Source organism: Callospermophilus lateralis, chromosome 18 (genome assembly GCF_048772815.1).
Source record: "Callospermophilus lateralis isolate mCalLat2 chromosome 18, mCalLat2.hap1, whole genome shotgun sequence".
Taxonomy (NCBI): domain Eukaryota; kingdom Metazoa; phylum Chordata; class Mammalia; order Rodentia; family Sciuridae; genus Callospermophilus; species Callospermophilus lateralis.
The window spans coordinates 63156372-63293162 of NC_135322.1; the positions used below are offsets into that span (position 1 = coordinate 63156372).

General features: G+C 60.7%; 3 protein-coding genes and 1 long non-coding RNA gene across 7 annotated transcripts; 2 read left to right on the forward strand and 2 right to left on the reverse strand.

Moving 5' to 3' along the window:
- Window positions 1-9984: 9984 nt before the first annotated feature.
- On the reverse strand, window positions 9985-34435 carry Zdhhc7 (zDHHC palmitoyltransferase 7). Of its 3 annotated transcripts, XR_013089159.2 has the most exons (9): window positions 33922-34233; window positions 23659-23744; window positions 21148-21478; window positions 15549-15673; window positions 13743-13839; window positions 13098-13179; window positions 12141-12271; window positions 10638-11597; window positions 9985-10548 (listed from the first exon to the last, which is right to left on the reverse strand). XR_013089159.2 is itself a non-coding variant. In XM_076838358.2 (8 exons), the coding sequence occupies exons 3-8, from the start codon at window positions 21460-21462 to the stop codon at window positions 11421-11423; spliced, it is 927 nt and encodes a 308-aa protein (XP_076694473.1). In that variant the 5' UTR covers window positions 21463-21478; window positions 23659-23744; window positions 34316-34435; the 3' UTR covers window positions 9985-11420. The 3 variants fall into 3 exon arrangements, 2 of the variants coding, with proteins under 2 accessions (XP_076694473.1, XP_076694472.1); XM_076838358.2 differs by lacking the exon at window positions 33922-34233 and adding an exon at window positions 34316-34435 and having other exon boundaries at window positions 9985-11597; XM_076838357.2 differs by having other exon boundaries at window positions 9985-11597.
- An 8274-nt stretch (window positions 34436-42709) lies between these two features.
- Window positions 42710-93993, forward strand: Kiaa0513 (KIAA0513 ortholog). 2 transcript variants are annotated; one of them, XM_077105827.1, is made up of 13 exons: window positions 42710-42805; window positions 72971-73448; window positions 75499-75598; window positions 76290-76363; window positions 79234-79304; window positions 81572-81767; window positions 82416-82456; window positions 82989-83067; window positions 84736-84813; window positions 86322-86348; window positions 88676-88756; window positions 89020-89114; window positions 89696-93993. In XM_077105827.1, exons 2-13 carry the CDS (start codon window positions 73120-73122, stop codon window positions 89743-89745), a joined length of 1221 nt encoding a protein of 406 aa, XP_076961942.1. In that variant the 5' UTR covers window positions 42710-42805; window positions 72971-73119; the 3' UTR covers window positions 89746-93993. The 2 variants fall into 2 exon arrangements, with proteins under 2 accessions (XP_076961942.1, XP_076961943.1); XM_077105828.1 differs by lacking the exon at window positions 86322-86348.
- Window positions 93994-97243: 3250 nt separating this feature from the next.
- Window positions 97244-106713, reverse strand: Cibar2 (CBY1 interacting BAR domain containing 2). The gene is made up of 9 exons (XM_076837586.2): window positions 106694-106713; window positions 105013-105247; window positions 103143-103211; window positions 102970-103071; window positions 102810-102815; window positions 101325-101429; window positions 98847-98960; window positions 97627-97728; window positions 97244-97345 (listed from the first exon to the last, which is right to left on the reverse strand). Exons 1-9 carry the CDS (start codon window positions 106711-106713, stop codon window positions 97244-97246), a joined length of 855 nt encoding a protein of 284 aa, XP_076693701.2.
- A 12009-nt stretch (window positions 106714-118722) lies between these two features.
- Window positions 118723-125617, forward strand: LOC143383809 (uncharacterized). The gene is made up of 2 exons (XR_013089199.2): window positions 118723-119339; window positions 119591-125617. It is a non-coding gene; the product is annotated as an uncharacterized LOC143383809 (long non-coding RNA).
- The last annotated feature ends 11174 nt before the right edge of the window (window positions 125618-136791 follow it).

Genomic DNA, 136791 nt, shown 5'->3' on the forward strand with positions numbered 1-136791 from the left:
CACTCTCCACGGACCCCGTGTCCTCACCCACAGCCCCTTGCCCCCTCCTGCAGGGACTGCCCATGGCTGCCTCTGGGTGGCTCTGGGATGGGGACCTGCAGAGTGTAAGGCCCCGCTCCTGCCCAAGGCCGGCAAAGCTGAGGCTGACCTGGCCCTGCAGAGCTGGCCCTGGGTCAGGTGCCCTGGTCAGCTCAAAAGGGCCCTTCTCTGAGCCCTTAGACCATGAATTTATTACCCTATTGTTTTATTAAATAAATAATGAATGAAATAAAGTCCATGGATTAACATAAATCATCACGTTTTACATGAATCTGTTATCACCTGGTTGGTGGCTATTTAAGGCACCGTCTCGGGCACAGTGGGGACACAAACACACAGACCCTCGAGGTGGCTGCAGGGTCTGTCCTGCACCTGTTGGCCCAGGCCCAGCTCCTGCTGCTCCAGCCCCAGGCTGCCCCAGGGCCCTGGCTGTGCTGCCAACGCTCCCAGGTCCTGGTCCCAGGCCAGCCTGGCCCCACGCCGACCTCACTCTTCCTGCCTCTGGGCAGAAGGCAGCTGTGCCAGGCCAGTGGCCCTGCGCTGCTCTAACACAGAGCCCCATCTCACGGCTGAGGCAGTGACGATCTGTCCCTGCTCCTTCTCCAGGCCCGCTGCAGGGGTGCAGGCAGCTCTGCCCACAGTGGACACCCCGCCTGGCCCAGGACAGTTCATCCCCACCACCTCCAAGGCCACCAGGGCTCGCAAGAGCCACAAAGTCTAGCCCAGGAGCTGACACAGGTCTCTTGGGCTCAGGAGGGTCACTGCTGTGTGTGGGGCCACGGCCCGGCCAGGATGGATGGCAAGGGCAGACCACCAGTGCTCAAAAGGACAGCCAGGAATCTCCAGTGCCCGCACTCGGGGACTGAGCACCTCCTGCTCGCTGGGGCCGGGCAGGGCCTGGTGGACTCAGATTCCGACCACCAAGGGAGCAGGCGGGCAGCGAGTGCCCCAGCGGACTTGATAATGAACGGCACCAAGGGGTCTGCGGAGGAGGCAGGACTAGGGAGACCCGCAGCAGACGCAGGGCCACTGAGGTGTTCTGGAAAGCGCCTGAGGGCTGGCATTTAAAATAGGGCCTGCAGCGTGACTGGGTGCCCTCGAGTGAAGAGTGCGGCCGACTTCTTAGGAGGGCAGGGCCCTGCCAGAGCCCTGGGGCTCAGGAAATGTCCTCTTTCCAGCACTGTGAGAAGGCCAGTGTGGCCAGGGCAGAGTTAGTTAGCAGGGTGAGGAGAAGCCGGAAGCTCTGGCCAGGCCCTCCACAGCCTGCAGGCAGGTTTCTGAACCTGGCCAAGGTTCAAGCCGCCGAGGGCGGGGCCGCCTGTTCAGAGGCAGTGGTGATGTGGCTTGGACAGTACCCTCTGGTGGCACTCTGGGGAATGGCACCCTTCTGTGCCTGACCACCTGGGCTTGGTCTGGCTTTATGTGATCCTGATACTGCCCATCCCACGGATGCCAGGTGGGCACAGCTCATGACCAGACTCCCCACAAAGGCAGCCCCAAAGCCTCCAGCCTGCAGGAGACATTTGAGTCGGCTACCACCAACCACGTTCCCCAGGAGGACCGGGGGGACAGGACGACACTGTGTGGACAGGGCAACACTGTGCGGAGCAGACCCAGACAACAAAAGATCAGCCAGCCTGGGTTTGGCCTGCCGGGTGCCCTGGAGGTTGGCCAGGGCAGGGGCGGATCCTGTCTACCTTCCCCAACTTGGCGCCAACTCTGACCTCAGCCCCGGGTGTGCGCCTGTGAGGTTCACTGGACAGGTGACGGCCTCCCAAAGTCCCCCTCCTCACAGAGGAGCGATAAGCCCGACAGCCAGACAAAGGGGTCCAGGGGCTGCCACGAGTCCTCCCTCGCACACAGTGGCCGGCCTTGCAGGAGGCTGCGGGTGCCTGTCCAGGCCCCGGCAAGTCAAGGTCATGCCCTGGGCAGCTCCCCAAGGCACAGCCTTGGAGAGAGCTCGTTCTTCCTCCTCCTCTTCTTCATTTCAAACAAGGGGAGTTGAGCCTGCTGGACTTTCCTGGAAAGAAAGCAGAGGGGGATTTCGTGCAAACCCCAGCTCTGTCGCTGACTGGCCCAGGGACACCCAGTCCCGCCCCCTCCAGCCCTCAGTCTCCTGAGAAGGACCCTCGGGTGGGGGAGAACCCGCTGTCCTTCTCCCCTGCTCCAGACCCAAAGGGAATTCCCCCGGGGAAGCCTCGCACCCAGCCCAGGTGTAAGTCCTGATTTTCTGGTGGAATCAGATAAAGTGGAAGATGCTGGCAGGCCCGTGGGCGTGTTGGTGCAGAGCCGGCCCCTGCCCTGGGGAGGGAGCCCGCGTGTCCCGGCTGGAGGGCCCGGCAGCCAGGACCGCCCCCCGCATGCTGGGCGCCGTCACACCAGGTCTGACGGGAGGACAACCCAGCAGCGCCTGCCGGAGAAGCGGCGGTCAGGAGGGGGGTCAGGAGGACGGGAGACCGGGCCTTTGCCTGGGCTCCGCAGGTCTATGCCGAGGGCAGAGGGCCAGGGTGTGGGGCTTCCTAGTCGTGTTGTTTGGCCGACGTGGCCGCCCCCTGGACCTCTTAGAAGAGAGTCAAGAACAGCGGGGAGATGGGAAGCACCTGGACGGGCCGGCTCCATGGATCCTCGGCTCCTGGGAAGGGCGGCCTCCACCTGAGGAGCCCCACTGCAGCCACCTGAGTCAGCGGGCTGCCGCCCAGCCATCCTCGCGCTCACTCCCGGAACTGGGCTTACGGTGCCCGACGTGAAAGGGCCTTGGCGGGTGTGGTGAAGGCCAGGGCCCCGCAGTGGGTCCCAGTCTTCTAGTGGACAGCCTTTCCCGCTGTGGCCAGAGGAGCTGTGTGTGGGAGGAAGCGTCCAGGGAGGCCGGGCCACTGGCCCTGCTGCACCTTGACCTCCGACCCTGGGGACTGGCTTCCCTGAGCTCCTCCCGTGCCCGAGGCCACCCTCATCCCCAGGACCTGCAGCCCACATTGCACCATGAGGAAACAGAGCTTCTGTGAGAACAAGAGACTCTCCGCGAGGGCCTGAGCAGGACCAGACCCTGGGCCGAAGGAGCCGCCTGGCTCAGAGCGCTGGCTCACAGGTAGGGTGGATGTCGACCCCCTCTCAGGGTGGGTGGGCTGGGCAAGAGTGCTCCAGCCACCATAAAACCACTGTAAGGTCAGCCCTGGGCAAGATACGCCCCCACCTGGCGCCATCTTGATGAGTAGATGGCCAGGAGGATGTCAGCAAATTTGGGGGCCAGGGCTGATAGCTGTGTGACCTTAGGCCAGTCACTGCACTTCTCTGGAAAGGGTGCAACAACAGCTTGGGTTCGCAGGGCCCTCCAGGGCACCTGCAGCACTGACCTCAAGGAGCAAGTGGGCTGACAGGCTGCTTCCCTGACAGGGGGCCTGCTGTCTAGGTCCCGCCCCCTGCCCTGGCCCAGGAGCCAGGAGCGGGCTCCCCTGCTATGAACCCTGGCTCTTGGTCCCCTCTTGGCTGGGCGGGTTCCTGGAAACGCCTGGGGCTTGGAGCACCCCTGTCCTGGGAGAGCCATGTCCCCGTGCAGACCTGGCCTGGCCCTAAAGTTCTGCACTCCCGCCTGGTGGGTCCCCAGGTGGCGTCTGACCTTGGGCTTGCTGCTCCTTAGAAGGGACACTCCGGAGCTTCCAGATGTGGGCAGGTGGGATGGTAGGACCCAGCGGTCCCTGGGTGACCCCCAGTCCTGGGAGGGATCATTCCTTGGCCTGGTCGTTCTCAGGCCTTGCGGGCAGCAGGGGAGGACATGAGGTACTCGTTAGTGTGTGCTCTGTGAGGAGATGGTTGCAGCCTGCCTGGGACGCGTGGTTAGAAACAGTGTCTGCGGACGTGACCGGGCTGAGGCGAGGGGGATCTGAGTCGGGTGGGCCCTGATTCAGTGATGTCCGCACAAGAAGAGAGTTGGACAGGGCGGTGGGATGAGGGAGGCAGAGGCTGGAGGGACGTGTCCCCAGGCCAGGAGGACTGACGATGGCTGGCCGCACCAGAGGCCAGAAGAGAAAAGCTGGGGTCCTCCCCTGGAGCTTACCCCGCGTCAGATGTGTGGCCTCTGGAACTGTGAGCAGGTGGCTTCCTGCTGTTCTGAGCCTCCTCGTTTGACTCAGGCGCCTTGACCTGGGCCGTCGCACTGCCAGCGGTGAAGGAAACAGTGTGTGAGCAGGTGTCCCCAGCACGTCCACACCCAAGACTGGGGTGCGCTCAGTCTCCCTCCTTGTGCTGCCGTGGTCAAGCTGTCCTTTTGTGCAGTGACAGTGGACAGAGCTGGTCATGGAAATCTGTCTGGGCCTCGGTTAGTTCTCAAAAGACTTCTGGGTTTTTATGAAATTCACGTGGGCTTTGGAGTCATGAGAGCGGAGTTCTGGGGCAGGTTCCGTCTCGAGTGCCTTATGATGTGGGTGGAGATGCCCTGGGACCTTCTGTCGTCCTGAGGTTCAGGGTGAGGTGGCCCCTGGCCTGTGGTCCAGCGTGTCCAGGCCAGCTCGGCCCCCTCCCTCCCTCCCTCCCTCCCTCGAGTCTGTTCTGAGCGCAGGTTGAGCGCCCCAGCTGTCTGGTCTCTCTGGGCAAAGATACTATAAATGAGGAACCAGGAAGCCAAGCCCTCCCATTTGTGCCCCACATGCCGAGACTTGCTTCTGAGACCTGGCCTGACCTCTCCCAGCAGTCCTGGGCTGGGAGGGACACCTGTGGCTGTCCAGGACAGAATCCCAAGCCAGAGGAGCTGCAGCCAGCCTGGCTGCTCCGTGGGATCTCCCCAGCAGTGGGAAAGGATGCAGCCAGCCAGGCTCGTCGGGCCCCCGCGGTAGGAGACAGGGACAGCACCGCCACCTGACAGCCTGCTGTCCCCGCAGGGCTGCTCCTCGGCCCACTCTGGTCCCCTGCCTGCCTTTGGGCCTGTTGCAGTGGCCGGGGGCAGGAGTCCTAAGAGTCACCCATGCACTCAGAGGGGGCAAAGGCTGGGAAGTCGAGCAGGTCGGCCCAGCTCCCCGCCATGGCTCAGGAGTAACTGGGGGTGAACCAGCCATTGCTCTAGGTGGGGAGGAGACGGGGACGAACGTGCCCAGAGTCCCCGTGGGACCCTCCCAGTGCAGTCGAGAGGCACTGGGGCGTCTCAGCCCCAGGAACAGCGGGAGTGAGAGCCCATGCTTCAAATGGAGAACTGAGGCTCCGCACTTGGTCCCCGGTCCCCAGGGGAAAGGACGAGCCCCCTCCCTGGCACATCTCGGGCTGCCCATCTTGCTGGTTCCGAGGGAGTGAACCAGCCTCCCTTTGGCCTAGATTTTGGACCAACTCCTCTGAACTCCCTGCAAAAAGGAGCGAGTGGTCTGCAGAAGCTTCCGAGCTCGGGTTGAGACTGCTCTGTGCGGCGAGGACGGGGCTCTAGGGTCAAGTGGATGGCGAGGGCCTCGCCTGGACAACGGGGTTCTGCTCATGAGCAGGGACGGCCTGGCCCTGCAAGACCTGGGGAGCCGCACAGGCCAGGCCAGCCGGTCACGGTCCGCGGAAAGCCACAGGAGGCCCTCCCCAGCAAGGCTGCCAGGTGGCCGTTCTCTGGCAGTGGCCCTTTAGAAGGGGTCAGGACAGACACGTCTCCGTGTCACCCAATCTCCACACTCACAATGCTGAGCCTGGGGGACATCAGGAAGGAAGAGAGCCACTCTGAGCCTCAGAGACCAACGCTGCGTCTGTTGGGGACTCATAGAACCAGTGAGATCGGAGGAGGCACTAACCCTGCCTGGGGTGACCAGGGAAGGCTGCCTGGAGGAGGTGGTGTCGGAGCCAGGATCTACACGTGAGAAGCAGGCATTTGTTCATTTGGTTAAAGGCAACTAACCCTGTGTGGCCACGCCTGTGATCCCAGTGACGCAGGAGGCTGAGGCAGGAGCATTGCAAGTTCAAGGCCAGCCTCAGCGACTTAGAAGGATCCAGTCTCAAACTAGAAGTCGAGATAGTCTGGGAAGTCACTCAGTGGTAGAGTGCCCCTGGGTTCCGTCCCCAGAACCCAAAACCCAAACCAAACCTAACCCAAGACGCAGGCTCCAGGCGTCTCCTCAGGTCTCGAATGCCACCAGGTTCTGGGGGACAGGCACAGGACGGCTGCCTGGGCAGGACGAGGAGCAGAGTGGGAAGGTCGGTCCTTCACCCTCCCTGGACAGTGCAGGCAGGGCCACACCTGAGGGTCACAAAGAAGCAGCGCACACACAGCCAGTTTCCCGCAGTCACATGCCCACGGTGCTGCCATCCCGGCTGCCGAGGGCTCGGCCCAGGCCTGGGGAGCCGCTGGCAGGGGAAGCACCCTCCGCCCACGCAGCAGAGGGGCAGGGCACCCGGCAGGGGTGGGCCTGGACGTGGTGCTGACTGACAGGCCGACAGGAAGGCCGGGGACCAGGATTCCATTCCCAAAAAGGTCCAGAGGGGAAAGCCAGGCCAGGATGCAGACAGAGGGGCGCGGGCGGCAGTGTGCTCTGGGGCAGCGGCTCCTGGGCAGGGATGGGAATGTCTGAAGATGTTCTGAGCCAGACAGAGGTGGGGTGGCACGGCGTCACCAAGGTGCCAACTCGCACTGAATCACACACTTTTTTTTAGTGACAGAACAAGAGAAAGACACGTACACACTTAGGGACGGGATGCAGGCGCTCCGAGCCACCTGCACTGTCCACTGTCCCAGGAGCGTCTGTGGGCAGGACAGGCCCCCGCTCCTGGCCCCCCCGCTCCCGCTCCAGTGTGGCGGTGAGAATGGTGACCCAGGGACGCGGAGTCGAGGGGAAGTCCCCAGATGTGTCCATCTCACAGTCAGGGCTTTGGGGCAGTGCAGGCCACGGCCACCAGCTTGCAGCCTCGGCCTCGTGACCGGGGCGAGCCTTGGGAGCACCGCACGGCCTCACGCAGGGCCAGAGAAAGAGGATGTGGGCAGGTTCCTCCCGCCCCAGGGAAGCTGGCATCAGTGGTCTCAAACGACCCAGTCCCAGCCAGGAGCACAGGCCTCTGCCAGGGACAGGCGCTTTCCGGGAGAGGGTGAATGTCGGCCCTGCTGGGAGCCGTGAGAAATGGACTCGGGTTTTGTTTAGTGTCTGGTTTTTAAAAACCACAAGAAACCAGCAAGCCCCTCCTGACCAAGCACACCTGTCAGTCACACAGGGCGACAGGACAAGGCACCAGCTCCTCTCCACACCTCCGACCCCCCCCCCCCCCGTGCCCGGCGCCCCCTCAGCCCTCAGGACTCCTGATCCCTGAACACCACCCAAGGCGGACGGTCCCTGTCCTACAGGCGGAGGCAGGCGGGGCAGTTCTGGCTGCACTGAGTTCCGGGGCTGCTCCCCTGTTCCCTCCACCCAGAGGCCCTCCTCTGGGTCTGTCCAGAGCAGCGGGGCCCAGCGTGGCCGTCTGCCCGTCTGCTTCAGGAGGACGCCCGGGGGGGGGGGTGGCAGGGGCCTCCAGGGGCCTCCAGGTCTGACAAGCTCCCTGCCCGCCCCCCGCTGCTGAGGGAGGGAACTCTGCACACTGCACAGGAAGGCAGCCACTCTCACTGGGGCGCGGCAAGCTCGGGTGGGGCCCCACAAGTGGACGGGGTGCCCTCATGGGGAAGGCAGAGGTTCTGGGCAGGCAGGGAGGTGGCATCTGGGAGGAGACCCTCCTGGGAGCCTCGAGGGGAGGAGCAGCCCAAGAGGCCGAGGGGTGGGGCCGGGCAGGTCAGGCTGGACATGGCTGTGTGGGGCTGGTCACCCACTGCACCACGCTGGAGCTTGCACAGGGCTTGCTTTGTCCCCTGGGGCCCAGCCCCAGCACCGTCCATGCCTGGGGCCTCTATGGTCAGAGCGGGTGGTGCCCTCCCAGGCCAGGAGCCACCTGAGATCTCAGGGGTTGGCTGCAGCCAGCCTCCAGTGCCACCCAGCGAGTCCTGTCCCCTGCGCTGCCGATGGCTGGGCCCCCACCTGGTGGAGGCTAGGGCAGGCCCCTCCTGGCCACCTGCACTCCACCCACTGTGTGCCAGGTGTTCTCGGGCAGCCCCCCAGGACAAGTGTCTTTAGAACTGTTTATTGCCAAAGGTGGCCTTCACGCTGGGCTTGTGGGCGGTGGCTCGGGCTTCTTTCCCTCAATGGCTGCCCCCCAACCTCGGGCCCTTCACGGGTCCCTCCTCTGTCCTCCTGAGGTGGCCGCTCCTGCTGCTCCTCCATGCAGGAGACATGGTGTACGGTCATACAAGCAAAGCCTTGTGCTAGTGTCTACTGAGGGCAGAGACCCTGCCAGCACATAGTAGGTACTCAGTAAACGCCGGTGGCCCTAACAGATGAACCAGCTGTGAAAGTCCTGGTTTTTGTGACTGGTGCAGTTTTCAGGCATTTGCTGTCTCCTGGCGCCCCCTGGTGGTCTCTGTGCACCTGTAGCACCAGCCATTCGGCAGCATGTGTCCTCTGCCCTGGGGCCCAGCCTGGAGGGTAGTGGCCAAGGTGTGCCCAGCCCTTGGTGTCATGGAGCCTGGCTGCTGGACGACCAGGTGAAGTGGAGGGCTGCCACACAGCCAGCTTCTCAGTGTTAGTGACGCACATAGCTGTTGCTGAACGGCCAATGTTATACTGGACACACACAGCAAGTCTGTGCCCAGGATGGGATGCAGGTTTTCAATAAGCAAGAGCTGCCCTGAGGACCGGGGCTCCTACTTACCAGGGCAGGTGACACTGAAGAGGCACTGCCCTGCCACAGAGCCAGCAGGGCCTCTGCTGTCTGTGCAGCGCCACCTCCCTGGGACAGGGAACTCCGCAGGCAGTGGATGTGACAGTAGATTGGATGGTCTCTGTGAGTGGAGGTCAGGCCCATGGATCCCACGCCCAGACCCCTAAACTGACGGGGCAGTCCCACCTGGAAGACTGCTGCCAAGTGTCTTGCTTCAAGACGCCAGGAAAGCCCCGCAAGAGAGCCAGAGCCCATGTAGCAGGGGAGCACGTGCTCACAGGAGCCCCAGTTCCCCCAGGAGAAACAGGTACAGGTTCCTAAGATGCGACCCACGAATCAGTGAGGGGACAGCAGGGAGTCCAGCCTTGACGGGACACTCCCACGCTCTGATTACAGCTGTACTCTCCGGGAGCCCCTTGTGCTGCTCCCCAGGCCTCACAGCCCAAGGGGCCGCCCATTTTCAGCCCCAAGCCACGGGTAGGACCTCCTCTCCCTGAGTGTCCTCAGGCTCTTTGCTTAAAGCACCAGCTGGCCCACAGGCCCTGGGCGCTGAGGATACTGCAGGGAGCCCACCTGCACCAGGGCTCCAAATGCAGCCCTGGGACTAGACGGGCTTCCGGCCCTTGCCCTTCCCTATTCCGCCCTCTGCTCGGCAGCTGCCCCAGAGCACATCCAACAGGAGGGGCTTCAGCCAGCAGGGCATTCAGTGTCCACAGGAACGCATGTCTCACTCTGTATGACAGCCTCGTGACACTCGGTACGAAGGAGATAAAGGGCACCTTGGCAAAACCGCAGGGCCACACACAGGCCCAAGAACCGGGTGTCCTGGTTCACTTATGTGTGGGCCTCTGTGCTCCAGCTCCTCCACACTCCTTCCTGGGATGCCACTGTGACTCAGGGGACAGCACAGGCACAGCACACCCCAGGGCGAGCACAGCGGTAAGGGGCACTGGCCCCCAGAGTAGGTATTTTTTAAAATTGTCAAATGAACTAAAATTAAGTTGTGGGTACCTGACATCGTGGACCACACAGAAACACTTTTAATAGTTTCTATTTCAATATGAATCAGAAAGATGCCCACGTACTGTCCAGGATAAAGCCACCTGAACCTTCGGAGCGGGCTACTGCTGGAAGATGAGTCAGGGAAAATCCCTGAGGACAGGGATGCCCGGGCCACCTGTCAAGGGCAGGAAAGAGCAGAGGTTCTGGAGACAACCGCCACCACCCGCCTCCATCAAGAACTGTGCCACTGAGTTCCGAGAACTGTCGCTTGGTGACTTTATTTCATATAAAAGTTACACTGAGAGGAGAGTGGAGTCAAGTATACTTGAGCTGCACACCTGCCCGCTCACGGGGCCCAGCCACCTGGTGATGATTCTGTCTGATGCTCAGGATATGCACGGTAAGAACCTCCCGCAGAAGCCCAGCGCCGTGTCCGGTCCAGACACAGATGTGCCAGTGAATGTGCAAAACATCCTTGCAGCTCACTGTCCGGGGTCACCCCTGCTGCACTGTCCCTCTGGCTGTGACAGTTCACACCTCTGCAGTGACTCAGTCCCATGATCTGCCACATGGCCAGAACCGGCTCAGCAGGCCCCTCTAGTTTGCCTCCACAGCAGGAGACGCCCAGGGGAGGACAGGAGCAGTGGCGGGGCAGAAACACCCCCTTCCCAGCACGGAGGCCTCGGGCTCCCTCAGCTGCTCCCTGGGGGTGGGCGGCACCACGACCAGGTGAGTTAAGGCAAGTCCCCACGAGGGGCGCTGTTCTTTCTGGCATAGTTTTGAGCTCACACCAAGGGTCCAATTTCATCACCTGTGCTGTGGGTAGAGAAGCAAACATAAAAACCAGAGCCACTTGGTGGTGCCCTCCAGCTCCGGCCTCAGGGTCACCTGCACGGAGCCCGCACCTGCCCTGCAGCCCAAGGCAGCCCTTTCCCGCCTTCCGCCTGCACAGGCCCTGGCTGAGGCCGCCGCCTCCCACTGAGGGCCAAGTCCACATCGCTATTTTGCCTGGAACACCAAAAAAAATTAGTGCCAAGTCCTCAAGCGCTGTGGATTTTTAAAGTAAACACGGGAGAGCGACAGAGGACCACACGGAGGACTGTTCTTTGGATGGAGGTTCGCTCCGGCCTGCAGTACATTCATTGCCTCCTGGCAGGGGTGCCACACTCACCCCTCTTCCCTGAACTCACCTGACTGCTGCCCACAGCCCGACACAGCACGCCAGCGATACACATGCACACGCGCACACAGACACACAGACTTGCAGCAAGGGTCAGGGGGCCTCTCCCGGGGCAGCAGGGAGGGCTCCAAAAGCCGTCTTCGCTGTCCGCCGCGCTGCACCGCTGTGACAGTGCGATGCTCCAGAGCTCGGAGGCCACAGTCTGCGGCGGCCTCCGGCAGGGCCAGCATGGCTCTGGCAGCACCGCCGGAGCACAGGGGTGCCCACGGCCCATGCAGCACCCAAGTCTCCCTAAGAGATGCCACTGCAGGGAGGAGATGGCGCCCACTCCAGCGTGGCTGCGTGCCCTTCAGGCGAGATCTGGGGAGGGCCCACCGCGTGGCCCCCAAGGCTGTTGGCTGCAGGCCACACTTGCCCCACTGATCGCCGATGCCATCAGGAGGCTGATGCCCGTCCAGATCCAAGTCAGCAACAGAATCCGAGGACAGTCCCAGCCCGACAAGAGGCCTCACACCGAGAACTCCGGGCCTCCTCTCCTGGGTCTAAACTGCAGTCGCCTGAATCGGAAGCCAACAAAGGGGTTCATCCAGAGCAGTGAGGGAGGACCCCCAAAGACGGACTTCATCCCCTCCCACCGCAGCCTCCGCTCCCAGGTGGGCTTCTCGCTTTTCAGCCTCTCGATCTCCTGGAAGCAGAAGACAAGAAAATGGCTGCAGCCTGGGAGGGCCAGCCACAGACAGGTCAGGACAACAGCTGAAACAGGGACATGTCCCCAACCTCTCATGCCACCACACTCTGAGGTGCCTGTGGGGTGCAGGGTGGTGGGCACAGTGGCCTCCCCTTCCTGCCTCTGCCAACCTGGACCCTGACGCTAAGAAACACGGACCTCTAAAAGCACAGCCAGGCTGCAGCGGTCTGGTCAGACCTGTGTCCGTGTGGCCGGCCAGCCCGGCCGGCCCACGGGGCTCCGCCCCACTGTGCCCCAGCACCCCTACCACCACCACCACCCCACACTCCCCAAGCCCTGCTCTAAGACAGCAGTGCCAGGACACGGGAGTTCCCTGAGCCCCTGGGGCTGCCAACCTGCCGCTCCACCTGCCCAGCTCGGCCAGCCTCACACCATGCCAACTTGAACCCACACTGTGTCCATGCAAGCAGTGACGAGGGGAGCCCGCAGAGACCCGCCCCCGCGCCCAGGGCCCCGCGCCCAGGCTCGGGCAAAGCCTACCGTCTCGTCATTGCATATGGAGTGGATCTGGGTGCCGAACATGACCGCGGTGAAAGTGAAGAACAGGAGGCCCTCAAGGCACAGGAAGGTCACCAGGGCTACAGTTACTGGAGGTGAAAAGCCACTGCACTCTGGGGAGAGAGCGAGGCAGCTGAGTGGCAGGCTGGCACACCAGGAACCCCACCGTGGGCCCAGGCGCAGTCTGCCAGGCATGTGCGCGGGTGTCAATGGCAGGCCTCTATGCCCCAAGAGCGGGCCAGTGCTGCCCTTCTAGCCACTTCACACCGCTGCTTCCTGCCAGCAGTTCCTACAACCCTGGACCTGTGCTGGCCTCACAGGAACCACTTCTCACCCATGGCCCAGGGGCAAGCCTGTCCCACAGCCTGTCCAAGGCTGGACAGTCACCTGCTCTGACAGTGCTCCCTGGCTTCAGTCAGACCCAGCAGAGCACAGGAGTGCTGTGGTCAGGGCCAGCCAGCCAGCCACCAGGAGGAAAGCACGAGGTCTGGTGGGAATGGCACTAACGTCCCTCTAGTCTGAAACCCTGCAAAATGCAACTAAAATCATTTAGCAGGAACTACTGACTAAGGAATAAGGATCTTTGGCTTTAGTCACTGCAAAATGGCAGTGTGAGCTCAACTGTTCTCTTCCTTTTTTGTACCAGGGGTTGAACCCAGGGGTGCTTAACCACTGAGCCACATCCCCAGCCCTTTTTATATTTAGAGACAGGGCCTGGCTGAATGGCTCAGCACCTCTCTGAATTGCTGAGGCTGGCTTTGAACTCGGGATCCTCCTGCCTTCGCCTCTCAAGTGCTGGGATTACAGGCGGGTACCCTCGACCCGGCATATTCTCTTCTTCAAAAACTTCAGTTCCTGAAGTGACAGCAAGGACCCCTTCCAGACTGGGAAATGGACTGCCCAATGCCCCCGCCCACGGCACCTGAGAGCAGCACTTACCAGTCCACTGCCCTCGCACACAGGAGATGAACTGCAGCCCGCAGAGAATCAGGGCATGGACAGAAGACAAGGCTATGTACATCTGGAAGGAGAAGCCTGGTTAGTGGCCTCCTGACAGTTGCTCCAGAAGCCTTTTATTTGTTTGAAAAAACAAGGAAGAAACAAACGACCATTGCTGACACCTGCCCGCAGCCCAGCATCTTGGACCAAGTGAAATAACCATGGAAACCGTGGAGCAGGTGCAGCGCGTGTGTCTCACAGCCCAGCGCCTCGAAGCCACAGCAGCAGGATCACAGGGCCCAGGCCAGCCCCAGCAACTTAGGGAGGCCTGCCTCCAAATGAAAGCTAAAAAGGGCTGGGGACATGGCCCAGTGGAAAAGCAGCCTGGATTAAATCCCTGGTACCGAAAAAAAAAAAAAAGAGGAAACAAAGACACAAAAAACTGTAGAGGAGGAGCCCACTGGCAGCGTCAGACACCAGGAGGACACGGAACCAGAGCCAGCACCTCAGGTGACAAGAAAGCTCCCACCCCTGGGTGACTCCTGGCTCCGGGAGCTCAGGATTCTGGAGTGAAGCTTGGCGGGAAACTGGTCAGGTGTCAGGATTCTATGTAACGAATTTTAAATTCAGAAACATTTTACTCACAGTGAAGAGTACAAAAAATCTCTGATTCTTTTCTCCCACGCAGTTGTTCACCCACGGGCAGTGATGGTCCATTTTCCGAATACATCTTTTGCAGATACTGAAAGGAAAATCTGACTTCAATTTTCCATGCTCCAGGGAAACCAGAGAACAAAACCAAATAAAGCCACAGGTGGGGAAGCGTCAGAGCCCAGGTAACCCAGCACGACAGGACACCCACAGCGCTCGCTCATGCACACCTGCAAGTCCATAACTTGAACTCACTTCCACTGAGTGCCTTCTGTTCCCGAGGAACAGAGTGCCAATGTCACACTGAGCCCACCCCACCACTCCCAGGCTCTGCAGCAAAGCTGGACACGCACTCCTAGCAGTGACCCTCCTGGTTCTGTGAGTGTGCAGATTTCAGTAAAAACCTGGAACTGAACTTCAACATTCAGGAAAGGAAAAACTCTTGGTACCTTGAAAGGATTCTACCAGAGTCTAAATCGTCCACTGTAACCTGTATGTCTTGTTCTTCCAACTGTACTTTATTTACTTCTCCAAACTATTCCACATCTCCAACCTCAACTAATTTGCTACTGATTATGTTTTAGAAATGGCTCCCACTGTTATCAAGCTGAGCATCTGTGGCAACAGCTCTTAACTCCTGGTGACTTTACTTTCTGTTCATGGATACAGTTTCTCTGCCTTTTTTTTTTTTTTTTTTTTGGTACTGGGGATTGAACTTGGGGGCACTTTGCTACATCTGAGCTATATCTCCAGTCCTTTTTGAGACCAAGTGTCACTATATTGCTAAGATCCTCCTGTCTCAACCTCCCGGGAATTATAGACATATGCCACCAAGCCCAGGTCTCCGCCTGATTTCTACTATATCTAATCCAGTCCAGTAATTTCCAAAATGTTTCCACTTCATTTTTTTAAACAGATTTGAGATATAATCTATTACCACAACAGTCTGCCTAAATTGTAACAGTGATTTTTTTCACTACAGCTGCAGAACTGTGAAAAGCACAGCATGCCCCCTACAGTCACTATCCATTGCCCCAAACCCAGGGCTCCTCTGCTCCCTTTGTACCGTGGCATCTTTGGGTGCTTTCTGGCCAAGGTGCAAGACTGAACATTCCAAAGCTTTCACAACAGCCATGAAGTAGACAACACACCTCCTATCAGCTCTCTCTAGCTGGAGGCCATCGAACGGCCCCAGCTCATTTTCATTCTGTTCATCTTGGCAAATCCTGACCCACTACAAAAAAGACACTGGCTTTACAAGACCCTTAATTTCAGCTTGAAAGTAGAAGATAAAAGACTTTTGAGGATGTTCAAGGCAAGGGGAAACAGTCCAGGCTGCCGCGCTTCAACCCCTGAAATCCACACCGCCCTCCTCCAGGAGGGAACACTCTCTGAAAGGCAGGGCTTGGCAGGGCGAAGTCCAGCAGAAGGCCGGAGCCGGGTGGACAGTCGAGTGCCTATGCCTGCCCGCACTGTGCTTTCGGTCCTTGTCTTAATAACTGGTGTTTCCAAGCGTGTCCAAAAGAACCTGGCATCTAACTGCAGACCCCCAAAAGTGAGGGTAACTGTGGGCACGTGAGAACTCTTCTTCTTATCTGGATGGAGGACCCTGGAATGGGGGTGCGGTGGGGGTCTACACCTCCTTCTGGACTCCACGTGGGCTAGGAGGATGCTCAGTATTCACACCTGCCCATGGCCTGTGCCCTGGAAGCCATTCCTCACAAGCCTCCTGGCTGGAGGGACCCCCAGCCTATACTGTCCCCAGCTCTGCAAGGCACGGGCTGACGGGCTGGGCGGCACCTGCAGTGGTGGGCGCGCTCCGGCTTGATGCAGCAGCACTTGGGGCACTTGTAGATCACCTCGCCGGGCTTCAGCTGCAGGCTCTCCAGGTACTCTTTTGTGGCGTTTCCCTTGGGCACTGCCCCCTGCAGCACAGAAATGTGTTTTAGTTGGGAAGAAAGGAAGGTTAAAAAAAAAAATCAATTTAGGAATTCATCTTAGATTTTATCTATCATCAAAAATTCATTATGCCGTGTCCATCACTTAGAGCATATTAAATATGAAAAGTGGCCCTGACTCAGGCAAGTCCAGACTTTTATTTTACATAAAAATAACAAAAAAGAAATCCCCTATTATCCTTCACGTACTGCCAAGTGACCTTGGCAGTTTCTAGCCTAAAGCAGGGCACACCAGAGGTGAGGTTATGCTCCAATGCAGGGGCCGCTGGCAGTCCCCAGCCTGCGGGCTCCACTTCCCCACCCAGCTAGAGGGGAGGGCTGCTCTCGTAAGCACTGGGGAATGATGACAAAACCACAGCAACAGGCACTTCCCTTCCTGCTGTCACAGTCATGTCACGCGTCGCTCTTGGCCAACCTCCTCTGCAACATCCACACACAAGCCAAAGTCCCCAGTCCAAGTGCTACCAGAGCTGGACCAAGGTGAGCGAGGGCAAAGCCATGTGAGAGGCAACCAGGAAGGCCAAGGATCACCTATGAAACGGGATGTGGACGGAAGGACCGGGAGGAGAGGACTGGACAGCTGAGCAGGCTGCTCTCTGGGCAGTGGAGACAGGTAATGAGAATTTGTTTCTGGGAGACTATTCTGGAAGTTGTGTCCTGGTGGAATAAAATAGACAAAGCTGCCTGGAGTTCTGAACACCTCCAGGTGGGACAAGGTCTTGCCTGGTGTCAGCTCAGAGTCTGGGTCTGGTCAGAAGCACAGCACATCTCTGGACAGAGACACTGCTGTGGCAGCAGCCCAGGCCACATGGACAACGCCAGCAAGAAGACACCCCGGGGCAAGGGCTTGGGAGCTGAGGCCCTGCCAACAGCTGGAGAGTCTAAAAGCCCAGAGACTGGGCTGTGGCCAGAGCCAGGGACCTGCACCCCTGTGGGTGAGTGCCGCCAACCTGGGCCTGAGGCCCGTTCAGGCCAATGTGCTGTCCCACCCACCTGTGACTCTGAAGCCCTGGCAGTGGGGCCCCTGTCTCCCAACACGCCCACTGTCTTCCCTAGAAGCTCGGAAAGCGGCAGGTTTCAACTTTCTTGTCTTTAAAAATTCAAATGAACCTAAGTAACTGCGTTCCTTACGTCCCGCAGTCGGAGTCTGTGACCAAGATGCCTCCAACAATAAGCACCTGGTCACCCGCTATGACCTCACCAAATCCCTAACAACGCAGCTACCCACAGCGTGTCAGGAGTCTCCCCAGTAAGAGGAGATGAACTGGATCTGAAGCCTCAGCCCCTGAACTGTGCAGACGCCACCTAAGAACAGAGGCTCTAGAGGTTCTGAACGAAGCCATGGCCAAAGCCACCTCCTGCTCTGGACCACTCTCGACCTGTGGGCAGAGGAAGGCAGCTTCTCGGGGGCAGCGAGCACACCCCCGTGACCCGCAGAACTTGAGGCTGTGGCTGGCCTTTAGGCACCTTGCGTTCTCAGTGTTCCTACTTTTGTCTTGCTACGGATGGATGGGCCCTGGGGGCCTTCTGCCTCGACCTCCGAGGAGCAGGGACCGCAGGCGTGCACCCCGCACAGGCTCAGAGTTCTCTCTGCTGTGCAGAACCCTGGGCGATGGTGAGGCTGCTGCAGGGCACGGCGTGGGTCCGCAGGTGGCTCCACCTGCCCAGAGGCCCTGTGGTCTGTTCCCTGCACCTTGCAAGGTGAGGCCTGGCAGCAGGTGGGCTGCGAGCCAATCACCGAGGCCTTACCAGGACGCACTGGTCGGCAGGCACGGGAGCGCCCTGGGAGACCACTCTTCACTCTGCCGCAACACGCCTTGTGTAAATGGAGGGTTTTTCTAAAATGCTTCCAGAACGTGTCCCACCCAGCTTCCTCCTCCCCACCCGCTGGCCCAGATGGTGTCCCCCGGCTGCTTTCTGACTCGCACAGCACATCTCTGGACAGCCATTTGCCCCCCACCTGCCAGGTGAGGGAAACCAGACCCAGTCTTGGCGACAGTGTACCCACTCACGTCACACGCCAGGAAGGGACGCTGTGCCATCAGGCTCGCCTGCCTTTCTCCACCTCTTCCATCTGAGCCCAACTCTGTCACATACCCGGGACACCCAGGACCTAGCCAAGGGGCAGCTGAGAACAGGGCTGGGCCTCATGGTCCACCTGTGGACTCAGGAAAGGCGAGTCCCGGGCCAGGTCAGTAACTGCAGATCCACAGGGCAATGCTGCTTCCACTGGAAAAGACCCCAAGGAAAGCCACTGTGGGGACCACGGAGAGGAACTAGAAGAGCAGGGAAGAGAGCTGGAAGCCAGCCGCATGTGGCCCGCCTGGGGGCATCAAAGGGGAGGTAAGCAGCAGGAGGACCCAGGACAGCGGAGCTCCTACAGACAGCCAAGGCAGCGCTGGGTGGGACACGTGCTGCTGGCGCTGTGGCCGTCCTGGGCTTATAGATGAGGTCTACCCTGAACAACGGGGGAGCACACCAGGCGGTCAGCACTGGCCCCAAGTCTGGAGCCTCCTATGAGAAGCTGGCAGGAAGCAGGAGCTATGGAGACACAGGGCAGGGCGAGTCCCTCCTGGCCTCTCATCCCAGTGCAAACTCGCTGTCCCTTCTCAGGGCGCCCCGGGGTTCCTGAAGGTCCAATGGAAGACATTGGTAGGGTCTGGAGGCTGGCTGCTGCGCAGACAGAGAGTGCTGCACAGGGACGGGCCCCGTGTGACCCCAACATCAACACTGGTAAGTCTCTGTCACCGGCAGTGGGGCTCAGCTCTTCACGAGATCTCTGACTGCCAACGCAACGCACCAGCCCTTCCTCCTCATGCGCCTCTCTCAACGTCCCAGTGACTACTCTCCACGACAGGAGTCCAGCTACTCCCAGCAAGCATCGCCAAGTGCTGCTGGTGAGGACAGCTGCTCTACCCCGGGCGGCACGAGGTTCTTGTTCTGCCCACAGCGGATGCTGCACAGCAAGAGCACAACCTGGTAGAGAGCAGGAAGCAGCCCCACCCGCCCTGAGCAGGGGCAGGGACACGTGACCTACTGAGCCAGCCAGAAACACGGATTTGCAACTTAAGGATTATAACTTGATCCGGTCTGAGCGGCTACTCTTCTTCCCCAGGCCAAGTGAGTGGGGAGCTGGACATTAAGGAAGGCAGGCACGAGCCCAGGGGCAGAGGAGGCCAGGGCATCTGCCAGCCGTCACAGCCTGCCAGCAGCCAGGTGCCATCCCGCCATGGGCTCCTCAGTCTGACTTTTATTGAGTCCCAATGGCTTCTATACAAAGCCACCAGAGCCCTAATACGTGACACAGCCAAAGAAATGACATCCAAAAGGACAGAGATAGCAAAAGCAACCAGCACCTGAGACGTGCTTGAGCCTCGACCACAGGGGCCCCTCATCAAAACAGATGGACGCGGAAGTGTGGGCGGGGACGCAGGGGAACGGGAGACAGCACAGCCCCCCTGGAGAACAGTCTGGTGTTTCCGCAAACAGCTCCCACATGAGCCAGCAATTCCAGTCCAAGTATGTGCCCAAAGACAGGGACACATGTCCACCCAAAAACCTATGCTTGGAAATCACAGCAGCGCTGCTCACGATGCCCTGAACTGGCAACAGCCCAAATGCCCACTGAGGACGGCGGCTGTGAACACTGGTCCATCCACACAGTAGAAGATCATTGAGCCCTGGAAAGGCCCTGGGAGCTGACGCACTCTGCAGAGCCACGCTGGGAAACACTGCCCGGGAAAGAGGCCAGACGCAGTGGTCACTGACTGTGCGGCTCCATCTGTGTGAAATGCCCTGAGAAGGCAAATCTGTGGGCAGGAAGCCGGTCAGTGGCTGCCAGGGACTGGGAGCACTGATGGGGAAGGTGTGGAGCTCCCTTCTGGGTGACGGACATGTTCTGAGATGGCCCGAGGTGGTGCTGTACAACTCTGAACACACAAACAGCCACTGAACTTCACATGGCTGTGCTGGGTGGGAGGTGACACCGTCTCCATGCTTCTTCCCGCCAGGCCCGTCCTGGTGATGCTGTCCTTGCCACTCTCTGCAGGGAGACAGATGCTCCTCCTGCCCTGCCCTCCGGCTTCCCTGAGGGCACTGAGGCCTCTTCCTGTGGAGAAGCGGCAGGCAGGACTGGGCCACTGAGTAGCCACTGAGGGTCAAAGGCAAAGGCGCCCAGGACAAGGGCACTGCCAGCAGAAACAAGTGCCCAGAGATTGCCCCCGAGTCCTCCTCCCTGTCCCCAGCATGCGCGAGCAGGAACCTTCCACAGGCCCGGGCCTTCACCACAGATGTCCAGAGGCTTTCTCCACCCAGGGGGCAGTCATCCACGGTTACTGGGCTTTCCCACACTGCAATATTCTACCAGAGATTGCCAAGGCGGCCCCTGTCCCAGTAGCCCTAGATCAGAAAAGGGTGCGGTCCCAGGGGGGCCTTTGCTCCATAAGAGGAAATGAGAAGAGCCCTTAGCGGTCCTGGAGGTGCCACCCTGCAGAAGGCCCCCGACCTCGGGCAGACACCACAGCAAGTCACCTCCAGCTAGGGCACCGTCCTATTCCCTGGGACAGCTGCCCAAGGCCACTAGTACCCAAGCAGGAGAAAGGTGAACAGTACACAGAAAGCCCCACGTGATGGACTCGGACCCGCACACGTTGGTACAAGCCACACTCGCAGGCTGGCCAGTAGCAGGCCATCCTCAAAAAGCAGCCCCAACCTCACCTACCAAGAGCTGTGAGCACAGCAGCGCCCGGAGGACGCTGGCAGCCGGACGGGAGCCCGGTAACGAGGAGAGCAAAGCAAAAGTCCTGGGCCAGCGGCGTCCCCCTGCTTTAACGCAGCGCAGAGAACGTTCTTCAAGTGGGAAGTCAGCAGTGGCTGCCTTTTGCCACCCTCCTGCGTGGTCCCCAGACCACAGCACCTGCCAAGCTCTGGGCAGCCTGGGACCCCAAGTTGAAGGTGGGAGTACTTGAGCTGGAGGGTCTGCGGGCTGCCGAAGCCGCCTATGAGAGCAGCTGGGCCCTGTGCAGCGGCCTCAGCTCCACGCGGCCGTCGCTCCCTGAGGGCAATGGCCACATCTACAGCACAGCGACCAGGCTCCTCCTCCCTGCTCCAGTGGCAGAGCCACGAAGAACTACGTGACACCCATAAGGGTCAGCAGGGGTGACCCCTGGAGCCAGGTCTCTCAGCCTCAGGCCACCCTCAGGTGAGGACACTCCAACTGGGAGGGATTTTAGAAACTACCTGCCAGAGGTCCGGGGACCATGGAGCAATACAAACCCCGTCTCAGAAAAAGTCCTCCAGCAGCCTGGAGCCCCCTTCTGCCAACGCTCGTGTGCACTGCCCTCGGGCAGCTCTGCTTTCAGTAAGACACAGAAGTGTCACTAAAGCCTGCACCCAGAAATTCACAACAGCCCGAGGCTGCACAGGCGGCAGCGGGTACTCACAGGGTCAGTGAGCATGGTTCTCAGGTGCGAGGACAAGGCGAGAACCGCCAAGCAGTTGAAGATGACCCCGTTCACCACAGAGTACCAAAAGTCTTTGGAAGGCAGCAGCATGACAAATGTCACCACGAAGTCCGCATAGACGACCAGGAGCCACGTCATGACGGCACAGACCATGCCACAGCCGTCCCGGATGAACCACACCCTGTCGGCCACGTCCGCCTCAGAGGAAGAGGAGGACGAGGAGTCGTAGTTGTCATTTTCGGCCAGCAGAGGATGGTGCTCGATGTCCCGCAGCCTGTGTCCTGATGGCTGCATGATTCCCCAACACGCCCTGCAGCGGGGACAGAGAGCTGGTGAGGCTGTGAGGACATGCCTGTGCCCCAGTGCTCCAGCCCACACAGGCTCAGAGCCACCTCAAAATGATGCCAGTCGGCCCTTGGCCACTTCACCAGGCCAGCCGCGCACACGCTGCAGAAAAGAACTTGAGCAGTCAAGGGCTGGACTCCAGACCTGCTGCCTGGATGACCGTCTGCTGTGCATGGATGACAGCAAGTCCCGGGTGCAGACCAGACCTCAGGAGACCTGGCCCCACGCCAGGGGATGAAGAGGACGAGAGAGTGAAAAGGGCGGCTACGAGCAGGTCCACAGCCCACGGAGCAGGGGACCTGCCCCACCCTCTGCCGCCTTGGGGTGCAGACAAGAGAGGCCCAGCCAGCACCAGCACCAAGGGGGACGGACAAGGGGCGCTGGCGGCAGCGCACGTGTCCCCTGGGCTCAGTCCTTCCCCAGGCCGTCTCCCTTTCTCCCTCCTGTGCTGCGGGCTCCTATGTTCAACCTGCTCTTCATTTTACACCTGCTTCTAGAATGCCCTTCATCTCTCTGAGAAGTCCTTTGCGAGGTCTCTGGACACCACGCAGGACTACCCAGGACGAGGCCTGCAACCATCTGCCAGCACCACAAGCAGGGCCTGGCCACACAGCTGCCAGCTTCTCTGCCTCCTGAGTTGGCGCACCGGCCGCGGTTCCAGGCGCTGACCACCTCAGCCCTGTCCTGCTTGCCCTCAGCCCTGTAGAGAGGCTTGTCTCCCCTCCCTGTCCCGTGTGACTGGGTGCTGGCTTGTCACAAAGGCATATGTGGCCCTCTCTTTGCTTGCACCTAACGGTCTCCTGAGAGCTCCACACAGCCTCTGAGTGAATCGTGGCCAAGTCCAGGCACACCAAGGCCACGAGCTGAAAAATCCCTCTGACCACAGCCATTGTGCCAAGTCCCTCAAGGAGGACATCCTGTGAGAAAGGGGCTTGCTGGCCGGCAGCAAGCCCACAAGCTACACTCCCGTCAGAGAGCAGGACCCTGTGAGACTTTTAAAGGAGCGCGAGCTGACACCTGGGCTTCCCCGCGGAGACCCTGTGGCAACCTCCATAGCGCAGGATGCGGCCTGTGGCCACTGCCCTTCCTGGAGACGTGGACGGCAGGAGCATCTGTGGAAGACATGCACCCACAGACACTGCAGGCTGGAGTGGCAGGACACTCCTAGAGAGGCACATCTGGGTGGTACTGTGTGACGCTGGACTCTTGTTTTTTGGTACAGGCATTGAACCCAGGGGCGCTCTACCACTAAGCCACATATCCAGTCCTTTATTTATTTATTTTTGAGACAGGGCCTCCCTAAATTGCTTAGGTTGGCCTTAAACTTACAATCCTCCTTCCTCAGCCTCCCAAGCCACTGGGACTACATCCATGTGCCACCACACCTGGCTGATATTCGACTCTTAAGTGCCAAGTCTATAAAATTTACTGGACATTGATAAGAAGATTGAGGTCCAAAAAGCACTTTATTTTCAAGATAGCAACTGATGAACGCAGCAAGGGCTCCGCCCTGGGGGAGAAGGCACCTCGGCAGGTGCTGAGTCACTGGAGCACGCTGCAGGAGCACACAGCAGGGAGGGAGGGGAACTGCGGCTTCTCCACCCAGAGCCCGATACAAAGTCTGGGGACAACAGAGGCCACAGCACAGCACCCTGAGATGCAAAGCCAGGTGTGCCCGCCACTGCACTACGTGCCAAAGCCACCAATCTCACTGCTGTCCTGTGGTGCTGCGAGGGAACCCTGGGTCGTGGCCTGGCTGGCAGATGCTCCTCCGCAGATGTCAGTCACTCCTGCAGGTCACTCTGGGAGAGCCCGAAGCAGCACGCAGAGCTGGCACGACAGGCTCGCTGCATCACAGGTTCTACCAAGGGGGCTTCTGTCTACACCCCTGAGCTCTGCCTGAGGCCACAGTAAACAAAGACGGTTCCCAGAACAAGGAAAGCTAAGCCCGGAGTGTGTTATTAAGGGGACAAGCACCTAAAACTTGCCATTTCATCTGCACCTGAGTTTCCCCATCTGTAACCCCGGCCACACTCCTAACCCAACAAGACCCCTCCTCCTGCTGCCTGCTGCCTGCAACCCGGGCTGCTCCTGCCGGCACGCACTCACGCCTGCCAGCTGCTGGGGGACCAGTCGCCAGCTTACCTCACAGGTTATTTCTGAACATCACTTGGACATTTTGGGTCTTTTCTTCAGGATCTTAAGGTGCATGCTGTCCTATGTGATAGGATCTGAAAGACAATAAAATCAGATCAGAAGTTATTTATTTTATGACAGAATAAGCGTGTGACATTTCTTCAGACGTGGTTAATCTCCTAGCCTCTACCAGCCACCTAACGTTTCACCCATGAAGCTGTCATGCAAACGACCTTCACCAGGAAATCAGTGCTCTTCTAAGTTTTGTTGTTGTTGTTTTGAGAGAGAGAGGAGAGAGAGAATTTTTTAATATTTACTTTTCAGTTTTCAGTGGACACAACATCTTTATTTTATGTGGTGCTGAGGATGGAACCCAGCGCCCCATGCCAGGCGAGTGCATTACTGCTTGAGCCACATCCCCAGCCCAACTCTTCTGTTTTTTTTTTTTTTTTGCCAATAAACTGAATGACCATCCTGGAAATGGTTCATTCTGCTGTTTTGCTCTTTTTAAGACTGGGTCCACGATGCCCCGGATCATCCTGAACTTCGGACTCGAGGCCCTCCTCCCTCAGCCGTGTGCACCACGCCAGACTGCACTTCACCTCAAATCTATTTTTCTCTCCTGCTTTTTTAGCCCTGGTGCTACATACAAATCTGTAAGCCAAGATCCCCAGGGATAATCCAGCCCCACCCTGGCTGACCTTTATTCCAACCACAGCAAACTCTTTTGCTAGCCCCGTGACAGGGGTTCCAGGGAAGATGGGAGAGAGGAGCTGAGGAGGTGCTGGTCACAGGACAGGCGCCCAGGGGAGGAAGCAGGCCAGGCAAAGAAAGCTGGAACTGGGCACAGGGCACCTGCTTGTGGAGCTACCTGGGGCTCATCCCCGTGGGGCTCCCGGAACCCCAGCAGTTGGAGGGTACAGGGACCCTCTTAGGAACACAGAGCTGGCCTAAGAGCAAGGTGCAACGAGACGCAGGGAACCCCAGAGAACGCCAGGTCCGTGGAGGTCCCAGGAGGAGGAGGCCAGGGCCCCCTAGCCACAGAGGTTGCAAAGGCCTCACACAGCTCCGTCCTGAGAATGAAGAAAGCCTACACAAGTGTCTTCACTGCCAGAGTCGGGAGGGAGCAGCCACAGGCCCCCACTGCAGCAGCAGAGCCACCAAGGGAACTTGCTTCTGCCAGGTCCCCAGGCAGCAATTCTGACAGCGAAGGTGACACAAATTAAAGAGGAAAAAGTAAGTTACTACAGAAAAACCTGCAGAGAAGCAAAGGACTGGTCACCCTTGCCAGCCAGGGAGGCAGAGACAGTAAAGCTCCAGGCCGAGTAAAACGAGGAGCACATGCTCAGGGCTTTAAAGGGAAAGCTCTACTTGACGAAGGACGGAGGATCCAGAGGTGAGCTGAAAGCAGGAAGCAAAGGGATGTCCTCAAATCTGGGGCAACCGGGCGGGTAAAGGAACAGGCCGGACACTGACAGCGCAGTAAGAGAGCAGGAGCAGAGCCGCGGGCTCCCGTCCTGGGCCAGGGGCCCCTGTCCTTTCTACACAGGTGTGCATCCCTGAGGCCGCTGCCCCAGCTGGCGAACATCTGGACCACAGCACAGTGTACTGGGTGGACCCTCACCGCACACGCATTGCTCCAAGCACTGGACCTAGGCCACCTTGTTCAGGAAGACTGCTGCGTGCCACCACCTGGTGTAAAACAAAACCAGTAACTACCAAAGAGAGGACGCAACAAGAAGAAATGGAGAAAGGAATCCCAAGCAGGCACAGGGCACAAAGAAGGCTCCCAACGGCACAGCTAGGGTCACCTTCTCGAACCAGAGCAGAAACTGAAACAAACAGAGGGACACTGAGAACTTCCTGGTTACAGAGAACACATGATGATAAAGTTCAAAACTGAGAAGCAGGACTGGGAGCAAGGCAATGCCCAGAAAGGACCCAGGGGGACAGAACAGACCCCACAAGGAAGGCAGGAGGGCAGCTGTCCCGAGACAGCAGCATCTGCCACAAGACCACCACACAGTGACACGGGCCCCAACTTCGTGTAATAGAGAACCACCAGGAAACCACTTCCACACTGCAGGTCCAGCCAAGGCCCCGCAGCAAGGAAAAGTCGCACACAACAGCCCTTCCAGGGGTGGGACATGGCCCGAGGGCTGGCAGCCTGTCCACTCCTTGTACCATGATCCCTCCAAGGGAGTGCTGCTCTGCCTGAGTGAGCCCTAAGTTGCTGCCTGTGGTGGAACAAGGTGCTCTGAGCGGATGAAGTGAAGGGGAGGGCAGGGGTTGCAATCCTAGCAACTCGGGAGGCTGAGGTAAGAGAATCGCAAGTTCAAGGCCAGCCTCCACAACTTAGCAAGGTCCTATCTCAAAATAAAATAAAATAAAAAAGCCTGCGGATGTAATCAGTAGTAAAGCACCCCTGCAGTAAATCCCTAGTACCCAAATAAAATACTTATGGCGACTTTATTCAAGCATCTAGGTCACAGCCAACAACTTTAAATGCAAATAATATCTTGCACTGTTTTCCAATGAGCTTATCTTAGTAACATTTTAAAATCATAAGCTGGTTTGAAACTGCTGAAATGCCAAAGCAAGCATCAGGTATAGCAGAAATCTTCCAATGAGTCCAAATCCCCGATTATGTTTATAAACTGGAAAAAGTAACCAACACCCACCATTGGGAAAGTGGCCTGATGCTTCCTCAAAGTGAAGCCACCACCACCACCACCACCCTGCGACTCAGTGAGTCCACATCTCAGCATTTGCTCAAGAAAAATAAGTACAAATCAGAATAAAACTTGTAAAAGCTGCTGGTAGCCATCTATCCCAAAAGCTAACCAGAAAAATCCAAGGGGCCACAAGAGGAGATCACTGAGCACACCGTGACACCTCATATAAAGGAATGGTTCTGCACGAGAAAGAAGGGGGTGGCCAATGCCAGCAACAGCAGGGACAATCTCACAACTACGAAGTGTGAGTGCACCTGTATGCCGCAGACACCAGGCCAACAGAGTGACTTGAAGGAACTCTGAGGGCTGGGCTGGAGCTCAGTGGTGGAGCGCTTGCCTAGCATGTGTGAGGCACTGGGTTCGAGCCTCAGCACCACATATGAATAAATAAAATAAAGGACAACTAAAAAAATATTTAAAAAAAGAAAAAGAAATCCTAATAGGAGTTTCAGCACCAGGGAAAAGGAGCAAGGAGAGCCCCAAGGTGGCTTCTGAGTCAACGGACATGACCGTATCGGGACACTATGCATGGAGAGGGAAGTGGGTCACACAGGCACCAGCACTTGTCCAGCAAAATTCACTAAGCTGCTTAAAAAAACAACGAACTGTAAGGGTGACACATTCCGTCGCGTGTCAGCCATGCCTCAGTAAGGACGGCCGAACTCAGGTCTGCAAGGTGGACAGCGAAGGCGCAGAGGCCGCGTCCGGCTGAGCTGCTTTCTTCCCATACAGACAGTGCTCCCCAGTCAGGGCCCAGTGCAGATGGACGGCCACCTGCAGCTGCAAGCAAGTTTCTTAAGCTCTTCCTCTTACTTTTCCCCATGGCCACAAGTAAAGTGTATTTCACCAAAACATACTGAAGTCAGCCCACAAAGGCGAGGACTGCTCTGGTGATGGGCTGCAAGGGAACGCATCAAGGTGTGATGCTTCAGCACTGCTGTCTAGACAGGTGCAGTGGCACACACCTATGATCCCAGCACCTCAGGAGGCTGAGGCAGGAGGATCCCAAGTTCAAAGCCAGCCTCAGCAACTCAGCAAGGCTATCTCAAAATAAAAAGTAAAACAGGGTAGGGATGTGATCTAATGGTTAAGCATCCCTGGGTTCAATCCCTAGTACAAAAAAAAAAAAAAAAAAAAAGCTATTTAAGCTTCTCATTGCTTTGCTGTCCACAATCACTGATGACCTCCAGAAACAGAAAGAAGTGAATCTCTGCTGCAGGCTAGCAAGCGCGCAAACGCCCTGCAGGAGAGACGTGCAACCGCACTCCAGCTTTGGCTGAGGAGCTCTAGAACCGGCAAGGTGGGAATGAGCCTTGCAAATAACACTCCCAAGTCAGGAGCACAGTGTGAAAGAGAGACAACAGTTAATTCTGTGTAAAGGACAGAGAACTGTCAATCAAGAGGACAGCATGGGCAGCCTGCAGACATGCAAGGCATGGACCAGGGAGAAAAGGGAGAGTTCAGAGGCAGGAAGGAGGGGGAAAGGGTCACAGCATGGAGAAGAGAGATGTGACCAAGAGGACAGGACTAGCCCTCTAACAAGTCCTCTGAATGCCTTGCTCAGGAGCCTGGAGTCTGGGGCTTCATTCTGTGGGCATGGGAGGCACCTGAACTCAGGTAAGGGAACATGTTTAAAAATATCACTGTCAACAAAGCAAGCAGAGACTGGCAAGAGGACAGTGATCGCAGGAGCGGGAGCAGGAAGACAGCAGTGGGGCCTGAAAGACAGAGACAGTCACACAGGCTCAGGGAGAATGTGAAGATCAGGGCACACTGGATCTGACAGGCCTGCAGAGCTGCCTGTGGACGATGCTGACCTAGAATGAGAGGCCCAGCAGAGGTGTCGGGCATGGTGAGAGCAGGTGAGCCAGCCACAGACCCAAGAGACTGCAGAGGTGTGACGGTGGGAGTGTAGGAACAGGACATTCAAGGAAGGAGGCCAGGCAGGTGTGGGAGGAGGGGGAGGCCAGAGCAGTCCTTCACCCCAGATGGAGCACGGCTGAGTGGATCGTCGGGCCTTTTCCAGCACTTCAGCAGAGGGTAAGAGCTGGGAGATCCATTTTACAGAAGAGCCCCCGTGGACCCCTGGGACGGCGAGCCCATGAGGAGTCAGCCTCCAGCCTGGGTCCCTGTGCTCCATCCAAGATCACCACGCTGCACGCTGCCGTGACAGTTTATCCTGCCCGAGAGCCTAGGCAGCCCCTAAGCAGCTACTACGGCGACACAAGAGGTGAGACACAGTTAAGCCAAGGAACTAGGAGCACAGAAGTGAAGAAGCCGCCACACGGCTCCGGTTTCTTTTTTTCTGACTTCCTATCTTGAACTCTTCTTGCAACCACATAAGCAATACAGGCAGGTTTCTGTTTTTAAGGAGTGAGGGTCCAAGTCTGCAGATGCAGGGGACGAAGCCACGGAGAACAAAAGGGAAGAAGACGAAAGAGAGAAACTGTTCCAAGAATGGAAAGGCGGAGCCACAGCCCTGAGAGACTTGCAAAGCACACATGCGGCCACCCCGGGCTTCAAACGGCACTTACGCCAAGCCCTGCTCCAGGACGGGCACTTGGAAAAGTGGAAGCAACTGAGACGTCCTCCAAAAGGTGGTGGGGACCTGGTTCTGTTCATATGCCTCAGCAACAGGAAGATGCACACTGCCCATACAGGACACGCCGGAAAGAAGAGCCAAGGCTGCAGACTGGAGGGTCCTGACTTCATGGCGCCCCACAGGAGGCAAGAGCATAGGTGGCGAACAGACCCGTGGCTGCCAGGGGTTGACGAGTGGGTAAGGAACAGGGGTTCTTTTACAGCAATGTCACTACTCTGCATGGTACTGACGGCCGACACATGCCACTATGAACTGCAACACAGCCTACAAATTTTACAAAAATCCTTCAGGAGGCCAGGGTGTCTCAGAGCCGGCCTGATCATCAGGAGAACAACAAAATCTTTTTTCTTGTTGTTCCAGAGATTGAGACCAGGGGTGAGTAACCATATGCCCAGCCTGCTTTTACCTTTGATTTTGAGACAGGTCTCACTAAGTTGCTAAGGCTAGCTTCGAACAGCAATACTCTGGTCTCAGCTTCTCCTGCAGCTGGGATTATAGGCGTGGCCACCACACCTGGCAGAACAACAAAATGTCACCCATGGCCTCGGGAAGGGGAGATGAAGGGAGAAGGTCAAGCACTACGCCTGGGCAGGCCACCAGCCTGGATGAGTGCCTGTGCCAGGGTGGGGCACTACAGAGGTGCAAAGAAACACAGCACTGGGACCCTCCAGAGCACATGGCTGCAGCTGTGTTCTTAGGTGTTCTTTCCATCGACTTGCGGTCGTGAAGTGTTGCGCTACCCTTCAATTCTACCAGTAACGCCTGCCTTATGAAACCACTGCTCTCTCCTCGAATTCTAAAAGGCAAACTAACTAGACTTCAAGAAAAACAGAGAACATTAACCGACTAAAGCCAAGTGTCAACAACACACTGACATGTGATTCTTACTGCAAATGGTAACCTTACGTAACCTTTCTAGAAATGTCTTTTACGTTAAAATAGTCACTCTAAAACACTACTTGTACGCTGCAGATCACAAAATCAGCAAATTAAGAGAACACAACAAGGAACCAGGGAGTGGGAGGGGAAGCCAGGCTCCGGGCGGGTGGTGCTGCCTGGTTACTCTCACCAGCCACACCTCAGTCCCTCCCTGACTGTTCCACAGACTCTAATGGGGCACACCCAGCCTGGGCCCTGGGTCCTTATCTACAGGTTCTCCAGAAATGTCCCCAGTCCCACACAGCTAGAAAAAGAAAACTGGTAATGTGCCATAGGATTTAATGACAGCTACTCAGCAGCCCCACCCAGGGGGGTCAGAACAAGCCTCAGAGCACCCCCACCAACCAGCCCTCAGTGTGCTCATTCGCAGACCTGGGTCAGATCTGTCACTCCCAAGCCTGGGGCCCAGCCTCGCTGCCTTTGCAGAGGCCCCCCCGCAGCCCAGAGCCCTGCCTGTCCCTCACCCTCCTCCAGCTACAGCCCTACTCCGTCATCACCTCAATGGGATGCTCCTCAACAGCTCCCAGCACTCCAAAATCCTTGCTGAGTGAGTGGGAAGGGGTGTGGAAATGAGGTGCACACGCCAGGAGGCATGAGGGATCTGAGGAACCGCCAGGGAAGAGGGTGCGTGGAGCCCTGGAGGAACGGAGTGAGAGAGAAAGGCAAGAGGTGATGCCGGAGGGGCTGGAGGGAGGTCAGTCCAGCCCAGGAGCTCCTCAGGCAAGGTCGCCTCCACCCCTGCTGCGGCCAAGGCCCTCCATAGTGAATAAGCCGGCAGATACTCTAGATCCAGAAAGAAAAAGAATCCTGAATCCCAAATCCAGAGTACATGGGACTCTGGCGTGCTAATGACATACTTGGCTCTCAGTTTTTTTTTTTTGTTTTTTTTTTAAAGAGAGAGTGCGAGAGAGGGAGGGAGGGAGGGAGGGAGAGAGAGAGAGAGAGAAGTTTTTAATATTTATTTTTTAGTTCTCGGCAGACACAACATCTTTGTTTGTATGTGGTGCTGAGGATCGAACCCGGGCCGCACGCATGCCAGGCGAGCGCGCTACCGCTTGAGCCACATCCCCAGCCCATTGGCTCTCAGTTTCAAGGTCACTGGAGGGACAGGCATTCATCGCACACCTACCATGTCCAGGAGCTTTACATACAACACAGGCCACCTGAGGGCCAGGCGCTACCAGCTCAGGATGAGGAAGGAAACGGTCATGGAGATGGGTCAGTGGCTGGCTCAAGCCTGCAGCCAGCGCAGGTGGACTCCGCCATACTCACTGCAAAGCACTACCCTTACAAGGGCACGCCCTCCCACCAAACTGGAACAGGGAACCGTGAAACTCTGAGAATTCAAAGCGTTCTGTGAGGCCGCAGAAGTTGTCTGGAGAGCGCCTGCACTCACTGACCGAGCGTCCTCCTCACCGTCCTCAGGGAGCCTCACGCCAGCCTGGCACAGAGATGGCCTTTGAGTTAGCAGCATTCCTGGTGCAGCCAGGGCTTACTCAGCAGCTCTTCACCTCCACGCCAAGCTCCTCCCACTTCACTCCTGGGTGCCAGAGGACACTTCTTGCTTATGGCTCTGGTCCTTTCCTTATCATCCTCTGCACATTTAGGCAGCCCTCATCCTTGGCTTGCACACCTGCCAAACTCAGGTCACTAGGTTCCAACAACCCAGGACAAGGCTGTGGAGGAGTCACAGTTCAAAACTGCAGCACAGGTCCCCAAATCAACCAGGTCCCAAACCTTCCAGCACTGCTCTACTCAATCTGGACCTCCAGACCTGTTCAGGGTCACTCCCCCGTCCCCACATGATGCTCATTTTGGTTCCCTTTACCAAAATGTCACACTTCTGTGCTTTTGCTCCTGCAGGATGCCCCATCAGAAGCCACATTCATTCTGTCTTTCCAGACAATTTTCAAGTGCCTACTACCTACAAGACATCATGTGTTTTCAAAACCATCAGGTGCTGACCAATATAAGGCACTGCCTTGGCCCCATGAGGAGTCTAAATTTCATTAGAGAAGTAATAGGATTCTAATGACCATTTTTCAAGAATAGATTTGGCAGCCTGCAGGGCCAAGATACAAGACAAGAACAGGTTTGTGGATGGCAGTAAGAAGCCAATGCAGAAATGACCAGAGGCAAGTGGTGGAAAATGAGAACCCTCAGTCCCCACAGCAGGCAGCCCCAAACACAGATCACCACTAGCCTGAGGAGAGAGGGACTCTCTTCCTAGCTGCAAGGGGAAGAGTCTGATGAACGTCAGAAACATTTTAAGTTTCTTTCCTTTTTTAAAGGTTGGCTAGGCTAGTCTCAAGCAATCCTCCTGCCTCGGCCTCCCAAGGGTTGGGTGCACACTATTATACCTGGCTTTTTGGAGAATGAGTTCAGAGAGCTCTCTCAGGGTCTGTCTTCTCCTCAATCTAGAAGTCATCAATCAATGGCAAAGCAAAGTAGGACGGGCCCAGGAAAGAAGGGATGCTGCGTGTTAAGAATTTAACCTTACCAAGAGAGACTGGCCTTTTTCCTGAGCTAACAGTGAGACTCAGGGTGGACTCTGGCCATACCAACACAGCACCAGTTTACTGGAAACAAGATCAACCAAGAGGGCAGTCAATCATACCTCCCAACTGGAGGAGGCTCTGGTGCAACTCCATGCACTGTCACTCATCAATGCCAAGAGTGTTCTGCCTCCACAGGGAGGCGACAACAGAAGCATTAGCATTTGGTACTTCCCAAAGCTCCATCCTATGTGCTCTTCCTGGGTTGGTTTTAATCAGTAACCTTTTTCTGTAACAAACCATGACCGCAAGGACTGACACTTTCAGTGAGCTTTGTGAGGCCTTCCAGTGAAGTACTGACCCTGAGGTTAGTTTTAGGTCCCCTCATTTCAACTTGCAGTTGGTGCCAGAAGATAGTCTGGTGTGAAGTGGGGCTGTTCCCTAGAACTCTGTAGCTCTATAATGCTCACGGTTGACCTCAGCCTGTCTCAGATGCTGCAAATGAGGTGGTACAAGACAAGGTACGGACACCCACCCTGACCTGGAGATCAGCTTCGGAAATAAGCATTTCCAGTGAGAAGAGGTGGCTTGATTTTGTACTTTGTGGCCTACTCCAGTGTTTGGATCTCTTTTCCACAAAACAAACATGTATTATTTCTATAATTAAAGGACTATTTTTAACAAACACATCCCCAAAGACTGCTTTAGGAAAACTATCTTATGTAGTCATTCTGCATGGACTGCTGATGGCGGGAGTTCAGAGTCACCAAGAAAACTTCTTTCGATTTCAAATTATTTCTAGTCCTATTCCTGAGCATGTTATTTATGTCACAAGAATCAATGCCAGCAAATAACAGATTCCAAAAAAATGTAAAATTATGTCCATATTGACCAAATCAAGATAATGTAAAGTTCATTTAGCACTTTGTCTCTTACTTGGAGTCACTCACTAATACTTTTCCTTCCCCCCACCTCTTTTTGAGGCATTGGAGATTGAAACCCAGGGGTGCTCAATCACTGAGCTAAACCCCCAGCCCATTTTATTTTGACACAGGGTCTTGCTAAACTGCTTGGGGTGGCCTTGAACTTGCCTGCTGATAGCTGGGGTTACAGAGCGCACCGCCAGGCCTGGCCACCTTTCCATTCTAGAAGAGGATGTGTTTTCACAATACACGGATTAGCAGGGCTATAAAGTCCCCAGTGACTAATCTGCCCGACTCTGAGGCACTGGAACAGGAGTCCTTTGCAGGCAGCCCGGTCTCCCGCTCTCAGCCTGGGAACCCCCCAGGCGAACTCCGGGGTGCACACGGCCCTTAGGTCTCCAGGCCCCAACCCTCCCGCGACCACGGGCGCCCAAGACGTCATGCCTGGGGAGCACTTCTCTCCATTCCATTTTCTCAAGTCCCCAAGTTCTGACTTGCTAGAGGCCACGGCACCGAGGCCACCTTCCGAAAGGAGACCTCGGGTCAGGAAAAGCTGCAGGACGTGCAAACCGACCTACCATCCAAGGCAGCATAAAAGGACGGGGACGCGGGCCGAGGAGCGCACGCCCGGGCCGGGCCCGGCTCACACGCGCCGCTGGCCGCCGGCGGCCGCGCAGCCCCGTCGCCGCGATCCAACTGCCACGGGAAACCGCTGGTTCGTGAGCCAATAAAACGCGCCCGTTCCGCGGCCGAGGGACGTGGCTCCGGGGCAAGGCCGGCTCCGAGATCCACTGGCTGCCCCGCGGCGCTGCCTCCGGCGCGGGCGGCCGGGACGGGCCGAGGGAGCGGGCGGAGAGCCCCGGAACGCCGCCGCCGCGAGGCAGGGCGAGGGCGGCGCGGCCCGCCAGCGCCCCGGGCGCCGCCTCGGCCAGGTTCTGCGGCCCCGGCCCCCTGCGCGGCCCGCAGACTCACCCGAGGCCGGGCGCTGCGGCTGCTCCCGGCCGGCGGCGGCTGCGGCGGCCGGGGCGGGGGCGCATGGTGCGGCCGCGCTCACGCCCGGCGGTCGGAGAGGGCGGCCGCCCAGCAGTCTTGGGAGCGCGAGCCCGTCGGGCGAGCGCGGCGCGGTCCGGAAGTGAACCGCGGGGTCAGCGCGCCGCACGCGCACTTCCGGCCGCGCCGCTCGGACGTCGGGGCGGCTCGCGGGGCGCCGGAGCTCGGGGCCCTCTGCGGCCAGGGCCTGGGATCGGCGACTGCTCGAGGAAGATGGCCCTGTGGCCCAGGACCCTTCGCTGGAGCGCGGGGTCCCCCGAACCGAGCCCCGGAGAGGAAGGACGGGCTACGGGTGCCGCAGGGTCCAAGCCGCGCCGTCCGGCGGCAGGTGCGGCGCGGGGCCGAGGACCGCGAGCGGAAGCGACCTCGCCCTGCCGGAGCCCCTCTGCTGCGGGCTTCCGGGTGCGGACGAGCGCAGCCCGCGGGTTCCCGGTGCGTGTGCTGCTGGCTCTGCGGACGGTAGCGGGTGTCTGGCAGCGCTCGTGCCCGCGGCACGTCGTGGGCTGCAAGAAGGCGACGGCGGCCGCCCAGGGGCCCGTCACACCGTCTGCTAGCCGCGCCCTCGCTCCCTGCAGCTCCCTCCAGCCAGATCCTGAAAGTGGGAGGTGCATGAAGGCCTTGTACCAAGTCCCAGCTAGGCCTCGCGTTGTGAGGTCGCCCCCTGCACGTCGTGTGGTCGGTGCCCCGCACTCACGCGGCTCTGGGCTTGCTCTCTCCTAGTGTCGCCAGTCCGCTCTTTTTCTTCTGAAAGGGCGATTGTCTTTTTTTTTATTTCTATTATTTCTTAGTTGTAATTGGGCACAATACCTTTATTTTATTTGTTTATTTTTATGTGGTGCATTGTCTTTTGATAGCACCGAAGACTGCACGCCTCCGCTGTAATTGGGGTATAATTGCACAGAGCAATATTAAGAGCTTTGTGTGTGTACCCCGGGGCGCTGTGCCACTGAGCCACACCCTAGCCCTTCTGTAACAGGGTGCACTTGGTGCTTTGACTAGATCCCTTGTCGCTTTGAAACATACATGGTTTTTTTTTTTTTTTCCTTTTTTTCCAAAATTCTTCCCCCTGACCTTCTCTTCCCTGATCTCCTTTTCCCTAACCTCCTTCCTGATCTTTTCCTCTCTGATCTTTTACCTAAACTTTACCCTGATCATCTCCTCTCCGATCTTCTTTTCTCTAAACTTCTCCTTTCTGATCTCTCCTCCCTAATCTCATTTTCTCTGGATCATTTCTATAAAACCCCCCTGTTCCTGCAGATGGGCAGGATCACAGTCTTAGGGACAGGAGTCCCCTGTGTTTCTCCTTTGCTAGCAAAGCAATAAACCTGCTTTTTCCTTTTTCTCAAGACCTTTTCTTTGTTATTAGGTTGGTGTCCAGGACCAGGATCACACTTTGGGTTATAAAGCAACTAACACTGAGTAGTGGGTTGTAAGTTGGTGAAAAATAAGTGCAGCTAGAGGGTCTGTTTGGGTTTTTCCTGGTAACAGTCTCATCTTGGGCAAACATTCTGCCTCTGGTTTTCAGCAGCAGGGTCTTGTGACAGGTCTGTTGACGAGAGCACAAGAAGCCCTGCCCCGTGGCACATGGCTGTAATCCAGCAGCTCAATGAGACCCTGGGGAGGATTTGGAGATGTGGCTCAATACCTGGCACCAAAAAGAAAACAAAAAGAGCACCACACAAATTCAAGGCCAGCCTCAGCAATTTAGTGAGGCCCTGTCTCAAAATTTTGGGAAGAAAAGCCAGGCACTGAGGTGCACACCTGTGATCCCAGCATCTTAGGAGGCTGAGACAAGGAGGATCAGAAGTGCAAAGCCAGCCTCAGCAACTTAGTGAGACCCTTTTTTCTAAAAATTTTTAAAAGGGATGGGGGTGTGACTCAGTGGTCACGCACTCCTGAGTTCAATCCACAGTACGAATATATATATGGAAAAGGGCTGTTGGCATGGTATCATGTAGCTCAGTGCTAGAGCACTTGCCTAGCATGCAAGAGGCCCTGGGTTCCAGCACCCCTCCCCACACACACACAAACATGTTAAGGACGGCAAGTTGGCAAAACAGTTCACCTGTTGCCAAGGATTCCTGTCTCTCAGCCTTGCTAGTGTTTCTGCCAGTCATTTCCCCTCTGAAAGCCTCAGCTTTTTAAAAACCTCTAGGAGATTAGACTTGATTTCTAAGGTCTCTTCCTGTTTTAAGATTATGGCTCAACCCCGGTTGTGCCTCTCCCTGATTTCACTGACTGCCTGAGACAGACAACCTCCGAGCACTGCTGGTGCCGGCAGGACAGAGAGCCTCCCTGCTCCAGGTAGGTACCTGTTCACTCCTCAGCCTGCAGAAGCTGGGCCCACAGAGCACTTCCCAGGAAGCAGCCAGTTAGAGGCTCTGTTCAGGTAGAAGGAAAGTGGACTGCCTCAGAGTCAGAGTGAATGACATGCAAAGCACAGTCGATGGCAAAGATAAACATGTTGGCTGTACCAGATGCAGTGGCGAAGGCTATAATTGCCCTCACGAGGCTGAGGCAGGAGGGTTGCAATTTGAAGCCAGCCTGGGCAACTCCGTGAGACCTTTTGTCAATTTTTTTTTTTTTTTTAATTTAAAACGGATAGGTGTAGCTCAGTAGCCTTGGTTCAATCCCCAGCAATTAAAAAAAAAAGCCGGTTGTACCCTATATTCGGAAGGCATACCAATTAGTCACTTGTAAATTCACTTGGCTCTTTGCAAAGCAAGTTAGCAACGCAGATCACCAAAATTAAGTGTGCATGCCCTTTGACCCAGCAGTTTCTCACTGAGAACCTGAGCACCTCCAGTGGCCTGTGGGCAGAAACAAAGATTAGTGGCACTGTTGTCCTCATGCAGGGAATACCTAGAGCAGCTGTAGAAAAGAGGTACTTTTATGAATTGATACGTAGGATCTTTAAAGTTGTTAAAAAGTGGAGTTGAGGGATATGTATGCTCATGTATATAATATAAATGGAATATTAGCCATGGCCCCTTTTCTTGCTGGGGGAACCGTCTGGGGATTGAACTTGGGGTCTTTGGCATGCATGTGCCCTGCCACTGAGCTACACCCCTGCCCAACCCAATTTAAATACATGATAATATAATTAAATAAGAATAATCAGCAAGATACGGTATCAAATGATGCAGTGTGCACTTTCCTTAGTCATCAAGGAAATGCCAACTCAAACCACAACAAGCTCCGAGCCCCATACCCACAGACAGCTAACATAGGGGCACCGGTGTTTGCTGCAGGGGACACATGGGTGAGCGCCACCTGCCTTGGGTGGCACAGGCATGCCTGCTAAACACTGAACACACACCTGCACTCACCAGAAGGCCCTGGTGGCGGTGTTCACACAGACTGGTCATAACACCCCAACCTGAAGTGACCTCAGCGCTCACCGACTAGAGAACAGGTGACCTGTGGTCTACTCCTGCACACGCACGGCCTGGAGGATGATGTCTAAGCAACACTCAGTCGGAGGTGTGAGATGCCAAAGGCACCTGCCATAGGCTCCTGTCGCAGAAACAGGCAGCGCTGTCCCTGTGTGGGCAGGGCAGGGCAGGGCTCTCCCACCTCTCGGCCAGGGTGCTGGCTGTGAGGCGTCCGCAGCAGGACACCCCCCCACCGCGGGCTCCAACTTCAGGCAGGAGTGGGGTTTGTGGTGGTGAATTTGTCAGTGGCCAGAGGACGACTCCATCCCCCAGAGTCGGCAAGGCCCAGGAGGTCTAAACCATCGTGGTGTGATGGTTCCTGGATTCTTGGCACTGGCCACCTCGCCTGGCCTGTGGGTGGAGCCTGGCCAAGAGTGGACAGTCACTGAATGCAGGATGGGGCGTGGGTGTCTGCCTCCCTCCCTGCCTGGCTCCCAACACGTTTCGCCCCATTACCCTTCACTCTTCCTCCCAGGGGAGCTCTGCTGGTCCCTTCACAGCTGCCCCCAGTGCCCATAAAAGCAGGCCCTTGGTAAGCATGCAGGGTGGCGGTGCGAGCTCACAAACAGGCCGGGAGAGGTCCATGCAGGGAGGTAGCGAGCAGGGAGCTGGCGAGCCAGGCTTCAGCCCCGTCTGTCCTGTCCTCAGAGGCACTGCATCCTCGCCTCCCTGTGGACCAGGTGTGCACCTGGGGCAGCTGAGGGACAGGTAAGCCTGGCGCCACCTGCCTGGCTCTGCCTCCTTGGCTGGCCACGCCCCTGCTGCCCTAGCGCTGCACCCAGTTGCCTCCCTTGCCCTCGACAGGGTCCCCCAAAGTCAGTTTCCCACCCCATCCACTGAGCCTCCCAGCAGCGAGCCCTGAAGTCACCCCGGTGGCCTCTTCTGGTCTCCTGCGCCCTGAAACTCCTTGATATCTCCAGCAGTTACTGAATGCGCAGGTGCTGCGGGCACGAGCGGTGTTGAGCTGGCGTCACCCACACAAGCAAAATGACAGACTTGCTCGTCCCTACAGAGGAAAGATACCACGCGCTGGGATGGCGGCCAGAGGCACCTGACCTGGTCAGGAAGTAGACCTGGTCAGGAGTAGACCACAGGTCACCTGTTCTCTAGTCGGTGAGCGTTGAGGTCACTTCAGGTTGGGGTGTTATGACCTCTAGGAAGGGTGTGGGGGTTAAGTGTGGGGTGGCAGAAGAAAGGGGTTCGGGCAAAGGGGCAGGTGGGGAGGCCTGAGGTGAGAAGGTGCGGGAGCTGTTGGAAGTCCTGTGTGGGGTCAGCATGTGGAGGGCAAAGGGCAGTGGTGAGGCCTGGCCAAGGAGCTTGGACAGGGCCTAGTGATGGACCTCTGGCCTTATCTGCGGGTGGGAGGGAGGCTGCTGGAGGATCTGACCGCACTTGCAGGCTGAAAAGGACCAAGGATGGAGAGAGGGAAGGTCAAGGTGATGGGGTTAGTGCCGTGTTCCGCAGGGTACGCGCTCCCTGGGAACTGTGCAAGGGAGAACACGCGACCACCTTCACGGCTGGGTAAGGAGACCCCACCAGCAGGGAATCGGGCACTGCTGGCCTCCTGGTGCTCTCTGACACACAGGAGCCACCAGGAGAGCCCAGCAGAGACACTAGGCACAGCCAGCTGTGCTCCCAGTAAAAGTGAGAGGGATTTAGGACAAGGAGAGAGAAATGCGGAATCTTACGGGAGATGGAGAAAACACAGTTGCAAAACTTGGCCCTCATAAAATGAGGGAAATACACAAGCGCAGGAAAATTGTGTGGCTCCACCTGGCTTCACCTCCAGTCCAGCCCCTGGTACAGCCCTTCTATAAAGGTCAGACCCCCAGCCTGAGTCAGGGCTCCTCACTCTCCAGACGCTCTCCCTTGAACGCATATCGGCCTTCCCAAATAAACCTCTGTGTCTGCCGTTGTGTGGCTGGTGCTGAATTCTTCTCCATCGCGAATGCCAAGAACCCTGCTGGTCCTAACTGAGTTCTCCCGCCTCTGGGAACTCCTAGGACCCTTCTCTGGAGACATCTTCTCCTGTGACAAAAGGAGGAGAAAGCCTGGGGAACTACCCAGAGCACTGGGATTCTGGAGCAGGAGGGGACCGAGCCAGGAACGCCCTCCCAGAGCCCTAGTAGGAACCAGCCCTGCTGACACCTCAATTCTGGAACCTGACCCCCAGAGCTGCGAGATAATACATTTGTGTTTTTGTGAGCCACTAAGTTGATGGTGGTCATTTAGAAAGCAGGGGAGAGAGAAAGATAGGCCTGTGGCTGGGCGGAAACAACTGATAGTAAGTCGCACCCGCTGCTGCATCTTGTGTAACTGCCTATTTGGACTTATCCTCTATTTGAGGTTTTGGGGTTTTGTTGTTTGTGTTCTTCCTGGTACTGGGGATTGAACCCAGGGGCACTCGAACCCTGAGCCACATCCCCAGCCCTTTTTATTTTGAGATAGGGTCTTGCTAGTTGCTGAGGCTGGCTTTGAACTTTCAATCCTCCTGCCTCAGCCTCCTGAGCTGGTGGGGTGACAGGCGTGCACCACCACGCCTAGCATCACATTCTCTCTTAAAAAACTAACTTGAAGTTGTGTGTGATGGCACGTGCCTATAATCCCACCTACTCTGGAGCCTAAGGCAGGAGAATCAAAAGTTTATGACTAGCTTGATAGGCTGGAGTTGTGGCTCAGCAATAGAGCGCTCGCCTGGCACGTGCAAGGCCCTGGTTTGGATCCTCAGCACTACATAAAAATAAAGGTATTGTTGTTCAACTACAACTAAAAAATATATATAAAAAAAGACTAGCTTGAGCAATTTAAAAAGACCCTGTCACAAAAAATAAACAGGGCTGAGGATGTAGCTCAGTGGTACAGTACACCCAGATTCGACCCCCTATATCATAAAAGATCCATAAATTAATAATAATATCAACTCAAATGGAGTTTTTGTCACTTATAACTGAAAAAATGTTGATAAATTACACCTTTGGGTCCAGAAACAGTGTCCACCATACTTCCTTAGCTATATATTTCACACCAGGAAACAAGGTCAACTGGCCATAATGTGGTCTTTGTCCTTGGTGCGTTCTCTTTGGAGAGGTCACAGGTACATCTCCATGACTTGTCTATCCTGAATATTTATTTCCCAGGCCTGATGTGGAGTTTGCTGGTAGTCTGTGGTTTGCAAATTCTCTTCCTCTTTTTTGAAATGGCTATATTCATATGCTTCTGTCCAGCTTTCTGGCAAGGTCAGAAGACCTTTGATGAAGGGGCAGAGAGCTGCACGAGTCCTTTGAGGAGAAATGATGTCCCCCCAAATAGAATCTGACCTCAATGAACTCACACTTTTTCAGTGAGAGCACTGGTATTGCCCAGATCAAATCAGGACTGTCCAGTCAGTGTGCAGTGCCCACTCAAAGGGGTGTCCCTCTAGCCACTGCAGGAGTCCCCATTCCCACAAGTTCCCCAACACGGCACTTGTATTCTGCCACACACAGGCAGAGCCCGATGGAGACCACGTATGCCACTTCTCTGTAGTGTCCACTTGAGGGAATGGAAGGCTACCTTCCCTTCCTGAGTTCACACCAAGCTTGGGCACCCTGAGATTCAGCTTCTTCCCCAGTGGCCATGCCCAGCTCCTCAGGCAAACCAGGAGGAACCGGAACAGTTTCCGTCTGAAGGTCCCCAACCCCGTGGGACTGCAGTTCCCAACGCTGTCGTTCCCTTAAACTTTTCCAAGCAAGTCCAGTCAACAGGCCATCTGTCCAGGACCAGCCTGGGGCATGGGCTGGCCCTGCATCACCAGCACACTGTCCTCTTTTCCCTTGAGTGGCAGAACTCTGGGTCCCCAGCATGACTCCCGCCTTGGTCTAACATTCAGCCCCACTGCTGACCAGCCACTTCAGCAGAGCCCCACAGACCTGTCACTTTGGTGCAGCCCGGTGGCCCAGGGAGTGTCTTCAGAAACCGGAGGGCCAGGGCCAGGGCCAGGGCCAACTCCGCGGAGTCAGAAGCTCCACTCTGCTGGGTGCCGGAGCCAAGTTCGACAGACCCCAGCGTAGGGGTGTCCGTCTCTCCGCTCCCTTCTAGAGCTAAGGGCTTCCGCGGGAGGCAGCTCGGGTTTTCGTCTGTCTCTCTGGAGAGGTGGAACAAACTCATCGTGTTCCTGGAAAGATCCTGAACTGGGGATCCCAGGGCATCCACGTCTTTAAGACACCGGCTTTCGGGGTACACGCAAGCCGGCCTCGGGCTGCGCTCAGCACCCCGCCTCACCATCCAGAGACCCGTCCACAACTGCAGCGACCCCTGCTTCTGCGGCAACTCCGGCTCTGGGAGACCCCCGCTCTAGAGCGACCCCCGCCCTGCAGAGACCCTGACTCTGCAGCGACCTCGGCTCTGGGGAGACCCCGGCTGTGCAGAGACCCCCCCACTGTGGTGCGACCCCAGCTCTGCGGAGACCCCGACTCTGGGGCGACCCCCTGTGCAGAGACCCCGGCTCTGGGGCGACCCCGCTCTGCAGCGACCCCCGGCTCTGGGGCGACCCCGGCTCTGCGGCGACCCCCGGCTCTGGTGCTGTGCAGAGACGCCGGTTCTGGGGCGACCCGGGCTCTGCGGTGCAGGGAAGGTGCGGCCGCCGGGCCAGGGACACCGGGTCAGCACCGGGCCAGCACCGCGGCCCCGGCTCCTCGCGGGGCTCCTCCTCCAGCCCCGCGGCCAGGTAACTGCTCTTGCGCGGCGGGGAGCCCCGAGCCAGGACCGCGGAAGAGCCGCGCACCGGGCGGACCCCGCAGGCCGCGCCGCCGTCCCGTGACGCCACGGCGGGGGCGGGGCTCCGCGCCTGCGCAGACGGGCGGGGCGGTCCTGCTGACTGACAGCTCTCCGCGGAGCCTCGGAAGGACCCGGCTGCAAGCGCTCGGCGCAGTCGTCGCAGCCGCCGACCGGACGGCGCCCGCCTGCAGCCCGGTCCTCTGCCTGCCGGCCGCCCGCCACGGTGAGAGGGCCGAGGGTCGCCTGCGGGTTCGCAAGGGGGTGGCCCGGGAGTGATGGGGGAGCTGCGTGCACGGGACGGGATCTTTGGAGACGCGGGTTCTGCCAGGGGTGACAGATGGCAGCGCGGCGGGTTGGCGGGACGAGGTGCTCCGCGGGGCGACAAGGACGTGGGTCTCCCCTGGTTGGCAAGGGTTTGGGTGACGACTGGGCGACAAAGGCTGGGACCTCCGCGAGGTGACAGGTCGAGGTTCTCAGAGTGACAACGAGGGGGTCTCCGCGGGAGAGCAGGGTGGGGGCAGGTGTGGAGAAGGGTCCGTGGTTGCCAAGGGCATGGGTCCTCGAGGGCCGGGGTCTCGACGGGGTTCTGGCTTGCAGGAGGCAGGGTACTAGGGCAAGGGGGTTGATGGCAGGAGGGGCTGCCCCTTGGCTGAGGTCAGCAGATGCTGTGGCTCCGCGGCTTTGGGGTGGAACTGGGGTGTGGACGCCGGGGAAAACAAGAAACCCAGACTCCTGGAAGGACCTGCTGGGAGAGTGGCGAGGACCTCGGCGCAGGGCTGTGGGTCAAGTTTGCCTGAGTGGTGGGTTTGAGGGTGCGGCCTGGTGCTCCGGGCTGGCAGGCGGGGTGGAGGAAAAGCGTTCCCTGACCCAGGGGCTGTCCCGGTCAGCGCTCCCCTCTGCTCCTGAGGTCCCTGAGCATAACGGTTTATGGAGGGCACAGCAATGTGGCTGTGGCTCTGGGAGCTCCTTGAGACAGCTGGCTCAGGGAGCGGAGCCAGTGTCCAGGTGTTGGACTTCCTGGAACTGGTGCCTGCCCCCCTGTACTGGCTTCATGTTTCCCTAGGTTGTGGGTAGACTGGACGTGGGAAGATCAAAAGGGGAAGAGGAAGAGGCTTTGTAGTGGCCAGCTCCTCTTCCTCTCTGGGTCAGTGCCGGGCATGAGTGCCAACCTGCAGATTGAGCAGGGACTCACCTCTGAGCTGGCACAGGGGAGGTGCCCACCACGGAACCGTCCCTGAGGTGAGTCAGTGTTAGAGGCAAGCTGACAGTGTCCAGACCCAGGCCGCCCGCCTGGCCAAGATCCAGCCCCCAGCCTGATGCTCCTGTTTCTGATTCTTCTGACTGGAGACGGCCTCTGCCCTAGACCTGAGGCAGGATGGCCAAAATGCTTGACCCTGAGCCAAGGGGCCGAGGCGGAGTGAGCGGAGTGAGCGGAGTGCCTTCCGTCGGCACCAGTGGAGGAGTCCCCCTGCTCTGCAGCTCTCCCCTCCAGCTGCCTGGGATTCTGTCTCCACTTTGTTCAGAAATAGCGCTGTGGATGCCTTTGAAGCGCAGGGCAGCGGGCTGTGGAGATCAGCTTGCTGAAAAAGTTGACTCATGAGATTTTCTTTTCCCATTAGAGATGAAGGTGGCTTAGGACTCAGGCACAGGGAGTCATTGGTTGGTGATGGGCAGATTATCTCTAGCCTCTGTGTGGCTGTCCTGGGTTTCTGGTGGTTGTCTGTCGATGGTTTGTGTCCGTCTTGCTATTGGACACTCTCACACCTCAAGGCAACCAGAAGCCACCCACGATGGGGATAGATCACTGGCCTTGGGAGTCTGCTGGAGCGTCCCACATGTGAGGAGTCTGCAAACAGCAGATGTGCCGCTCTCTTTATGACCAGGCTTTGGATCTCCAAAGGTAGGTCATTTGATGGCAGCTCCGGGTGAAGGGGGCTTCTTTAGGCTCTCGGAGAGGTTCAGGTGGGCGAGTCATGCCGGTGCCTGCCTCCTAGTTCCTTCTCCCTCCACCCCCGCCTCCTTTCACAAAAGGAAAATGATGGGTTCAAAGGAATATCAAAAGCCGTGTTAAAATCTCACCCAGCAGCGGGAAGGAACTGCACAGAGATGAGGGAAGTCCCCGCCCATAGCAGCCCTCCCTTCCAAAGCACTCCAGAGCTCCCGATCCATCTTTCGAGCCTGGGGACGTGGGGCTCCCATACCACTGAGGGAGCTGGGGCTGGCGTGCCCAGAGCTGCTCAGCTGGTGCAGGCAGAGCACGGTGTCAATCCCAGCCGCCAGGGCTGGGCGAGGCAGCCGCCTCCAGGGGTGCAGGTGGAGCTGGTATCTGGGGGAATGGGCCTCCAGCCAGACACCCCGTCTCCCCCAAAGGCCTGGGGCAGAGCGCCCTCCCCAGCGCACCCCAAGCTGGCCAGCGCAGCTGCACTGTCAACCCAGATTTGTTTATGATGGTTGAGAAACGGGGCAGGACGTGGCTTTGCTCAAGTGCCTGGGTTTCCAAAGGGCCCGGGTGTCTTCAGATGTGTGGGGCAAGAGCGAGACCACTCCAGGGAAACCTGCCCTGGTGGCTTTCCTGTCCCCTCCCGGAAGACAAGGGCTGTGGGGAGGAGTGCCGTGTTTGTTGACACAGTGTTCTGTACGTGGCATGGTTGGGGCAGGTGGCACTTCTTTTTTTCCCCTTTAAAGACAAGCTGTTCTCCTGAGGAAGAGAGGCTTCCGTCCCATTTTCCAGACCTGCGTGGCACAGGACTCCTGGGGAGGGGGCCTGACCATGCCTGGGCAGGTCAGGGTACAAGGCAGCACTAAAAGCGGGGCCACCTGGGGCCACACGGGTGAAGTGTAGGTCTGGACCCGAGAGGGTCCACCTGCTGCCTGATCAGGATGCCGTGTTCTCTGGTGACAGTCCTTTGTGAGGGACCCGGGGGAAACCAGGATACTCGCTGCCCTTCACTCCAGTGCTAAACCTGTGCTAATGAGCCCGGAGGGTCTTGGGGGCTGTCGTTGACAAGGTCCAAGGACCAGAGGACAGACATCATAGTTAGAAAGCTTTCAGCTTCTGGACCTCCATCGCCTGCCCCATTCCGTCTCTCCCTGAAGCTTCTCAGTTCCCTTGTGGAGAAGTTCACACCTGTTCCCATGGTCTGCCAGGTGAACTACAGGTCCTGGCCAGCCTCACCTGCTTTTCCAGCTCAGCAGGTACTACTCTCACTCACAAAGGTCCCACCTTCTTTTGGGGCCTCTAGCATACCCAGCTCACTCTGCCACAGGGCCTTTGCATTGGCTCTCTCCGCCATCAGATTTGCCCATGACCACCTCCTTGTCATTCAGGTCTGCTTCAATATTACATCCTCAGCCTGACCTTCTCTAAACAATCAAATGATGTCCCTTTTTCCTCTGGTCCCTAGCCCACTTGCTCTGTTATATTGCATTGTTTTATTTTCTTCAAAACTATATCAGAAATGACCTTGTTTTTTAGAGAATGCTTCTGACATCTCTTCCATGTTCGCTGCTGCCCCAGCTCTTCCTGTTGGTGCAGCACAAATGCAGACAGTGCCTGGCTTACAGCAGGTGCTCGGGGAGGACTCCCGAGGGCAGGAGAGACAGCCAGGCGTCTTCATGGTGGAAGGCAGTGGACAGTAGTTGGTTTTCTCTTACCAGAGGCAGTGGAGCGGCGCCCGACCACTGGGCAGAACAGGGGCGGGAGGTGGTAGGGAACCAGTGACCCTAGGGCTCCACTTTCTTGGGCACAAGAACAAAGTACCGCAAACTGGGGCTCAAGACAGCACGCTCTCTTCCCCCCCGTTTCTGGAACCCAGAAGCCCCCAATCAAGGGTGGCTGACCGGTTCCTTCTGGGGTCTCAGAGGGAGACCACCACCTCTCCAGGTTCTGGTGGTCGCCGGTGACCCCCGCTGCGTCTCGGCGTGTAGCCCCGTCACTCAGACTCTGCCTCAGGTCACAGGGCCACAGGCTCCCTGCTCTGTCCCTACATCTCTCCCCCCTGTGCCTCGGTCTCTTCCTGGACGCAGCTCCGCCTGCCCCTGGCCCCTCCTCCTGGCCTCATACCCGCAGAGGCCCTGGTTCCAAATAAGTTCCGCACAGGCTCTGGGGCTGGAATTTCAGTGTATCTTTTTGTGGGGACACAATTCTCCCCGTGATACCTTCCAACTTCAAGACCAAGTGACATTTTAAAAGGAAAATGTGGCAGAGGTCAGGGTTATTTTTAGGGGTAATTACTGGCTATTTTTACGGGGAGCATCAATGAGCCTCTCGGCTTTCGAGGTGAGGGACTGTAGGTACATGGGCACATGCTCCCCGAGAGGAGAGCAGGGCCCAACGTTCCAGTGACCTGGCCCAGGGCACCAGGCCAGCAGATGGCAGGGTGACTGTCGAGCCCCCGGACGAGTCTCCTTGCTCTCAGATTTTAACACCCCTGGCCTCTACCCTACTGATGGGAGGCTGGTCTCCACAGGGACAAGGGTTCCTTCCGGAGCTTTTGGCTTGATGCTGTCCGGCTCATGGAGGGGCAGCAGCTCCTGGCCTTCAGCAAGAGAGGAGGGACCCAGCCTTGGGCTGCCCGTCAGGAGGGGCCGCGCTGTCCCGTGCAGTGGGCAGGTCTATTGCAGGGGAGCTGGTTCTGGGCTCCGGGGTGTCTCCAGTCCAGGTGGGAGTGAGCCCTGCAGGAGGGCAGGCGGCTGCTCTCGTGGGAGCAGGTGGCGGGCAGAGCTGGTGGCGGGCACACCGGCCCACAGTGACGGGCATCTGGGCCCTCACGCCCCTTGCGTTCCGAGCACCGCCTCGCTGGCACCCCCTCTCGCTGGCATCTCACCTCTCCTGCTGAGATCTGTTGGTGCTGTTGGACTCGGGGGTCCTGCAGCTGCAGCCAGGTTCAGGGGACATGAAGAGGGGCAGGGCCGCCCCTGCCTCTCCTTCCCCGTCTAGAGAGCCCAGGCTCCCTGAGCGCCCTTATGGATCACCTCTGCGCCCTCCCGCCAAGCCCTTCCTTCCTCCTCTTTCAAAAGGAAAAAGCCCTCTCTGCAGTTCCCCGCAGACTGGTTTGTCCCCAGGAGTCCACTGACCAGGTCCCTGCTCAGCTTTACAGGGGGAGAGGGTGCGGAGGAGATGCCCCCAGGGGGCACAGGGGTCGGTGTGGGGACAGTGCTTCCGGTCAGGTGGTCTCCAGAGCTGTTCTCCTTATACTTCACGTGGTGGGACGTGGACCGAGGACCCAAAGGAAAGCAGCGGGAGAGGAGGTGGCTCTCTGTCCCGAGGGTCCTGGCCCTGGCACGTGTCTATTGGGTCTGCTGCGCCGAGCCCAGCCACCTGCTCCCTGGTCGCACACTCGGGGCCCCTGTGCTGGCGCGATGAGAAGCTGGGCAGGGTGAGGTGGGGCTCGTCCCTGTCACCACACAGACCCAGGCCAACCATCCCCGGGCCCTGCTTCTTCCCTGTCCTGTCTGCTTTGATCCCTGCCCAGGCTGAGTGCCTCGGAGGGCCCCTGAGTGCCAGCTTGTCCCCAGTGTCCTCAGCCGTCCCCTCTGAGAGCGACACCCTGCTGTGGGGTCCTCTGCCCACCTTGCCCTCCTGGCCTGTGGCCTGATTGGGTGGAGAACCGGCACCCTCTGGCCTCGGGGCCCTGGACGGGGCAGCGCCCCCCTTTCCGTCCTTTGTGTCGTCCTTTCTTCCCGCAGCCTGTCCGGGTGCTCTGTGCAGCATCCCGCACCTGTTCCAAGCGGACCCTTCAGTTTTTGGTAACTTGACCGAGTGGCCGACCATCATCGAAGTCTAATTTTAGAACACTTCCATCACCCTAAAAACGAAACCCCTCTGCGTTGGCTCCTCTCCCCTCCCCCAGCCTTGGCAACCGCTAATCTGCTTCCTGTCTCTAGGGATTTGTGGGGTCTGAACTTTTCATATAAAGGCATCGAACAGTACGTGGCCCTTGGTGACCGTGGTCATGGACGGCCGTCCCAGCCCCTGCTCCTGCTGCTGGTGGGTGTTTGGGTCCTGAGGGAGTGTGATGCCTTCCGCACCTCGGCCTCCTGGCTCCCCCTGCCCTGCAGACCACCTCTGGCTGGGGGCTGGACAAGGAGGGGGGCACCGCTGGGCGTCCTGTGGACGCCACGGCCGAGCTTGTTTGCATTGCATCCTTCCTTCCACTGACATCTGTCTGTCCCAGGCCCAAACCTGGGGCGGGTTGTGCCGCTGGCTGGGCCCCCCAGCTCTGGGACCTCCCACCTTGCTCACCCTCTACAGCTTGGTGGCCAGGGAGGAGCCTGCGTGGAGCAGAGCAGCTCATGCTCAGGGCTGTCTGCGCCCCTGGAAGCCTCCACCTGCCCCATGTGGGAGGTGGCGGCCAGGCCTGTGCCCTGCAGGAGTGAGTTCCAGCAGAGGAAGGAGAGGGGGGTTCCTCCTGGCTGCTGACCCCACTGGGGCCCTGAGCAGCTCTTCAGCAACGTCCTTCCCGCCCAGGTGTGTTCTGGCCTTTGTGTCCTCGCCAAGTGTGACTCAGAGCCAGTGACTCACAGCCACCAAGTGGCCAATGAGCTGGGGCAAGTGAGGAACTGGAGACAGGAGCGAGCGGGGGATGGAACATGCCAGAGCCCGAGCTCCAGGGGCTGCTGTCACACTGACGGGCCAGGGAGGGTGGGGTGGGCCCAGGACGCCAGGGAGCAAAACCCAGCCTGGAGGAGACTGCTGACCGCCCAGCAGAGCAGAGGCCCCACCCTGGAGGTAGCGCAGCTGAGCAGGGGGAGGAGGAGGGACGAGGCCAGCCGGGCAGACCAGGTTTGTAATGGAACAAAGGAAACGAACCAGTCCATAGAGGAAGGGGAGAGTCAGGTGGCCACCTCCTCACCTCAGGGTCACATCGGAATCCCAGGCCCAGCGTGATAAGCAGGACTTCGCTGTCCCCTCCTGGGGGCTGAGGCGTCCACGGCACCATCGCGACTCCGTGAGAGCTGAGGTCCCAGGCGCGTCTGCCGTGGGCAGCAAGCAGCAGCCTCTCCGCTGCCACCTCCTACCTCTCCAGGGAGCCTGCATGGGAGCTGGGGCCCAGGGCTGCGGGTCCCGGGTCCCGGTGCTGCTGCCCAATGGGGTCCTGCCTCTCTTCTCACTGCTGTGAAGTCCACTCCATGCACACACGGCCAGGGGCAGCTGCTTCCTAGGATCAAAGGCAGATCATGGCATTCTCCAGATTCAACCCTAACCCTCTTCCCAAGTCCTTTCCTTGGCCTCCAGAACCAGGCCTCAAAGCCCCTGCCCAGCTCCCTCCCTCAGCCTGGCGCAGCAGGAGCCAATGCTCTGGTCCCAGGGTGGCCAGACTCCTGCCAAGGCCCGTGTCCACTTCATGGCTTCTGAGGGCCGCAGCTCTGGGCCTCGGTGGAAGAGCCCTCTCAGGATGGAGGAGCACCTGCCCACCCAGCGTAGCCCAGCCCCGTCCAGCAGAATCTCCAGTGGGTCGTGTATAAGCTGTGACCATCCAGCAACCTCATGAAGACAGTGAGGGAAACAGATGATGTTTGTTACTAGTTTTTGTTATTTTGTTTTTGGTGCTGGGATTGAACACAGGGTGTTTTACCTCTGAGCCACACCCCTGCCCTTTTTGTTTTTATTTTGAGACAGGGTCTCACTGAGTTGCTTAGGGTCTCGCTGCGTTGCCCAGGCTGGCCTTGAACTTGCCATCCTCCTGCCTTAGTCTACTGAGTCTCTGGGGTTACAGGTGTGCACCCCTGCACCAGCTTGTTAATAGACTTTATCTAACCAGTGAATCTAAAATATCTCATTTCCACTCACAGTCGGCATCAGCATTATCAAGAAGACATTTTACGTTCTCTTTTCATTTAAAGCCTGAACTCCCATGTGGTCCGCACATCCCTGTCTGAGCCTCGTTCCACAGGTTCACGGCCATGTGTGGCCAGCGGCCAGCCTAGTGGGGGGCTCAGCTCTGATCCGTTAGATACTCCTGTTGTATTCAGAGCTGTGCGCTGTGATTTCTGTTGACGCCTTTGCTCTCTGACTAGAGGGTAGGCTCCCTGAGGCCAGGCTTCTGCCTGTCGTGTGGTGGGGGCGTTTCTGCAGTGCTGTAAGAGCAGGTGGAGGCTCTTGAATGGCTAAAGGAATGGCCCATGGAGCCCATTCCTCGCAGGGCGGCTGAGCAGACCCACGCGGAGCCTGCTCTCACCCTGCAGTTCAACACACAAGCTCCCTTGGCACCAAACACACTGTTTCCTGTGGAGACTTTCATCAGAGGTCCCTGTGCTCTGCTGGCCTAACCCGCGGTGACCTCAGGACTACAGGAGGGGTCTGCAGCAGGAGCAGCTGGAGGATGAGACTCTGGAGTTGCTGCCGCTCGGGGTTTAGGTAGAGCAGGGATTTCCAGGTGGGGGCAATGTCTGGGGACATGTGGTCGTCACAGCTGGGAGGTGCTCCTGCCAGTGGTGGGTAAGGCCAGAGGTTCCCCTAGGACCCCTGCCATGCACAGGGGAGCCACCCCAGGGAGCACTCAGCCCACGGTTGGCAGCAAGAAGCACGTTGGTGGCTCCGTGTGCTCATATTGGCCGCCGGCTCAGAGGTGCCTTTGGAAACATCAGGAAGGTCATTAGTGCCCAGCAGTTTGGAGCTCCTCGCAGGCCCCAGCTCTCCACCCACCTTTCGGGGTTAGATCCTCCTGCCTTGTGTTTCTTGTCCTGGAAGGACACGCTGAACGGGAGCTGCCTCCAGGCATGCCCTGGGCACCTTGGACTAGCCTTCGGCTGAGGGGGTCTCCAAGGGGGGGTCCGGAGCTGTCCCGGGAGCCCCTGTACCTGACATGGCCCTGAGGGCTCTTCAGCTGCCTTGGAAGCCAAGCCAGCCCTCCAGCAGGACCCTCCTGGCCTGCAGAGTCTGCCCACCCCCACCCCGGCTCCCAGGAGCAGGAGTCCCTCCGCCTAGCGGCACTGAGGTGCAGAACTGCGTTTTCATAATTGTCCCACGGGAAGGCCCAGAATGACAGGACGGAGAAGCGGCTGAATATGCTCCAGTGTTCAGGTGCCGGGGACATTTCCAAATGCAAAAGTGGGCTACAGTTCTCCGCCCCCCTCCGCTGCATCTCCGCCTGAATCTTCTCAGGGGGACTTCCGGGTCTGGAATAGCTTCCCTGCCTGCCCGTCACACTCAGGCTCCGCTCAGTTGCCCCGAAGAACCATCTCGTGCCATGTGCCATGTGCCCAGGCGGTGGTGGGGGGGAACGGGACCAGTCTCTGTGCTCCTGTGGCCTGTGCTCCCAGGTGTGTGCTCGGCACGTTGCTGACGTGTGGAACCTGTCACCCTCTGCACCCCTTTGGAACCCGTCACCCTCTGCACCCCTTTGGAACCCGTCACCCTCTGCACCCCTTTGGAAGCGAGGGGCCTCATGTCGCTCGTCTTGGCTTCCCCGGGACTCGTGGCAGTTCCTGGGACCCAGCAGGGCTTAATCACCAGTTGTCAAATCATCCGAAGTCTACAGGGTGATACCTTGTATCCTGTCTGTCCCCCATGCTGCCCTGCCAAGAAGAAAGGGAGTGTGAGTGGCAGGGAGGTGACAGCTGTCTTCATCAGCCCCGGGGGGTGCAGTCCCAGGCTGTGCAAGCACAAATGACAAGCCAGTCCAGGGCAAGAGCTGGCCTGCCTTTGCCTGCTGGGCACAAGGGGGGCGGAAGGTGGGGACGCTGGCAGTCGCTGCTGTGACTGTGGGCTGACTTCACCTGCCCCTCACTGTCCTGTGGCTCAGTGTCCCTCTTGAGTCTGTGTCCAGCCTGTCCTTTCCCCGGCTCCCTGTCCCTCTCACCTGCCCCCCGGCCCCCTGCCCCATTCTCAGAAGCCTGAAGACTCAGCTGGCCTGCCAGTGTCCCCTGGAGTGGGAAGCAGACTCTCCAATGCTTTGGAGGAAATGCCAGTTTCCCAAGTCAGCAGCTGCCTGGCTCCTCTCCAAACAGGAGCCTGCAGATGGCCTTTTCCCTGGGCGTTGGTGCAGGGCAGTTAGCTCGCCCAGTGCACGGCCCCTGTAGAGGGTCTGGAGTGCCGCAGGCAGCCCGTGTCCCACAGTGGAAAACCAGGGCAGCAACATAAGGAGAAACAGCTTATTGAGAACTCAGTTTTAGAAGTTCTGGTCCAGGGCTGGGCCACCCTCAGGCAAGGGCAGCGCGTCATGGGTGTGGGAACGGTCCCATCTCAGGCCTGAGCACAGAGGGGACAAGCAGGGTCACTCCTGCGGAGGACCTTCTGTTAGCCCCAGCTTTTGAAGGTCCACGGCCACTCCCAGTGGTGCCATCCTGGGGACAGAGCCTTTAACGTGAGCCCTTGGGGGACACTCAGGGTACACCCAAAGCCTGGCTTCACCTGTACCCCAACAGCAGATGGGGGAAGGCACACTGCACACCATGTGCTGCAGGCTGTGACGTCGGGCTCTGCGTGGCTTCATCTGGACTCGGTCTTGCCCTGCCCCCGTAGTGGACTGTCCACCTTTCTAAGCCTGAGATGTCTTCATCCAGAGAATGGGGGTGGTAACAGACTTAGCCCTACGTTCCTGGGGATTTAAGTCAGGTTGCCAGGCATTAGCTTGGCGCCTGGCAGTGGGGGGCAATTGCTATTCAGTTGGTCATCACGGGGAATCCTAGCAGTGCGCCATCCGAGAAGCACAGCCCTGGGGGCTTCCTCACTCCGGGCTCTGTCTCCAGGGCGCTGGGGGCCAGGGCTCACAGCCGCGCCCAGGGGTGTACCAGCGGTCGCACGGTCGCAGAGAAGAGGTGGCAGGGCCTTCTTTGACTTGTCTGAAAATGCCCATCTTGTACTCAGAGGAGTTTTTACAGAAAGGATTTAGAAAAATGTGACTGAACATAACTTCCGTAATGAGTAGCATCAAAATCTTGAAGATATTTAATACAAAAGGGCTCATCTCATCTCAGCACTCTGGTGCTGCTGACCTGCAGCCCAGGAGCCACGGCCAGTAGCCAGCAGAGGGCCTTCTCCCTCAAGCAGTCCCTCCCCCCTCCCTCTCCCTCTCCCTCTTCCCTCCCTCTCCCTCTCCCTCCCCCCTCCCTCTCTCTCTCCCCCTCTCCCTCCCACCCCCCCACCTTCTCCCTCCCTCTCCCTCTCTTTCCCTCTCCTCCCCCTCCCACCCCTCCCTCTCTCTCTCTCCCCCTCTCCCTCCCACCCCCCTCCTTCTCCCTCCCTCTCCCTCTCTTTCCCTCTCCTCCCCCTCCCACCCCTCCCTCTCTCTCTCCCCCTCTCCCTCCCACCCCCTCCTTCTCCCTCCCTCTCCCTCTCTTTCCCTCTCCTCCCCCTCCCACCCCTCCCTCTCTCTCTCTCCCCCTCTCCCTCCCACCCCCCTCCTTCTCCCTCCCTCTCCCTCTCTTTCCCTCTCCTCCCCCTCCCACCCCCTCCCTCTCTCTCCTCCCCCTCCCACCCCCTCCCTCTCTCTCCTCCCCCTCCCACCCCCTCCCTCTCTCTCCTCCCCTCCCACCCCCTCCCTCTCTCCCTCTCCCTCCATCTCCCCCTCCCCCTCCCTCCCTCTCCCTCTCTCTTTCTCTGTCACTCTCTGATCTCTGGAAGAACCCAGCAGGGACAGTCTGATCAGAGGCTCCTGGTGGGATGACTCCTCCATGTGTTTTAGGGCCTGCTGTGTCCCCAAAGCCTGTCTGATGTGCTGCATTAAAGCTGAGTCTGGGGAGGATCCTAGGAGGACCCCCCATTCTGCAGCAAATGAGGCCACAGAGGGAAACGGGGCAGATCGCTCCAGGAGAAAGGACAAGATGGGGCCCAGAGGTGGCAGGGGCCAGGTCCTGGCGTCCCTGTGGCGGAACCCCGCCTCCTGCATGGCCCTCCTGGGCCCAGCCCTGTGCAGAGAGGTCTGGTCCAGCTGCGGCTGAGCCAGGCTCTGTGACTCCTCCCTGCAGAGTGGCAGACTGCTCCCTACCCGCCAGGCACTCTCTTCCTGTCCTGTGCCCACGCCCAGGGGTGACCCAGACACCTTTAGACAAACTTTTCCTGCTCCTGAGAACCTGAGTAGTTGGGGAAGGAAGCCTTTGTCAGCCAGACCTCACGAGTTCTCTGTGGCCTGGGCTCTATCCCCGTGAAGGCCTTGGGCCAGGGCGTTGGTTCTTTGGGAGGGGAGGGAGGGAGGGGCTGGTGCAGGGCGGGAAGGGGAGGCCCAGGGCCACAGCATTCAGGGTGGTGACTCAGAAGCCAGGCTCCTCCCAGTGGCCCTGAGGCCTGGCCACATTTTCTTTCTCCAGGTGGGGAGTGAAACCACCCCTGGCCTCCTGCAGAGGGTGACCGTCCCCACCTCCTTGTGTCAGTGGTCCGTGGCCATGGGTGGCTGCTGGACCTTCCTGGGGTTGACAGTGGGCTGGCTCTGTATCTGGCGTGGCCTCCAGCCCATGGCTGAGCGCCCAGTGTGCAGGGCACGTGAAGGCTCTGCTCAGGTGCACCCAGAGTGGCAGCCACCTGAGGAGAGCCAGAAGGGCTGTGGCAGGTGGCAGTCATCGTATGGCATCTGGAGTCAGGTGGGGAGGCACCCAGGACAGGACTGCTGGCTCTCCTGTGCAGGGAGCAGCCGGCATCTGCCCAGGCCACTTGAGCGGCTCGCTTCCGCATCTCTTCTCTCCTCTGACCTCCTCACCGGGCAGCGGCACCCTGCGCCCGGGGCACCCTCCGCACATGGCACCCTCCACACGTGACACCCTCTGCATGTGGCACCCCCACCAGGCCCAGGCTCCCCCACATGGCTGTCCTCTCAACTGCTCCTTACCCTGCGCAGTTTAGGACTAAGAGGCCCCTGGGGTACAGAGCACCCTCCTGAGACATGGAAGGTGAGAAGGCCCGGCCCCAGCATACCTCCACACCCTGCCCTGGCAGGGGCCTTGGAGCTCAGCCAGCGAGCCCACTCCGCCTCCTGCGTCCCCCGGGCCCCCATGGGCCCCCCTGTGTTTCAGGGTCCTCACAGGCACTGCAACTGCGGGAGTTCCTGCAGAGGAGGGCGGCCAGCTGTGGGCGGGAGTGGCGCTGGGGCTGGCAGAGCTGGGGTGACTCATCCCCTTCTCGGCAGGAAGAGCTGGGAGGAAGGGATGCAGCTCTAGGACCCACACTGGGCCAGGTCCTGGTGAGTGCTGCAGCCATGCAGCCGAGGAGGCTGGGGTCCCAGGGTCCCTTTTCCTAGGTAAGGGACTACTGCGTTAATTCACAGTAAAATTGGCCCTTTTTTTTTTTTTTAAGATACTGGGAAATCAGGGCTGGGGATGTGGCTCAAGCGGTAGCGTGCTCGCCTGGCATGCGTGCGGCCCGGGTTCGATCCTCAGCACCACATACAAAGCAAAGATGTTGTGTCCGCCGATAACTAAAAAATAAATATTAAAATTCTCTCTCTCTCTCCCTCTCTCACTCTCTCAAAAAAAAAAAAAAAAAGATACTGGGAAATCACCTGGGGTGCTCAGCACTGTGCTACCTCCCCCTCCTCTTTTGTTGTGGGGCAGGGTCTCACTTCGTCACCCAGGCTGGCTTCAAGCTTGCCATCCTCCCGCGTTGGCCTCCTGGGTTGCTGGAATTATAAGCATGAGCTACCAACCACACCCAGAAAATCTGACCTGTTTTGCCGCACATTTCAAAATGTGCAGCTTCGTGTCATCACTACCACATTAGGACACCGTTTTGTCACCCCAAAGCTCCCTGGGGCCCTCCCATCTTCTCCACACCTCCCTGTGGCCAACCCCTGGCAGGGCTTCTCTCCGTCTTTGGAGAAGGTCCTAGAGATGCAATTGTGGCCCCTTGGGCCTCTGAGAAGGATTTCTCTGCCTGCGTGACTCGCCTGAGGCTGACCTGGGCTGCAGAGGAGCCCCTGGCTGAGCAGGCAGGAGCCTGGCCCCCCAGGTGGGCCGCCTGCCCCCTGGGCCTGATTCCAGTGTCTGCTGGTTGTGGAGAACTGCGACAAACCTTGGGCGGTCGCAGGGTTTTAGAGAAGTAAGTTTTCCTTTCCTTGGACAGATGCCCGGGAGGGGGCTGCTGGGCAAGGTCCCCTTCCTGGCCCCACGTATCATTGTGAGAAGCTCCGGGCCTCTGGGAAGAATTCCAAGGAAGGTGAGGCGAGGTCCACCCTCCAGGAGATGGAGGGGGTCCTTCCAGAGGGTCCGGCAGGGGGTGAGAGGGAGAGCTGCACCCCCTGCAGCCAGGGCCCTGGTCCAGGCTGGTGGGGAGGGGCGCTCCCGGGACTTCCTCCTGGGCCTTGGGGCTGTCTGGTTTCCAAGTGTGGAGCTCTGTTGTTTCCGCTGGGAGTGAAGCTGCCACGTGGGTTCTCTGTGGCCCCTCTTCCTCTCCCCTCCCGCCCGGGCTCCTCAGGATTCCTTGAGCAGGCCTCTGCGTTTCCTCTGAGGATAGCTGTAGGGTTTTCGTTGGTTTGTTTCAGTTGCTCGGGCCGCGTGCCTGCTGGCCAGCGCTCTACCGCTGAGTCACATCCTGGCCCTCTTTAATTTTTATTTCGAGGCCGGGTCTTACTAAGCTGCTGAGGCTGGCCTCCCACTTGCCCTCCTCCTGCCTCAGCCTTGCCAGTCCCCGTAGAGACACGGGCACCGCGCCTGGCCTTGTCGAGCTTCTGCTTTACGTATGGTGCGTGTGCGTGTCGAGGGATCGCGGCGTACACACAATCTGTATCTAACCCCGGGAAGTGGGATGTGCAGACCGACCACGTGGTTCCCGTTATGTGGTAGTTCTCACTTGTACCGCTGTATTCACTAAAGACCTCTGGAGCCTGTACTGTAATCTTTGTTTCCGAGTACTGGGGGTATCTGAAAGACCTCAGGAGGAGACGCACTCTCCTGCTACTGGCCAGGCTTCCTGGTTGGGTGTCCCTCCTCCTTCCTCCGTGTTCTGGGCCTCCTGGTGTCAGGTCCCCTCTGTCTGAGGAGGTTGGTAAATTGGGAGCAGGCCCTCTGCCTGTCGTTACCCTCAGGCTTCTCCGTGGCTGCCAAGCTTGCTGGGTGCCCCTGGATTCCAGGAGTTCCTCTGCGTGATTTCCCGGGGGTCCAGCGAGCTGCTTGCGTCTGCAGGTTCAGCCCTTTGCCACGTTCGGAGGTTTGGCCGCCCGTCTTTCCTTCCTCTGGCTCTTCCTGTCCTCCTCCTGCCCCCACCGTCCCCAGGTCGGTTCCCTTGAACCCTTTCCCCTCGCCGTCCAGGTTGGGTCTGTTTGTGCCTCTCGGTGCCCGTGACTCTGCTCTGTCCACTTCGTCTGGCCCTTGAGCGTAGCCAATAGGTCTTTAAATTTCCATTTCTGTGTTTCCAGTTCTAAAGTTTCCACTTTGTTTTCTTTGGTCTTCATTTTCCTTCCTGAGACTGAGCTTCCCCTTGGCCTCAGGAGTGTCCCTGATGTCCTTGCCGGCTGGGCAGGGCTGTGCCGTCCTGGCTGGAGATGTCCCGCCCAGCCGTTCCCTGGCCCTTCTGCTGTGGAGTGGGGTGACCCGACGTCCTGAGTGGAGTGAGGGGCCACGGCCTTGCCGAGCCCCTGGGGAGTGTCGGCACCCTGCAGCCCGACAGTTTGGGGTCAGGTTCTGAGTCCTCCTGGCCTCCCGTGAGCCTCCAACTCTACTGTGTCCCAGCCCTTTGCCTGGCTGGTCCCATGGCCCCGTGAGCCACTCGACAGCTGTTCTGCAACCGGGTGGTGACCACTCCTGGCCTTCAGGACCCAGAGCCCCCCAGGGGGACGCATGTCACTCCGCCAGGGGCTCCCGTGACCTTGTGGGCAGCTGTCCTGAGCCTACCCTTGCCGTGTTCTCCCACAGTGTCCCCATCCTGGGTGGGCCCATCCGACCCCCTGTGGATGCCGTGATTTCTTCCTATTCCTACGTCCCTCTGGTGAAGTCTGACCATGGATCAGGCTCACTAGGACATAAATGGCAGTAGCAAAAGGGACCTTTGTGACAGCACACTGCAGTGGAACCACCAGTGTCACTACTGCCTCACTTGGGGCCATTTAAGTAACACCAGTGCCCACTCATACCATCCCAGCTACTCAAGGGGCAGAGGCAGGAGGATTGCAAGTTTGAGGCCAACCTGGACAACTTAGCAAGATCCTGTCTCAAAATCAAAAAGGGCCAATGATAAATCTCAGGAGTAGAGCACCTCTGGGTTAAACCCTAGTACCACACACACACACACACACACACACACACACACACACACACACAAGACCAGGTTCCCTTGTGCACAAGCCCCATGCCCGACACTACTCGGTGACTACCAGTGGGGTAGCATACACAGGGTAGATACGCTGCAGCTCTTGGGCAGGATAGAATGGGGCAGCCTGAGACTTTACTGCACTACTCAGAAGGGCATTAAGAACTGCTTATTTCTGAAAATCTCTGTGTAGTGTTTTCAGACCCCAGATGACTGTGGGTAACTAGCAGAACCGGACAGGAGGACGGCTCACTTCCCTTCCCCAGGAGGTGGGGCTCCTCACACAGGGCTCTGCTTTCACTGTGCCTGAGGACAGGGAGAGAAACGGGGGTTTCCACCATCTTGACCACTGAGGCTTCAACTGGAAAGGAGGGTTCCTGCCCTCAGGGTCTTGGGTCCCTGCTCACAGGCCCCGCTGTGTGCTGGAATCACCTGGGTCTGAGGCACAGAGAGCAGGAGAGAGAGGACTAAAGGGACCCCCGGGGGCCAGGCCCACTGCATGAGAACCAGGCGGCCAGGTCCCGCTCCTCAAGCCAAGCCCGGGGCTCTCTGGCCACAATGCTGCTGCGTTTGGCTCCCGGGCTCTCCTTGGTCCAGGCTGGGGACACTCGGGGGTGAATGGCAGACTCCTGTCACTCTGGTAGTAGAGCACTCTCTGGTTCTCTCCCTCACCTGCTACGATGGCTCTGCCTGTTCTGCCCAGGTGCTGAAGTCACTTGGAGAGGTGAGACCGGGCAGGTGGGACTGACTCACAGGAGGACACCAGCTTCAGAGGCCTCAGAGAGTCAGGGTTAGACCAAGAAATGAGGAAGTCAGGATGTATCTGGCCCAGGAAAACTGCGGTTTGTGTGGGGAAAGAGGAAACGGTGGGTGGTTAGGCAAGTGCTGGCATGAGTCCCGACAGGCAGAGCCACCGGGATCTCTGGAGCCCTTGTCCTCGAGACTGTCCCTCCGTACAGAGTGGAAGGGGTCCTCAGCCCCTGCTTGGACTCTCAAGTTGGAGCAAATAAGTTTGTAGCCAAAGGAGGTTCATTCCTCTCCACCAGGAACACAGGTGCGACACCCCCAATCAGAAAGTTGGAAATGCAAAATACTCCCAAATCTGAAACCAACACGGTGTCCAACTGGAAGACCCTCACCTGACCTGGGCCCGCGGCAGGACACAGGCACGCTGCGTGCATTGTGCACGGGGACTTTCCTCTGTGACTTTAAGGCTCTTGTGGAAAATCAGTGGACGTTGTGTTCACACTGGGTCCACCCCAGGCCGTCTCCAGGTCGAGGAGTAGGTGCCCGTACTCCAAGACCAGAGGGACAGAACACTCCAGGTCTATAAGGAACGCTCAGGCCGTATTAGAAAGGGCAAGGTGGAGACGGGGACAAAGATTTTTCTGAGAATGGTCTTTAATCGAGGAGTGTTGGTGTCCGCGGTCACCTGCGTGCACGGCCTCCTGCTGCAGAGTCCGAGCTGGGGGGTAAAGGAGTGAGCGCGTTAGAAAGTGCGCGTGCATGTGCGTGTGCAAAGCTATTGTGGATGGATGGATGGATGAATGAATGGCTCTGACTGGGCTGAGACCCTCTGAAGGAGGTGGCTCTTGGTACTGCCCACCCTCACCTCCATCTACCTGTGGGCAGAGCAACGATGCCCTGGGAAGTGGCCACTTGCCAGAGTGCCTGGCCCCTTGACTCTGGTCCTGAGTGTCCCCAGATGCCGAATAAGCAAGGCATTTGGAGTCCCTGTGGCTCTCTGGTCACTGACAAGGTCTTCCTTGGTTGGTTCTGGCCTTAGGGTGACTGTGTAGGAAGGCAGGTGGGACTGCCACGCGGTGGCCTGGATCCTCTTCCCTCAGTGGTAACCACAGGAACGGGATCATCTCACATCTCGGTTTTCAGTTTTCCCTTCATTCTTATTTAACATAGAAGTTTTTCGGATGTCACTTTGTCACTATCGTTCTTTCATATTTCAGTGAAGTACCAGAATTAATGTGGCGAAGTTTAGTGTCTTCTTGTTGCACATTTAGGCTGTTTTGGTTTTTGCTGTTATAAATCCTGGCGTGTTGAGGTGCCGGGGGCCGCCTGGGTCATCGCCATGGGATGGGACAAGCAGGTAGGCTTCTGAAATGTCATTAAACCTACTTCCGCATCATCAGGGAGGATTCCCAACAGCCACAGACGACCTGCAGAACACAGCGCAGTCGCGCAGCCGCCCCGATCTGCAGGAGGAGCAGGGTTTGGACTGGCCGGGGTCCTCCAGGGCAGCAGGCACGTGTCAGGAAGGGAAGAGAGCTGGACCGGCCTGGGCAGGGGCAGCCTGGGGCAAGCAGAGGGCTGTTGGTGCTGCCAGCCGAGTGCTTCCAGGAGGCTGCTTCTGAATAGCAGCAGTGTCCCCTCTGCACTGGCCCCTGGAGATCTGCGTGGGCAGCTTTGACCAGCTCCAGATCGCAGAGCTCCTTGACTGCCGGCCAGAGATGACAGGTGTCCTGGGTAGGAGGACAGAGGGCTTCCTACGGCCTGCCAGGGACGCCTGCTTCCAGGAAGGCTAGCTGGTCTCTTCTCCCACAGGGACACAGATGTCCTCTGTGCATGGCTCTGTGCTCTGGCCCTTCTTTGGGCCACTGGGAACAGAGTGCCAAACCTGGAGGGAAGGGATGAAGCTCGTGTCCGCCCCTTGCCTCCTGTGGGCTCTGGAGAAGGCACACGTCCCCCGTCTTGCCAGCACCTGTGCCAGTTCAGTGACTGAGTGTGCTACCTCTGGTACAATGGTTGGGGAAATTTTCATTTATTTTGCCAAATTTCCCAAGAGGATGGAAAGCCAACCCAGTCTGTCCAAATTGCATCCAGCCGTCTCCAGATTGTCAGCTGTGTCCTTTGTGAAAGAACTGCCGCTGTCCACCAAGGGAGGCCATGCCTGGCAGCGACCCCGGCGCTCAGTTAATATTGATGATTCCCGGGAAGGCTGCCTGCTTCTGCCTCACTGCCCTGAGCTGGCGGCTCAGTTGTGATTGGGGACCCACCTGTGACAGATTCCACATGAGTACAGCGCAGGCTGCACCTCTGACGCCTCAGGGGGCCGGCTTCTGAGTTGGGGCTGGGCCTGTGTTCTGCTTCCTCTTCCTTGACCACTTGGGGCCAACGGAACTCTTGGATCCTTCTGGGTTTGGGCAAGGTATGGAGTGGGGCTTGTTCTGGAACCTTCTGTGCTGGAGCCGAGTGAAGGGAGGAGGCTCTAGGAGCAAGTTGACGCCCCCTGCTCCCAATCTGTACCAGGGCCCATGCACTGGAGCCGCTTAAAAGAATGACCCAGCGAGGCCACAGTTGAGGTGCGTCTTGTGGAGGATCCAGCCCTCTCGTTCTCCTGTGGGTTGGGGACAAGCACGTGGTCCCTTAGCTTTTCTTTCCTGTGAACCATGGACCATTTTAGAGGTTTCCTTCTTTCCGGAGGTCATGAGCTAGGAGCTGGCTTCAGGTGTGACCATGTGACGTTCACAGAGAGGAAATCTGCATGAAGCTTCTGAAAGTGTTCCCTCGGAGGAAACAGAAGCCCGCGAGGCCCACCGCCCTCCCTGGGATCAACCTGGGAGCAAGCAGCTGTCCGCTTCCACTTCCGGCTCTCCTGAAGGAGAGTGCAGGACGGTCCCCGTCAGGGCGCCGTGCCCTGCCGCAGCGCCCAATCTGCCTGGTGGCCCAAGTGAAGTTTCCTGGGTGACTCTGTGATGTGATCTAGACGCCCTCGCGGCGCAGCTGGGCTTGAGTTTGGAGTGGTGGACACGTTCCAGATGCTCCAGTGCGTGGGCCCCGGTGCAGGATGACACTCTCCTTTTTCCTTTTGAAAGTCTCACAGGTGTGTATTTAATTAAAATGTCTTCGCAAGATTTTCTCTTTTTCCTTTTTCTTAAGTGGCGACTCCTAAGCTCTGGAGTTCAGGGTTAGGGTCACCACGTGTGCGGATCCTTGGGCCGCGGGCGGTACCCACAGCATGCATGTAGGAAGGGAAGTCACTCGTCCCTCCCGGGAACTGAACAGGAGGTGCGCGGCACGTGTGACCAGCAGAAGCAGAGCTGCGCCCAGTCGTCACTCTGGTTTTGGGTCAGGTGCTTCCGTCAGTGCATTGAAGGTCACTTCAGAGCTGGTTGCCGGTGTTAGCATCAAACCAGAATGTCACACTCCTGCTCTCCTCATTTTTGGGCTGCTCCAGGGCAGAAATCATGCTGTCTCTACAGCACGCCTGGTGCACAGCTGTGCTCAGCAAATTCCAGCCAGTGAGTGAATTTCCCATAGTGAGGTCCGCTGCTAGGGTCCGCCAAAGACTTCGTGGTCCTGAGCCCATGTCCTCTGTCAGCCACCCTCTGGGCTCTCTGTGCCCTGGGCTCCATCAACATGCTATTTGCATTCACATCTGAATAGTTGATGCAGGTGTGGGCCGGATCCTAGAGTCCACTGTGGGGCTGGAGTCTTCCCGCTGACCGGGTCAGGGGGCCAGGGGGTCAGGGGGTCCTCAGCAGCCTCCATCAGGCCAAGGCCGGGAGAACTGATGCTTGATGCACTACTGAGAGCTCACAGCTGCCCCTCAGCTATCTCAGTTTGTTCTTAGAATTTATTCTATCCTTTTTGAAAGCACAAGCTCCAGAACTGCAAGAGGTAGATTGTTACCATGTGTCGCTCTTGTCCATAATTGTTACCATGTGTCGCTCTTGTCCATACAGAGAGGGAAACAGCAGCAGCGCTGGTTAAATGTCCCTTAAGCTTCCTCACCTGCAGAGCCCTGTCTGCACAGGTGTCTCAGTGGGGGCTGGGCAGCGGGTGTGACCACAGGACTAGGCCATCCTCCCCAGACTTGCTCCCAGGGACACCCCCCTTCCCCTTTGGGAAGGACATGGGGACTCAGTGACATTCTGCATCCTGTGGTGGGTGGAGGTCACGTGGTCATTTTATGATCACTCAGGGAGCAGGTGATTATGATGCATGCACTTTTGTATTTATTTATTTGTGTGTTTGAGTAGAACAGAGGGCTGTCGGGTGCCCACCTGTAATCACAGCTACCTGGGAGGAGGCTGAAGCCGAAAGATCACAAGTTAGATGGCTTTAGCTCTGTCAGAGAGACCCTGTTGCAAAATAATAAAAAGAGTTGGGGGTGTTTAAAAAAAGGGGGGGCTGCTCCCATCGATGACATCAGCCCGTGCTGGCTGTGGGCGCGATGGCAGGACCACCTGGCTTCCGAGCTCTTACAGGGAGGAGAAAGACTTGGTATCTTTTAGGGCAATGGAAAGTGCTTATGAATGCACTTGAGTGCTCAGCCGTGTTTTTCTGTCTGGTCCTTGAAGCTGTCATGAGCTGGTCCAGTACTTTCTAAATCCCAGAGCACTGTTTCTGTGTTCCTGGTCTCTGAGGCCGCCTCGCACACCAGCTCCTGAGCTCGGTCCTCACTGCCCCATCTCTGGGCCTCAGGGAGCCCCTCGGGACCTCTTTCTAGGTATCTACCTGGATCTGCTTCTCAGAACCTGCCGTCTCCCCCTTGAGCCCGCGGTTCCCCCTCTTCTCCCCACCCCCCAACCTGTCACACTGATTCCCTCTGGGACAAGACAGAGGCTCAGAACCTATGCAGAGGCTCAGCTGGGCTGCCGTGTGCTGGGCACAGGCTCGTCTCAGTCTCCTCCCCTGGTGTGGCCCAGACCCATGCCACCTCAGGCTGCTCTCTGCACAGGGCTCAGGGACCATGGGCACGTTCTCCTCTAGGACAGCTCTCTTCCTCACATCCCTGCCTCCCCCGTCCCCAGCCCCTCCAGCCCTCGGGGTCAGCCCTGCTGCTGGGCCCTCCCTGCGCTCCGGTTGGTTCTGTGCTGTGTGTGCATCTGGCCCACGACCCCCAAGCCCACTTCCAGCCCAGACCCTCCCAGCAGCTCCAGGCTGTCACCCGTCCACTCGATGGGTACGTCCCGCAGGCACCTGGGACTCGGGAGAGCTGGGTGTGTTGTGGAGGACGGCGTGAGCTCCTGCGCCCAGGATGTTGAACGTGGACCCCTAACTGCCACCAGCACCCCGGACCCTTCCCTGCCCCTCCCACCCTCAGCCCCTTGTGACCAGCGGTGTTGAGGCCACCTCTGAGCAGTGCCCGTCCTGCTCTCTGGGGCAGCCTGGAAGCCTCTGGTTCCCGTTCAGGACAAGACGGTGAGTGATGAAGTTGCTCACGAGACACTGTGTAGCGCCTGATGTGCCACCACAGGTAGCAGCCAAAGGGTCACAGAGTGTCCAGGGCTACCCTGGGGCCTTCCTGGTACGGACACCCCCTGCCTATCTCCCCACCCAGGACCTGCCCAGCCCTGCTCCCCCAGGAGTCTCTTTCCATTGGGTGAGCCCCTGGCCACTTCTGAGCCACCTGTCCCCTAACCCTTGGTCCCCATCATGGTGGGGTCCCCTCTGTCCATTGCCCAGGCGTTTAGATCCTCAGCTGGCCCTGCTGGGACGGGCTCCTTCCGAGGCTGGGCTGCGGGTCATGCTCTTTCGCGTCTTGCTCTGCACACGGCACCTGTGCAGAAGGCATTGTCACCGTGAGTGCTGGGGGTCTGTTGAACAGGCTCCTCTCTGCTGGGTCCCACCGCAGGCCCACGGAGGCCAGAGTCGTGCCTTCTCGGCCCCCTGCAGGCTGGCAGAGCGGCTCTGGGCCAGTGCCTGTGCACGTCACCGAACCAGAGATCGTCAGGACCCTGGAGTCTTTTCTCCTTCCAGCGACAGGACACACGGGCAGCAGGACATCCCGACAGTCCTACTCACACTGCCTTCCTCCGTCCAGTGCACAGAGGCCGTGGGAGGAAGCGTGAGGCTCACAGGGGCCGGGTAGGAAGTGCTGCAGCGTGCAGTGCTCCCCAAACTGACACTGTACAGCGGGGCCGCGAGGATGCAATCACCCCTGAACCTGGACCGAGGGTTTTGGCAGTGTTCTCCGAGCTGCCCTCTCGCAGTGCCAGGTCCTGCAGCAAAGACAACAGGGAAGCCTCCCGACTGCAGGAACTTCCGCGGATGAGGGTCATCCTAACGCCAAGCACCTGGGCCACAAAGGGCACTGAACATTCCTGCCAAATGCCACTCAAATGTGCCAGGAAGCAGACCGCCCTGTGTGGTCCGGAGTGCCTACCCTCCTGGGGGATGGGTGCGGGCCTCTACTGTGTCCTCCTCTGGGAACTTGGCATTTGTCTTCGCAGGGCAGGGCTGTGCGTGAGAACATCCCCACCCACTTCCAGATGCCGCTATGTCCAGGTCACAGGCCAGGCTCCGACCCTGGCTGCTGTGCGTGCAGCCCTGTTCAGCTATGGGGTCGGTTTGCAGCACCCTGGCTCTCTCCCGCAGACCCCAGCCTGCGATGGAAGCCCTTCTGAGAAGCCCTTCTGAGCCCTCCGGCCCTCGAGAATGAGGCACCCCACAGACGTCCGTCAGGTCTGTGTGTCGGGAGGCCTTATCTCCATGCAGAGCAAGCCCCAAGCTAACACCTGCACCAGATCGGTACCATGCAGCCTCCAGACTGTGGAGAGTTGGTCAAAGAAACGTTGGCCTTGCATCTCTGCCCCCCCCACCCCGTGTGAACCTTGTGAGAGACTTGTCATTATGGTAATTGGTGTCCTCACATGGGGACCTTCTGACAACTGTGTTTCCACGCTCAGCATCTGGGGAAAGTGTCTCTGCAGGCAGATTCATCAGCACCAAAGGACTGGAGAGCCCATGTGCTCCCCTGCCGTGGCTGCGGGATCAGCCACCTCTGCAGTAATGAGCTGTGTGACCCACTGGTCTGTGAGCTGCCCTGGAGCAGCTGGGCGCAGCTGTCTGACCATGCTGACCTCTAAAAGGACGTCCGTGACACTCACTGTGACTTGGCATGTTTCACTTCACTGGAACAACAGCTGCCTCACAGCCCTGGACGGTCAGACCTGCCTTCCAGGTTGGAGGCCGACTCACCCCTCTCAGAGCCCGTGGTGTGGAGCTGAGCTGTTTGTCAGGAGCTTTGGGCCGAGCGGGGCACTCCCGGCAGGGCAGATGGCGTCCTGTGGTCTCAGGTGCGAGAGGTTCTGGTGCCAGGGGGCCTGTTTCCATGTGCCTCTCCAGGGACTGCCGTCCAGCCAGGACCATGTGGCTGCCTCACAGCCGAGCCCTGGCCAGGCCACGGGTTCTTAGGTCAGGAAGGTGAGGGGCAGTTGTGGGCACAACTGAGAGTCAGTTGGCGCAGCAAAAAGAGCTCTTGCCCCGCGAGCGGTCCCCACCCACCCGCAGCCCGAGATGCCGAGGCTCAGGTGCGGCGAGCGCTGTGCACAGGGGAGGCCGAGGGCCCCGAGGAACCCCCGCAGCCTACGTTTTCCACCAGCGTCCACAGCGGTGGCCTGGTCCTGGGTGGCCGCACTAAGCCGCTGTTCCAGGGAGCAGAATGCCCTCCTCCCTCTCTGCTATTTCAGGCGAGGCCCAGTTTTCCTGGAAACCGGTTATTATTTTGTTGGTTTAGCAGCTGAACAAACACAGATAACAATGATCTAGTAATTGATGGGGTGCACTTGTCTCAAGGCAGCGCAGAAACCGGAAGTCGAGGCCAGGCTGTGCTTCGCCTGATGTCTGCCTGGGACACAGACTACCCAGAGGTCAGGTTGCCACATAGGGGCTGTGAGGGACACAGAGGAGACTCATTCAAAGGGCTTCACCTGCCCCATGTGGATGCCCGAGAGAAAGAGCCGCAGGCTAGATGCAAAATACGGATCCACGATGAAAACCTGCTCCCAGACAGAGGCAGTGGGGACACTGATGGAGTTGGGTTCCCATCTGCTTCCAGCCCCTCTGGAAACGCACAGACCCTGCCACTCTGCAGGAGCCTGGTCTTCAACAGCCAGCGGCACAGGCTGGACTCCAGAGCTTGGGTGGTAGGGGAGGGGCCTGACTCCCATGGGCCCTGGGCTAGAGCCACCCCCACTTCCACCGGGCCTCAGGGCTCAGCTGTGGTTTTCTGGCACCCCTGGGCTAAACCAATACCTGAAAGTCCAGACTTCACAAGCATTCTCCACCTAGCAACACTCCAGCCATTGGTATTCACTTCCAGTTGCCCCTGTAACTGGCTGCTGTGTACTTAGTGGCTTTGAATGACACACATTGAATGCTTTTACGCTTCTGGAGGTCATGAGTTCAGAACCCTCCCACTGGGCGAAAGTGGAGGTGCCGGCAGGGTTCCTTCCTGCCGGGGCAGGCAGGGAGAATCCCTTTCCCTGTCTTTCTGGGCTCTGGCAGCCACTGCCCATGCCCCGGCTCTTGGCCCCTTCCTCCACCCTCAGAGCCGGCAGCCTGCCCCCCCCCCTACTTCTCCTTCCCTGACTCTGACCCTCCCAGCCCCTGATGAGCACTCTCTACGAGACTTGGGGCCACCTACAGCCCAGTGCAGGCTCCCCATCTCAGAGTCCTTAACCACATCTGCAAAGTCCCCTTTGCCATGTACAGTAATACAGTCGCAGGTCCTGGGGGCCAGGATGCAGGCAGCTTGGAATCACCGTTCACCATTTGAAAAGAGAATTTCCAAAAGGGAAAACATTCTTATTTCATTACCAGTTGCAGTTTCTTATGGACAGGCCACCTGTGCTTACTGGGCTCCGATTCACCCTGGAGTCAGCCTCCGTCGGCCACTCTCCCTGTCCCACAGTGATGTTTCTGATATATTTGGTTTTTGTCATGGTGAAGCTCTGGAGCCAAGGAGGTGGCTCCAGAAGACAGTGGGGTGCCCTAATCTGACCATGCCACCCAAGATGCCATCAGACCCACAGGCTGCAGTGGGGCTCCTCACACGAGCCCCCCACCCCCACCCCCACCAGAGCCGTTCAGAATTAAGTGGTCTTAGGTGTCCTTGTCCCCTCTCCTGCCCCTCCAGCCGGGAGGATGCCATCAACGCTGCTCTGCAGAGCTCTTCCAGGACTTCCCGAACTGCTCCCCACTGGGCTCCTGACGGTCCTGCTCGTTGGGGGACACAGATGGCCTCGTTTCCCAGCTGAGGGGAGCTGAGCTTCTGTCTGGCCAGCAGTGGGGCTCCTCTGGCCAGATGCCTCCGAGGTAGGGGAGGAAGTGAGGCCCCTCAGAGACCCAGGTGGCCTCTGGGCCCAGCTCCCGCCTGCACCAGGAACCTGCCCTCCACACCTGGACTCTGAGAGCCAGCTGGGGGCAGCTGTCAAACCCACACCTGGGTGTCACCACAGAGGGACTTTGGGTAGGTGACTGGTATGTCACCAGCCTTACTGTGCACCCTGGTGACCAGCAATCTTGCCTCAAGGAACGTGTCCTGGAAAGCACTCACATGAGACCCACGGGGCTGGCCAACACGGGGATCAGGACATTGGGTTTGCGGCTGGCCTGCTCCATGTGCTGTCATTGCTGTGTGGACGTGGCCCTGCCTGACCCTGCCCTGCCTCCCACCTTGACTCAGGGCAGTTTCAGGGAGAGACAATCACTGGCCTGTGAGCATGGTGGCCCCTCCACGTGTCACTGCCCAGGGAGCTGGGCACTCTCTCCTCTTAGCAGGAGGGGCAGCCCCTGTGCTGGTCCGTGGAGATGGGGGCGGGTTTCTTGGGGTCTGGGGCAAGGGCTGGGTTGCACAAGGTTCCGATTCTCCCCGGGGAGCCCTGCCTCGCTGATTGCTCAAGGCCACCCACTAGAGAAGTCGCAGCTGGGTCACTCTGGGGTGCTGAGGAAATCAGAGTTTGTGCAAACCCAGCAGGGAGGTGGCTGAGCCAGGGTGCAGCTCTAGAACCGCGGTTCCGGTTCCTCCCGGGGCCAGACAGCGGCTGGGAAAGGGCTGCTGGGAGGGGGTTGTGGGCAGGCAGGAGCCTTTCCTCAGACTCGGACCCCCAGCCCCTCTGGCCCCTGCCCCTCAGGCCCCGGTTCCCTCTGGCCCCTGCCCCCTCTGGCTTCTGCCCCTCTGGCCCCTGCCCCCTCTGGCCCCTGGCCCCCTCTAGCCCCTGCCCCTCCGGCCCCTGCCCCCTCTGGCTGTCCCCATTCAAGCACTGCACTTATGTCCCTCCCCACACCCTGAGCACTGTGCAGGCCCCCTCATGGCCAGCAAGGCCTCTCATGGCCTCTTTTCCCTGAGCAGCTGCCCTGCAGCGCTCTACCCTCGGGCCTGCTGCGGGCTCTTTCCTGGGTCAGGAGTCCTCCTTCTCAGGATGACCCTCCCTCCCCCAACTCAGAGGCCAGAGCTCACGCCCGGACAGTCACCTCGAGAGCATGTCCACAGCACCCAGAGCCTGAAGGTCTGTTAGGTTTTTCCTTTTAACAGTACCTTCCCCAGTATGCACACTCACACACACACACACACTCACACACTCACTTATATACACACACACACTCACATATACTCACACTCTCACACACACATACTCACATACACACACACACTTACACACACTTATACACACGCACACATATACAAACATACTCACACACACACACTCACATACACACATACTCACATACTCACACACAAACACACATACTCATACACACTTATATATACACATATACACACACATATATACACACATACTCATACAACACACACTCAGTTATACACACACATACTCTCTCTCTCTCTCTCTCTCACACACACACACACACACACACACACACACACGGCCTGACGAGGAGTCACTGGGCTCTATTCCTAGCTCCTCACATGGTAGGGCTCGTCACAGGTGTGTGTAAAGGGCCGTGGACGAGGGCTGGTTGTGGACTCCTGGGGCCTTGAAGTGACGGTGGCACGTCAGCCTCACGTCAGCCTCTCTTCTGCACAGGAGCTCCGCAGTGCGTCAGGAGGGCGCGTCCACTGTCTGCAGGCTTAAGAGTCCCTGGGACTGGAAACCCAGTTTCTCGGGTCTGGGGACCAGAAGGAGCTCTCGAGTCCCCCTGTACGTAGAGGAAGGCAAACTGGTGGGACTGGGACCCAGAGACGAGGGTGTTTGGGCTGACGTGTTTGAAGTCAATCTAGTCACCGCTGTTGGAAAACCGGAAGCTTCACGTGGTGGGTTTCAGCTCTCCTTGGGAACTCCAAAGGCTCTGAACCACTGGGCCTGCATGTCTGCAGGTAGCTCCCAGCTGGCTCTGGTCACCCCTGCTGGGCCCCTTCCGTGTCCTCCAGCCATCCCGACGGGTCCCTTAGGTCAGCATGTGAGAGTGCCGGTCATCTCGCCCTCCTTGGAGGGGGCAGGCGGCCTCCCAGGCTCCGACATAGGGCTGGCATTCTCTTCCTTGACAGGAGTGACCCCCGCTGAGAGTCCCAGTCAGGGTGGGCTGCAGAGCAAGCTGCCCCTCAAAGACCCTCTGGCCCCCGGGCTTCCTCTTACTGTGTGCCTCTTGTACTTTTGTCACTGCTTCCTGAGCCAGCGGAGGAGGCACCGGGCAGCTTGGGTGTCTGGGGAGGACCCACCCAAGGACTCTGCAGGCTTGGAAGTGGCTCCATAGCTGTTTGCGCTGCCGCCTCCCTGGCCGCTTAGCAGGGCTCCCTTTCTCTCGGAGTCTCTGCTGCCCGCTGATGGGGTGAGAATGAGCAGGAGAGGGCGCTCGCCCAGTGCCCTGCGATTCTGCTCGCCCAGGGTGTGCGTCAGTGTCACTGTAGTGAAACGAAGCGCCTGTCACTTCAGCATCCCTGGCTGAGCAGGGCTGGCGTCCAGTGGGCATTGAACAAATGCCAACTACAGGGAACCTTGCTCACTTACCTTGAAGCAAATATCTTCCTGCCTGCGTCATACCTGGCTGATACTATTGCATTGAATTGTTAGAATTTACTCCGCATTTTGCTTTATACATTTCATTTCATTTCCATTTACTGCTCTTTGGATAGAGAACACAGTCTCCACAAGGGCCCCAGACATCTGACCCAGCCTTGCTGTTTCAGAGGCGGAGACGCAGCCTCCTGGCCTGGGGAGAGGGGCCGGCCACAGCCTAGTCCCACACCCCACGCTCTGAGGTTTAACTGCTGCCTGCTGAGCTTACAGAGCCCTGTCACTACAAAGCTCTCTTGAACTGAGCTCTGCACCTCTCTCTTTTTGGACAGAGATGGGCTCGGTGGGGCTCCACTGGCATGTGCCATTGCCACTGTGGTGGCCAGAGCCAGCCATTCTGTCTTTTTGACTCAGGGTACTTAAAAACCCCATGGGCGGGGAGCATGGAGGGATCCACTGTGGGTGCATGAGCAGCGAGCTCCTAGGAGGCAGGAGGGGCCTCTTGATAGCCAGCTGCCCTCAGCAATATGCTGACCCAGTGCCCACGGAAGCCTGTCCTGGGGGTGTGGACTGCCAGGGATGCAGAGAGGCTGCAGAGGTGCTGTCCCCAGGAGGGCTGCCTCTCCTCGCCGTCTGCCCTCAGCCCGGGCACTCCTGGATGAGCAGTGGGGGACCTGGCTGGGAGTCTAGCCCTGGAGCCACCCATGGGCCACCACCCAAGCCACCCGCTCCCTGCCCCCATGAGCTTGTTCATTCCTTCAGCAAACTACCACGAGCACCTCTTTGGTCAGGGTCCACCCTGGGAAGAAGTAGAAATGAGTCAAAATGAAATGCAGGCGAGCTGTGGGGCAGAGAAGAGCCCGCAGTTAATTTTAAACAGTGGAGGGAAGCTTCTCAGAAGCCGAACCTCGTGGTCTGTGTGGAATCCTGGAGTGGCCTTGGGGAGTGGCAGGGGTTGCAGAACCCAGGGACCAGAGGGGTCGTCCATTTCTAGCAGCGGCAGCCCAGGGAGAGGAGCTGGACAGAGCAGGGGAGCTCAGGAACCGTTGGAGGGCCTGAGGGGTGTGGAGGGCCTGCGGCTCTGGCTGGAGGGAGGGATGAGGAGGAGGCCTGGGGAGTCTGGGGCTTGGCCGGGTGCCTGCCCAGCACGAGGCTGTTCCCTGGTGACCTGCTCCAGCTCAGGTGGGTGCTTCCTTGCCTGGCCGTGGCCTGGGTCTGCTGTGCGGGGGTGGGAAGGGGCAGAAGGTGCTTTTCCTGAAAGCCCAGAGGAGCTTTTGAGCGGCCGGAGGAGCCCTGATTGCTGGTGTTTATTTGCTGTGTGTTACCGAGTGCCCACCACCTGCCTGTCGTGCAGCAGCTATTTAACAGTGACAAGGACCGTGGCTGCAGGGGCCTCGCGGTTCTGCAAACGAGACACCTGTCCTAACTTGCAAACGTGGGCCTTGTGGTAGCCGAATCTCTGCCTGTGCTGAGTCTGTTTCTGTTTCCCCCGCAGATGCCCTAAGGCCACTGAGCTGCTCAGAGGGCTGCCGTGGTGGCCCGCAGCTCCCAGGCCACCTGCATGTACGTGGCAAGCTCCTGCTGACACACCTGGAAAGCCACCTTGGGTTCCACCAGCGTCGTCCTCAACAACCCTCCCAGACCATGGAGGCCCCCGAGGTCCCCGTGGGCTCCCTGGTTGACTTTGGGACGGAGCCGCCCACCGCCCCTCCCCTGGAGGCAGCGCCCTCAACACTGCAGGACGGGGATGGCTCCCTGGGGGACGCTGCCTCAGAGAGCGAGACCACCGAGTCCGCGGACAGCGAGAACGACGTGGGCGAGTCGCCCTCACACCCGTCCTGGGACCAGGACCGCCGCTCCTCCTCCAACGAGTCCTTCTCCTCCGGCCAGAGCGCCGAGTCGGCCCAGGACGAGGACGCCCTGGCATCGCGGGAGTTCATGCGTGGCTACGTGGAGAAGGTCTTCTCAGGAGGGTAGGCCGCGACGGTCAGCTTGGCCCTGCCACCAGGCTCGGGGACGTGCCTTCTGCTCTAGGCTCAGCCTCCTCCCAGGGACCACGTGGGGCTGGTGCAGCGGCTCTCAGTCCCCGGGGCTGCGGTCAGGTCATGAGGGAGCCTCTCAGGGACACCCAAGCCCAGGCCCCACCCGGAAATAGTCCCACCAGCTGCCAAGGCCAGCCCACCACGTGCAGGGCCCTGGGAGATGCTAGAGGGCCCAAGGGCAGCCATTCCGGCCCCATCCAGCCCCGTCCCCTCCCTGTCCAGCCCCTGGCCCCTACTCATACAGTCCTGTCAGCACCGGGCAGAGCTGTAGTGGACCGTCCATCCTCCCTTCCCCTTAGTGTCCTCACTCACCTCCCACCTTGTGAACGCCTCCGTGGGCATTCCAGGCAGGACAGGACTGTCCGCGCTACCTTCAGTGGCCTCTTATTGTGTGGGCAGCACCCCGTGGCCGGTCAGATGGCGGGAAACTGCACGGGTCCTCTGTAATCCCGATGTGCTCTGCCAATTGCTGGTCCTCTCGTTCCAGAGTTTTCTCTGTGCTTCCCAAGTCAGGTTTGGGGAGGGGCTGGCTCTGTGGGGTCACCACTTCCTGTTCTGCCAACCCTGCCTCTCCGCTGTGTCCACGGGGAGTCGTGGAGCCTGGTGCTGAGTGGTTTCTTCCCATCGACGGTCTCATCAGGGCCGTGGTTGGCAGGCGGCTGCGTTGCTTGCTGGGATCACACGGGGAGGCACGGGTGGCAAGTGTCCAATACCGTGTCTTATTCTGCCTCCTGGGGAGTGCAGGGGTGACCAATTCCTGAGCAGCTGCTGTGCAGGGTCCCTGTGGGCACCTCTGTTGGAGGAGCGAGCTGAGGGCGCGGCAGCAGGAGCGCCAGGCTCTGGAGGGCCTCCAGCTCTTCCCTCTCATGGTGCTTAGTGCCTCAGCCAGGCAGGGAGCCCCCGTCCTGCCGGGGTCCCAGGTGGTAGAGGTTGATTTTCAGCATCCAGAGCAGCACCCCAAACCCTGCTGGGTGTGGGCCTGTGGGCCAGCTGCACCGCAGAGCCTGGGCTGGCACAGGTGCCGTCTTGGCCCCCAGCCCCTCTGAGCGCGAGCTGCCTTCCAACAAGGTCTGGGGACACTCGCCCACACACGGGAGTGTGAGAGAGCCCGCTTGAGGGACCCTTGTCCAGGCTCAGCAGCAGCAATGAGAACCGTGGCCTGGTGACACTCCGAGAGCCAGGTTTGCTACCATGCTACCAGGCTCCAGCCTCCCGTCTGAGTGGCAGGGAGGACTCAGATGACCCTTCACACGCAGGCCAGCCTCAGCGTCCTCTGTGCTTTGAGAAGGAGAGAGTCATGCGATAATCCAACGTCTAACGCTCTAGATATGCGTCTGTGCTCCTGGGAGCACCGTGCTGAGGCTCCCCACTTAATTTGATGACGACACTGAAACCGGCCTCCTCTGCAGACACCTAGAAAAGGGAGCGAACCCCGAGGTCCCCTTGCCAGGGAGGCCAGTCTGTATCTGCAGCAGCTCGTCAGCACGTGAGCCCCGTCCCACAGCCGGTCGCGTGCGTCTTCACGAGCATTCCCCAGGTCACTGCAGATAGCTGGTGAAGTCCTGTTTCATCTGGTGATTTGGGGTCAAGGAGACCAAGATATTTTCCACAAACCCCTAAATAAATGCACGTCACATAACCCATCCACCTCCTGCCCTCGTCTTCACTTTTGAGTCTTTAGATCTGAGGAAGAGTATTGGCTGCTCCCCAAAAGAACCAAGAGCTCTCAGGGTCCTGTCCTTGTGGGGGCTCAGACCTCACTGGGGTTGAGCCGGAGGGCAGGGGACAGAAGGCGCTGTGGAACCGGGAGACCTGGTGGACTCTGAATCTCGGCCCGCAGGCCAGGTGGATTCTCAGCCAGGCCTCCCCAGGGGTGCAGGAGGGGAGGCCCCAGGTGGGAGGCCGGCCCACGGCTCCGGCTCTTCCCTCCTGTGAATTCGCCCCAGAGCACTGACGTAGCTTCACTCTGCCTTCTCTTCAGGGAGGACTTGGATCAGGAGGAGAAGGCCAAGTTTGGGGAGTACTGCAGCAGCCAGGATGGGAAAGGCCGCGAGTGGTTTGCTCGATACGTGAGCGCCCAGGTGAGCTGGGGACTCGGGGACCCGCCCAGGGAAGGGCAGGGCGCACTGGGCTGCACTCTGGGGAAAAGGGGAGGGAATCGCCTCACGGAACACGGACCGGGATGTCATGAGAAGGGCCATGTGGGGCAGTGGGAATGGCCAGGGCGCGTGTGACGCCCGCCCTGGGGGAGAGGGAGAAACTCACGCCCGCGAGGTTGAGAACGTTCTTGTAAAGCCAAGTACGAGGGCTCTGGTCATGAGTATCTTTTATTGAATAACCCACAGTGCTCAGAGAATCTATCCAAGACGATGAAGCCAGGTAAAGATAAGGGCATTAACAAAGCTCAGAAAAGAACCAAATTTATCAAGTCTCCAATAGGTTGATTTTTCATTTCTTCTTAGTATTTTTGTCACAAATAAGGCATTCTTCATTTAAAAAAATCAGGAAATGCAAAAGAACCTAATTACCCTCAAATCCAGACCCAGCAGTGCTGCCATCTGGGGCTTGTCCCTCGGGGTTTCCCACCTGGGTGTGACCGTGGGAGTTGTTTTCAGTCCCTGGGCAGAGGCAGCGGTCCCTCTGCACCCTGTGGGCAGGCTCTGTGGGCCGCACCCTGCAGGGTCCTGGCAGCGGGGAGAGCGGCTGCGATTGGACAGTGTGGCAGGCCCCCCCGGGTGGCCAGCCCCTGACTGCCTGCCCCTCTCCGCACAGCGCTGCAACTCCAAGTGCGTGTCGGAGCCGACCTTCTACCGGCTGGTGCAGTCCTTCGCGGTGGTGCTGTTCGAGTAAGTGGCCACCCCCTGTGAGGGGCCAGCGTGACTCATGGCCGTGCTGGGCACCAGCTGGCAGCTCTCTGCAGTTCCCCGTGTCAGCCAGGAGTCACGGCCAGGTCTCCCGGGAGCAGAGCTGGCCGCAGCAACTAGAGGGCTACCCTCCCTGTGCCCTCCCCTCCCCCGTGCCCTGGAGGTCCCCACGTCCCATGGTGAAGCATTTCCAATAGTCACCTCACGGGCCAGGCGCCCTGCTGGATGGTGAGGGGCCTCCTGCTGCCTGTGAGCCCAAGAGGCGCGGCTGGAGCTGCATCCGCAGAAGGCCGGGGACATGACGGGGTGCCGATGCAGGGCTGCCACACCACGTGCCACACGGGCTCCTTCCCACGCCATGGCAAGATGGCCAGACCCACTTTGTGCTTTTGGCCTTGAATCAGAGCAAGCGGAGTTCAAGAGGGAGGGACGCTTCTCTGCTGGCTCCACTGACCCCGACCTCCTGGGCAGCTGGAGAGGAGGGGCTTGGAGGGCAAGGGCGAGGGGAACCTTCGGGGCCTGTCAGCACCTGCCCATCACCTCCAGGATGCCTTCAGGCTGGGGCCCGTGTGCCCCCCAGGTCCTGGCTTCTCCCTCCGCCCCCCCCCCCACATCACCAAGCCCATTTGCCCTTCTGGGCCCCAAGGGCTGCCCTCCTTTGCTCCTGCTCCCCTCTCCGCAGAGGGCGCTACTCGGGCCTTCCTCCGCCCCTCTCCTGGGCTCTCTCCTGCTGCACCTGCCCAGCCTCTCCAGGCGCCCATGGGGCTGGGCTGGGAGGGGAGGGATGAGGAGCCTGGTGGAGGGCGTCAGGGAAATGCACCGCAGCAGCACAGGCCAGCAGCGTGGGGAACAGGCGCCGCGGGGTCTCCAGGGTCTCCGAGGGTGCTCGCGAGCACAAGGCGGGTGCAGGTGGCGTCAGGGAGGACCCTGGGCTGGCAGACTCCACTGGTCTATGTGGCCTTCGTGGTCTGTTTAGTTTTAGTTTATGAGCATCTTCGACACCGACTCTATCCTCTGCTCACCGTCTTTTATAGTTTTATTAATTGTTCTTTAAATTGATTAATTTGTTCAAATATTTTTTTTTTAAAGAACAGAAATGACCCTCAGTCCTACCCTCCAGGTGGCTTCTGTTGACCTGCTTTCATCCTCTCTTTTTTTTCCAAAGTGGGAATGGAACCCAGGGCTGCTTCCCCACTAAGCTACATCCTCATCCCCAGCTCTTTTTATTTTTTATTTTGAGACAGGATCTAAGTAAATTGCTGAGGCTGGCCTCAAACCTGTGGTCCTCCTGCCTCAGCCTCCCAAGTGCCTGGAGTCGCAGGCCTGCACCTGCACCTGCACCACCACACCCGGCTTGGGCTTTTGCTTTTCTTTCTGGTGCTGGGGACTGAACCCAGGGCCTTGTGCATGTGAAGCAAGCCCTGTACCAACTGAGCCATATCCCAGCCCTGAGCTTTGTTTAAAGGTAATAATTGTCCAAAGTTAAAGACCACAGAGGGCTGGGCGCAGTGGTACAGGCCTGAAATCCCAGGTACTGCACAGGCTGAGGCAGGAGGGTCACAAATGTGAGGGCAGCCTCGGCCACTTAGCAAGACCATGTCCTAGAATAAAAAGTAAAAAGGGCTGGGGATGGGGCTCGCGGAGTACCTCTGGATTCAGTCCCCAGAACCCCAACAAACAAACCAACCAACCAAAAACCCCAAGTGAACAGGAAGGAAAGGCCTGGCAGGGAACAGAAGGGATTGAGAGGCCAGGGGCAAGGCCGCCCCCTGGTGGCTGCTGTCTTGGCTTCCCCCCTGGGAACGTGGGGAGCAGGCTCAGTGGGTGGATGCCCTTCCACTGAGGCGTTGCTGTCACACACAGCTGTGTCCACAGCGGCACTGGCATCCGTGCGGCAGTCTGTGCAGGAGTGTGTGTGGCCGCAGCCGGCACCCTGCGGATGGCTGTTTACGTTGCTCCTTGTCCCCTTGTCCCCAGCATGGTGGCAGCAACATTAAGCCTCCGCAGCCGTGACAGAGTCGCTGCTGCGGCCAGCTGGCACCCATCTTCCCCGTCAGCATCGGTGGCCTTAAGTCAGAACACGGGTGCAGACTTGAAATGTCCCACTGGGCTGAGAATGAGCATGAGGAGGGCCGAGGACAGGCTCGCTCCGCACCCCTTCTCCCGATTGCTGGATGGAATGGCTCTGCGCAGTTCAGGTGGACGTGCGGGTCCAGTCTCCATGTGCAGTAGGAACGACCCTCTGCATTTGCGGAACATTGTTCCTGTTCAAGTTTCTTTTCCATAAAGATTAATTTTGCTTTAAAACAAGGGACAGGAGGAGTAGCTATCCACACACCCCATGTGTCCCCGGCCAGGGGCATCAGCAAGGAACACTGTCTCGGGCCCCAGCCAGGCCCCCGGAGTCAGGCCTGGGGGGCCAGCAGCCCGCTCTCAAGTGCCCTCCAGGGATCCAGTGCTCCTGGCATCTGAGCCTCAGATGTGGGGACCTCCTGTGACTCTGCTGACTCCTGAGCCGCGGAGGCTGGTTTGGACTGAAGCTGGAGGCTGCCCTTGGTCCCTTTTCTGCTCCTGTGTGCTGAGCTGAGTGGACCCTGACTTTCCTCTTTAAAGTGACGCAGGCCAGGCTGAGGTCCAGAAAGGCCTCCCGGTCCAGGGTCAGACCCGGGCTCAGGCTGCGTGCCTGTAGGAAACTCCTGATTGGACCCGAGGGGTCATTTTTGTCACTTGTCTGGTGGCAGTGCCTTGGGAGTGAGGTGCTAATTTGCACGTTGGGGAGTGTCTGGTTAGTGAACTTGCAGTGAGGCCAGGGGGAGCGCTCCTCTCGCCGCCGACCCTGCCTCTCATTTCAGGTGTCATCAGATGGATGACTTCGGACCTGCCAAGAACCTCATGACCATGTGCTTCACGTACTACCACCTGGGTGAGACGGGGCTGGGCCTAGGCAGAGCGCCAACCTGGAAAGCTGAGACCCGTCAACTGCCAATGCGGCCGCTCGGAAAGAAAAGCCTGGGCCTCCAGGAGCGGGCAGGGAGGCTCCTGAGAGGGGGGTGGCCGCACTGAGGTCGGGCTGGCTGTCCCCGGAGCGCGGCCAGGAGCCGAGCTCACTAGGGCAGGAATCCCACGGTGGAGCAGGAACACTGGGCCTGAGGGTCTCAGCTTTATGTTTCAGCAAATTGTGACGCAGCATGGGCTGTCGGGAGGGGAGCAGCCGGGCCCGGACCTGGAGGAGTTGGGGGTGCTGAGCTGTGAGGGCTCTTCTGGCTCATTGCATTGCAAGTTTCTGCATGCTGGAGCTGGGGGCCCTGCTGAGCTGCATGGGCTGTGGCAGAGAGGCTGCTCTGCCCTGTGATGTGGTGCTGGGACCCGCTGAGGAGGGTGGGGCAGGCTGAGCACGGCCTCCCTCCCTCCTCACCGAGAGCCCGCTCCTGCAGCACAGCGCCTTCCCTTGGGCAGGCTCCTGGTCCTCCTGCCCCCACAGACCACTCTGTTCATGCCCCCTGGTCAGTCGACAGGACACCACCGGGCAGGCCCCAGACGCCAGGCCTTTGGCTCAGGTGGAAGGTCCTCCATCTCAAAGCCTGGCTGAGCTGCTGCCTGGCCCACGTCTGTGCTCGGAGCTCCTTCAACTAGTGGAGGACCCAGCCCTGACCTGGGAGGGTGCCTCGGTCTGAGGGTCACTTTGGCCCGGACGGTGCCAGGCCTGCAGTCTGTCGCTGCCCTAAGCAGGGTGTTGTGCGTGGCCTTGGTGCACACTGCTCCGGCCTTCTCTTCCATCCCGTGTTCACCGTCACAGGCCTGGCCAGGTGCCCTGGAGACTGCCCTGACCCTCCACTGTCCTCAGGGCCCAGGGAGGACCTCTTTTTCCTCTCTGCCCACTGCCACAGTCAGGATTCCTGCCATGCACCCGAGCTCCCTGTGTGAGTCTCTCCCTCCTTCCGGTCTCCTCCTCCTCCCCCTCCTCCTGCTCCTCCTCCTCCTCCCCCTCCTCCCCCTCCTCCTCCTCCTCCTCCCCCTCTTCCTGCTCCTCCTCCTCCTCCTCCCCCTCCTCCTGCTCCTCCTCCTCCTCCTCCTCCCCCTCCTCCTGCTCCTCCTCCTCCTCCTCCTCCTTTTCCTGCTGCTCCTCCTCCTCCTCCTGCTCCTGTCCCCCTCCTCCTCTTCCTCCTGCTTCTCCTCCTCCTGCTTCTCCTGCTCCTCCTCCTGCTCCTCTTCCTGCTCCTCCTCCTTCTTCTCCTGCTCCTCCTCCTGCTCCTCCTCCCCTTCTTCCTGCTTCCCCTTCTGCTCCTCCTCCCCTTCCTCCTGCTCCTCTTCCTATTCCTCCTCCTCCTGCTCCTCCTCCTCCTCCTCCTGCTCCTCCTCCTCCTTCTCCTGCTCCTCCTCCCCTTCCTCCTACTCCTGTCCCCTCCTCCCCTTCCTCCTGCTTCCCCTCCTGCTTCCCCTCCTGCTCCTCCTCCCCTTCTTCCTGCTCCTCCTCCTGCTCCTCCTCCTGCTCCTCCTCCTCCTTCTCCTGTTTCTCCTCCTGCTCCTCCTCCTCCTCCTCCTGCTCCTCCTCCCCTTCCTCCTGCTGCTCCTCCTCCTCCTGTTCCCTCTTCCCTCCTGCTCCTCCTCCTACTATTAGTCCCCCTCCTCCCCCTCCTCCTCCTGCTCCCCCTTCTCCTCCTGCTCCTGCTTCTCCTCCTGTTCCCCCTCCTCCTGCTCTTCCTCCTCTCTTGTTCCTCTTCCTCCTCCTGTCCCCCCCAATTCCTCCTTCTTCTACCACCAGGGCTTGAACCCAGGGGCACTTTATGCTGAGCTACACCGCAGCCTTTATTATTTTTATTTTGAGACAGGGTCTGGCTAAGTTGCTTAGGACCTCACTAAGTTGCTGAGGCTGGTCTTGAACTTGTGATCCTCCTGCCTCAGCCTCCTGAGCCTCTGGGGTTATTGCACCCTGCGCAGCTTTCTGTTTCTACGGGGATGGTTCCTGCTGTCTCCTTCCTCTCTCCTGGTTCTTGGCCGACTTCCTGGTAGTTGCATAGGGACCGTCCTCAGAGGGAAGAGCAGCCCCTTCCTTGTGTAGCCCCCTGTCAGGGAGACTGAGGGTGTGCTCCCCACCACCCAGGCTGCCCCTGTGTGCCCAGGGGCTCCTTTCTGGCCCTCAGCCATTTGGGCTGTGCCCACCTGCTTCTCACTTCCCCCTCCTCTCTCTAGGCAAGCCGCACCAGCTCCCCTCCGAGCCCAGGGAGAAGCCCGCGGGCAGCATCGACTCCTACCTGAAGTCCGCCAACAGCTGGCTGGCAGAGAAGAAGGACATTGCCGAGCGGCTGCTGAAGAACACGGAGAACATGAAGGGCTTCTTTGGGGGGCTAGAGACCAAGCTGAAGGGACCCCTGGTCAGGAAGAATGAGTGAGTGTCCTGCGTCGAGGCCTGGTGCCTGGGAGACAGAGGCAGGGCCCCTGTCCAGCTTTCGCCATCTCGGGTCCTGAACTGCTCCTGAGGAGCGCAGCGCTGCCCAGTGTGACTGTCCACTCTGCAGAGCTCCCCCTGGTGTCAAAGGCTGTGACACGCAGGGATGTCCTAGCAGTGTACTTCTGGGCCAGGAGGAGCATGGGCAGCTGAGGGTTGGCCGCAGGGACATCACACACCTGTCCCTCCTTGCTCCTCCTGGGCAGTGAGTGGGGTTCATGGAACACAGGGCAGCCATGGGACTGGACAGAAACTTGGGGCCCTTGAGGACTGGTGGGGTGGTTGCAGGTGCCCAGGCTGAGACACACACAGGAAGGGCACGTCCCCACCATAACCACAGAGGCCCCGACCGCCCCCGGCTAGGTGCAGCCAGTGGCATGGTCTCATCCCGCCGGGCCACACAGTTCAGGTGCAGAGACCACAGCCCGGAGCCGCCTCAGCTCCACATTCCCAGGGCCCAGCTGACGACGGGACCTTGATTCCAGGAGCGTCTTTTCAGCAAACCGCTGAATGCCCACAGCCTGTCTCACCAATGGGAGTGGTTTGACGTGGGCCGCGTTTGTCATTACTGTGATCTTTCTTCCTCAGGGAAGATGAGAACAAGCCCAAGGACAAGCAGCCCAAGACTGGTGAGTAGCGACCCTGAAAAGCTGCTGGGGAGGCGGGGCCTGGAGGGGCGGGGCCCGGTGGGAGGCGGGGCCTGGTGGGAGGCGGGGCCTGAGGGAGGAGGGGCCTTGGTGGAGAGGGGAGGGGCAGGGCCCAGAGGAGGGGACACTGGGGTGAGGCTTGGGGCGGGGTCCTGGGACAGGACTGAAGGGTCCGGGCCTGGACAGACCTTGTAACCCAGACCCCTGCAGGGGTCTGAACCCACCCACCCTTGAGGGGCAGCAGGAAGCAGCAGCAGTAAATCCCAGGGGCTTAACTGGGCCCCCCAGGAGCCGGCCTTAGGGTCCCTGTCTGGTCTATTTTCTTATGAATTTCTGAGGAAGGGCCACTTCTCTAAGGACTAGGCAGAAACCAAAGTCCCTAACTCCAGGGACTCTAGTGCACTCCTGGGAGGGGTGGCCCCTGTGGGTCTGTATGGCCTTTTGGGGGAGGGGCTGTGGTGGCTGCTGACACCTGCCCAAGGCGCTGCCCTCAGCCTCTCTGGTCCTCCTGCAGTGACCGTGTTCAGCCCCGAGGACGAGCAGAAGGGGGAGAAGATCTACCTGTACACACACCTGAAGCAGCAGCCCATCTGGTAAGGCGCCTGGCTGGAGGCCCCTCTAATGGCCTCTGTGTGCTGGACTGCGGCTCAGGAGAGGAGGAGTGAGGGCTCACACACGCCAGACGCCGAGCGAGGGAGGGCCGCACTAGGCCGCAGACCGCCTCCCCGCAGTGTCCCCTCCTCTGGGCCCTGCCCCTCCCCTCCCCACTAAGGGGGTGCAGAGTGCTGCGGGCCGGGGTTCCTTCATGGGCTGGTGGAATGTTGGGGAGGCAGGAGCCGCGACGGCTGAGCATGTGACGGGGGCTGTGGTGGACGTTTCGTGTCACCGTATTTTGTTCAGTGTGGCCGGGGCCAGGCTGCGCCGGCCAGGCCATGCTCTGTCCGCTGTAGAGGGCGAGTCCCACTCCACACTCGCACGTGCTGAGCCGGCTGTGGGAGTGGGAGTCCAGTCGGCCTGGCGTGGCTTCCCCGTGTCCCCACCAGGGTGGGCTGAGGTCTGCGGTGGGCAGTGTCGAGGTGGAAACCCTGAAGAGCTGGGCCCAGTGAAGGCCGCCAGGTCCAGGCGTCGCCTGTGGAAGGCTTGCGTGGCTCTCCCGGGACCAGGGTGGCCGCTCGGCCCCAGCTGCGGGCACGTTTCCCTCCCTGTCCTCTCTCACGCTCACGAGAGTGACCACAGTGCTGCTGGGACTCCAGCTGCTGGGACTGAGCTGAGACCTCCCTGCCCAGGTATTCTGTTCCAGGGCCACGCCCCGGTGGTCAGGGGATGAGGTCCTCCCGGGTCGTCACTGGCACGGCCCTGAGCCCTCTGAAGTGCCCAGAGGCAAGTCTCATCCTCTGGCTAGTGAGGTCCAGAACCTGGAGGTGTCGGACATGGGCCCTCCCTCAAAGGTCACTGTTGGGCCGCAGTAGAACTTCCCACACTAGACGAGGGCCCTGAGAGGGGGTGGCCAGGACGTGCTGCGGAGCCCAGGGCAGAGGCCTGGGCAGGGCCTTCGGGGGACACCCCCATCGGGCTGGACCTGAGCCCCTCCAGGCAGCAGAGCAGGGGAGAGGCTGGACCTGGCCAGGTGGCACCTCAAGGGACGGGGCTCCGCCGGGCCTGGGCCTTGCTGCTGTGTTGTCTGGACGGGGCAGATGCGTCCTGAGGGACCAGATGGCAGATCTTTAGATTTCCTGGGCTGTGTGCTCTCCACCGCCACCACAGCCAGGCCCCGTAGCTCTGTCAGTGAGTAGCCAGGTGACCTTCATCCACAGAAAGAGGCGGGGCCTCCTGTGGCCAGGTGCCGCCTGTGCCGCCCTGTGCCGCCTGTGCCGCCCCGAGCTTCTCGGGAAGACGTCCCGTCCCCGTCCCTGCCTTGTGCAAGGCGCGTCCCTGCTGATTCCCTTTTATGTCGTGAGACCTTGTTCTGTGGAAGAGCTGGACCCCGTGTCCCCTTGGAGCCTCACCAGGAGGCAGAGAGGACACGCACCCCAGGTCCCCAGGCCACCTGACTTCACGCCCACAGCAGCTCCGCGGGCCCCCCGGCCCATTCCGGCCTCCTCTCTCAGGAAGAGGCAGCGCCAGGAGCCCCGGGGACCCCCAGCACCCCCTCCTCAGCTCTGCCTCCCTCCCAGAGCTGCCCAGATACCGGGCGCCCAGCTTCCCCACCAGGTGGCAAGACGCTGGGTGGGACTGTCGGTGCCAACTGTGTCTCCCCACAGGCACACGCTGAGGTTCTGGAACGCAGCCTTTTTTGACGCCGTCCACTGTGAGAGGAGAAAGCGCTCTCCCACCACCAGGTAGGAGCCAAGTGTGGTCCACTCTCCTGGGAAAGAGGACGGGGCAGCTCTCGTCACGGTTTCTGAAGAGGAGAGCGGGAGTGGCCGGGCTGCTGGCTGCTGTCCTCCCTGCCCGGCCTGTAGCCCGCCCACTGCCGAGGCCCGTGCTCAGCCTGCATGAGTGCTTCTGTCCTGGGACCCTGGCATGACTGGCCTGAACCTCCCCGAAATGCACACGCCCTCGGAATGAGGCCTCCGGGACCCCCACCCACCCTGCTGCTCGCTCTGCGGGTCCGGACCCTGGGGACAAGCCGCGGTGACAGGGTCCCGGGTGGAGGGCGGCCACCACCCTGACTCTGGAAGCGCTCCTTCTGCTGCCAGCTCACCCTGTGCTGAGGGTGACCTGCCCCTCAGAGGCCCGAGAAACACGAGGACGCGCAGGGTGGAGGTCGGCGCTGACTCACCCCCAGGGACAGAGCCCCTGCTCCCCCTGGCTGGACACTGAGTCCCCAGGGACAGAGTCCCTGCTCCCCCTGGCTGGACACTGAGTCCCCAGGGACAGAGCCCCTGCTCCCCCTGGCTGGACACTGAGTCCCCAGGCACAGAGCCCCTGCTCCCCCTGGCTGGACACTGAGTCCCCAGGCACAGAGTCCCTGCTCCCCCTGGCTGGACACTGACTCCCAGGGACAGAGCCCCTGCTCCCCCTGGCTGGACACTGAGTCCCCAGGCACAGAGCCCCTGCTCCCCCTGGCTGGACACTGAGTCCCCAGGCACAGAGTCCCTGCTCCCCCTGGCTGGACACTGACTCCCAGGGACAGAGCCCCTGCTCCCCCTGGCTGGACACTGACTCCCCAGGGACAGAGCCCCTGCTCCCCCTGGCTGGACACTGACTCCCAGGGACAGAGTCCCTGCTCCCCCTGGCTGGACACTGACTCCCAGGGACAGAGCCCCTGCTACCCTGGCTAGAGCAAGAGAAGGCTGCCGCCCACTGTGCAGCCCCCACACGGAGGGGCAGCGGTCCAGGGAGGACAGGCCAGGTCTGGTGCCCTGAATGGCCCCCCAGTCCCATGGCTTCAGACTCTGGGTCCCTGGGAGCTCTGACCCCTCATTAATGAAGCTGTCCCCTCCTGTCACTGCGGGAGCCAGAGGTGTCTGTGTGGAGACCAATCAGTGGGCACTGAGCCCTCTGAGCAGGGACAGCTGACCCTGGGGGGGAGCAGGGTGCCGCCTCGGCCCTCGCGGTCCGTGGCCGCCTCCTGGGGGCAGAGGGAGCCTGGGGGGCCTGACCCTGACGCTGCCCGCGGGCACCGGGGGGCCTCTGCTCTGCTGAGGAGCTGAAGGAAAGGCCGACGCGCCCAGGGATGGGCCTCGCCTCTAGCTTAGCTCTCTGCCAGGAAGTGGCCTGTCCCGGCGTCCTGTCCTCCTGCCCGCTGCCCACCCGCGAGCCCACCTGTCCTCGTCCACACATCTTGCACGACTGTGACATGTTCCTTTGTTCCTTTGTTTACCTGTTTCCGCTGCCACTCCAGAGGGGATGCTGGACAGCAGGAGAAGAGGTGTGTGTGTCCGCCTTACAGACCGGGGGCCGCGGAGGCCGCTGCAGGGCGGGAGGGCCCCTGGGGAGGCGAGCCAGGGCGAGGAGCGGCGGGCCTGAGGTGTCTGTGTGGAGACCAGCCAGTGGGCCCTGAGCCCTGTGCAGGGACAGCTGACGCTGGAGGGGAGGAGGGCGCCGCCTCGGCCGGCCCCTGCAGTCCGTGGCTGCCTCCTGGGGACAGAGGGACCATGGGGGGCCCTGACCCTGACTGTGGAGACGGTGGGGCCTGCAGGGCACAGCGTGGCTCAGGGAGGAAAGAACCGTGACCGCAGAGAGCCCGCCCGGCTTGGAGGGGTCTCGCTGTCCACCTGTGCTGTCCACCTGGCCCGCCCAGGCCAACGGTGAGACCACAGCTGGGCCTCCCTCAGGGGCGAGGGTGCCGGGGCCATGGCCCTGGGACACTCGGCAGCTATTTTTCCAGCCCCGGGTGACGGGGAAGCTGTGTGGGTGGGGGGTCCCTTGGAAAAAAGCCAGGTGGGGCTGTCCCCAAGAGCTCCCGTGGCCGGAGCCTGAGTGGCTCGAGTCGGGAGCCCTGTGAGGTCTTCTCCATGGCAGAGACCAGCTGCTGATTCAGTGTCCGTTTTGCGGGCTCGTGAGTTTGCTGGTGGCTGAGAAGTCCTGCTGCCGCGCAGCCTCGGTGTGTCCTTGAGACGGGCGCTTAGGCACCACAGAGGCCTCCGTGGCTGCCTCCGTGGCTGCCTCCTGGGGACAGAGGGAGCATGGGGGGCCTGACCCTGATGCTGCCCGCGGGTAACGGGGGTGGTGCCCCTGTCCTGTGGTCCCTCGGGGTGACGGCCTCCCACTTGACAGGCTTCCTGGCGTCACAGCCCAGGAAGGCTGGGCCCAGCCTGGCCTCCCTGAGAGCCGGTGCCGCTGCCCAGCCCTGCTGAGGCACAGCCGGCCTCCTAGGCCTCCGGGGCCTGGGGCCTCCCCACAGATTCGACGTGCACAGCCCTGGTGGGTTCCGCCCCTCTGACCCACCCTGCGCCCCCCAGGCCCCAGGCTGCCCAGGCCAGCAACATGACCTCTCCTTCAGTGACCTCCACTGTCATTCCTGTTACGCTGACCCCCTTTTCAGAGGGGCTTTCTGAGGGCAAGAGTGAGTCCATCCAGAGCCCACAGGCCGGAGTGCAGGGCGCAGGGCTGGCCTCCCGTGGGGACTGGGACCAGCTCTCAGGAAGCAGCTGAGCCCCCAACTGCTAGTCACCTTCCACCCCACCTGCGGGGCCAGGTCCACTCCGGGTTCTAGTCTCACAGCAGGAGGGAGAACCACCTCCTCGTGGGTCCAGAGCAGGAGCATCTGGGCTGCTGTGCTGAACACTCAGGGGAGCCATTCCCCTGTGGCCGGGATGTGCAGTGCCCTCCCTGCACGACTGTACCTGATGGCCAGTGGTGGGGCAGGATTTGTGTGGCTGCCAGCCCTCAGGGGGACTATTAGGGGGAACTCAGTCGGGAGGAGTATAAGGTGGGACTCAGTGCGCCCTGGGGGTCTCTGGGCCCTGCCCTCAGAGGCTGGAGAAGTGCTGCAGCCCTGAAGCCTCGGGCCCAGGGGTGGAGAGGAGCGGAGCTGTGTCCTTCTGTCCGTCCATCCCTGGCCCTTGTTGTCCTGACCGTTCTCCGGGCAGTTTCTGCTCCTTCCTTTGCTCTTCCTCTCAGTGTCCAGTCCCCTTTTAGGGGGAAACGGGCTAAAATGAACTTGCCCGTCTGCAGCGGCTCCTCTACCTGCTTCTCCGACCGCCTGGTGCCCGGGTGCGGGGTCTGACCAGGGGACCGGGCAGGGAGGGGTGGCCCCAGTCCCATTAGGCAGAGGCTGGAAGGGAGGAGCGGTGACATGACCTGACCTGCGCTGCAGGGTGCAGCTGGGCCTTAACCAGGACCCTCTGGGCCTGCCCTCAGGGACGGGGCAGGCGATGCCCACACTCCGCCCTGCGCTGTGAGCAGGACAAATTCCCTCCCTGGTGTGGGGTCCTTCCTGGTGGCCTGCAGCTGCCGGGAGGCCAGAGCTGCCTCTCCTCTTGGGTCTCCACCTGGAGGCAGCCTTGCCACCTGGGAGGACTCCGGGAGGCCGCGTTCCTCCTGCGTCTCCGAGGCCACAGAGCCTCTTGGTTGTAGGCGGAGTGACATCAGGGGGCTGGGTGGGCCCTCGGCACCTTGTCACAGGGTGGGCTTCTCCTAGAAGCCCCTCCTCAAGGACAGGCCTCCAGCCAGGAAGGCAGAGCCTGGGCCACCAGCCCCGCCGGGCGGACAGGGGGTGGCAGATGGCTGTGTGAAGCCCTCCTGTCCCCGCAGGGAGAGGTGGTGCCACATGACGCAGGAAGAGCGGGACGACAGCCTGCGGTTCCACGAGAACATCACCTTCGGGCAGCTGGGGTAAGAGCAGCGGGCAGCTCTGCCCGGCAGCCAGGGCCTCCGCACTCAGGGTGGAGGACTGAGCCCCGCTGGCCTCCCTCCCGCTCTCAAGTCCCCTCCGGGCACCGCACAGGCAGCTCCCAGTGCTGGTGGCTCCCGCGGTAACCCGTGCTCTGCCTCTGGCTGGCCACCCAGGCGGGGCCCACGCGGGACCTCCGGCCCAGGGGGCGTCTCAGGTCCCTCCTGCAGCAGGAGCGGCAGGTGACGGCTGTGTTCCCTTTTAGCACCTTCACTCACAACATGCTGGCCTTCGGGCTGAGCAAGACGCTGTGCCGCGAGTTTCTGAAGAAGCAGGCAGTGATCGGCCACCTGGACGAGGGTGAGCCCGGCCCGGCCGCCGCCCGGCACCTGGGGGCAGGGAACCCGGGCAGGTTCGGGTGGCCCCTCTTCTCTCCCAGGCCCCCAGACAGGAAGTCCCCGTGTCTGGAGACGGAGCGGCAGGGTGGGCAGGGGCCTCCTGCTCCCCCGCACAGCGAGGGTCGGGGGTGAGCCTGCGCTTGGCGCTCTGAGCCTGATCAAACCCAGCCACGGTGCCACCTCATGGCCCCCTGTGGTTCTTGAATCCCGCCCCTCAGAGCCGTGCAGGGTTGTCACAGCCCTGTTCCAGCAGGGGCAGGGGCACTCTGTCTCTTGGGGTCCCCAGGACACAGGCTGGCCATCGCAGGCCTCTGAGGCTGTCCCCCATAAGAGGGCCACCCCATTCCTAGGCCCACTTGAAACTCGTGCCCGCCGCGTGCTGGTGCCGAGCTGTCCGCCAAGCACCCTGTGGCACGGCCCTACTGGAGGGTGGCAGAGGGCCCACAGTGGCCTGGAGGGTGCCCGGGCCCGGCCTGGGGGGAGCTTTGGGGCACCTGTCCAGGCCACCCCCTCTCTTCATGGTGACACCGTCTTCTCTTCCAGAGCAATACAAGCTGCTCAGTGACCACATCGAGCAGATGGCCACTGAATAGGAGACGGAGGGCCTGTGCTACTGTCCAGGGCAGCCACTGGCTGTCCCCACCTCTGACCCTGCATGACACCAGCGGCACCCGGGGCTGCGCCGCGCAGCCCTGGAACTAGCGGTTAGAAGAACCCGGCTGCCGTCCTCCTCTCCCTGCTGCCTGCGTCTGCCCCATCCATGTGCCAGAGTGTCCCTTGGTCACATGGCTACAACGAGGGACCTCTGCACCCTCAGGGCTAGGCTGTGAGTGGAGAGGGCGAAGGAGCCGCCTCAGCACCCTGCTGAGGGCCAGAGGGGCAGGCTGGGCTCGGAGGTGGACGAGTGTGTGGGCACCTGCAGGGCTGCGAGTGAAGGGTGGGCAGCGTGGCTGTGGGCCAGTCCTGGAGGCCACCAGGGCAGGGTGGCCGGCCTCCCTGTGCAGTGGACTCTGCTCGCTCCCCTCTATGACGGGAACAGGAGTCACAGGAACCAAGGGGACAGACACGCCCTATTTGAGAGAAGGAGAAAGAGACACTCGGGTAGGGGACACTCCTGCCATCCCAGGTCACCCAGGGGTCTCAGCCTCCCAAACGCAGGGCCACTGAGCTTCCTTCTAGAACTGAGGACGTCCCCAGTGCCCGGGAGCCACGCCGTGGTCTGTCCCGTGAGAGGAGTGAGAGGAGCGTGGGCAAGAGGAGCCTCACAGCAGCTGGGCAGTGGTGTCCTTCCCAGAGGGACAACCCCGCGCTTGGGTCATTGAAGGCAGGGACATTGAAGACTCGTGTCATTGAAGCAGCTCCAGCGAGGCTGTGGGCGGTGGGCAGCGTGGACTCTCAGGTCCGAGCTCCGAGCGCAGGCCTCCACCCCCCAGCCTCCTCCGGGAGCCGCGGGGACCTCTGCAGCCCAGCCCGGGCCTCCGCGTGGCTCTCGCTCCTGCTCTCCCTCCTGCCCTTCGATGCCCTTCAGTCACAGCCAGGACCTGGGCTTCCTCTGCATGTGCCAGGTCACTTGTGGGGACGGAGTGCGATCCCCAGCGCCCGGCGTGCTGGCCCAGGCCTGCTGTTCCCCGTGTGGACAGCAGCTGGGTCCCCTCTGCCTCTGGCCGCTGCTGTTCTGGCCGCTGACCTTGACGCCAGCCGCGGGCTCCTCCTGGGGCCCCTCTTCCCTCATCCCCCTCAGTGCACAGACTGAGCCGTGGGCTCCCCCACAAGCACCACCGACCCAGCCTGATGGTCACCCTGATGGTCACCCCTCAGTGCCCAGGAGCCTCCCTGCAGGAGCACCTTCTGCAGCGTCCCGAGCAGACCCTGAGGCTTGAGCTGACGTGGCACATGTCCTGCTGTCGGGTGACGATGGCATGGGGCCCCACGTGCTCTCTGGCGAAGGCTGCCTGCAGGAGGTGGGGGGCCTGGATGCATGCAGACCCGTCTACCCAGCGATGCCACCAGACAGGGCGGGCTGCGGCCACACTGCCTGCCAGGGGCTGGACGGTGCAGGCTGGTCCCAGCCACCGCGCTCTCCACAGACTATGGAAGACGGAGTCGAGTTGGTGAGGGTGCAAAGGGACACTGCCCGCAGCTACCGGGGAAGCTTCTCTCCTTGGTGCCCTGGCTCCAGTTCCAGCCTCCTGTGCTGTGCCCTCCCGATGGCCCTCGGTCGCCTGCCCTCGCCAAGCTGCCCTGAGGGGCCGGCCCCGCCAGGCCCACAGGGTGACGTGGAGGTCTCTCCCGTGTTGTCACCAGTGTTACTGAACTGCGTGGGCTTCACGGCGTCCACGACACCCACCTGTGTGCGGAGAATGCCTGCCCCTCTGACCTTGCGGGCTTCAGAAGCACCCTGAGACCGGCCCCCGTGGGCCCTGGAGCGGCCGCTCGAGGAGGGACATGGACCTGCGGCCTCCCTTGATCCTGTTCTCGCAGACCCGGCTCAGAGCGTGGGCGAGTCTGACTCCGAGGAGCGTCACCTGCTGGGCGTGGCCCACACAGCTGGAACAGAGCTGGCCTCTGGGGACGTGGCGGCCCTCCAGATGCCATGTGAAAGCAGCACAGTCCCTGGAGGGTCTCCCCACTGTCCCCTGCCGGCAGCCGGCTTTGGTGAGCAGTTCACTTTCAGGTATCCCTGGCCAGTGTCTCCAGGAGGCCGGTCAGTGTGACCGGAAGGCCTCAGCCGGCCCCCTGAGGCGTCCTCTCCCCCTGAGCCTCCTCCCCAGGGCCTGGCCACATGTAATGACTTGGGCATGACTCTGACACCCTGCTGGGCACCAGGCACTGCAGATGGGCACAGGGGGCGCCTCCTGCTTCCCACGAGGAGCTTCCAGCCCCAGCAGGCCGTGCGCGGGCAGCTGGGAGCTTCCAGAGCTGTCATCAGATTTCCTGCCGCCTGCCTGACCTCCAGGCCACGTGACTCCTGCTGAGGCAAAACAGTGGGCGACGGGCCAGCACGTCCCTGCCCGTGAGGGCCGTGCCCGTGTCCAGGAGGGCCGTGCTCAGTCCAGCTTGCAGTCGGCTGTCTGTCGGGACGGGGGCCTTCGGCTGAGAGCTCAAGACCACGAGAGGACCAGAAGAAGGGCCAGTCTCCATCTGTACATGCTCACGTCTGTCCACAGAACGCGGGGCCCAGGACCAGGCCATAGCGTAGACCCAAGGCCCATTCAGAGCCAGAGCCACGTCTGTCCAGTGTCCTCCCTGCCCTGAGTGGAGGCGGGGCTGGTGCTACAGCCGCCCGCAGGGCAGAGGGGCTCGTGGGGCAGAGGGGCCCGCGGGGCAGAGGGTCTCGCGGGGCCGAGGGCTGCAGCTGTGAGGCCTGCTCCGTGGCTGCCCTGTGGACACCTGCCGCCCAGGAGCACCGGCCGTCCTGGGTTCCTGGTGAGGGGGTCTGGGCTCCCCACCGTGAGGGAGAGTGAAAGACTCCAGCCTCGAGGGCCCTGGAGCTGCCCGCCGACCCTCTGGGTCACGCTGACCGTGGCTCTTGAGTCCTCAGAGGTCCAGGCAGGCCCACTGGTCTCACCAGCTCTGCACCTGTCACCTGGAAGGCTCACGTAGGGCACCAGGGAGTCCAGGGCTTTGCCAGGCAGTGGGCATGGGGCAGGGCATTTCAAAGCTGGAGAGCCCCTTGTTGTGGGAGAGGGGAGGGACCCTCGGGTGGCAGTGGCCCAGCCTCGGGAGGTCTCTGCAGGCCCCTCCGGCTCCTGGCTCCCCTCGCTCCTCCGCACCCCACCCAGCTGCCTCCTGCACGTCCTCCAAGCCACTCACCACGGGCAGGTCCTCGGGGTCCGTTTCCTTGAAGAGCTTTGGGTTAGGGGAACCGCACTGGCCGGACGTGCCTGGCGGACTGGTGGCAGTGTTCGAGTGTCCACACCAGCCGGCCGGCCTGTCTGTCCCCCCCCTCACCCACTCCCGGGCCTGAACAGGAGGGCATTGGCGGTCAGGGAGCAGAGGGAGGAGCGCTGTGGGTGGTCCGCACGGCAGGCACACCCCACCAGGACCGTGCGCACGGGCTCTGGAGAGGCTTCCTTCTGAGCTCTGTCCCACTTACACCTCTTGGCCTGTGTGTCTGGTGTCCCTGGGGAGGATGGGTCGCAGGACCTTCGTGAGGCTAGCCTGCCCACCGCCAGTGACCAGGCCCGTCCTGGTGCCGTCCTCAGTTCAGCTTACTCAGTGTCCCTTGGCATCATCTAGACAAGTGGCGCCTGTGCCCTCCTCACTCCTAGACGATGGGCCCCAGAGGAAGAGACAGAGGGTCTCAGCACCAGGAAAGCTAGGCTGGCCTGGGTGGGGCTCTGACAGTGTGGGCACCCTGCCCTCCCCTCCAGGGGACAGTGACGCTCTGGGCACCCTAGGGGCAGAGTCCAGCCTACTTGCTGGGGACTGTCCCTTCCAGCGTCAGTGGACAACCTGAGAAGGTTTGGTCAAACATTCCACCAGCAGGAAGCCACTCTGATAGCACGTGTCCCCTTATGACAGCGAGGGTCGGGATCCGGCTGACCACAGCCTGACTGCGCCCGGTGCTGCTGCTGGAACCCTCGTGGTGGTCATCCTCATCCCCTTCTGAGTCTGTCCTGGGCCCATCCTGGCCTCTAACCATCTCCTTTGTGGCGACCCCATGATGCCAGTGTTTTCTGTGTTAAGTGGCCTCGTGTCCCACAGGTGACGTCCTAAGTGTATATTTTAAGGTTGAGAAAATTTCAAGGTTGAAGATCTCAAAGCAGCTGAAATCGCAGCTGTTCCCTGGGGAGGAGGAAACTTCTGTCTGTGTCACACCTCGGACCGTCGGAGGTGAAACGGGAATAAATTATCTTTTTAAAAACGGTGTGAGCACGTCTGTGAGCCTGCCCACGAGGACTTTTGGCTGCATTTGCAGTCTTCGCAGTCACGTCAGAGGCCTGGGGCGTAGCTCAGAGGAGGAACACTGGCCTAGGGTGACCTGGACCCTGGCCTCTATCCCTAGCACCAGAGAGAGAGGGAGGGGGGCAGTTGAGGGTCAGGTGGGTGGCTCCGCAAGAGAAACCGACTTCTCCCCAAGGCTGTGCCCTGGGGTGAGAGCCAATGGCCAGGAAGAGGAGCAGCCCTGCCCATGGACGGTGTGGCCACTTGGGGTCAGTATTAGAGAATGAAGGTCTGCTCCTGGGCTGGAACCCAGCTGGGCCACGGTATGACCTCCCAAGGAGGGGATCCTAATCCCGCCGTCCTCAAATCCCGTCCAACTGTCTCACCTTTGGGGCGGCAGGCTCCATGACCTGGGACCCACCTAACCCGAGCCCACCCTCCCAGCTGGGCTGCCTGGCTTCCATGGGCAGCCCCTGGTAGCGGCTTCAGTGCTCTGGCCTGGCAGGGGCCCGAGAGCCTGGGCCAGGGAGCACAGCAGGCTGCAGGGACCCCCAGGCCAGCAGCTGGGGTGGGAACCGCTCCCCTTGGTGGCTCTGGAGGGCAGAACCCCCAAGTGGACTGGGCACACTCCCTGCCACTTGGGGGTGCTGCCCCTCTCAGCCAGTGTGCAGAGAGGCCTGGCCAGTGGGGCTGCAGGCCTGGGGTGCCCTGGACCTTTCTCTGTGCCAGGGGGATCCCACCGTCGCAGGGGCAGCACTGGCCAGAGGCCAGCTGCAGGGAAAGGCGGCTCCTCTTAGGGCCAGGGCATGGGCAGGGCTGACCACCTCCCCAGCAGACCCTGCGCCTCAGCCAGACCTTCGGGGAGCCTCTTGTCTCCACTGCACACAGGGAGGGAGAACGTCACCCCGGGCCCCGTCCTGTGCGAACCCGAGGAGCTCGGCCCAGGGCAGAGCTGAGCTGCTCACCGCCCACCCGCCTCCGAGCGGAAGTGGGCCCCGAGGGGCTCCGCGGCCAGTGTCCTGCTAAGGAAGGAAAGGGACCCACTTCCCCGTCTTGTTTTATGGGAACACATTTATTATTCAAAATTCACAAAACTAAACACTCAAAGAGAACACGCTCGAGCTCCAAAGCTGCTTCTCTGCTAGGCTGCGGCCTTTCAGCCCTGGCCCATGGACGCTGCCAGCCCCCTGCGCGGTGTCCCCGGGACCCCCCACCCGCCGGGCCCTGCTCTTCAGGCAGCGCTGGCCCGGGCCACAAGCAGCTGACCCCCGGGGAGCACCTCTTCCCTGCCAAAGTGGGGACAAGCACTCTGCTCAGTCCCCTGATTTCATGGGAGGGGACGACAGGGCTTTGCTCCTCCTGTAGGTAGAAACCTGCACAAGTAGCCTTGGGGACAGGGGGGGACGGAGAAGGGTCTGTCCTCAGCGACCAGGAGAGAAAACCAACAGTGTGCAGGCAGGACCGGCGCCAAGGACAGAGACTCACCGCGAGGGGCCTCGTCCCCCTTCCCCTCCTGCCCCAGAAAGAATCTCGGAATTTTATTGCTTCTTTCCAAGTGACCACCCAAGGAGACAGTGACAAGGCGGCCCTGGGCGACCATCCAAGCTGCTCCTAGGAACAATGGGCCTCTCTGCTCGCTGGGGCAGAGGGGAAGAGGGAGGCCCCGCTCAGCCAGCTCACATTGGTGAGCACCCGCTGCGTGCCAGGCGCTGCTCAGCCCCGGGGCCACACAGGGCCAGCGCGGCCATCTCCCTCCAGAAACCACGAGTGCCGTCGGGACACGGCTGAGGTTCAAGAAGGTCCGTGGGGAAGTTGTGTGTGCTCACGGGTTCGCACAGACGGCGTAGAGCAAGGGGGAAATACAGTGTGACCACTCCCCGTGCAAAGTAAATGCCAAGGACGGCCCACTGTCCACACCTCCTGCCCCGCGGACAGCTGGCGGGCCTCAGTTACCCTGGGAGGGAGCGTCCTGCCGGGCGAGTTGGGCGGCTCCTGCAGGGGTCTAGCAGCGGGACCTCTGGTCGTAAAAGTCACTGTGGTGGGGACGCTGGCCCCACAGTGATCCCAGAGGAAGACGTGAGTCTCCCACTTTGCCGGTGAGCAAACCGTGGCACCCACGTGGGGGCCGGAACTCAGTGCTGCCCAGCTCAGAGGGCGACGTTTGCCCACGAGGCCGGCTGAGGCACCATGGGGCGGGCAGCCCCCCGCCACGGCCTTTGGGGGACAGAGCAGCTGGGAGCACAGATGACCCTGATTCCACACCGTGGCCCCTCACGGTGCCGGGAGGCTCCTGATGCAGCCTGGGACACGGCTGGGGACGCTTCCCTCCGGCTCCACGTCCCTGTGGGACATTCAACCCGTTTGAAACTTCTGCTGCCCACAGCGTCACGAGGGACGCTCGGCCCCTCCCGGATTTCAGGTGCAGGGAGGGCTCCGAGGGTGGGGTTGGGACAGGCGAGGTGTCCAGGCTCAGGCTCCGGGCACACCTGTCCACATGCCGACTCGGTGGTGCGTGGCTTTCAGAGACACCACCTCGGGCGTGTCGAGAGCCCCAGCCTCACCCGTCACGCCCCTGGGGAGGAGCAGGCCCCTGGCTGGCCTGGGGAGGGTCAAGGACCAGCAGGCAGCCTCCTGCAGACCGCCACCTCTTCCTGTCACCCCTGAGGCCTGTGGACTTCCACGACGTGTCGTGGTCCCCAGGTCACCCCTACACATCACATCGTGGGTCACAGCTGAACTTGTGCATTGGAGTCTGACCTGGGCAGGGCACGGCGAGCCCGGGACCCGCGTGACGGGAGGCTGTGCACACGGCCCGTGAAGAGGAAGGCTGCCGTCAGGCACGGGCACCGCCAGGAAGGGTGGCCGCGGCCCTGCCGAAGCTCCTGCTCAGGTCCGGCTGCCTGGACCCCAGAACAGCAGGGTGCAGTCCTGGTGCTTCAGGCCCCTCCCCGAGGCCTGGCACCTGCTGGTCAGCCCCAGGACACGGGTCTGCTGTGCTTCCAATATCCGTGCGGGTGGAAGCCCACCTGTCCCCAGATCTGAAGGCAACGTCACGTGGGCCTCCCTGAAGACCTACTCTGCCCAGGCACAGGCCACAGCCGAGCTCACAGCAGCCTCCGTGGGGGTGGGGAGCCGCAGGTGCAGGGCCCACCTGCCCCAGGGCCCGGTCAGCCCTGTCCTCCCACCTGTCCTGGGAATTCTGCCCTAATGACGGGGCCCCTGCTCCTGTCCCCCGAGGTCCTCCTCCTCAGAGTCCTCACTCGGCTCATCTCCCTTCCTCTGGCTGCGCACGGTGCTCGGAGCGCCCTGGACAACAGTGATGTCCGTCATCACCCTGGTGGTCACAGAAGCAGCCCAGCAGATACAAGCCAGTCCCCAGCTCAGAATGCCTCCAGGGGGCGCTCGGGATACACACTGCCACAGGGAGCCCCCAGCCGCAAGGGCCTGCGAGTGCACGTCCCCTTCAAGGCAAAGTCCAGGGCGGATTCGGGACCCAGCGCTGCTCTGTGCCCTGGCCTCCGGGTGGCCCCCATCCTGCTCCCTTCACTTTGTCGCGGGCTTCACTCCCACCCACACCCAAGTCTCACCTGGCTGCCTGGAGGCCACGGGACACCTGGAGAGGGGCTGGCATCCAAGAGGGGCCGGGCCAGGTGATGCTCTGACCCTCCGTGCATCCTGGCCCTAAAATCCTGAGGAAGGACCCGGAGGGTGAACACAACTGGCCAGCTCAGGGTGCGAGTGGGAAGGAAAGACGGGGCCCGGGAAGGCCCGGGCGAGCTCACACCAGCGGGGCCCACGGTCCTAACTGGGCCTTCCTGCCCGTGAGCCTGGTGACCTTAGCAGGCTCTGGGCGGGTGTTTTCATCCCATCTTGTAGAGGGGAAAACTGAGCCCAGGGAGGCCGGGAACAGGTCCACCGTCAGGAGGAAGGACGCTGGAAGGCACCTGAGCCTGGAAGAGCCCGTGGCGACTCCAGGAGGCACCGGAGCCTGGGAACTGGGAGGGATCCCCCGCCCTCGAAGGCCAGCCACGCTCAGGGCCACGTCCGACAGAGCGGCAGAAGCTGCCTCCCGTGCTGCCCGCATCTCAGGGCACTGCTTGGAGCAGCCGCCATGGGTGAGGGAGCCCACGCCATGTGGGAGCCGAGGTGGGGGTCAGCTGTAGCCCAGCGAGGGTCTGGGGGCAGGCCAGGGCCCCTCATGTCCCAGGGCCCCTCACCAGGAGGACACGTCTCGCTGGGTGCTCTGCACGGAGCAAGGGCGCCGCGATTTCTTGGGCACTGGGCCTGCCGATCGCCTGGCCCTCACCTGCCGGCTGGCGGGAGTGGCCTGTGCCTGACCAGCATGTGTGCACACAGGCCAGGGAGCCCCGTCAGCCCGGGCCACAGGCATGGCGGCAGCCAGTGACTGCTTCACAGCCTGCGTGGGGACGCTGTTACAGGAACGCTTCTCTCCTCAGGCCCCACCAGGGTGACGGGCACTTGGTACTTCACGGCCAGACGGAGCGTGGGCCAGGAGGCGTGCTGCTGGCTGTCTGAGGTGTTGCGCTGCCCGTCGCGATGACCACATGACATTCCAACGGCACCCAGAGGGGGCGTTTCACCCACCCGGCCCACCTCCGCCGAACCCGGGGACACCCACAGAAACAGACTGAGTAGCTGGACAGGTGTCCTAGGAAGGCCAGTGGGCTTTTAGGTCATCAGGACAAAGGCAGGACAGCTGCAGAACGCTCCCAGCCGACTGCCCCGTGAAGGCGGAACCCAGGTCACACTCCAGCCCAGCCACCCAGGGACAGCGGGGCTTGCCCACCTGCAGGTCTCTCTCGGGGCTGTACTTCTCCAGCGTCTGGAAGGCTCTGGAGTACACCTCCACCGCCTTGGCATGGAAGGCCATCTCAATGGTCACGAAGTCCGAGAGAACCCTCTGTGGAGAGAAGCCTGTGACCCAGCGCCCACGGGGCCGGGCGGGGGTCCTTTGGGGAATTTTAAGGTCAGTTTTCATTTATTTGTGTTTGAACTAGATGATGCTGCTGCACGGCTCAAAGTCAGACTGCAGGAAGTCCTCGCTGAGGACACCTGCCCCCTTCCTGCCCTTCCCCTCCCCTCCTCCTCCTTGAGATAGAAACTTCCAGAAGGTCCCTGGATGGATGAGCTCTCCTTTGCCCTGCTCCCTTTGGCCCGGGGTTTCTCGTGGGGGCGACTCGGATTGATTTGACCCCCAGCCCTGGGCACTTGGCTGGTTTCCAGGTCTGCTGTCAGGGACGCGGCAGAGACCCTCCACAGACACCCTTTCCTTCCCGGCTGGTCTAGCTGGGGGTGAACCCAGGGGTGGCACTGCGGGGCCCAAGGTCAAACGCACTGGGTGACCATCACAGCTGCCCAGTTGCCCTGCGCCAGAGGGCACTGGACGTGGGGGAGGGCTGGTGGTCAGGAGGACCTTCCAGGCCCAGTCCTCAGCCCCCGCCTGGCTCACGGCGGCCTTCCCCCTCAGCGGGCAGTTATCTGCAGGCTCCGGCTGCAAGTGGGCCTCCCTGGAGAGGAGGGGGGCTGCAGGGAGACGCTGCCCAGCCTGGAAGCCATGACGACTGACCGTCCAGTTACACTTCCCTGGATCAGCTGGCCCTGCTGGTCAAGCAAGCCCTGATGGTCTCTGCTGCCCCAGGCCCAGGCTCCTGCCTGCCCCTGGCCCCAGCAGGACACAGCTGAATGCCGGGGTGGGAGGGGGCTGCTGTTTGAAAGTTCAGGGAGGGGGAGTGCCGCAGTCTGGGGAGGAGGGAGGGGTCCAGCTGGGCTGGGAACACCTGCCTTCCCAGGCCCCGCTCCCAGGAGCAGCCTGGCCAACAGCAGCTGTCAGCTGGAGGCTGGGTGGAAGGCCTCCTTCCCCTCTCGAGGCAGGTGGCCCTGGGGAGCTGGCCCGCCCTCCCCGGCTGTCTGCCTCCCTGTGCAGGGGTGTACAGTATTCCCAGCCTACAGACCCCTGGGAGCCCGGTGGACAGCGGTCGGCAGAGTGGGCCTCATCCCAGCAGGGTCACCAGACCCACTTGGAGTCCCCGGCCGGGCCCTGTACCCTGTGGCTAAAGAGCCCTCTGGGGATCTCTGAGTGCACCCAGGAAGAAGGTCGTAGCCACGGGACCATTTTGTCGGAAAAGTGACCTGAACCCAAAGTTATGGTAAAATCAAAAAACTCAAGTTCTCATTTTGGTCTTCTACAGTCGGGGGCTTGGTAGGGACGGTCTGGATAAGGGTCTCTTGCAAACCTGGGCCTGTCCTTCGTGCTCCTGCTGACCCCTGGCCATGGTGCCCACAGAGCCCTGTACCATCAGGTGCTTCACAGCAGTGGCCGCGTTCCCTGGGCCTGCCGAGCCGGAGCGCCGACAGCCAGTTCCACTCACCCGCCCGGTCCTGGCTCGCTCATTACCACATTCACTCCGGCTGGCCAGGACCCAGCAGGGGACATGCCCCGTAGGGAGCGGCCATTTAACAGGGAGTCCACACCTGGTCACATGACCTGTCTCCTCCCCCAGGGTGCAGCTCCGGGGGCGGGGTCTGGCTGGCTGGGCACGGTGCCGGCCACAGGTGTACCCAGCGAGCACGTGAAATATGGCACCATCAGCCCGGGGGAGCTGCCCCGGGGGGCCTGCCGGGCCTGGGTCCTGGGACCCTCCCCCAGGAGGCAGGTTGGGGCCTCTGAGGGGGGAGGGGGTCACTGTATTTGGTGGGGGTGGAATCTTCTGAGGGCCACGCCTGTCCAGGCCCCATGGTGACAGTGCTGGCCCCCACACGGAGTCCCTGCAGGATGGTGACCCAGGCTGGCCCTCCCTGGCCCTCCCTGGCCCTCCAGGAGGATTCCGAGCTCGCTCCTTAGGACAGGGGAGCCCAGCGTGGTCAGCAGGAGAGACAAACCGGACCTGCCCTTAAGAGAGCTGGGGTGGCTATGGCTGGGAAGAGGGACAAGAGGGACAGAGGAGCCAGGGAGCCCGCGTCAGCTCATCCTGAAAGACCGGGCCCCGGAGGCCTCTGCAAGGCGGCTCTGGGCCCGGCTTCCGCTGGGCCGGGCTCTGGCGGGGAAGGCACCCGTGGCCACCACTGCCCTCAGCAGGCTCCGTCCACCAAGCTCTCGGGAGAAGTCAGGCCACCTGGGGGTCAGGGTGCGAGAGGCAGAGGGCGGAGACAGGCTCCAGGGCAGGAAATGGCCTCCTGTCGGCCAGCTTTGCAGGCCTCCCGAGAGCCACGTGGTGCGGGCCCACATACTCTTGATGCTCACTCACGCGTGCAAACACCCACACACCTGGAGGTCCCTCAGCTTCTGCCTCTGGAAGGCGTCCACCGTCTCCTCCAGCTGATGGGTGGTGCGACCAGTGTCCACCGAGGCCCTCTGCACGTTGGTCTCCGCCTGATCACAGGGTCCAAGAGGCAGAAAGTGTCACAGGTTGGTTCTGGCCCTTAGATGCCCCTCTGGCTGTCCCCAGGCCCTGCAGCCCTCTCTCGGGACAGCTGTCCTGCCTCACAGGATCGCCTGACAATGTGGTGATTGAAGGAGTGGCCGAGTAAGACCACGGCTACAGGGGCAGGCACTGGAGGTGGACAGACTTGCTTGTAGCTGTGTGACCTCAGGCAAGTAACTGAACCTCCCTGAGCCTCCATTTTCTCACTTATAAACAGGAGGCCATAGAAGACCTGCTCTGCAGGTCTGGTGTGGGAATTGCACAGTGGGCACCCTGAGCTACCAGACAGGTCCTCCACAGTGGGCGACAATTAATTCCTGTGAGCAGAACACTGTGGGTGATCAGCTCCTTAACTGCTCGGACGGACATGCACAGACACTAGGCTATGCCACACCCGGGCACGGAGGACCTGGCTTCCAGAGCCAGCACTGCTGGGACTTAGCCCTGAGGGTGGCCCAGGAGAGCCGGGTGAAGTGCGGGGGTGACGGCTGGAGCCACGTGGGCTACTCAGGCCTCCCCCCCAAGGTCTCATCCCCGGCCTGGCCCACAGGAGGGTGGCCCCCACGGTGCCCACAACCCGACCCTGGGCCCCGTGGACACGTCTCCTTGCACAGTGAAGAGAAGGTCAGATCGAGGTCACAACCGCAGCTCCTCCCGAGATGGTGACTCAGGGTGGCCCCAGGACGAGGGGCAGGTGGGGAGGAGGGCCAGAGGGAGCTGTGACCGCGGGAGAAAGGACCCGGACATGGGGGGAGGGAGGGCGGGCACCAGCCAAGGGACCCGGGGCTTCTGGGCACTGTACAGTCCAGGACTGGGGTCCCCCTGGCCCTGCACCCACCTCCGCAGCCAGGGCACGGTAAGGAGGGCATTTGTGCCAGTTCAGCTGGGACATCTGAGGCCACTTGTCACCGCAGCAGGGACCTACCTCATGCAGAGACCCTTCAGTCCCACCCACCAAATGCCTCCCCAGAAAAACGCCCTGGGGGTCAATGGCGGGTGGGGGGATCTGACTTGCATCCATCATAGGGGCGTCTTGCGAGGTCACTCACTTGGTGACAAGGAGGGCACGGGTGGCCAGCCCTCCACCAGCCCTGGCAGACCCCGTCTTCTCCACCAGGCAGGACAGGGCAATGGAGGGCGCCTGGTGCCCCTCCACCTGGCTGGGCCCCTGATGCTGGAAGGGTGGCCCCAGAACAGGCTGCCCCGGCCGGAAGCCCTGACCCCTGCACGGCGGCCGGCCTCTGCTCAGGTGAGGCTCACCTGCGCTTCCCGAGGTCTTCCACTACCTGCCTGCGATTCTGCCCGCCCGACTCCCGAGCGACACTCACCTGGGACTGAGAAGGGGCAGTTAAGGAGCCAAGAGGAGGTCCAGCAGCCCGTGGGGCGGCCACCCCTTGCAGCCCCTGCCCGGCAGGCCCAGGGCGCAGAAGACCCCAGCGGGCGCCTGGGTCCTGCCTGAGCCCCGGGCCGGCTGCCGAGGAAGGATACGATCATCTGCCGGTCGGAGGGGGACTTGCGCCTGAGCTTCTCCAGTTTCTCCAGTTGTTTGATCTCATTTTTTTGGACACGTTTGAATTTCTTGATCTCGGCCTAAAAAAAGTCGAGGGTGTTTCCCGGGGCCCCGAGGGCCAGCCCCACCCGCCGCGGGGGCCCTGGCTCACCCGGGTCTGCTTGATGTGGGCGCCGTAGAGCTTCAGGGGCATGACCACCTTGGTCTCCAGCCTCTCGACCTGGGGAGCAGGTGGCCATCAGAGCCGGACACTGGCCACCCTGGCTGTCCTTTGTGGAGTGCCGTCTGCACCCCAGAGCTGCATGGGGTGACATCCCCACCTTCTGAGCGCAGGGAGCACCGCCAGGGCTGGGGACCGGCCCGGCCACCAAGGGCTCTGCAGTGTGGCTGGTCCCACTGTGCCCTGTCCTCACCAGTGAAACGACTGGCCCCCAGGACTCCGTGGCAGGTCAGTGGACGGGGAGGCCCTCAGGAAGACCAAGCCCGACATGGAAGTCACCGAGGGTACCATCAGGCAGGTGCCAGAGGCCACAGCTGTCCCCCATCTCTGCACCACTGCGCAGGTGGCAAGGAGCCTCGTGTTGGGGACTTGTGCTGAGAGTCAAGGCTTAGAACAGAGAGGACGTCAGTCCAGCTCTTTCCTACTCCAGGGCCCGTGTGATGTCAGATCCCCAAACTGCCTCGGGGGCTCTGGCCGCGGGGGAGGGCAGGAAGCGTGGAGACACAGGTCCGCTGTGCAGCCGCTCAGTACGCAGGGGTCACCCCAGCCAGAGCCCGGAGCCCGGCCCGCTGCTAAGTGTGGGATGGACACTGCTGGGGTCATAAGCCGCAGGGGGTGGGGTCAGGGTGGGCACAGGAGCCCCCGGGGGCCATCCTGATTCAGGAGGCCCCGTGGCCTGGGGGACTACAGCTGAGGCAGCGGGAGGCGGCAGGAATCCCCGGCCTGCCATCTCGGTCCCCCGCTCCGGAGCTCACGGCCCCTCGAAAACCAGGCTTGCCCGATGGCCAGAGGCATCAACTAAATCCCCACCGAGCCTCAGCCCTGCCAGCCCTTCTGGCCGTTGGTGGGGCGAACACAAGTCTGAGAAGACTTCTTTCCCACGCGCCACGAGGGACCGACTCCCCTGCCCCTCCATGCAGCGTCTCAGGGGCCAGCAGCGGCCAGGCCTCTCTCTGTGCCTTTGAGATGTCTGCGGAGCTTTACAGACTGAGTGGACACTCGCCAAGTGTATAGATGACGTCCTCCTCCAGGGCCTGGAGCGTCTCTGCTGCAGAACCGCTGGGGGGGGGGCAGTGCCTACTGTGGCCCGGCTCGGGGCGCGTGGGCTCAGGGCGTGAGGGCTCAGGGTGCGAGGGCTCCGGGCGCGTGGGCTCAGGGCGTGAGGGCTCAGGGCGCGAGGGCTCAGGGCGCGAGGGCTCGGGGAGCGTGGGCTCCGGGAGCTTGGCCCCGGGCTCTGGGCTTGGCCCCCCTGCTCTTTTCCTCTGGATAGGGACAGTGGGTCCAGGCGCTGCCCGGCTGCCAGGTGAAGTCAGACAGGCTGGTGAGAAGCCCGCAGCCAGGGCTCTCCTGGGGACAGTCAGCAGGTGTCCTCAGAACACTCTACAGGGAGCTGCATTTGCCTGGCCTCGTCACCCACAGGACCCTCTGTCCTCACTACGTCCACCGCAGGCCCAGGACGAGTCCTCTGGCTCCGCCAACAGAAACCTTCCCTGCCTAAACCTTCTCACGCTGTCCACGGCTCACAAGAGTCCCCGGGTGGCAGAGTCTACTTCCCGGATACCCGCTGGCCGCCTTGGCCCTCTGTCCCCACGACTTCTGTCCCTTCTCCAGGCCCTGGGCCCCGCGACTGGCTTCCAGGTCCTCCTGGCCCAACCCTGTGCACCTCAACCCTCGTCCTGAAAGCTGTGTGGCCCGGGCAGGGGATGGTGCCGTGTCCAGTCCCGGGGACACCTCAGGAGGCACCAAGCCGTCAGGTCCCAGCCCTCGCTCCTGACCTTGGCCACAGGCCTGGACCCCTCACCTCGGCCTGCCGGTAGTCCTGCACTTGGGCCAGGTCCTCCGCGAAGTCCCTCACGGTGGCCCGCATCTCGGGGCTCTCGGTGTTGGCGAAGTCGACCAGCTGCTTGACGAGCTGGTCTGCCTTGTCCCGCAGCCGGGCCGTCTTGCGAGTGTAGGCGGCCAGCAGTGAGCAGAACTGCCCAAAGTACCTTTCAGCATTGGTCACCGTGCTGTCCATCAGCCTCACCTGGCTGTCCCTGGGGAGGCAGGGCCGGAGGGGCTGTCTGGGGGGCAATGCCCGGCAAGGCCAGGGCGGCACCCCTGTGCACCAGGACCAGCCTAGGGTCATGGTCACCGGAGCCACCGCAGCCTGTCCCTCCTGTGAGGCCAGTGCCATCCAGGCACCAGGCCCAGCGTGGCGCTCGGGGGCAGCAGGCCCAGGGAGGAATGAGACCCGCCTGCCCACCCAGCCGGTCAGCAGGGCCAGGGATGCCAACGGGCTTGCTCTCCACTGGCCCTGCCCTGGGCCCTCGAGGGTCTTTGCCCTGGGACACCCTCTGCTCCCAGGCCTGGCTAGGGGCCTCGTCCCCCACCCGGGTCCCGGGCTTCCTCTCCCTTCTCTGAACCCTACTGGGGGCTTCTGCTTTTTGGTTTTTCATGTTTTTTGGTTTTTTGACTTTTGGGGCCTGTTTAGGTCTCTGGGAGAGCAGAAGGCAGTGCTCCCGCACCCCCTGCCCACCCAGGCCTCCTCCCCGGCCAGGCCTGCTGGCCACAGCGTGGGGCCACAGGGCACATCATGTGGACACGGCCCACAGCAGGCGTGAGGCGTCACCCAGGCACTGCAAGCTCCTTGGGATTCCAAGATGCCCAGAGTGGCATGTCCCTGTCACAGCGTCAGGTGGGACAGTCTCTGCCCTCGTCCCCTGCCCCGCCCCTTGTCTCGCCTCGCTGACGGCCCTCTCCTGGGTTGCCCCTGTGCCCACCAGGCACTGGGGCCCCTCTGCCCTCCCACCTCCTTCCAGCCGCTTCCCTGTCCCCTCTGCCCAGGCTGCCCCTCTGTGTCCCTCTGCCTTTGACCAGGTCACAGGGGCACAACCCTCCAGCCATGCCCAGCAGCCCCAACCCCCAGGAGCAGCCTGCATCCCCCCAGTCCCAGGCTCCCACGTGCCCTGTAACTAAGGTGCCACCGTCACCACTTCAAAATCAAGGGCGCGGAGGCCAAGGGACAAAGCACCCACTAGAGGTCACAAGGGGCTGCAGCTTCTTTCTTCTAGGTGTGACCCGGGGCCTCCAGGTGGGCGCCACCTAGGACAAGCTAGAGGTGCCGCTCCTGGGCCTGACGGGTGTGCGGATCAGATCCTGAGCAAGGCTGGAGGTCCCAAGAGGCCCACAGGGCGGGTCCCAGGAGGCCAGAGGGAAAGGGAGGCCAGTGGGGGGGGTGTGGCAGGGCCAGCAGGGGCCAGCGGGGGCTGGAGGCAGGAAGAAGTCCAGGTGGGGAAGAGTGAGGGACACGGGGGACAGACATTGTGAACCCGGCCGCCCAGGTCTACAGAGCACAGCGCGAAGCAGACAGAGGCGGGGTCTGGAGCCTCCATGGTCAGCAGCCTGCCCTGGGCTGGGTGGGGGGGGAGGGAGGTCCCCCAGAGGCCCCCCAGAGGAGCACCCTCTGTCCCCTCCCTGCCGGGCCAGCGCAGGCCACTCACCTGGAGAAGATGATGTTCATTCTGACCGGCGCCTGCTGTCCTATCTCTGGGAATGAGGATGGGCCCCAGGGGTCCCCCAGGCCCAAGAGGAGCCAGGCAGGCCTGGGCGCAGCTGTGGGGCCTGGGCTCCAGGGACGCTGCTACCTGGTTGCCAGGTGACGTGGCCACCCAGCAGGCCCTGGGAGCAGTCGCACCGGTCGCCTGGCAACCCCTCCCTAGGGGCCAGCTTCCCAGCTGGCGTGGGCTGGGGCTGCCCAGTGCCCGGAAGATGGGGCTCGTGGCTGAGCTGTTGAGTTCCCCGGGAGGCTGCAGGACCCCTGTTTGTGGGGCCAAGGGGCCAGGACTCTTCCTACCTCTGGCCTCCCCCGGGTCATACTCAGGGGGGTGGGGTCTGAGGACACCTGTCACTCGGGAGGGGGTGTGAGAAAGAGCACAGGGGAGGTTTGGGGGACCTCAGGGCCAGATGGACGTGGGGAAACAGGGAGGTGCCAGCTGGGTGCCACGGTTCCGGGGTTCCCTTGTTCTAAGTGGGGACAGAGGACGATCCTCGGGGACCACCCACCGGGTCCAGGCATCGCAACACAAAGTAGTTTGCTTAAAAGAAAGCGAAACATCAGCAATGGCGGGAGCTGGTGGAGTGGGGTGCAGGAGGGGAGGCCGGGCCGCCCCCCCGCAGCTCCGTCCTTGGTGGGTCGGTTCCCCTGATGGAGGGGGGTTAAGCTCACACAAAAGGAAGGGCTTTAGGGTCAGCGGCACAGAGGTCAAGACCCAGAGCCCCGCTGCGGGCTCCCTGGTCAGGTGGCAGGGTCCCTGGGCACCCCTGGCTGTGCCGCCTCGCTGGCCCCATGGTCCCTCTCCCCTTCTCAGCTCCCTTTACTTTTGGGGACTGTGCTGGACAGAACAGTGTCCCCCCAAAAGGCATGTCCACCCCAGGCCTCTGAACATGACCTTATTTGGAAACAGGGTCTCTGCAGATGGGAGGGGCCCTGGTGAGTCATCTGGAGCAGGGGCCCATGTGCAGGGACATGTCCTTATAAGCAGAGGAAGCACCGCAGTCCAGGGGAGGCCATGTGACCGCTGCAGCAGAGCCTGGAGCCAGGAGCCGGCAGGCGGCACCACCAGGGATCCGGAGCCGCGGAGGAGGGGAGGCGCCTCCCGGGAGGCTGCCGAGGAGCACACTGCCCTCACCTCCCGTCAGACTCTGGTGCCTGGACAGGGGCGAAGGCCTCCCTGTGGCCTGAAGTGCCCCTTTGGGGTGAGTTTGTGACGCAGACACAGGACAAAGAATGCAAACCACCCACAGCCCCGGGGCTGCAGGGGCCTCCTGCCCCTTCTACACTCGGACCCCTCACAGGGACGCCTGCCCTAGGTGTGTGGACTGCCCAAGTGCACGTCCAGCTCCCAGGATCCAGGGCTCTGTCTGGGCCTCTGAGCACCAAGGACCTGTGGGGTGCCCCTGCACCAGCCTGGCGGGAGTCCTCCATGTCACATGAGCCGCGACCTAGAGTCAGTCTCTTTCTATGTCCTGGGGGCTCTCCCTGGACGCCGACGCAGCTTCTCAGGCCAAGGACAGACTGCAGGGCCCTTCCACGTGGGGCAGGGTCTGCACTGCAGCGGAGACCACGAGGCAGCTGAGGACCACGGGGTGGCAGAGACCCCCGTCCTGGGCCTTCCTACCATACAGGGCCGTGGGACACCCAGTGGGGAGAGGCAGGTCACTCAGGTCTCAGACCCTTTAGGAGCATCATGAAAGCCGCTTCCGGTGCCCAGCCTAGAGGGAGACACCTGGTGGTCAGAGCGGGGAAGGCTGGGCTGGAGCGTGGTGGGCCCATGAGCTCCCGGCCAGGGCCATAGGGGGCCCTCTGCGCTCCCTCCTCTCCCCCTCTCTGGCTATAGATGTCCCCTGCTGAGCCACGGGAGAGTGTCCAGCAGGCCTGGGATGGGCCAGGCCGCTCCTGCAAGCCGCACTCTTGCAGGGGAGCAAGTGCAGAGCCCACAGTCACGTCTGCCCAGGGACACCCGGCATCCCCGCTGGCTTCTTCCCAGGTCCAGGGCCACGCAGCGTCTGCCCTTCCACCCCATCCAGGCTCCTTGAGCCGGGCACCGCCCCGGACTCTCAGGACACCGTCTCCAGGTGGCCACTGTTCCCTTTGAAACAAGCTCAATTGGGCAGGAGTCACAGTGGGCTCCTGCCCAGGGCCGACCACACGCTGCACCCTGTGTCGCTCTCATGTTCTGAACCATGAGCGCGAGTTGCAGACCAGGCCCGACCCAGGGGCTCCCACTGCCCTGACACCACCCAGGAGACGCCGTGGTCAGAACGTGGCACCATTACTCTCCGCCCCTCCTGCCCCGACCCCCCCCCCCCGCCCCCTGCCCCTGCCCAGCTCCGCCCCCTGTCCCTCTGCCCAGCTCCGCCCCCTGTCCCCCTGCCCCTCCCTCTGCCCTTGACTTCTGCCCCGCCCCCTGTCGCCCTGCCCCTGCTGCGCCCCCTCACCCCCCCCTGCCCGGCCCCCTGCCCCTTCCTTACCCCTCCCCTTGCCCCGCCCTGCCCCAGTTGCCCCGCCCCTTTCCCTGCCCCGCCCCTGCCCGCCCCCTCCCCAGTGTGCAGGACAGAGGCCGCCCCGACTCAGGCAGGGGACCCCACTCAGGGCTGCTGCCCACAATTGGCAGTGGCTTCGTGACGGTGCACGTTCCTGGTGTTTTGGGGAGACACGTGCAGGGGCCGGGGGCTTGCGGAGAGGCCCTGGTGGGCGGGGCCAGCAGCTGCCCCTGTCCCCAGCCTGCCCTGCTCGGCCCCCAGCCTTCCAGAGCTGCCCGGTTTCTTTATGGCTTGTCCCAGGGCGTCCTTGTCTGCTCCAAGATGGGGCCGGCCTCGTGGCAGGCTGGAGGCCCTGAGGTCTGACTGGGTCCCGGTCAGGAGGTGGGGGGTGGTCCCGGATCCCCAGGGGCCAGTGTCTTCACAGGGTCCCTAGGTCAGGTCAGGGGAGAGGCGAAGAGGGACACGGGGTGGAGGGGCCCAGGGGCCCTTTGAAGGAGGCAGCGGCTGCAGCTGAGGACCGAGGACCATGGGCCCCTGTGGGAGCTTCCTGCCGCCCTGAGGTGACTCTCCTCCAGCCACCAGGAGGCCACCTGGGGCACCTCCATCCGCCCAGCAGGTGGCTTCCCACTTCTGACCCCAGTAGAGGACTCAGGGCAGCGGTGGTGGGCGCTCTCCTGTCCTTGCAGCAGGGGCCTTGCCCGCGCAGGCCGAGCCCCCAGGGCCCGCCTGCCAGGGAGGCCAGCCTGCGAGGGAGGCCCACCTTCAAGGGAGGCCCGCGAGGGAGGCCCGCCTGCCAGGGAGGCCAGCCCGCGAGGGGGGCCGCCTCTGAGGGAGGCCCGGCCCGCGGAACAGCTGTCCCTCCCCGGGGTTTGATGAGCTGCAGCTCCCAGCCCCAGGGTCCGGCCTGTGTCCTGCTGGCCATGGGCCTGGAGTGACTCCCCTGGAGCATCTCGGGGGGCCCAGGGGTGGAGCCTGCTAGGAAGTCCAGGTGGAGAGCAGAGGGCGCCTGGCGATGGGGTGAGGAGCGGATGCGGACGTGGGGACACCAAGCGCCCACAGGGGAGTCACCACCAAGCCGCTCTGCTCCTGGAAAGGGAAGGACAGCCCTGCAGCAAGGCCAGGCCCCGTGTCCACCCAGGGCCACCAGAGCACACGCGTGGGGAGGCTCGTGGGCAGATGTCCCCACCACTGGCCTCCACGCCCGCCGAGGGTAGAGTGCCCAAGGCCAGCTGCCCCGGTGGCTGAGCAGGGTGCGTCTTTCCCCAGATGCCGCCAGCCACAGGGAGGGCAGCACCAGGCAGCCACCCTGGAAGGACCCATGTGTCCCCGTCAAGTGCGGGGACACGAGATGCAGGGTCCGGTCAGCTGGGCCTGGAGGGAGGAGAGAGAGCCCGGCCAGCAGGACCCGGGCCCTCGCTGGCTTCTCCTCGTGTCCGCTGCCCTGTCCTTATCTGTGACGCGGGCAGGAGCGGCCTTTCCAGAGTGGCCACAGGGTAAAACCACAGTCACGCGGTCTCGGGCGCTGGCCCCTAGGAGGAGTCCCAGGAGCAGGCCACAGCTCCGCACGGTCAGCGAGGCCGAGGGCTGCCCTCCCCACCGGCCCCCCGGCCCGCATGATGTCCCCAGCTGTCCCCAGGCCCGACACGCGGGCAGTAACGTCTTCTGAACACAGGAATGCGCGGGGGTCCTCGGTGCCGGGCAGAGCCTGGGGAGTGGCTCCTGGGCATCGGCAGGCCCTTCCCAGAGGAGGCCACGGCCAGGTGCCCTGGGCAGGGTCTTCTCCTGGGTGGTCCGACCTGGAGTCAATGGCATAAAGCCCAGAAAGCAAGGCCAGGGCTGGGCCTGGCGCCGGGCCTTCCCCACCTGGCCCCGTCCGTCTGTCCTGGGAGCCGGCTTGCCGTCCCTGGAGACCGTCGCCTGCGCTGCCCTGGCATCCCCGCCTGGTTCTCAAGTTACCTCCATTCACAGCAGCGGATCCAGACCGTGAGACCTGGAGCCAGCCTCGGGAGGAAGGGGTGGGAAATGTGGTCAGGGAGCGAGGGAGCCGGGCTGGGCAGGAAGTCACCCCGCCCACCCTGCCACCCCACACGTGCCCTTCAGGGGCCAGCTGGGGGCCTTCCCATCTGTGCGGGGTCTTCTGGGCCAGGGCTGACCCTTCTATGCCAGGCAGGCCGTGGGATTGAGCCAGAGCGGCAGAGATTGGGGGGCAGGAGCTCTAATTAACAGCTACTCTGTGCTTCCCTCTGGACCAGGGTCGCCAGGTACTGTTGGGCAGGTTATCTACTCTGCAAGGGTATCTGGCTCCCTCTAGTGAGCCTGGCCTGGGGGTCATCTTTCTCACAATACTCGCTGCAGGACTAGGCATCCTGGCTCCTGAATGGTGACTTCTAATGTGCCTAAGATGGCCCTGGGCCCAGTGTGACTGCCTCGTTCTCCGTAGAGAACGGCCTCTGTTGGTAACAATGGTAACCTGTTGCTCCTGGCTCCTGACCATTGGCTGTGCCGGGACAGATCCAGGGACACTGTGTGCAAAGCCCCTTTCCCCACACAGGCACTTGGTCTCACACAAAGTGACACCTAGAAAACGGCATAGAACATGCATATCCTGTGACGATCGGCACTGAGTCCAGAGGGACCCGTGCTGCCGGGCACAGGGCCAGCACAGGAGGCCACATGTCCCCAGGCATACAGCAGGGGCTGAGGGGTGTGTGCAGAAGCCTACAGGTGGTGACCAGGCCCCTCAGGTGCCCCTGCTAGAGGCCAGGCCCCGGGAGGATCCTCGGTGACCTCGGAGCTGGGTCTAAAGTCCACTCCTTGACTGGCCCTTGGGAGATGGCCTCACTGCTGGGCCTCCGTGTCCTCGCCTGCAGATGGGCTTTGCCATGCGGGGTCACCGGCTCGCGATGCCCTTGGGGAGCGCCTGGGCGCACCGTGCCAACCCCGCGGTGGCTCCTGCCCTGTCCTGGGCGTCAGGCGGCTCTGGCGGCCCAGCCCAGCTGCCCATGTGCCCGCGTCTCGCTCCTGCTCCGAGACCTGCTCCCTCCTGCCGCGTGGCGGGCCATAAATACTGGCCCAGACTTGACGTCAACACAAACAGCCTAATTGGTCCTGGAGCCTGGGCCGGAGCGCCCTGAGCCGCGGGTGCAGGAGGTGAAGGCGGCTTTCATTCGGTTGAAGCGCAGCCTTTCTCCTCCGCGGAGTCTGGCTGCAGCCCTGGCCCCGGGGCTGGCCGCGCAGAGACGACTATCGCTTCCTTAGGGGAGGGAGGGGGAGGGGCGTGGATATGGAATCATCCCGCGGCCAAGGGGGGGCGGGAGCCAGCGAGTGAGGAGCCGGACTTTCCCCTGGAGGCCGCCGCGGGTCCACCCGGCCTCCCGCCCGGGGCGTCCTGCCCGTCCCCGGTGTCCAGCTGCTGGAGAGGGTCCAGCGGGGCCGTGGCGGGTTCCGCAGGTCTTGCTCCTTGGCACATTGTGTGTCGCCTGGGAGAGAAGCGGGAGGCGGCGGGAGGGAGGGAGGAGGCTGCGGCTAGAACATTCTGCAGCGTGAAAGCCAAAAACCTCCAAAAGAAACATTCTGCACTTCCAGGCTGCGGGGGGAGGAAGAGGATTTCCTGGGGCAGTTCTGGGGGCCCTGGGGGGGCCACTCGGGCGGCACTTCTGCAGCAGGATGGAGGGGGCGGGGGCAGGAAACGGGGTCCAGACTCCGGGCAGCACCAAATTTGGAGAAGCTCAGGGGGAGGTTTCAGGCCAGGCAGGAGCAGGAGCGGTGACCACAGGGTCCCCCGCCAGCCGTCCTGGGGGCGGCCGCTGCTTCTCAGGTGGGTAAACTGAGGCACTGAGCTGCCCCCCCCCACTGCTTTGCCGAGGGAGTTTCCAGAGCAGCTGGGGTCAGGGACAGTGGGCACGGACACCACTGGGTGTCACAGAGGCACCCGGCCTGCCCCGCACACGCCGCCCAGGTGACGGGCACAGGGAAGGTCTCCCAGAGGCCAGCTCTCCTCCAGGTCTCAGGGACGCTGGGCCGGGAACAGCGTCCTTCTGTGGAAGTTAAACAGTCAACACAAAATAATGGAGGCTCAGAGGTCGGGGACCTGCGCAGCCACAGCCCCAGGCCTCGAGCTGACTCCAGGGCAGGCCACCCGGGCTGGGTGCAGAGCTCCAGCTGACATGCGAGAGGCAGGACTCTCCCCTTGCACTTCGAGGGACATCCACATGCTCAGTATGCCAGCAGCCCATCACCTGAGCCCCCACACAGAGGTTTCCTAGATAATAACAATGTCACCGTGTGGATGGTGTCCCCTGGGATGTGACCTCACTGTGCAGTGTGCAACCTAGACCACTGAGCCAAGTTACCCTGAAGAGTAACTAGATTTGAACTCGCCTCTCCAGAGCTCGGGCACCGCCTCCTTCATGCCCTGGCTTCATTGCCGCGATTTGTCCCTACGAAGGTCCCTAAGCACCGGGCTAAGAGTGCTGGTGGGTCAGATGGGGCGCGACTCCCACCCGAGTGCCCTCCCTGGTGGAGGGGCTCTGGACCCTTGCCGGGGGTTTTGTGGAGCAGACCTGGGGGTCAGCGGAGCTGGGGGTGCGCAGCCGGGGGACAGCGGGAGGCTGAGGGGGGAGGCTCAGCTGCCTCCTTTGGCCTGTGCCCCCTTCTCTAACAGGGAGGCGCGTGCGGCTTACCCCAGAACTTCCCCCAGGTCTGCAGGTCTGCGGAGCTGCCCTCCCCTGACTCTGAGTCCCCTCTGGCCCCCAGGCCCAGCCTCAGGGCCACCTTCTCTGGGACACCCTTGGCCACGCCTGCAGTCCCTTTGCCGAGGTCTGGTCCTGATTGGTCCCTTTGCGGAGGTCTGGTCCTGATTGGTCCCTTTGCGGAGGTCTGGTCCTGATTGGTCCCTTTGCCGAGGTCTGGTCCTGATTGGTCCCTTTGCCGAGGTCTGGCGCCCAAGCGCAGGGCCACAGAGTCGGTCTCAGCAGGGGACTTCCCGGTCATCGCAGGGGGTCAAGTAACCCCACCCCACGAGCAGGTGGCCCATGGTTTGACAGTGCTGCCTCCACGTGCTGCCCTGGAAGGGCTCGGTGGCCTCAGCAGCCCCCTCCCGCCTCCCTCTCAGCCCTGCGCTGCCACCCTCACCAGTCCCGAGGGCCCCCGACCTCTGGGCCTTTGCACACACTGATCCCCTTCATGGCTCAGCCCAGCCAACTCCCGGCCTGGCCAGCCTCGGCCTCCTACCTCCCTGGGGCTTCCCAGGTCCCCGAGCCTGGGTCAGGAGCCCCTCCTGGGGGTGCTCGTCAGCCCGGCAACTCCACCTGAGCCACCCTCTTGTCGGTGACCTCAGCTCTGGGGGCTGGGACCACCCAGGACTGAACCACTCTCCCCCCAGGACGCAGGAGCCCCACACAGGGGCCTGGCACACGGTGGGCACGTCCCCCCCTCTCCGCCCAGAGCCAGGCTGGGGGGGGTGCAGCTGGAGGCCACCATGGGAAGGCACGCCCGAGAGTGAGGGACGGAGTCTGTTCCCACGGCCCCTCACGGTGACCGTGTGATGGGGACAATGCTTGGCCCTCAGTGCAGGAGGACAGCCCGGGGCTCCGGAGGCCGGGAGGTCCTGCCAAGGCCCTGGCCCTCTGCCGGCGGAGACTGTGCGCGGGGGGGGGGGGGGGGGGGGGGGGACCTGGCGACTGTCCTCAGCTGCCCTCCTGGCCTTTCCTGCGGCTGCCCCCTCCTCAGGCCCGCCCTGCCGGCAGGGGGCTCCCAGGGCTGCTGCCCCGGGCGTAGGATGGGGGTGGCTTCGGGGACCGTGGCCCCCGCTGGCAGGAGCCACGTGTGTGCCCGTCACTGGCCCCGAAGGCCCTGACGAGAGTGGTGTCCCCACTTCCTATTGGGGACTGAGGCTCCGCGAGGCCGGCATCCTGACCCCACTGGACCAGGCCTCAGGCCAAGCCTCCCGGGTCACCAGGACCAGGCTGAGCCCGGGAGTGGCCACTCTCGGCCAGTGGTCTTGCTGTGGACTCTGCCACCTGGCCCCACTGCCCCCTCGGTGGCGGCCCCAGGCTGGGCAGGTGCAGGCGCTGTGGTGGGTCAGAGGTCAGGGACGCGGCCTTCCCCACCCGACGGCTGCGTCCCCCAGGAAGGGCCCCGAAGCCTGGGTGAGAGGCCCTCGGCCTGGGAGGGACCACAGGTGAGCCAGCTGCAGGCCAGAGGTGTTTATGAGGTACCCAGGGGAGAAGGGCAGCCCTGGTGGGGGGTCAGCCGCCCCTTGGACCCCCTAGCAGAGTTGTGTTGGGGAGCAGTGAGGGCAGAGCCCTGGCCTGGGGTCCCGGGGCCGCGCTGACCCCATCCCTGTCAGTTACTAGCAGACACATCTCTGTTCTCAGAATGACTGAGGGTCACTCTGACCTTCAGTTTCCTCTTCTATAAAGTGACCAGAATAGTGTCTCCACGCCGCGGGCTGCCGGGAGAGCGGGTCAGCTGCTGTGTGAAGCCAAAGCGCTCCTCCATCCTCAGCCCTTCAGAAGAAGAGTGAGAAGAGTTAAATGATCTGAAAGGTCAGTTTGGGGTTGAGGGAAAGCAGCCTCCGTTTCCTCCAGGGCCTGGCCTTGGCTTGGCCCCACTTCCTGTCCCGAGCCCCAGCCAGGCATGCCCCGGTGTCGCCCCTTCCTGTGGCCTCTCCGTGTGTCCTTGGCTGCTGCCCGGCGCTGGCCGGGCCTGGTAGGTGTGACGGGCCTGGCCGGGTGTGGGGTGTCTTCCCGTGTGGGGCTGGAACCAAGCAGGACGTGCCTGGTGGGCGCTGCCCGCGGGGCGCCCCAGCCCAGCCTGGGTTTCAGAGTAAAAATAGGCCTCTCCCCGTGACCGGGGCAGCCCTCCCCTGCCCAGCTGCCGCTCCCTTCAGCTGCTCCGATTTCACGGCTCAAGTGTTCAAGGTCGCTGGGTCGCCCGGCACGGAGCCTCTGCTCCCAGCAGCTGGGGCAGCTCGGGGTCCCTCTGGGCCGGCCAGCAGCTTGGCGGGTCCTCCTCCCCGGCCGAGCTGCCTTCTTGCTGTGGGAGCCCAGCAGCCTGGGTGGAGGCCAGGTCCTCCCGGTCCTCCCAGGTCCTCCCAGGTCCTCCCAGGCCCTCCCAGGTCCTCCCAGGTCCTCCCGGTCCTCCCAGGTCCTCCCAGGCCCTCCCAGGTCCTCCCAGGTCCTCCCAGGTCCTCCCAGGCCCTCCCAGGCCCTCCCAGGTCCTCCCAGGCCCTCCCAGGTCCTCCCAGGCCCTCCCAGGCCTTCCCAGGGTGGCTCCCGGGGTCTGGTGGGCAGGAGGCACCGGGCTCCTCTTCTGCCCCCCAGAAAGACCAGGGAAGGGCCTGGGAGAGGCCTGTGTGGTCACGCCCCTGTCTACGCCCCTCTCTGTGCCGGTCACGGTGGCTAGTGGGGTGGGGAGCTGTGATTGGCTGGGCAGGGCCACACGTGTCCCTGTTGCCAGGGACAAGTCCTCCCCAGCCAGGGAGGCAGCCCTTGTGCAGGGAACTGGCCCTGGGGGACACCAGGTCACTAGATGTGGACCCTCGGGGAGTCCCGGGTGGAGTGGGGACAGGCCGGGGAAAGGCCGGGCCACGTGGCCTGCAGGGCACCAGGGCCCCGCCCACCGTGTGTCCACCACGAGGGGCACAGCGACACCCTGTGGGGTCTCTGGGGCCTGCCCGGCGTCGCGGTGCCAGGACCTCCCCTCCGTGCCTCCAGAGCACACGTTGGGAACATCTGGCCCTGGCTGCCGCGGGGTCCCCTCCTGGAGCTCCCGCTGACTCCCCGCCAAGCTGATGGACAGGCTTCGAGGCCTGGGCCTGCAAAGCGCCGCCCTCCTCCAGCTGCTCCACGTGACGCTTCTGGAGGCTTGGCCCCTGGCCACCGCCTTGTGTAACCGCCCTGAGCAGGAGGGAGGCGCCGCGTGGGTGGGGCTGCAGCCCTGCCAGGCGAGCAGGGGACAGGGAGGCCAGGGCAGGGAGGCCAGGGCAGGGAGGCCAGGGGACAGGGAGGCCAGGGCAGGGAGGCCAGGGGCAGGGAGGCCAGGGCAGGGAGGCCAGGGGAAAGGAAGACCAGGGGACAGGGAGGCCAGGGGGCAGGGAGGCCAGGGGCAGGGAGGCCAGGGCAGGGAGGCCAGGGGAAAGGAAGACCAGGGGACAGGGAGGCCAGGGGGCAGGGAGGCCAGGGCAGGGAGGCCAGGGGACAGGGAGGCCAGGGGCAGGGAGGCCAGGGGGCAGGGAGGCCAGGGACAGGGAGGCCAGGGCAGGGAGGCCAGGGGAAAGGAAGACCAGGGGACAGGGAGGCCAGGGGGCAGGGAGGCCAGGGGCAGGGAGGCCAGGGCAGGGAGGCCAGGGGAAAGGAAGACCAGGGGACAGGGAGGCCAGGGGGCAGGGAGGCCGGGGGCAGGGAGGCCAGGGGCAGGGGTCTCCGATCAAGGCTGAGGAAGGCCACCCCTCAGCTGTTCTCTTCTCCTCTCTCTCTCCTCCTCCCCCCTCCTCCCCTCCACCTCCTTCTGTTTCTCTGTCTTTCCTCCTCTGTCTTCATTCCTTCCTCTCCTCCCGCCTTCCTTTCTCCTGGCCTCCCCTCGGGAGCCCACCCTGAGGCCCACCTGGAGCTGGGCAGGAGGTGGAGCTGAACAAACGCCAGGCTTTTAGCTGGGCCCAGCCACCCTGGAGGCCAAGGCAGGAGGATCACAGTTTGAGGCCAGCCTCAGCAACTAGTGAGACCCTCTCACAAAATAAAGTAAAAAGAGATGGGGCTGCTTCTCAGTATGGAGCACACCTGGGTTAAGTCCCAGCGCTGCAGGGGGGAGGGGGAGAGGGAGGGAGGGGGAGAGGGAGGGGGAGGGGGAGGGGGAGGAGGAGAGGGAGGGAGGAGGAGAGGAAGGGAGGGGGAGAGGGAGGGAGGGGAGAGGGAGGAGGGGAGAGGGAGGGAGGGGAGAGGGAGGAGGGGAGAGGGGAGGGAGGGAGGGGGAGGGAGGAAGGAAGGGAGGGGAGGGGGAGGGAGGGAAAGGGAGGGAGGGAGGATGGAAAGAAGGGAGGGAGGGAGGGGGAGAGGGAGGGAGGGGAGAGGGAGGAGGGGAGAGGGAGGGAGGGGGAGGGAGGAAGGAAGGGAGGGGAGGGGGAGGGAGGGAAAGGGAGGGAGGGAGGATGGAAAGAAGGGAGGGAGGGGGAGAGGGAGGGAGGGAGGGGGCAGGAGCAGCCTGGGGGGCTCTGGAACATGGAGGGAAGCCTGGGCCTGAGTGGAGGGAGCAGGGGGAGAGGGGTGGGTGGGGTGGGCCAGGCCTGGACATGGGGCCCGAGGGCTCTATTCTAAGACGAGGCAGAGCACCGGGGAGGCTTGGACCCACTCACTTCAGGAAGACCCCCGGGTGGGGAGGGGTGGGGGAGGGGAGAGGGGGTAGAGCGTGGTGGGTGGCGCCCTGCAGGTGGAGGGGAAGGGGCTGAGCCTGGAGAGGTCAGGGGCCCATCAGCAAGGGGGACGGTTGGGACAGCATTTGAGCATGGCCGAGAGAAGAGGGTAAAACACGGGCAGCTCTGGCGCAGGAGTCCTTAAGGACACACAGCCCCCCGAGCAGTCAGGAGGGCTTCCCGGGGGAGGAGGCCTCAGCTGAAAACAGAAGGGTGTGTGGGAGCTGCAGAGGAGGGGGATGCTGTCCAGGCGGCAGGACAGCCGTGCAAAGGCCCCGAGACAGGAACTGCAGGAGCAGAGCGTCTGAGGGCCGCAGGAGCCGTGTCCCAGTGCTCAGGTCCCATGAGGCAGGGCAGGGCTCAGGGGGTGGAGGACATTGTTCTGAGGGCCCCAGGGGCCCTGGAGGCTGGAAGCCTGGGCCAAGTCAGATTTGTGGCCTACAGGGACTCGGTGGTCACCAGCGGCATTTGATGGTGGACCCAGGGCTCCTCTCCTGGACAGCCCTGTGAAGTGGCTGGTGTCCGGGTGAGCTGCAGACCCCGGAGCCTCCCCTGGAAGGTGCTCCCAGGGTCCCCTTCAGCAACTGCAGGACACTGGCCTCAGTTTCCTCCAGACAAGGAGGAAGGAGGCCGGGGAGGCCAGGCTGAGCGAGCCGAGCCGCCGTGGGCTCTCCCTGTGCACCCCGACGCCCCAGGTAGGGCTCTGCAGAGGGATCTGAGAGGAAGGGGCTCTGGGGGTCAGGGCAACAGCCAGGAGCCCAGGGCTGTCGTCACGGCCACTCTGGCCCAAGAGGCTACTGACCTAAGGACGGCGGAGGAGGCCGAGGAGGGAGGCTCTGGGCACCGACTGTCGTGGGTGGCGGCCTGACCGCTGAGCCTCTCCCCTGGCGGCTGGGGGTGGTGGGCTGCAGCCTGCCCCCCGGCCGGCAGTCCTGTCCCTCCCCAGACCCCGGAGGGCGTCACGGAGAGGAACTGGGACAGCTCATCTGGAGGAGGGGCGCGCAGTGCGTCTGACCGCCAGGCTGCCCCTGGACACCACGGCCCCGCGGCCAGGACGCCTCAGCTACGCGGCAGCCCCAGGCCTGGGCGACTGGTCAGTTGGGTCTGAGGAGGGTCGACTCAAAGCTCTGCCCATTTTTAAGTTGGGTTATTTGCTTTTTCTTGTTCGGTGGGAAGCATGCACTGGGGGTGGGACCTGGGATGTCCCCAAAGGCTCACATGTGCAGGGCGTGGGCCCAGCTTGCTGCAGTTTGGGGGACAGTGGAACCCTTAAGAGACGGAGCCTGGTGGGAGGTCTTTAGGTCATTGGGGCGTGTCCCCAAAGGGACCTCTGCCTCCGTCTCTCCTTCCTGGCCATGAGGACAGCAGTTCTGCTCCTTGACCTGCTCCTGCCACCGTGACCCGCCTCCCCACAGACCCCCTCCCTCCCCAGGGCCCACAACCACAAGCATACGGGGCAGGGCAGGAACCCAGCAACCCCATCGGGGTAGTGCCCAGGACACACTGTCCATTAACTCCCTCATCAGACAAACCCGAGGGAGCACAGGGTTGGACATCTGCGCCTCCGCCAGAGCAGTACTAACTCCAGAGATGGGAGTTCAAATCACTCCCACAGGGGTAAAAGGACCTCTTCCCCAAGGAACAGTAGGCTTATTGTTAGGACGCAGTTCTTCTACACTAAAAGGACTTATGATAAGTCCTGGGGTAATTGATCCCGATTATGTAGGTGAAATAAAAATTATAGCTAGTTCTCCAAGAGGTATATCAGTAATTTTACCTGGAGATAGAATAGCACAGTTGTTAATAATACCCAGCCCACATGATAAATTTTCTAGTCGTAGTGTAGAAAGAGGTTCCAGGGGATTAGGCTCCACAGGTGTAGATTGGGCTATGCTGTCTTTAAATTTAGATTCTCACCCAATGCTAAAACTAAATATTCAAGGACATGAATTTAATGGGCTAATGGACACAGGTGCTGACCTTAGCATCATATCTCGTCAAGAATGGCTAAAACATTGGCCATTACAGCAAGCCACTCAAACGCTTCGAGGCCTAGGAGTGGCGACTAATCCCCATAGAAGTGCAATGGTATTAGATTGGAAGGATCCTGAAGGATGTGAGGGAACTATACAGCCATATGTATTGGATCATCTTCCTATAAATTTATGGGGACGAGATGTCCTAGATCAATTAGGTTTGACGTTAACAAATAACATGAATCCTAATGCGCCCACTACTAGGGCTAGACAAGGTTTTAGGAAAGAAAAAAGATTAGGAGAACAAGAACAAGGTATAGCAGCACCAATTCAAATAGATCAAGGAATAAATAGACATGGACTGGGTTTTCAGGAGGGGCCACTGAGACAATCAAAATTACTTGGAAATCAGAAAGACCAGTATGGGTTCCTCAGTGGCCCCTGACTAAAGAAAAGATACAAGCAGCCCATGACCTGGTCAATCAACAATTAGCGGAGGGACATATACAACCTTCCGTATCTCCCTATAATACTCCCATTTTTATCATCAAAAAGAAATCTGGTAAATGGAGATTATTGCAAGATTTAAGAGCCATTAATAATGAGATGGTTATTATGGGACTTGCTCAATCAGGGATTCCTCAATTGTCTGCTTTGCCAAAAACCTGGTATGTTTTAGCAATAGATTAAAGATTGTTGTTTCTTTTTTTCCATTCCAATTCATCCCGAGGACAGTCCACGTTTTGCATTTACTATCCCTGCCCTGAATCATGAAGGTCCTGATCAGAGATATGAATGGAAAGTACTCCCTCAAGGGATGGCTAACAGCCCAACTATGTGTCAAATTTATGTTAACAAAGCAATCCAGCCACTTAGAAATCAAAATCCTGAACTACAAATATTTCACTATATGGATGATGTATTATTAGCACATAAAGATAAAAACACATTGCTAAAATGTTATGCCACACTTACAAACTTATTAAAAAATTATAATCTAGAGATAGCAATAGATAAAGTACAATTAAATTTTCCAATTAATTATTTAGGAGTTCTATTATCCTCAACCATGGTCCGTTCACCAAAAATTCAAATACGAGTAGATCAACACTTAACGACTTTCAAAAGTTATTGGGAGACATAAATTGGATAAGGCCTTATCTAGGCATACCAATAGGAGAGTTGGGACCTTTATTTGATATTCTAAAAGGTCCATCAGATCCAAATTCATCCCGCATGTTAACGCCTGATGCAAGAAAGGCATTAAAAATTATTGAAACATATATGGAAAATATGCATTTGGATAGAATTGATATAAGTTTGCCTTTATTATTTATTGTACTACAAACAAAAAATATTCCTACAGGAGTATTTTGGCAAGAAGGTCCATTATTGTGGATACGTTTATCTTATTCTCCTAACACTATTCTTTCTAGGTATCCTGAGGCTGTAGGACAATTAATACTTAAAGGAATAAAAGCAGTGAAGGGAGTGTTTGGAATTTCTCCCAATAAAATTATTACTCCATATACTATGGATCAAATTGATGAGTTAGCTAATGAGTTAAATACTTGGGCAATAATCATGTGCAAATCTAATGTTTCATTTGATAACCACTTACCATCTAATCCTTTGTTGTCTTTTTGGTCTAAGCATCCTGTAGTTTTTCCAAAAATGACAAGAAAAACCCCTATCATGAATGCTCCAAATATATTCACTGATGGGTCAAATAATGGTACAGCAGCAGTAGTTACCCCTGATCAAACTTTTACATTTTTAGTACCCAAACAATCAGCTCAAAAGGTAGAGCTTAATGCAGTTTTACAAGCTTTTGTGATGTTTAAAGATTCTGTATTTAATTTATTTTCTGATAGTCAGTATGTAGTTAATGCTATAGTATCCTTGAAGATGCTGGTAGGATTTCCCCTTCCTCTACTGTTTTCTCCTTGTTTTCCACTATACAAAGTCTAATCTGGGACAGAAAAGATCCATTCTTTATAGGACATATCAGGGCACATACAGGATTGCCTGGAGCCCTTAGTTTGGGCAATGATTTAGCAGATAAATCTACACATGACATACATATTTTCTCTACACTAGAAGAAGCTACGAATTTTCATAAAAAGTTCCATGTCAATGCTAATACTTTACAAAAGCGTTTTAGAATAACTAAGGAACAAGCTAGACAAATAATAAAACAATGTCAAAATTGTGTGACCTTTTTACCACAAGTTAATCTTGGAGTCAATCGTAGAGGACTGATACCTAACCATATTTGGCAGATGGACGTCACACATTTGCCAGAATTTGGAAAATTAAAATATTTACATGTTACAGTTGATACTTCTTCCGGATTTTTGATGGGCTCCCTTCATGCCAGAGAAAAAAACTAAAGATGTTATAGCTCATTGCTTACAAAATTTTGCCACTGTGGGTGTTCCAAAACAGTTAAAAACAGATAATGTCCTGGTTATACCTCTACCTCTTTTAAACAATTTTGCTCATCATTTGGCATTACTCATATAACAGGGATCCCATACAATCCACAGGGACAAGGCATAGTTGAAAGAGCTCATCAAACCATTAAAACATACTTATTAAAGCAAAAAGAGGGAATTGGAAAGGGGTATATATCCCCCAAAGATAAACTTAAAATAACCCTTTTTACTCTAAACTTTTTAATTTGGATTCATCAGGGCTTAGTGCTGCGGAAAGACATATGTATCCAAAAAATGTACATAAGCCTAAGGTGCTTTGGAGGATATTCTAACAGAACAGTGGAAAGGTCCTGACCCAGTGATTGTCTGGAGTCGGGGTTCTGTTTGTGTGTTTCCACAGGAGAACAGCAGCCGATTTGGATTCCAGAGAGACTAACCAAAGCGATTTCTACAGACCAAAAAGAAGATGATTTGACTGAAATCCATAACAGCTGATATCCAGAACTCCAGCTTGGCCATTCTTACATCTGTGACAGTGATTAACCAGGATGCTTTTTTCAATATCTGTTTTATTATTGCCTTTTCCCACATCATAAAGTTCTATTTTATTTTTTGAGCTCATACAGACCTAGGTTAATGTTTTTCTGATCAGTTTTATTTTTTGACTGTGGAGTTTTAAACATTGCAATGGAGATTTCACCTGTGTGAAGCTACAAGGCCTTTACTGTTGTCTTATGTGTTGTACATTTGTGTGCACCTTGTGTTTTGTGTTGTATGTCTGTGTGTGCGTATGTCCATATTTCATATACGAGGAGCGCTCATGAGAAAATGGATCCGAATTTTTTTTTATTCACGTGATTTAAATGGTTTAATTTAAATTGGGTAAACAGCTGTTAAGGATTGTTTTTAAAGGAGGTTAACAGATCTGTTTGTTTACTTTCACCTTTCCTTTTCATTATATTTAATAATTCTGTTCAGGATAATGTCTCTTTAGCATCATTGCCAGAATTCCTATCTTCATCCCAGTTCCAGTGAAGACAAAGATAAAACCAAACTACAGCTTCTATGATAGCTATCACAGTAAACTGTATAAACTGATGCATCAATGAATATAACTCAACAAGTAATGCTCAATTCAAGGAGTCGATTTACTTTGGGAGGAAATGGACATATTAATAGATTCCTCCGCTTTGAACTGCTTGCAGAACTTGCCTGGACTATGTATCACTTGTATGCATTGTGAACTATCGTTTGGTGCAGCGAATTGTGGTAGTGTTGGCATATCTTTGCTGATGGTGTCACCAGTGATGCAATTTTTCCAAAGGAGCCATCAATTGGCTTGGTGTCGTGGCATTTCTGTATCCTTCTCCCTTCTACTAGTGATGGTCTAAAATTTGGGGGCCAACAGAGGTGAGGCAAAAGAACCTCACCCCCCGACTGGCACCAAGGCCAAATTTGGGGGCCAACAGAGGTGAGGCAAAGAACCACACCCCCCCCACTGGTGCATAGGCCTATCCACAAGTATGGCTATATGCTGGACTGGTAGTCAGTGACGGGTATGATCCAATTGCAGTGGTACCAACCTAAGACAGGAGGCTGACGCCTAGAGGTCAGATCATCCGATGACAGGTAAGGACCATATGTTGAATTGGACAACCTAACAGGCACGGTCCCTAAGCCACATTGCTTGTTGTTTAATTAATCAGAAGGGGGGAGATGCTGAGAGCCATAGCTAAGTAGGAATGACGCATGGCAATTTCCTTGTCAGCCTACCCCATGTTGCTTAGAGGGAGGACTCTCCATTGTGGAAATGGGCTTGCCTTGGACCCAGGTCATTTGCAGTGACATTGCATGAAAGGTGACCTTGCTCAAGGACCAGGGCGGATCCGGGTTTAGGGTGGATCAGGGTTTAGGGCTGTTCCAGGTTTAAGGTGATTCCTGCTGGGAATAGGGCGTATCCTGCTGCCTCAGGCGCCTGCCAGCTCCTTGAGTTCAGAGAGTATTTTGGGATGCAGAACCTGGTGGAGGTGTGGATTTTCCCCAGAACCTGTGTGTAGAGTGCCGGTGACAGTTCGGGAATAAAGAATTGCTGTTTGAATCTACAAGGCTGTGAGTGGCTCATGATTTTGTGCCCAGCCAGACTGCGGCAGCCACCAGCCATCAGACCTTCAAAACTATGAAAAAAAAATGGCCCTTTTTTTCTTCTTAACCATTAGATCATGGCTGTTTGTTTTTGTTATTATTATTGGTTGTTTGGACATAACATTAGGAATCATTTTGATATGATTATAAAAGCACAGAATATAATTTGCTCCACTTCAGATCCCAGTCCTTCCCCTTTCTCTCCCCTTCTGCCTCCCTCCCTTTTTTCTTTATAAAGTTGCCTCTGTCAGGTGTTTGTCACAGTGCAGAAAGCTGACCAGAGCAGCATTCTCTACAGGTTCTAGATCTACGTTCCTTATCAGATGTACGGTTTGTAGACATTTCCTCCACCCTGTAGGTCGTCTTGGCTTTCTCAATGGTCTCCTTTGGAGCATAAATGGTTTTGTTTTTGATGAATTTCAATCTGCCTATTGTTTTTTCTTTTTGATGTTCTTTGTAAAAATGAAACGGTCTTATCTAAGGTTGTGAAGGTTTTTCTCCTATATTTTATTCTAGGACTTTTATAATTTTAACTCTACATTTAGATCTTTCTTTTTAATTTTTTTTTTTTTTATTTTCATGTGGTGCTGAGGATTGAACCCAGGGCCTTGCACATGCCAGGCAAGCGCTCTCCTGCCGACCCCAGCCCAGCCCTAGATCTTTGATCTACTCAATTCTTGCGTGTGAGGTGTGAGGTAGGATCCACTTCATTCTTTTCCATGAGGACATCTAGTGTCCGGACCCTGTTTGTTGAAATGGCTGTTCTGCTCCCACTGAATGGTCTTGGCTCCCTTGTCAAAGGCCAGTGGCCACCCAGGTATGGTGGCCACACCTGTCATCCCAGTGACTTGGGAGCCTGGGGCAGGAGAATCCCAAGTTCAAGGCCAGCCTGGACAACTTAGTGAGACCCTGTCTCAAAATAAAAAATAAAACGTGCTGCGGTGTAGCTCAGTGGTAGAGCACCCCCGGGTTCACCCCAGCACCAAAAAAGGAAAAACCAGTCACCCGTAGACGTGTATTCTGGACTCTGGATTCGTTCCCGTTGATCTTGATGTCTGTCTCCCTCCCAGCCACACAGTCTTGGGGACTGTAAGACCAGGACAGGGGCAGGGGTGTCGCGACCACAACACAGGCACCTCCCTGTGGGCACAGCGGGGACAGCCCTGAGACCTAGGGGGACTCAGACTCCTGCAGAGCTTCAGGGTTCTGGGTGGCCTGGGCCAACCACAGAGCTGTGATGAGACAGCAGTAAGAAAGGTGGCGGCCGGGGGCCTGGGGTCAGGGGCCTGGGGTCAGGGGTCAGGGGCCTGGGGCCAGGGGCCTGGGGTCAGGGGCCTGGGGCTGGAGGTCTGGGGCCAGGGGCCTGGCAAGGGAAGGGCTCTGGGGTGGGAGGCTACAGTGGGCCTTGCATGCCCAGCTCTGGTGTCCAGGCTTGATGTCTGGGGCAACCACAGCCCTGGAGGACAGAGTGGCAGGGCAGCAGGTGGCAGTGGGGGGAAGCCCCCACGCTGTGCAGAAGCCTCGGCCCTCCCCCGGCAGCCGTCCACTCCTGCCCAATTGCCACTACCCAAGGCCTGTGGTGCTCCAGGGGCCTCTGGCCAAGGCCCTCTGGAAAGCACCAGGGCCACAGCACCTCTTTCCAGTGCCCGGGACCCTGGGTGGCCGGAAGAAGTGCATTGTGCACTGGCCTCAGGATTTCCTGCAGTGGCCATGGGCTGGACGGGGCTTTGTGGAAACCCTCCCCAGGGAGCTCCGTGCTGCCCGGACAGGGTCAGGCCCGGGAGGTGGTGGGAGGGCCCTGCAGGGAGCAGCCGCCATCTGCCTGGGGGGCTTGGGGACCCTGGAGCCTCTCCCACCCATCTGGCTCTGGGTGCAGTCACCGCCCCTCCTCCAGCCCTGGGCTGCCCCCGTGCCACGTCCGACTCCGTCACCTCTCACGTCCGACTCCGTCACCTCTCACACCCTGGGCTGCCCCCACATCACGGCTGTCTTGGCCTCCTCCTGGCACCTCTGTGGGCTGGTGCTGACTGGGCACTGAGGTGGGTGGCCGTCTCCTGACCCCAGCGGGCATCTCCCCTCTGCTCTTTGCCCCCAGCAGAAACATCTGGGGCAGCCTGGGCAGAGCTGGGAGGTGAGGCTTTGCTCGGCTGTCCCCAGCCTCATCTGGTGGCCCTTTGCCCCCCTACTCTCCCTGAGGACATGGAGGGCTGGTGAACTGCAGAAGGTCACCCCGGGCCCTGCCCACGTGCTCCTGAGGGTCACTCTGACACTGCAGCCTAAACCCAGCCGTGGCAGAGCAGGGAGCGCAGGCCAAGGTGGGATTTTACTTACACAGCAGTGTCCGCCAGGCCTAGGAGGGGGCTCCAGGAAAGGCCTGGGGGGTCCTCAGGGCAGGGGAGCTGAGCTGCGGCCACCCCACCCCGTGGGGTGCAGGGTCTCCCCACGCCGCCACCACCACCCACCTCCCCAAAGACCACAATACCCCAGGGGCATGACCACCCACCAAAGGCCGCAGCCGCCAAGCCCAGCCAGGGCCCATAGCTGTCACCAAATTGCCAAAACCCATACGTGTCCTCGTGGCCCAGGTCCAAGCCAGACTGATCACTCCCGAGACGACGTCCAGGTGGCTGTGGGGGCAGGGAGGCGGGACCTGGTTCTGCCCCAGGGAAGGGGGAAATGTCCTCAGATCCCAGGGTCTGGGCCCTCTGTCCCACCCTGAGCGCACTGCCCCCTGCTGACCCAGCCACGCCTGGCCACGGAGCCTAACTCCGGGTCAGCGTGCCCTCAGAGCCAGCAGACCTGGGGCCAGCCACCAGGAGCCTCTGCGTCCAGCTCACTTTCCTCAGACAGCAGAGCCTGGGAGGGCGCCTGAGCCTGAGATGTGGCCCCGAGCCGCGTGACCCGTCCTCGGATCCGTTCCCTTGTCCGCCCCTGCCCTGCCGGAAGCAGGGACATGCTTCAAGTTCCAGGTTGGGCTTTCCACGGGGCAGGGGCAGGGCGGGGCAGGGGGCGAAACACCGACAGCCTCCTGGTCACTGGGCCAAGGGGCAGCTTGGTGGCTCTTAGTGGTCACTCGGGTGGAGCCCAGGCGGGGCCACGACCCTCAGGTAGGCACCTCTGCCCTGGATGGCCTGGGCGGGAGGGTGGGGACCCTCTGGAGGCAGCCTGGGGGGCGCAGGCAGGGTCTGCCCCCCAAAGATCATAGGAAAGATGGGACCAGGGCGTGTCAGGGTCCCGGTGGCCTGGGGCCGAGGGGCTGCGGGAGACGCAGGGGTGGCACCTCCTCCACCTGAGTCCAGCCAGCTTCGCCTGGCGGGGACGGGGTGCCTGGGGGGGCTGCAGGATGCTGAAGGGGCCTGCCCCTGGGACAGTGCAAGGGCAGAGGGGACAGCGGCTTGGTGTGCCCAGGGGAGGGTGCTGTAGGAGGGGCCAAGACGCAGATTGGGCTTCCGGCCTCTGAGGAAATTCCAATTAGACGTGCTGAGACGTTCGGGGGAGATAAGCTGACTCGCGGGCAGGCGGACCCTGGGGGCTGGTGCCTGGGTGGGGCGTCCTGAGTCAGCCTGCAGTGTGAGGGCACAGAGAGGGTATTGAGCCTGGCACAGTGGCCCACCCCTGTCATCCTGGAGGCTGAGGCAGGAGGATCTCGAGTTCAAAGCCAGCCTCAGCAACTTAGCGAGGCCCTAAGGACTTCGTGAGACCCTGTCTCTAAACACAATATAAAATTGGGGGCTAGGAATGTGGCTTAGTGGCTGAGCACCCTTGGATTCAATTTTCTGTACCCCCCAAAAAATGTGTGGAGAGCATCATATGGGTGTCCTGAGGCCGCTGGTCGGAAGTGTGACCCGGGACTGCTGGGCGAGGGCTGAGCTGTCAGTGGCTGGATCCTCCTAGCTCCTCACCTTTGCAGCATCTGGAGACCATCTGCTGGCCCCTTCCTGTCTGTCCCTCTCTCTGACCCCACCTCCCTCTTCCCAGTGACATCGGGGTACCCCTATCTCGAGATCCTTAACTGAAACCACTCCTGTGCCGTCCCTCTGCTGTCCAAGTTAACGCAGTGCCAGGTTCCAGGGACTGGGACCCTGTGGGTCCCTGGGGGTCACTCTTCAGATGAGCACAGCATTGCTGTCCAGGCTGCTCTCCCAGGAGAGGAATTTGGGGCCCAAGCTCAGGGGTGGCAGGGGCCAAGGCACCCTGGGAAGCTGCAGCCCGTCCCCACAGCTGAAGTCCACTGGAGGCACGGAGGCCCCAGGTTTGGGGCGGAGGCCCTGGACGGCCCCCTGGGGCCAGTCTTCTGTCTCTGAGGTCTGCTTGCGGCAGGTGAAGGCCGGGCTGTCTCTGGGGGCTGGCGGGTGGGTGGGGTGACGTGCCTTGCAGGCACCCAGGAGGGACAGCAGTGCTTGGTGGACCCGCGGGGCGTGGGGGGCAGGCAGGGGCGTGGGGGGGCCGGCGGGAGGCCTGGGCTTGCAGCGAAGTTATGTGAAAGGAGCCAGGAGGCGCCACCGCAGGGCAGGTCCCGAGGTCTTTGGCTCTGCTGAGTGGCCTTGAGACGACCTGAAGGGACAGCCAGAGCCCACAGGCGGGGGCCTGCTGCCCGAGGCTGCTGTCCAGGAGCAGCCTCCAACCAGGGGCTCCAGGTCCCAAGGCCTCCGACCTGCAGGGGCCGTGCCTGGGGACTCCTGGTGCCTCTTCTGCTCTGAGAGGGGACAGCGGCTTGGTGTGCCCAGGGGAGGGTGCTGTAGGAGGGACAGAGCTGGCTCAGTGACGGAGTAGCAGGGTGCCTGGTGCGAGAGGGCGCCCGGGGTGGAACAACTGCGGCCTGGCGTGTGGGGGCTGGTGACGACGGAGGGCCTGCTCTAAACACTCGTCACACAGGCCGCTGGCTGGGCCGCCACCCCACCTCACGGTGGAGCCAGAGAGGCGCAGCCAGGTGGGTGACGAGCCCAGGTCACTGCACAGGGGTGAGGAGAGGCTCAGCCCCGGACACCCGGGCCCTGGGTCCTTTCTTCTAGCTGCTGTCCAGCTGCTCGCTGGGCAGCGGGAGCCACAGAAGGTCTGAGAGCCAGATGTGGCAGTGGGTGCTGGTGGGTTGCTGGGCGTTTGGGGGGGCTGGGAGGTGGGGCTGCGTAAGGGACAGGGAGAGGCAGCAAGAGGGCGGTCTCCAGCAAACCCAGGAATGAGGACCAGGGTGCCCACGGCCACTGGGCACTAAGGATGAGTGGCCACGGGCTGAGGCCCCCAGGAAGGTGCTGTGGCGCCCGGGAAGAGCTGGCCCGGGGGGCTGCAGGCGGTCCCTGGCCTGGTCCTGTCGTCCCGGCCTCCTCTCCCACAAGGCAGGGCCACGGGAACCCCGGCGGCACAGCCCCACGTGGGCTTCTTCCTGCGGGAGGACCTGGTCAGGCCACATCCTGCCCTGGTGGAGCTGGGGCAGCTCCCCGGGACACAGCCTGGCCTGGCCTCGGTCCTATTAAAAGCCAGCCGAGTCGGGCAGAGGACTGTGCTCTGCAGAGCCTGCCCTGGGCCGGCCACTGCCAAGGGGCCACGCCCGCCGGCCCTGGGCTCAGACCAGCAGCCTGGCCCTGGGCGGCTCCGGGTCTCTCAGTGTCCTTCTCGGTAGACGTGGAGATGAGCAGTGGGTCAGGCACCATTCTGGGTGCAAGGACCCAGCAGTGGGCACGAGGAGGACCCTGACCAGGGCTCTCGCGTGTCCCCTTGAAGGACTGCCACAGCACCCTGCCGGGAGGGCTCTCTTTTGCGGGGGTTGATGCTCCCCTCTGCTTTTTGTTTACTTAATCACTTTATTTTATTTTTAAATCTTGAGACGAGGCCTGACCACGTTTCCCAGATGCCCTCGAACTCCTGGGCTTGAGCAGCCACCGCCCCCACCCCAGCCTCCCAGGCAGCCGGGACCCCCGTGCAGGGCCCACACCCGCTGCCCATTTTAAAAACGGAGGCAAAATCCAACATGAAATCCACACTTGACCAAGGGACAGCGCACGGGGTTCAGGGTAGCCGTGGTGGGCAGCCTGTCCCTCTGGTTTCTGAGGCCTTCAGCCCCCGAGGAAACCCGCCCCTTCTCCCCCTGGCCCCCAGCCCTGCAGAGTCACTGGGCAGCACCCTGCTCTAGGCCCACCTCTCCTGCCCGAGTTGTGCAAACTGAACTGGACGCCGTGTGGCCCTCTGCGCCTGGTGCCTGCCCACAGCCCGAGGGCCGCTGTTCCTTCTCGTGGCCGACTAGTGGTTAGTGGCTGAACAGTGGTGGTGGGCTGTGTGGTGGGCCCAAGGGTTGTCGTCCAGCCTCTGTTGACGGGTGTCTGGGTTGTCTCCATTTTGATCCCCTTTTCTAAGCTGGGGACTTCCTGCCCACTCGACAGGCCAAGGCCCGGGCCCCGGGACAGAGCCCACCGTGATTCCCAGGGCCCAGATGGGCTGGGGGCACAAGGGAGGATCTGGAGGTGCTGGGACTCCTGATTCATCTTCCAGCGCTGGGGACCTGCGCTGGGGACAGCTACAGGGCCAGACTCACTGTAAGAAGGCGCGTCTTCCCGTGGGCCTCCTGCTTCACACAGCCTCCTTCCAGAGGCGGCTGAGGCTTTCAGCCTCCTGAGCCCTCCTCCGGGCCCGACTGGCCCCAGCTCTGGGCTGTGTGTCCCAAGCTCACGTGACTCTGCTTGGTGACCGGGTCTTCGGCATCTTCCAGTGCCGTGGGTGTCGGGGAGGAGTCGCTGGGAGAGCCCGGCCAGGCGGTGCCCACCGCGGCATGAAGAAGGTCTGCCCGCCAGCGCCTTCCCCTCCGCACCGTGGGTCCAGGTGACCTTTGGTCAGCATGGCTGTGCACCCCAGGGACAGGTGGGCCCACAGCCCCTGCCCCGCCTCACGGTGAGGGAAACTGAGGCTCGGAAGGTGACATCCCTCACCCCGGGTCTTGTGGAGGCCACTGGTGGCTGGCAGTGCCTGGGGACAGGTACAGGTGGAGGCTCCTCCTCCCTCGGGTGCCCCTGTCCTCAGAGGCCACGCAGGGCGCCATGCGTCCAGCACACAGTGTCTGTACTGCACGGCATGCCCGACCGAGAGGCCCTGGGTCAAGGCAAAGGACCCTGAGGCCCTGGGAGGCTCCTCCCACCCAGCAGGGAGCGGGGCCCTGGGGTCACCCGGCAGAGCAGCCCCAGCATCTGCTCCTGAGGGGGCCCAGGTGGGGCAAGGGGGCAGCAGGCTGTGCCAGGGTGGCCGCATCTGTGTCTGTGGGAGCTGCTGGGGTGCTCCTGGGGGCAGTCAGAATCCCAGCGTCCCCTCCTGCCCCTGGGCTGCTCACCAGCCGGGGGGGAAAGCCCTCCCTGGGGCCTTGTCCAGCCAGGGGCAGGAGCCAGGGGCAGGTGGCTGGACGGCGGCTCTCGCTCAGGAAGCGCCATTCAGCCTGAAGACCTGGGCCAGGCGGCCTTCCTGGGACCGGGGTCACCGACTGCCCTGTCCCTGCCCCGAGGCACTGCTGGCTCCCACACTTGGGCCTCTGGGACAAAGCCTTCCCTGGGGGTTCCTGGCCCTGGGCACGGGGGAGGGCGCCAGGCTCCGCGCGCCCCAGGGTTCCACAGGAGTCAGGGACAGGGTCCTTCAAAGACCTCACTGTGGGTCAGAGGGCACTGGTTGCCGTGTCCCTGGCCAGGGAAGTCACGGTCATAGCCTGACCCTTCAGATTCAGCTGTCCCCACCTCCCTGTCCCCCCCCATGCCCCACCCAGGCCGTCCCTGTCCCCCACCTCTGTGCACCCTCTCCCCAGGTGCATTTCTTGGTCCCAGTTTGGTGAGTGGCTGGGGACTTCTAATACCCTGAGGGTGGAGGCCACGGGCAAGACCCCGGAAGTCAGAGCCCAGGACAGGACTGGCCTGCAGCCGCCGATCCACCCAGGCAGCTACCTAGCGTTTACCAAAAGACCGGCGTTGGAGGGCTCAGACGTGACACTGGAGTTAGCCAACGGGGGGCCACAGCCCAGCTCTCCGGCCTCCACGTTGAAGGCCGTCTCCTCCAGGTGGAGTGAGGGCCTCCGCTCCTGGGGCAGACAGAAGGCTGAGCCCACGCGGTACGGACACGCCAACCCCAGGGCAACGCCTGATAGGGTGCAGAGCTGCCGGACAGCGGGCCAGGACCAGGGTTCAGTGGCTCTTCACAGACCCTTCCTCCAGGGAATCCGCAGAGAACCACCACGTACTGGCCAGCCCCACGTGTCCCCGACTCCCCAGAGTAAAGGTGACCGGTGGTCAGCTCCATCCCTCTACATGTGGACGCTGGGCAGCCCTGGGGGAGGCGCTGATGGCAGGGAGCACGTCCAGGTCCAGGGCCTCCTGGGCTGCCCGCCTCCCGCGGGGCCGGCGGAGGACGAACCTCACCACCACTGTGGCTCCTGCCTGGCCTCCGGCCCTCCCCACTGGGTGGGCCAGAAGCTGCGCGTCTGCCACATCAACCCCCACCTGGCACCGGGTCCCATCCCGGGGTCTTGGCAGCTGGCAATGGTGACAGCTGCCCCTACCCACAAGCTCCGACACGTCCCGTTGCCGGGCGGAGAGGGTCAGGGAGGGGAGCGGCCAGCGGGGGATCAGAGGGACCGGCCTAGGCCCGGGCTTGCCTCAGGCCTGCCGGCAAGTAACTGCAGGCTGCCCCTCAGGGCCAGGAGGCTGGGGACGGTGGCCACCCGGCACAGCTGTGAGACCGCAGCAGAACCTCCTGAGCTGATGTGGAGGAGCCGGCTCCACCAGGGACAGGGCGTGGGTCACACAGCGGCCCTGAGAGGGCACTGCCCTCACGCCACGCTACAGAAGAGGAAGCCGAGGCCCAGCAGCTCAACTGGGAAGCTCGTGCCCCGCCCTGGGCTGGCGTCCCCTCGCCCCCTTGCCCCTTGCCGGCAGGAGCCAACCAAATAAACAGGCCGACTGCGAGCAAGTCAGCCAGTGCCAGGCTGTGCAACCCCAGGAAGTCTCTTGACCTCTCTGGGCTGCGTTTAGATGTCTGTCAGGCGGAGCGTGTGCACGGCCAGCGCTAGAAAGACTTTCAGGCCAACTCCAGGAACCCAGTGAAGGAAGCTCGAGGCTGAGCAGAGGGGCTTCCCAAGGTCCCTGGTCGTTTTTAGCCTCCCTCCCTGGGTACAAGTGACCCCCATTCTGTCCTCGGGCCCGGCGGCTTTTGCCAAGTTCTTTTTCTGGCGGCATGAACTCAGGCCTGAGCCCAGCCAGAGCCAGACTCGGGAGGGCTGGCCACGTGCTCGGGCGGGAGGGGCAGATGGCAGGCCACCTGTTGGAGGTGGCAGGGTGACAGCAGCCCGCCCGCACCTCGGGCTGCCCCTCTGCCGGCCTCGCGGGCTCTCTCCTGTGCCTGGGGCCGGCTGGGGGCGCTCCCCGAGAGGAGGCAGCCCCTGCCGAGCACTGCCCGAAGGCGGCCCCTCAGAGGACACCCCGAGGGGGCCACGGTGTCTCCTGACGCCCGGGTCCCAGCCCTGTCCCCTAAGGGGCCCCTCGCCGAGTCTCGGGGCATTTGGAAATTTTAAGCTCCTCACAACAACAAAACCAGGCTCCGAGCCGCAGCCACACCCGAGGGTCCAGGGGGCTGCGGGCCCCCAGGCTTGGGGCCTCTCCTGCGGACACTCAATCTGTTAAGCCCTCCTCCACCTGGCGGGGGGGTGGGCCTCCTCCTGGGCACTGCCCAGCGGCCATGGTGGGCTCTGATGGCCACCTCTTGAGACAGGCCACGTCCCCCACCTGGGACCCCCGCACTGAAGCTCAGAGAGACAGGGGTCTGTGTAACTTGTTTGGCCACAAAATCTGCCCAAACAGACGCAGGGCTGTTTATAGGCTCCTCCTCTGTGGAACTGCAGGCCCACGGAGAGCGGTCCCGGGTCCTGCTGGGGTGCTGGCCGGTCGGCGCAGGCAGCACCCTCCTGCTCGGAAGCCCAGGGAGCGACGTGGACGCTCCCTGGAGGGGAGCCCGGCCCTGGCGGAGCGCACGAACGTGGCCTCGCGTCTGCTAGTTCTCCGCCGGCCTTACGTACTTCCCGTGGGTGCCAAAGCCGGGGAGCCCCACTCCCTTCCCAGAGTGACCGGTGACGCCTGGGCAGGCCTCCCTTCGCAGGCCTCCCTGGTGGGCCTTCCGGACCCTTCCGCTCCTGCCTGATGGACCTGAGAAGTCCCTGTGTCGGTCCCCCTCCTTCGAGTTCTCCAGACTGTCCCCGGGGGTCACCTGCCTCAGAAGCCTGGTGCTCGTGAGCCGTGGGACTTGGGTCCCTCCTGCTCCCTGACTGGCCTGGGCGAGGGAGGAGCGTCCCCACCCTGTGGGCTTCAGTCCGGGGCTCAGGGCCTTGGCTGTAGCCTGCTCCCGCTGCCGGGGACGTGGAAGCCTGACCGGCCCTCAGTAGCCCGTGTCCCTGGGCAGCCGCAGGGCTGTAAGCCCACCTTGGTGGCCACAGTCGGGGCTGGGAGGGGGGTCCCCCAAACCCAGGCGTGAATCCTGGCTAACACGGGGACGCAACTCAGCTCAGAAACTGCCACCAAGCTCACTCCCTCCTCGGAGCACAACTGCCACCCGTGTCGCGGAGCACAGCATGACATTTCCAAGTGAGTGCTGGCACGCCCGCCCGCTCCTCCTCAGAGGGACGCGAAGCCCCCATCTCAATCCGGGAGGCCTGCACTCTCTCCTGGCCTCCCTCTACTCCAGGGACAAGTCCTTCCCTCCTCCTGTCCACCCCCCGCAACCCACCCACCACCCACCCCATCTACCTCCCCGACCCCCCACCATCCACCCCCCCACCATCCACCCACATCCACCCACCCACCTCCCACCCTTCTATCCACACCCACCCACCCGCCTGGTGGCCAGTAGGTGCTCAACAATCCTAGTGAGGTAGCGAGGGACGGGCTCCTCAGGTCACCCGTCACAACTTTACGAAGGGGAACGGAGTCACCGAAAGCGCGAGGCTCCGGCTGAGGGGGCTCCTGAGCTTTCCCTGTCCACTCACTCGGTCTCTCTCCAGCTAATGTTCCGAGTGGGCCTAAGTGGCCCAGGTCCTCATGCCGGACAGTGGCGAGGCCGTCACACCCTCGTGGGACTTGAGAGGAAGCCAGGCGTCCAGGGTCACCAACGGCAGCCATCAGGGGAAGAGCCGGCAGCCTGCCCGAGGATCCTGGGCCAGGGCTGGGCAGGGAAGGCCCCGGGCCAGGCGGGCGCCTAGAGAGGGGCGCAGGAAGGGAACCTGGCAGCGAGGCTGACCTCTCCCAAAGAACCGAGGGGGTGAAGCCAACCGAGGTCAAGAACACAGGAACTGCTGTCACCTGGCTGAGGACAGAGGGGAGGCAGAGCCTCTGCTGGAGCCACAGAGGACACTGCAGAGGAAAGGCAGGGCAGGAGGGGACGGAGAGAAAGGCCGAGGGCCCGCCTCTGCCCTCTGGGGAGGCAGAGACAAGGAGCCTGGGAAAGGGCGTCCCAGGGCCAAGCGGTGGGCCAGGCGGAGGCCGGGGACGGGGCCTGCTCACTAGGCTCGGGGCACGAGCAAGCACCTTGTGGTGGCCACACCTGGTGCCCCTTGGGAGCACCCCAGGTCTCCTGGGGTCACG

Excerpts from the sequence above, each read along its gene's own strand:
- Zdhhc7 (XM_076838358.2), bottom strand. The coding sequence starts at position 21,462 with ATGCAGCCATCAGGACACAGGCTGCGGGACATCGAGCACCATCCTCTG. Across the intron at positions 12,272-13,097 it reads TGTGCGAGGGCAGTGGACTG|AGTGCAGTGGCTTTTCACCT; the intron begins GTAAGTGCTGCT and ends CTCTCTCCCCAG. Across the intron at positions 11,598-12,140 it reads CCATATGCAATGACGAGACG|GAGATCGAGAGGCTGAAAAG; the intron begins GTAGGCTTTGCC and ends TTCTGCTTCCAG.
- Kiaa0513 (XM_077105827.1), top strand. The coding sequence starts at position 73,120 with ATGGAGGCCCCCGAGGTCCCCGTGGGCTCCCTGGTTGACTTTGGGACG. Across the intron at positions 84,814-86,321 it reads AAGCGCTCTCCCACCACCAG|AGGGGATGCTGGACAGCAGG; the intron begins GTAGGAGCCAAG and ends CTGCCACTCCAG. Across the intron at positions 89,115-89,695 it reads GATCGGCCACCTGGACGAGG|AGCAATACAAGCTGCTCAGT; the intron begins GTGAGCCCGGCC and ends CTTCTCTTCCAG.
- Cibar2 (XM_076837586.2), bottom strand. The coding sequence starts at position 106,713 with ATGAACATCATCTTCTCCAG. Across the intron at positions 105,248-106,693 it reads ATGAACATCATCTTCTCCAG|GGACAGCCAGGTGAGGCTGA; the intron begins GTGAGTGGCCTG and ends CTGCCTCCCCAG. Across the intron at positions 103,072-103,142 it reads CCCACATCAAGCAGACCCGG|GCCGAGATCAAGAAATTCAA; the intron begins GTGAGCCAGGGC and ends GACTTTTTTTAG.